Below are 142,359 nucleotides of genomic sequence, written 5' to 3'. Positions count from 1 at the left end.
CTGACCACACCTGAAAAAATATACTCATACGTGATGACCGACTATCATCCCGAACAAGTAATTAAATATCAAGTATTGGTCATGAATATCATAGCGTCAATCATTTTCCTCTTGGTTTCAAGTATACTTTATCATAACGTGGTTCAAATAATTAATAGAATGACCACTACTGACTGTTCTGTTCTGACAACATGATAGCTGCATAAAATTGATAGCATGATAGCATATAAAATTAAAGAACGCTAAGACAATCGAAGACGTTCATAAAATTAACAAGATGTCCTCATAGCTAACGTAATTCTCGGATCACCATACCCAGATCAATATAAATTGTCTGTTTTATGTTATTTATAGTTTATTAAAAATTTTTTTTAAATAAATTCAAAGTTATAGTAATGGAGATACACTTATAAATTCAATTTAAATTGAACAATTAAAATTAGAATTATATTTAAAGCCGTCTAATGAAATTTGAAATTTGATTAATTGATGAGCATCAAAAAACAATATTCCAACAAACTAATTTAAAATTAGTAAGATAAAAGGCAATTTTTAGGAAATAAATCCGTCAAAAGTACAAATCATTCGAGTGATGAACCCAAAACAGCAACAACCGATTACATTAAACATTTTGATCGATGTATTTAAAAATACAAATACATTTTCCAAATTGAAATATATTTTCCAGAATCGGCCAATAATTGTACACATTAAAACAAAATATTCTTCGAACCCTTGGTAGGTACATTAAAAATTTACGATAATTTTCTAAATCTTAAACGAATGCAAATTTACCATTGTACTTTTCATTTTACCCACATGTATATTATACATTTAAAATTTCTGTTTTTTTTTTAAATATGTAGAAAATTTATGAAATAGTAAACACGCGCCTACTTTTTTAATTAAAAATGTATTAACTTTTTATGGATTTTATATTTGTGGCGGAAGACCATTATCTGATCGTTCCTGCCAAAAGCATTTTGACACAATACACGCGCTAACCGTATAATTGTATAATGGCGTACACAGCACGTCGTTACGTGATGAGTTAATTTGAATGAGATTATGCCTATATAAATAACATTTTTAATTTTACTAAGCTTTAGGCTCTGAGCGGCTGCAATAGCGCGTAACATTTCAATAAAAGTTATTATAAATTCTTTTGTGCTTCACGCTTAATTCATTTTGACACTCCTACTATTGTGTGTCTATAGTTCAACGAGCGCTCGGTGATTGTTTCCGAAAATATAATACGAATTTGCATACAATATAGTTTATCGTTAACACGTAACTCAATTCCAGTTCATTTTGTATTGAAAACATTACATTATTGTTGATTAGGAAAATCGTGATCATCGAGATTAGAACATTGCACGAAAATACACACGATTTTTGTCTTTGAACATACATAATAGTCATGGCTTACAGCCATTTCGTTTTCCATTTGGTTAGTAGTTAGTAAATATAAGTTGATTAGCAAGAAAATAAATTTAAAATTTAATAACTAAATTCTTATGTGAATAAAAAACTACTTTAGACTTTAAATAAATTAGGTCGTGTCCACAGGTATAAAATACAATTAAATAGGTCGTCCTACTATTTTGTCATTTAATACAATTTGGTAATTCAATTTTTGTACATTTCTTTAGCAAGTAGATAGGTATCTGATTTCTTTTAGTTTATTATTTAAAATCTAAAAATCCAAATTAAGTGTTCTATAATGTATGTATATGTTGTTGAACTGTGAACTCAAAAAGTACTAAATGTCGTTGAACTAATTAGAATTAATTTTAGAACAGTCTATTTTTAAAGTTTTAAATAGTCTAATGAAACACCAATTCATTTAAAGACTTTCAGCTTGTTGCCAATTTATAAAAGCTAATCTAAAACCATAATATTATCAATTTTATAATACGTTTCCGGGACAATTGTACTTAATAACAATATTATCATAATATCAAACATACTAAAATATTATGAAGGTATCAAAAATTTTAATTGTTAATTGTTATTACAATCACTAATTAATTGTCGGTAATCCAAAATTATAGTATAACTTTTCTCACAAACATTTTCATTACGGGAAGAACCAAGTAGTTCTAATAATTCTTGGTATAGACGACACTCTGGATATGTGGTGATATACCAAAAAAAAATTCTACTCACCTAGTTAAATAGTAGTCAGTAAATAGTAACCAGTAGTCTAAATTTCAGCATGTGTTCCAAAAATGTGTACTTTGATAAAGCTACAGAATTGGACAGAACCTGATTTTTAAGAATTTTAATAATCCGTAATCTAAATTCTTAAAGTAGAATTTTGAAACCTATCAAACCTAAAAACTTTATTTAAAAACATTTGAGTTTGGAGTGTCAACAATTCTGGAAAATCCAGATTTTGCTTAATTCTGGGAAATTAAATAGCTATTCACCATTAACTAATATGGAAGATGTGGTCCACTTCCAATTTAAGGCCAACTGGACTATATCATGGTGGCTCAGTCCGGTCCCGTTTAACCTTTTTTTTTGTATTTTCTGTAGTATTACATTCTATTACAGACAAAATTTGATTTATGATGAATTAATTTACCATACTTTTTATTTAATTTGTTTATGTACATATTTTATAAGTTTAACATATTTTACAAAGATAAATAGTTTTGAAAATGTTATTTTTAAATAAAGCCACTTTTCGTCGATTAGATGTTTGCCAATATTTTCTACCAAGACGATTTTTAATTCTCTGGCTATGAATAAATAATATTTATAAATTTCCCCTCATAACATATGTAGTGTGTTGTTCCATACGAATAACATAATGTACGAATAATTAATATTTTATTTATCATCAGACATCACACTAAAGTCATACCATTAAGTATATATATATATTATGTATTTATACTTAATGGTCATACACGTCATAGGTCGACTAGTTGCTAAAGGTTCATACAAAAAATATGTTCAAAAATAGCAAAAAAATATTTTTTTTACTGCTTACACTAATAAAACATAATTTTTGAATTAAAAATTAAATAGATTATACTTTGCTTTGAAACTATAGATTTGTATACGAGAATGAATAATGAACAATAATAAAATTGAAAAATATCGATTTCTGCTAAAAGTGGACATATATGACCTTTAGCAACTGATCGATTCATATACAGGGTCATTCAAATTTAATCCATCACAGAGTAAACATTAACAGTTTTTAATGACATAATTATATTCTTAAAATTCGTATAATTTCTTTTTCAATTAAAAGGATGGTCGGATAAATTGTTTCTTCAGTCTTCATTGCGTTCTTTCTTTATGATGTGTATTGAACAAGTGTTAAAAAAATGGCTTGTTAATCATGACGTCTCTGCGAACTATCGTTATCATCGGTCTACCGTCTATTTTAAAGAAATATATTTTTCTCCATCGTCATTTATTCTGAGCTGCAAGACGGGCAGCTAGCTATAATTATCGGGTTGACAGCGGCACGACTCAATAACCAGACCGAAACATCTCTGCGGTCGGCTGTTACTGCGCCGCTACTGCCACTGTTGTGTATAATATAATGTTCTTATTTTAATTATAAATTGTGTTCTTTCCGCATTTCGATGGAGGGGCACACTCCGATGTTATGCAGATGCTGTAAAATGACAGATTCTAATCCGTTAGTTGGTGCGACGACGCTGCAAAGACCCCGGTTAAATTCCCAAGAAAAATAAAAAACGCAACCGCTAATCTCTTGTAATACCAAAGAATACTTGAACATCCATTTCAATTATCGCCAAATCGAATTAAGTAATGGGAGTCATGGAGGAATATTACCACGAATGGAAGGTTAGTGCCGTTGAGGATAAAATATTTGTGTTTTTATTCATTGTTACTTAAAATCATAGACTTCGATGTCGTAATATCGTGGAATTGTATCCAATACTTCATTGTTGTTGGTGAGGGTCGGGTCACTCCCCGTTTTATAAGTTAAAGCCGGTTTTCTATATTCTTGTTTTGTAAACAAGTATAATAATAAATAAGTAATTCTCTATCCAGTCTCTTACTTATTCATTTATACAAAATATATTTAAAATTTAAGTATAGTTTAACCAATTTTTTAAGTATTGTTAAAAAATTAACCTTAAATTTTAATTTTTCTTAGTGTAAACGGCTTTTAAAGACTTATAAATGAAGCTTTGTCTAAATTAAATTTGAATACAAGAATCATATTTTGGAAAGGACTATTTTTGTCGCCTCATTCATTTCTTTTCAAAATTAAATTTATTAATAGAAAAGTTAATTACGCCTCTTTAAGATGGTCCGATTTCAATTCTTACATTCAATATTTTTACATTCAAAAACTTAGAAAATCAAAAGTCCATTTCCTACAGGCCATATAACCTAATAAAGTAGCCAAAGAACTCGTATACTTTTACAAAATTGAAATCGAACCATCCTAAGTAGTAGACATTTTGTCTGGCTTATTGGTCTAAATCGTCAAAAATATAGACCGATTTCAATCCTCTTAAACATGGTACCGGTTAACTATGGACCAGTCAATAACATTAATTAGACATCAGAAGTTATTAGACATTTTTTAATTATTTGTTTTTATAATATTATAATTATTGGTTGGAACAAATTTATTATATTTTTTTAAATTATAACTCCGTCCCTTATATGTTAAAATCTCATAAACTTGTGTTAATAGTAACGTGTTATGAGTAACGTATATATTTGATTAACTTTATGAATTAAGAATAATTTGCTGAATATTTTGAATAGTCGATAACCAGTTTTGGATAATTAATTTTCAATTTTAAAAGTTTAGACGGGAGGGGAAGGCCGGTTGAGTAACGCGCGCAGATAAAAACATCTCTACACCTCCCGTTCTAAATTTTAAACTTGAATAGCTAGAAAACTTCTTATCCAAAACTGGTTATCGACCAGTCAAAATGTCCAGCAAATTTTACTTAATTTTAAAAGTTAATAAAATATGTACGTTACCATTTAAAATTCTTAAGTTCATACGGTTTTAACATATAAGGGTTGGGGTTATATTTTTTAAAATAGCAAGACTAGTCAAAGAAAAGTAACTCCTTAGAAAATTATCTACATAATGAGTTCTAGTATTAGCCATTTAGTATGCAATTTTAAACATTTTGTAAAAGCAGTTATTGTACATATATTTCTATAAAACTAGTAGTACATGTAATGCAGAAGCTTCAGTAAAAAACAAACAAGCTTACTAGGATGTCTTTACACGCGTCATTACAAGCGTAAAACAATTAATGATTGTGTAATATTATTTTCTAAAATACATAATTCTTCTGGACTAATTGTTACCCAGCCGGCTTGTATTGCATTTAATTTTTCATATGCTGCGGTTCTAAGCATCTGACTCGATAAAAATCAAATTCTACTTGACGATACGTTCCCCAATGTCGAATGAGGCCGATTAAAAATAAACCCCACTGTTGTCAAATAGATACGACCCAAATAAGCAACGTAAACACATCGCTTGGTGGTTTACACGTGCAAAATAAACAATAAAAAAAACTGTGTGAGTTTCACATGTATATAGGAAACACCCACATGGTTTTTGTCTGAAAAATAAATAATAGTATTTTTCGTAACTCATTTCCTTATAGTATCAGCTATTTTGGGGTTGTAAATTGTTCTACGTAAACAAATGTATGTTGGTAATTATGTCAATAGTTCTGAACGATAACCGTCAACCGAATAGTTGTATTACCTATGATGTAGTAGTTATGCTGTCATAAGACCATTCCGTTGTTGTAATTTTAAGTTTTAAACGTCGCCGGTAAAAATATTTGCAGTTAGAATAATAAATGACGTAAAACATTTTGATGTTAGTAGTGCCTTTTGAGGAATTACTGTATGAGTTGAGTTTGAAGGTCGTTATTGGCTTTATTTTTAGTAGGAAAATGTTGCCGGCTTTCGCCCACATCATTATAAAAACTGACCAAAATAGAACTCTGCGCACTTGTACTATCTAAAAAAAATTAAATTAACATAAACACAGTTTTTTTCATTATTTGCAAATGTCTGGCTTCGAAACGGCCTTTTCAAAGTAATTTAACAAAATGGCTGTAATAATGACGTAAATAATATTTTAAACATATTGATTTAATTTTGGATTAGTCAATGATGTTTGAATTTTTTTAGTAATATCGTACGACGAGAAATAAGTGAGAAACTATCTTTTAGAATTGGTTAATTTCAATATTTGATTATTAATTGAAAAACTGAATATCTTTAAACAACTTAAAAGTCACGAATAAAATGAGTTTTAAAATTTTAATGTGTATTTTCGATGTATATATATTTCATACGGATAATAGCGGATAACCGACAAGCCAGAGGCTAAAATGGTATTTATTTATTTAACTGCCTTTTAATTATTGTCTTAACTTTTATTTATACCGACATATTTACATATTGGTGTATTAATTTGTTATTCAATTACTTTTGTTTTTATCGTTATCTATTAGAGGATATAAAACAAATAAATTATTAAACAAAACGAAAAAGTTAACTTAAATTATTAACAAAAATGTGCGTTTTAAAAGAAAGGATTAACGTTCAAGTTATAACTCGCCGGACATTTTGGACGCTATCCAAATATCTATTATAGCGACGCGGAACAATGTTTCACAATTCACTCTAAGAGTTATCTTTATCGTACAAAGCCCTTTGAATATTTAAACATCTTTCTAAAAATTGTAGTTTTGTAATAATTATTTATTTTTAATGAAAATGTTATACTTCTTATACTCAATTGTGTTAATAATATGATAAATAATATAATGTTTGATAAATTATATTGATATTAGGTAACGTTGTACGTTTGTAACTATTTGAGTTAGATATGTTTTATATAACCGTTGTGCAATATGATTAAAACATATGTTTGTAACTAGTTTAAAACTGCAATATCTTGATGACAACTCGACCCACTAAGTAATTATTTTTTTTCCATCTAGTGTAATCATTAAATCTTGTTTTTAAATCACGTATTAAGACTGTGCTGTGCGAAACGAAGCATTACATCATGAGGCAAAGACACAAATATACGGACACCCATCCAAAATTACTGCACCCTGAAACAGGCCAACTTTTTTATTCATACATGATACATGCCAAGGAATAAAGTGGTTCTCGTCGACTATAGATCACCTGTACCTTATTTCATAAATCTTTAGATTTTTAACTTTTAATCAAGTATGTCTGATTATACATGTTGTGTAAGTTTATTCATCACTTATATTTTTTCAATTATATCCAATGTACTCGTGTACATTCATGAAACTGTAATATAGTTCCAAAATTCGTAGCAGCCAAGCGGTTACTATAATATGTTCCAATGATGGTCTTTAAAATGTGTCCATCAGCACGATGCCAAAAACATGGACATTATACGAAAAAAAATTGAAATAATATTTTAATCCATAAAAGCTTTAATTTATTTATGTATGAGTATAAACACACCTAAATTCAACATTTCATGACATTAAATTGTTGTACGTGGGTGAGAATTTAAACTTAGTGCGTTTAAGATGACTCGGTTTGTTCGTAAATATTTTTTTTTTTTTATGAGAAACCATTTAAACGAGTTTTTTATCGTCACAATAATCAAATTGTTATTTATTTTTAAAACCAAAATTCTATGAATAATTAAGATCCAAATTGCTGTTTATGCGTGTTTAGTGTTTACCTTTACGTATAGTTTTACAAAATAGGCATCTAATCTATTTGTAACTAACTTTTCGTTAAGCACGAGTATTTTATGTTTTTAGTTTATTATAATATACTACAGTGTAAATTTATACGTTACAATAACCTTTCGGTCATCGACTGTGTGGTTTTATGTGATCATCTCTAGCTTCGAAAAAAACGACTACGTCTGTCATTTTGTTCGATAAATGGTCCCAGACGATTTTATTTTTGGACTAGTTAATACTAAAGCTGTGGCAACGGCGCCCAACCGCAGTTACACACGGAGAATATTTCTTTTTCCGAGGTTGTTTCTTGGCACAAGTTCCTTTTCAGTTACTTCCCGATTTTGTTGTTAAGTTTTTGCGGTTCGTTTACTTTGCACCGCGCAACATAGGAAGCCGTCGACTAATTGCTCACTTCAATACCGTGAAGTGTACTAAAGAGCAAAAATAAAGAAACATTTTTATATTTATAATGGTCGTTATTTTTTTTTCACGCAAGAGTTCAAACTTTTCCGGGCCTCAACAGCTTTTGGCGTGTTTGGTGCGTTTAAACATAATATATAATCGTTGTCGAATAGTCATGTATACTTGAACATCGTTTATATTTCCAATTTTCAATGTCAATTCAATGACGAAAAAATGTTAAAATTACTCGTATATAAAATAAAATCCATTTGGTTCATTTCCTGTTTCGCCAAGTTTGTTAACGCAAACTAAAACCGCAATGACGTATATTTCATGGTTTTCCCTCGAATATTTATTTATTTATTTAATATATTTATTGATTATCGCAACATACAGAATAAAACCAACGTATCATAGGTTTCACTGATAGCTTCGTTCTAATTCTTTAAGTTTCTGTTATCGGAAATAAAACATTTTAAAGAATGTATAAGTATCGTTCATCATCTGTGACGTACTTGAGCATGCGATTAAGCTTAATCAGATAATAAAATATTTACACCGAAATAGTACGCACAAAGGCTTTTGAATGTTTAGAGGAGAAGTGGTAGATATCATAGGTAGTGCAAATTTTGCTTTTCCAAAACCTGCAAGCATGGGTTAGGATCGGCTAGACATTTACTAAGCTTGTATGTCTATGGTCCATAACTCAAAGTCAAAACTTAATTTGAGTACATACTTATAAACATGTATAGATTTGTCATCTTAACACGTTAACTTAAATTTATTTTTAATTATTTTAAGCTATGCGGTTTGGACTAAAAAACTTAAAATTTTTGGGAAATTGATAAAAACATATTTCATATGTACTGTTATCATACGAACATAAAATATTCGTTCATCTGTTGCTTGAACATGAAAACGTCGACTGATGCCGTTTTAACATCAACTGATAGCTTTAAGCATGTAGAACAATAATATCTAAAAAAGTGAAAATGGCCGAAATGAAGACTGATGCCCTTCTAACAAATTGGCATTCAAATTGAGTTTTTGACTAGAAGGCTATTACATTTATGTTTAATGCTTAAAGTGTATTATATTTTAAGCTAAAAGTTGATGTCATACTTGAAGTTTTTGAGAAACAGAACGATTCATTAATTAGAGTGACAAAGTTGGCACATTTGTAAATGTTTAAATATTTATACATTATTCATTGTGTTTGACTAATCAATCAATAAAAATACATCACATTTTTATAGTGACTAACTATTAATAATGATAATAATAACTATTAATACTTAATAATTGCTTCTAAGTAATATCATAACATTATTGTACAGAAAAAATGTTTCATTATTTAATTATCTTTGCGTACGTTTTAATATATTTTTTAAACATCTCAATTTAATAACTGATTAGTTACATACATGTTGTGGAAGTATGAAAACTTAACTTACGTGTATTGAAAACAAAAAAAATCAGCTCAGCTAGTAGGTATATTGTATAAATATGTCTCTACAATATATTTTTGTTACATTAAAAAAATTGTATGTATATTGTATAATAATGTAAATAATGTTTGATTATCCAACATACATTTAGGATGTTCATTATAATTTTCAAATTTGCATAAAATGGTGCAAACATTTAATTTATTCTGCAAATTATACAGAGAACTGTGGATGTAAAACGTGTTTTTTACTAGTTAAAAACAATTAGCACATCTGGTATTTACGCCTTTATCGGATATTTATTAGAAACGCAAATTTTTGAATTCGTTACATAACGATTGGACATTGAAGCAAAATAACATTTACATTAACTGTTGTGTTTTGATAATTTATTGGATTCAATAACTACATGGTTCTTCCACCTCTCATTCAGCGACATGTGCGTTTAGATTAGAGCTTCTTATTTCACGTGTACACGAAAATACGTGTATTCGAACTTTTGAATAGTTCGTGTTTAAGTTCATATAGTTCGTGTATTCGTGTTTTCGTGTATTCGTGTATTTGTACATTCGTATATTCATGTTTTCGTATATTAGTGTGTTAGTATATTCGTGTAATTGTATATTTGTAACTTAATCGCCATTTACTTATTATTGTTTTATAAATTCCGAGTACACTTATTTAATATAGAATTGATTATATACGTAGGTTGTCTTTGATTTAGCCTTATTAAATACATAAGGTAAGTGATTTACATAAATTTATAGATTGTGATACAAGGTTTAATTGGATATACTGTTACATTTTTTCGTTAATAATAAAAAAAAAAAATAATAATTTTCAACTAAGAATCTCTTAGTATTAAAATCAACTTAAAATTAAAGAACTCCTAAAATCTCACTGGGCCAATGGAAACATATGTTATACGATTTATAATTAATGTGAATATTAAAAATATTGAGATTAAATGCTAATACCTGCTAATAAAGGTAGTTTAAATATCAATTAGTGATATAATTAAGATTTGAATCTACAATTATCGGCTTAATCCTCTAAATAAACCAAATTCATTACAAATTTGCATTCCCTGACAGAAATATTTGAATGTAATAATGGGTGACAAAAATTATTTACACAATAAAAAAACATTTTTCCTAAAATAAAGACAAATTTATAAATTGTTATAAAATGCAAAATTCAACGATTGCAAGAAAATATGAATATAAAAACAAATTTACAAAAACTATGAAAGCTTTATTATTATTAAACATTATTGGTTACATTTATAATACATTATATTTTATTTTACATTTTATAAAGCTATCTTTGGGGGGGGGGGATTTTGGGGGTCGAATCTCTCCCTGAATATGTTTTCTGTAAAAACAGGTTTTTTTAATCATCCTAAAAGTATAACATATATTTTTGAAGACATCTCCAATAGTTTGGTCCCTAGGTACTTACAATTTTGTTTTATCGATAACTAGTCTTAAATAATATCTTGATAATAAAAATTATTATTGATAAAAAGTGTACATGAAAGGTGCCCCTTTTGGCAATATAATTATTAACTCTGTACTCTTTTAAAAAACACCCTTAACCCCTCTAAATGAGAAGTAAATTTTAACATAGGCATTACATTTGAATTTTGCAACCCTGAAAATGTATAAGTTAATTTACTATGAAGTATTTCAAAGTAAAATTAGAAAGATATAAATTTTTACCGATTTTTTTTACTTATATTCTAGACTTGTGTGTGCTATGGCGTAACCATGTGAACAATTCACTATATCCGTACATTCGTTATTCGAATACCCGTTTTCACGAATACCCGTTTTCACGAATACCCGAACATTCGTTAGTCGAATACCCGTTTTCACGAAAATTCGTACGTGTTCGAATAAAACATTCGTGTATTCGTTACACGAATACACGAATGTTCGCTTTCACGTACTTGACTGAGACCTCTAGTTTAGATACGCACTGAGATTTTAAGATTTTGGCTCAGAATTTCTTCAACGGGAATAATTTTTTAATCTTTAAAAGTGGAGTGGTTCGTCCATGCATTTTTAGATGTGAGATCTATAAGCTTAATTTTTTTCTAGAATAAACAGCAAATAGGTAGTACTTTTCAGTATCCACGTGTCTAAAATAAAACCAAAATAACGGTTGATGATTTTTTTGCTTTTATTTGAACTTGATCCATTGTCTGTCTATGTCTCGGCGTTCGGGCTGCAGTGGAATCTTCTAGGGGTATTTCATACAAAAACAGCCGACGGTTTGTATGTAATTGCCGTACGACTGATATCAACGTCACACCTCATATACCTCCTTTATAAGTACTACAGTTATTAGCAGAAGATTTGACCAAAAATATATCGTACCAGCGTGAAAGGTTCTTTTGCATCGGCGCTGGCCAATTATAGTGATTTGGACGGTCTCCATAAAATCGCGCTCCGACAACGTTTGACGTATATTTCGTGTACCGGTAACCTATGCCAAACGATGGCGTGTGTGTATATATATAATATGCGAGCACACGCGCATGTGTTTACATTATATTGTTCGTCCGTAAAAGAGAACACGATCGAGTTTAAAAAAAGGATACATACGAGCCGCAAACCTAAACTTTAATAAAGAAAATCGAAAACCGCGCGTGTACACCTGTGTACGGCCAATAGTCTTGTATTGGACGGCTGAAATAAATAACATTGTTTGGCTCTTGACGACGTCTCGTGATCACAGCCACGCTTTGTTAAAACAATGAATGAAAGACACACGAGCCTATTGATCGCACGCGTTTTTTGCGAACTGCACACGATGAAACAGCCTACTCTGAAAAATATACAATACATGCAGTTATTATTTCGGACAATAATATTATTGTTGTACAACTTTAATGACGACAATAGTGATAACATCTAATAAATACTGAAAAGTGATGTTGTAATATCAATTATCATAATATTTTGTTGTACCTTCTAGTTGGGTTAACTCAAGTGAATCTGACTGTGGTAGTATTGGAACCGGTATGAACGGCTATGAACCTAACAAATCGCCACTTGGTTAAATAACACTGCCTTACACCACTTAATACCAGTTATGCCGTCTTTCAATTATTGTACGCTAAAGCCTATTATTCCTAAAACATTTTTTACCAAATGCCCATCGATTAAAGCACACGACTTACAACCTACGGAAAATATAATATTACGATTTTCGATCATATATATATATTTTATTCTTTATTACAATATGTTTTAGGTTCAATTATTATTAACACTTCATTGATTTTTTTCCCTTTGGTTTATTTGACATTTGTAGGCTTTGGTAACGGACACACCTTTTGTCTCTGCCGTGTCATATTATCAGGAAATTGCGTTAATGTTGGACTTGTTTTTATTTTTAATTTGTTGATTACTGGTAAAAACGTACGACGTTGAACAAGATCAACTTGTTTTTTTTCTAGGCACAGATAAGTTAATTTTAGTGAACTTATCTGATAAACATAAGCTATATATATATATATATATATATATATATAAAGAAGTCAGTTGTCAGTTACGCCTGTAATCTGTATACAAGCAACAATCATTTGTTTAAACAACTATTTCCATAACAAAACAATTAACTACATTATTAATCATATTTTAATCCAAATATTGTGTTTTTTTGCCGGCCTATGGCGGACTTTAGCCGGCAGATGTTGTTTACTGACTAATGTACATTCTTCGTGTAACGACAACGGACACGGTCACCGGTCAGGACGTTCGGTAACAATATAATGTACTTTTAACGATAACGTGTGAATAAATATTTCATTACAATAGCGGATGGGGCGTTGTCCTTAACAAAAAAAAAAAAATACTTTAAACTAGCACCCGGCGTGGAAGAGGTCACGACGTTTGAGTACCGGCAAACGCTCATGGGGAGGGGGGAACAGCGTATGATAAAATAATGGAAATGTGCAACGGGACTGAGTTGAAACATCGAACGCGCCTACGCTTCAACTTAAACTTGAACTATGATAAACCGCAACACGGTCCGTATAAGGTGGTTGGGCTGCACACTGTATAAACTATGGACTTATACGGTTCATAAAGGTTTTTTTATGAGATGGCGCCTAAAATCGATAGGTCGTACAATATATTATAGATCAGATCACGGATGAATGAAACGATGGCACGACCAGTGGGGGGATGCTGTTTTCCATAAAATCGGAACCGGGTTCGTGTGTACACTATATAAGCATCGAACCAAATTGGCGTGACTCGAGGTCGGCGGACCTCGTGTGTCGAACAGTGGGACAACAAAACGTTGTTTTTAATTAAATATAATAAAACAATCGGTTTACAGATTTAGTGGTAATAGCAATAATGACATGCGGTGTCGGCACAGCGTATAGCTTATCAATTATCGTAAACCGGATGTAGAATGAACTATAAAAAACCTCTACCTTAGTATTTGTTTCTCGTGCAGGCATTGCCGCTAACAAGTGTGGGTTTGCGGTTTTTGCACTACCGTTTACCTATACTTAAACGTAAAAATAACGCTCTTAAATTTTAGGTTTCCATTTATTTATTCACTGATTGACTGAATGAGGACATTGACAAATAGTAACAGTATTATTATAATTTTCTATTGTGGCACACGTTAGTTTTGCTTGTCCCTGGTGTTGACGTTATACCTTTACATTAATTATTGTAATTGAAAGTAACTATATATAGGTATGCTGCAATTTCAACTCCTAATGTGTAGTACTTTTTTTTCCCTTGACTATTTAAATTATCATAACAGTTTTTCTATTAAAAAAAATAATATAAAAGTGTATAGTACTACCTTCTTCTGTAGCTATTTTTGTTTCAGCCATGAACTTGCAGTAATTTTCTCACTCGATCCTGTTAATTTTCTTTCCACGAAAATATTTCGTATGTGTACACTCTTAGCAACGGCAGAGGCTGCTATACAATACCTTATATAAGTATCACACTTTCACTGCAATCTGACATTTGTAAATCATTTTTGTTTCCTTTTAATTATAATTATTTCAAATTAAATATCAAACGCATCGCGCCGTACATCCTGCCGACGACCATAATGTCATCATGTGCTGTAAGGTTCAGCGTTCTCTTATAGTAATGTTAGTCATCAACAGACGAGATAGTCTCTTACGTACGCAAAACATATATATAATACATATAATATACGAACCGTTAACGTAACTCGCATATGTTATCGTCGTAACGAATAACTCGTTCAAACAATATTGTCGTGTGCCATTTATTATTTATACACTGTCATTTTGATGTATGTAATGTGTAAATGGGTCATAGAATAATAATATGTAAACATATATTTTACACGAGTCTTGAGTTTATCGACTGATGGCCACTGGCTGTCCGAATGTTTAAATATTAGCGCATCGGGCTCAAGTAAACCAAATAAAAAGCAACACTAAATGAGGCCGTTACAACGCTTCCAAGTTCCATAGCTACATAGGTAAAACTAAAAAAACAGTAATTATATTGGTTAGGGTTTATCCGTAAATGAACTGAAAGATTGAAAGTCGATATCTTTTAACGTTTTGCAATTTATCCGACCAAAACAGAAAGAAAAGGAAATTGAAAAAACTTCACAGAGTATAATTAGAAAATAATTTACATAGGTAAAATATTATGACAGCATGCTGTCCGTTTTCCAGTTAGAGAGTAACCAGTAAATGTTTTAATTTTCTATTCGCAGTTTGTTACATATTGTTATTTTTTCATTTTATCTGAAATTAACAGGGTTGGCAAAATAAATGCATAATGTCTTGGGAACATACGACATGATTATCATGACTGTTTTCTATTTTTAAATTTTTTAACCGCCAAAGTATAATAAATTAAAACTGAAATCTTATATAAAAATATAAATTGCGAACTATATCATTTATCATCCTACAATAAAAAATAATTTTTAAAAAATTGGTTTGGCATTATAATTTTATTTTCCTATTTTTATATAATTCTACAGACAAATTAATAACATCACTACACTCAGTGTTATAAACTTTCAGTCATTTAAATCAACACGATTTCAATCTTGTTAGAAACACAGTAATATAAATAAAAAAAAACATTTTAAATTTGTGATTAAAATCACGAGTAATTGTAATCACATAAATGAATCATATTCTTAGAGTAGTATTTGTAGAAACCTTTTCAAACTGGAAGGATATAATGAGTTGTGTTTTTTCATTCAGCTTAACTTCCATATTTCACTTGAATGCTTAATTAAAATATCATATTTGATATAATAGCTATCCAAATAAATTAACCAACAAAACTAAGGAGATAATTTTGAAATTCAATTTTAAAATATATATGCTCTAACTTCTAATTACTATTCTAAACTTGCACGCAACTTTATGTATGGTTTCAGAAAATTTTAAATATTTATAAGCTTGCCTGTAACTTAAGATTGATATCGATAGTGGTATAATAACTACGTTGGCCAAGGTAAACAGGTCAGCGCAATATTAACTCAGAAGTATAGTAGAAGAGACATGATTAAGTTATATTATCATAGTTGTACCGCGGTTGCCGTCCACTGCGTTTGTTTTCGGTGTTATTATTAAAATTGTTCTCTTGTGGCCATCTGTGTAACAGGAAAAAGAAACGCCGTGGAAAAAAACAGGGTTTCCGGATCCCATCGTGCTTCTTTAACCAAACAAAACAATAGTACGTTTTTCGTTGACTGACGTGAGAATAAAAAGAGAAGTTAGAATAAAAACATTTTTGCTTTTATGTATGTGCTACAATTCTTCGTATGAATATCATTAGGGTTAAAATATTATGATAGTTTAACAAGCGGACCTTCGTTAGAACACATCCTTAGTTTATATTCGTTACAGTCTGCACGTCGTTTCGTCTTGCTCGTACTGCTCGACTTCTAATACTATACATAGGTAAGTCCAACATTTGGAAACATTTAACTTTACACTATACTTGCTATGTGTAGTTTTTCTTTTTAATATCGCTTGTATGGAATAAAGTTACAGCTAATAAAACGTGCTACTTCATAAGTATCATACAACATTTTTGCTAAAGATCTATACATTTGCTACAGTACTATTTTCGGTGCGAATCAATGTATTTAAAACCATTACATTGCAGAATGAACTAGGTATCTTATTTCTTTAAATTTTATGCAAACTGTCTATTTTCTATTACTCAATTAATGGTTCTTATTCTTGTACAATTGTAATGATATAACTAATTTAATATTTTTTAATAGTCGCCCAGGGTACATTTGTATTTCACACTTATTTATAATTCTAAATCATTCAAATAATTTAAAACAAATGTAACCTGTCCTTGAAACATCATAGTCAATTTATATTATATTAACTGTTGAAAAAAATTATCATATTATATTTTATTGTGAAACAAAATTAAAATTATAGATAAAAAAAATAATATTATAATTTTAAACAACAGTGGTATAGCTTTAAACATTGAAAAAACGTTCAAAAATATGATAAAATAACTTTTTAGTTATAATTGATTGGGATAAAAATAAATGTATAAAAAAAATATTTAATTATACCTAATCAGAATCTAATGTAACATGGGAGAAAAAAGTTACACGGTAAGTCACGCGGGGTACATAATATAGTGTCCTAGTCGATGTTGGCACGAGTATAATAGAATATAAAAAGACTTAACACAAAAATGAAAATAAATAACGTTGAATATATATAAATACACGAAAATTGGGCTTAAGTTGGTGAATATTTGTGTTATAAAACTAAGTGTATTAAACACTGGGGTACATGTTGTGTGCCCAGCATGGCAAAGGTAGGTTAACACGTTCAAATCTGAATTAAACTGTACGTACATTGGTTTGCACAAGCTAACTGCGCATGTAAATAAAAATCGTATGATTGCACTTGCACGGTTAAACAATTAAAACTGTGCGAGTTCGTGCAATGCCTGAAAGAACTGTCCAATCACACAGTTTTTCGGAGTATTTAAACAGAAATTATGGGTTTAGAGCTGTTAGAACTCAGTTCATTTGCGCAAACTAACTGCACACGAGTACCATAAATTAGTTAGCCCTGCTTAACTGAACTTCACTTGTAAACCCACATTAACGGAATGTTAATTTTTTTATTATTATTTAGTATTGCTTTTAAAAATCAAAACCATCCTGTTTCTTAATACGTATGTTAAGTTAGGTTGCTTTTTCCGGAAAAAAACATTTTTCTTTAACAAGTTTTTTTTAAACTCAAATATGTAATTGTTAAACTATTGAACTGTATAAACTTATTTTAAAGTTTTTTTTAACTTTTGAAATTGAAGCATATATAATTTTAAAGCCACTTTTACAAAATGAAAAAACCTCACTCAATTAAAAAAACGGGAAAATGGAAAAACTGCTTTTTTGTATTAAGCGCCTCAAATTTAAATAATGGATATCAAATAATTGACAAAGGAATGGTTATTCTGGTTAATTAACGTATTATAATAGACGCCACGTGTTCTTATATAATACCTTTGTTTTTTATATAAGTTTGTGTATATCGTTTGTCTACATCATAAATATCGGATTTTAATACCTAGTTTTATGATATAATTTATCATAAAACTGTTAAAATGTACACAATTTTAGTCTCTAATACAGTTATTTGCACGTGAGGTTTTATTTTACTTTCTAGCAATAAAAAATGCATTATGTAAGTTTAAAAAGACTTAAACTTGAATTATATTTTTTAGGTTGTATAATGTTTCAGTACCAAAGGATTATGTTCTTTACATAAAACAAATATATACATATAAATTATAAAATACTCAAATTTCTTTGGTTTATTTTTATCTCTTTGTATTCTTAATATATAACAATTCTTATTTTTTTATACACAATACTTGTACATCAATAAAACTACGCGTCCATTTTTTAATAATTAATTTTGGTTTTTCTTTTTGCAACATTTATAAAACATAAATATTCACAGGCCATACCATTGTGTTATCATCAGACGCAATTGTAATGTATGCGAAAAAGACTTTACAGAACAGCTTGTATGTCCCTTTCAAAATACATTGAGTATAATCTCAGAGTGGTTATTAAGATTTTAACAATTGCTCGCTACGCCGAAATAGTCTTATAGCGTTAGTTTCCCAAACATATCTACAGTTATGAAAACTAAAAATATCTTGTGCTCATAATGGACCACGTTCATACTTCATATCGTACATTTTAGATTTTAAAGTACTCATAATTGTAATAAATGTAATATTTTGGGTTTTTTTTTGTAGTGATATAAACTAATTATGGGATGCGTTATAAAAGCAGCATTTAGTCGTTTTGAAATAAGGTGCATTATAATTTTTTTTTTATGAGCAGTTTAATTAAAAGCCACTCGAAATCCTTTCGGCGCAACGGATGACATCTGTGGCCGTAAAACGTTCAAAGTAAAAGTGTGTACATCGATAATATAATAATATTGTGTGCAGCTCTTGATTAATGTCTGTATGTATGGGTCATCATCTGTAGGCTATCAGTGGTCACTGCGGTCGTGGCTCTGTCGTGTATGCTTTGGTACATTGACAAGTATGTATAATGTATAATATGGCTTCCGAGCTGTCTGAGGCTCACGGCAGCGGATACAACGATATGGTATGACCCGTATAAGTATATGATAATAATAATAATGACACACGATGAAAGCTGAAACCTGTTTTGGAGGAACATGGTCGTAAAAAAATAAAAAATAAATAAAGGCGATTTCTTTGTGCTTATGCGATCTTCTCCTTCAGCGGTTGTCTGAATAGTGAATAGCTTATACCTTAACAGCGTCGGCGGTACAAACTCCACTTTCGCTACAAGTCAAAATATTTTTCATGCTCCCTAAAAAGTCAAGTCATTTACGGATCACTCATAACATTAATCATAAATCATAATAGTCGGTCAAAATAGTTTCTCAGAGCTCTCCTACTGTACTGATAGTTATAACTTGTTGTTGTTGTTATTGTTTGTAGAGGAAGATATCTGTAACGGGTTTCTAATAACGTGTACAATTTAAATGTTAATTTGTTTATCGGTTTCCCGGTGTTTGTGGTGTAACCCGGTCATGTTTTTACGGCGAATCGCTAGTAAACGGAATTCAATGTACAAGGCGTTGAGCGGTTTGTTTGTTGTGATGAATCGGTTCTGACTTCGGTCGTTTTTACTAAAGCGATAACATGTGAACTATTAATCACGTATACGAATCATAATAATGGTATTTGCAAGTATAAACTAAGAAAAATCAAATGTAAACTCTGTTCGAGTAAGCCGAAGTATTGACAAACATTCGTCTGATTCATGTTTCTTGAACTTTTTCTCATGATTATAATAATAATAATAATAATAATAATAATAATAATAAGAAGAAGAAGAATTATTATAACATATTTTTTTTTTTTAATAGTATTACGTATTTTATTTTCTACGTGGTAAAAAAACTTCTTTTTTGGACAATAGGTTTTGAGCTGGCTTGATAGCTCTTTTTATATTATAATTTATAATGCTTTATATTTATTTTTTTTTTTATTTCGTATCTGTTATAATGCTTAAAATGCAAATTACCGCAATGTATACATTTAATACTTTTATATTTCTACTGTTGGTTTGAACTTATAATATCATTGTGGATTGACATAGTAGCTGTTGTTCGGCGATGTCCCACAAGTGCTGTGATTTTCAATTAATTTCTTTTATGGTCTTGGCGCATGTTCATTCGATTATGTTTTTTAAGTAACATTACCCAATTAAGGGCCACATTTTTTTACAATTATAATTACACCGTCTGTTCGTTTTATGTTTAACCATATTAATAAGCACGGCAAATGTTATTTTTTACTCTCGTGACATGCCTGTTTCTTTGAACTCGTTATTTCAAAGAGATTTCACTTTAATAGCGAGTTGAATATTTCAAAAATTCCACCCGATTCATTAGGCGCTTTACTACAAGATTTGTACATAAATAAATTACTTTCTTTTGCTTATTTTCTCTAAAGATAACTGGTCGATACGATAATCCATAAATGTCACGTCGTTCCTACTTCCTGTATTAACATTAAATTTCATTAATTTTTTAAATTGTCTATTAACCGACTGCTTTATGGATTCATTTTTTTAATGAATAATTATAATTAAAATAACTTACACAAAAAATATATGAAATCATCAATATATGACATTTCCCAAAAAATATTTAGCTTTGAACCAGAAAAGGTTTAATGGACGAGAAAAACGCTTTGATGCTTTCGCCATAGTTAAAATGACCTTGCCGTTTCCCCTTTATCAATGACATTCAGAACGTGTGATTAGAAAGTAGATCAACGTAACATGCTGTATTATGTCTTTACGTATCGCGTTCTATTATTTTGAAGGAGAAATGAGAATGTTAATAACAAAATAGATAACATTTAATTACATTAGTTCATCGATCGACATTATTAATTAGTCGAAAAATAACTCCGTTCTAATTCTAAACCCATGAGTTCCGTTTACACACTCTGGAAAACTAAGCGATTAAATTGTTTTTTCAGGAACCACATGAACTTGCACAGTTTAAATTATTTAACCGTGCAATCATACGATTTTTATTTACACACACAGTTAGTTTTGTGCAAACCAAAATGCCTACGCACAGTTCACTTACACTGTTTTAACTGAATTTGTAAAACTCACCTTTACGTTGACGTAAAACGTTTGTGGTTATGCTCGAAAATGTTTGGTGAAACTGGGTATGCAATACTTTAAGGTGGGTTTTCACTTTCAGTTAAACTGCGCCAACTAATTTATGGTACTTTTGTGCAGTCAGTTTGCACAAATTAATTGAGTAAATTATTTAGGACTTATTCGTTCAATTTTTTGTTTTGTTCAGTTCTAACTTTAATCTCACGATTTCCGTTTACGCACTCCGAAAACTGTTAATAATTTTTTTATTCAAAACAGAAAATGTATATATCCGTCAAATCGGTTATGGCCAATAATAAATAATGTACCGCTAAATTAGTGACTATTTTTAGTACTATAATCAACGATTAAACAATAACGTTTTTAATGGTAATCTGGAGTTTTATTTATCTTTGAATGAGAATACAATTTTTTTTTTTCTAAACATACTTTTATTGCTTGTTAGGTATCGTTCATGGCCTTTGGACTTTGTTAAAAAAAAAAGATACTAGTAATATTATTTTATTGATATATTACAATTGTTTTCATTTACTTATTGTTACACAGAAATCTACAGATTATAATGATAATATTTCAAAGACTGAAAAAAATGATAACTGAAATTGTCTAATTTTACTCTTTTTTTTTCATGATTAAAAATGTATTGTTGTGTTGTAACTTTATTTAAATAAAAGGTATCAAAACGTGTTGTAAACATTGGACATTTATTTCGAAAAAATAAATAAAACCATAATTATAATACGTGTACTTGGTAGATGAGATAACCGATTAAATTCAATGTCACGTTTCCGAGTTCATTAAGCCGTCAGTTTTTTATATTAATGTATATTTATTGCTGCAGAACACATAGAACAATGGTTATCTACTTGATAAGAAAGTTCATAGGTGTGTTGCTATCCGATAAGACTAACATACTAATTAAAAAACTATATCAAATAAGTATCAAGTATGCCGCTCCGCTGGCGTAGAAAACAATAATTGCGCAATCACTGTATACTGAAATAATTATTACACACCTAAAATTATTATAATTTTTCACTTTACACCTATAGGTGTGTTTGGAATCAGTCCAGATAGCGTTTGCAACGAAATCGAAATAGTCAGTTATTTAGTTGTTATAGTGCATATTACTGTCTTAACCCTGTCACGAAAACAAAACAACATTCTTGAGCTGTTTACCGCAAGTATTTTTGGCAAAATAATATGATTTGCTACAATTTTTGTTTTTGCTGACGTACCAGTATGAAAACGTTTTTAAACTGATGGTGTGAAAATTAACGTTATAATAGTGTTATGTAGGTTTTTACATTGATTATGTCTAGGCACATTTAATCAATCATGAGATATAATTTATAAACCAATATCATTTAGGTTCTTCTTATAAGCATTTTTTCAAAAACAACATCTACTTTTATGTAATTTTTTTTCTCGTGAGGCGCTTAATTTAACTTCCAATGGGTAATATCGTGTCATAGAACTCACGACTGAATTGAAGTAACCTTGATGTGTTGTTCTACGCCATACACACATAATTGATATCAATCTTCATAAGTGGTTTGGGAAATATTATATTTAAAATTCTGTGTATTTCAACATTAAGATAGATTACAAGAAATGTAGCTATTTTGTCTATCATTTTTATCGCTTAGTTCACTATTTCTGGGTTAGTAAATATTGTTTCTTAATAATAATATTATTTTGATAAACTATGTCCGCAATGTGCCAGGACACAGTAATGTGTTTTCTACATATTATTTTTGTATAATAATTGGATATTAGCATCGGTTACAAAAATAAATTGGCACATTTTTTCTCTCGAGCAGGCCGAGAAGCGAGTATAGACCCATTTTATTTATTCAATCTAAGGTTAATAAATATTGCCAAGTAGTAATCTTATAAATAGTTCATTTTAGCGGCGACTTGCGGCCATTTTACAAATTAATTATTTATTCTAGAAAGAACGTAGTTTACATATTTTGTTGAACACGAATAATTGAGATAATGTTTGTGCGCGTACATCGTTGACAATAATAATTATCATAATAACACTAGCTCTGAGTAACTATTGAATAAAGGTCATCAATAAACGGTTGCAAAAATAATAGAATCCTTGAAAACACTTACGGCCTTATGGGTTACCCGCGTCTTGCGCCGCACAAGTAGTATGATATTATAATATTATCTCAACAAGCGCCAATTGAAAAAAAAACACTAGTAATGAGGAGAAACAATTTAAATTTTTAGACTCTTCTCCCCCCCCCCCCAGTTTTGGTCAACCATTCTATTGTTTTCTTGACTGGAGTCCGTAGAAACTAGAAATACTGTTAAGTGTTAAGTTTTGGCGAGGTCAAATAGCCGCTCCGGTGAGTCATCAAATTGATAAATTAATGCTAGGCAGTGCAACTGTTGTACCTTACCGATCTGCGGTAGTTATTGGTAAATGGTAATTTGCAAAAATAACAATAATAATCGATGGCGGCCGCTACCGGTTTGATAATAATACAATAATAATAATACTATTATTATTATTATTACCATTATTGTTATTATTATTATTATTGTTGTATGTTAACGATTTCCCCTCCACCGTCCATTATCATGGACGGCGCCACGGCTTCCACCACCAAACGCCTCAGCCGCCGCCGAATGATGTCACTTGATAACAATTCCCACTTCCATTCCAGTCACCAGTGTTTCCCTCCAGTCGGTGGCCGTCTATGAGTGATTAGGTATTCGGCTGTAAGTGCTTGCAGTAGGTACGTTGAAAATATTATTGTTTATCCGTGGTAGTAACTAGTATCCACAGTCCACAGAAATATTAGGCGTTTAATATAATAGTACCTATACAACACTCGGTTAGGATCGAGTGTGGACTGTGGTGGTCAGCTCTGGTTCGACCTCAACAACAGCTATAGTCGAGTAGGACGTATTCCGTGTGCCGCCGGTAGTATTGATTTTTCAATCAATTCCGCTGTTCCTCGAAGGGTGTGGACCTTAACGGATTTTCAACGGCTTCGTATACCTGTGCGTATGTGCGTGGTTTAGAAAGCGACCTTTAGGCAATTTTCTATTCGTCCAAATTCGTTACCCACAAACCTACTTACCTACCAAGTGCGTGCAATCAGTTGACTTCTTGGATTTTGATTAGCTTATTCTGCCTATTACTCTTAGTATTTTTTCACCCATCGACGATATAATAACAAACGAATTAACTGTGTGTTTGCAGACGACCACGAAAAAAACCACAACGATGACTACCGTTCCGGCCAAGCTGTACGGCAAGAATCTAAGCGAATACGAAGAACTCGACGTTGAAACGCTATTGTCGCAGTTATCGCCCGAAGAGATCAGTATCCTTTCGAAAGAAGTTGATCCCGATGTAAGTATTTTATGATGATAAGTCTCCGTTATTTGGCATATTATTTTGATCATCGTTAGGTATTACGGTGGATGCTGAATTTTGTGATCGAATCTATTAATCTTGTTTTGAATATTATATACAAAACTTCTACTATCGAGAAAAATGTATCCGAGAAGTTAATTTCTGTACTTAGCCCTAATAAGTGATTGGTAACATAATCGATTAACTTGGTAATAAGCAGTACCCATTGTATTGGTTATTGACGAGTTTGGGTTCTTATGAACTTGTCAATATAGTTAATAAATAGGTACCTACATATTGGTTGTCAAATTATTAATATAAATTTATATATATACTGTGTTAGGAAATCAATAAAATCCTGTTATAGATCAATTAGCGATTGAAAATTTGCTTAAATTTTTCTAAAAAAATTTGTACATTTCTTTAATTTACCTGGTTGATAACTTCATATTATTATTACCTATGAATATAAAACTAGTGAATATATTGTGACTATAATAAATTCCTTGTTTAATTTATATGCGTTGTTTAATTTTTTGCTTTTAGGATAATTTATTACCGCCCTCAGAGCGTTGTAGTTATGAATGCAATAAAGAAGCTACTGGACCACTTAATAGAAAAAAATTAATTGAGCACATAAACAAACAAGCACTGGAAACACCAGATTTACCAGAAATGAAACCATATGTTCCAGGAACAGTAAGAGGAAAGAAGGTAATGTATTTCGTATAGTAAAAAAAATTTGATAAAAAAAAGTCATCAGAGCAAATAGATGGCGATTTGAAATGAAACAAATATGTGAATGTGTTTTTAAAAAAATGTTTAACAAAGTAGTATAAAAAAAAACTCGACTGATAAAGAAAAAAAAACTATTTCTTAACATTTTAATTAAATATAAGCATTGATATTTATATTTTGTCATTTATTTTTGTTCATTAAGTAAACAATGATTGAGTGACATTCGAGAAGTGTTATTTGTGATATTTCCTATTTAGCTAGAAACCTGTTATTTTTTATTTTTTAAAACTATTAAATGTCAAATAAACTAATTTAAACAATGAATTTAATGTCCATATTTAACTGGAATACTTCCAATTTTAAATAAGTGTCTCCATATCTCCTGAGCTACTGAATTTAATCAAATATGTTACATCTGCTTTTAAAAAAGGAAATAATTAATAAATAACTGAATTTGACAACTATCTTTATAGAATATCTAATTTTAATTAATTTTTCTTCTGCACAATAGATCTATTACAGCATTAATATTATGTAATATGTCTAATTATGACTATTTCACGCTTAAAGATTTCCAACCGTTATTCCTGTAATAGAAGTGAATAACAACGTAACTAATAAGTAATAACATAATATATACTTACTTATTACAGTGGGTAGCGCCTGAAACTAATGGAAATTCTGATAGCAACGATAAAATTGCTATTGATCTTGACGATGAATATGGAGATGCTTTGAACAATGCTTCACAGGAGGAAATAATCGATTTAGCTGGTATGTAAAACAATTGATAATTAAACGTTTATATTAAGCTATAAATTATACATTCATTTTTTAGCTATACTTGGATTCCATTCGATGATGAACCAAGATCAGTATCATGCATCATTGTTGAACAAAGGTCAGCCTGTCGGTTTGGGATGGGACGGAGTTACTAAAGCAACACAACCAAAAGTCTATCCGCCAGAACCTCCAAATCAAACAGATCCCGAGGATAGCATCAAACGTGTTCGTGACGATGATCCAAAATTACTTGATCTCAATTGGAACAACATAAAAGTTTGATTATAAGCTAATACACGTAAACTGCATTCACATGATGACACTTTTAAAACAAAATAACACAAAATGGCTAGGTATGAATAGCTTTAATTATTTCTGTCAGACAGATATATCACTTACTAGTAATAATTCTTTCAGACATTTCTGTACAAGTCTAGACTTGGCCAAAATAAGTGTCCACAGTGCAAAATATCGACTGTCTGTTTTTTTTAATAACTTTTTTCCTGATAAAGTTTGTGGAATTTATGTTTGTTGCTAGTATAGGTAGACGTACAAAACATTTTATATGTTTAAACATTTTTTCATTAAAAAAAAGTCATTGTGCGATTGCTTCTTTAACTATAAACTAGGTGTTTTTATATTAACTTTTTCATTTAATGTAGAATATTTCCGATGAAAAGTTCGAACAATTATTCAGCGCTTTGGTGGAAAACACTCACTTGGAAACATTAAGTTTGGTCAATGTCGGGCTCTCAGATAGGTTGGCTGGTAAATTAGCGGAGGCTTTAGAAAAAAATTGTACTCTACGCGTTTGCAAGTAAGATTACATGCTGTCCACTAATTAATGTATCTGTTTTATATTCAACTATTTGTTTTCATTCATTACATTACGATTTTTAATTTTTCAGTGTGGAAACAAACTTTATTAGTCCCATAGGAATTGTCCGCCTGGTGAAATCATTACTAAAACAGAGGTCCTTGGAAGAGTTTCGAGGCACCAACCAGGTATGTACAAAATTAATGATAAGTCTTTAATAAATAGGTATATATGTTTTATTAAAAATAAGTGTTTGTTTTTTAATATATAAACAGAGATCGCAAGTATTGGGAAACAAGATTGAAATGGAAATCACCAAACTGATTGAACAAAATCCAACACTGCTTAGACTTGGTCTGCATTTAGAATATAACGATGCTCGCCATCGTATTGCATCACATTTGCAACGGAACATTGACAGGAGTGAGTTACATTTTTTTTAAAAATTATACCATTGGTTTTTACTTTTTAAATATACAGATAAGAGGTGCTATATACAAAAACGCCGACGGATTTTGTGTATAGCACCGCTCATCTGTATATTTTAAAATCAGTGGTCATACTATTAAAAATAATAGTGAATCTTCATATGCAATTTGAATTATAAATTAATATCATTTTTACACTATTTGTATTTGGAGTGTGTACAATGATTATTGTGAAAAAACAAAATGAAAATTCCCATTAGATTTAAGTTAACTATAATTACTACAGTGGTTTAAGATAGATATTTAAACGACTTTGTATTTAAGGTATAATAATTATTTAGAAAAATAGCTACTGTTTAAGTTTGTCCAAAGGCTTATGTGATGTAGACATTTCATCTCCAGGTACGATATCGATGTTTGAATTGAAATCCCTCTTCCCGACACTCAAATATGTTTAACCTATATGTTTTCTATTAAATAATAAAATAAATATCCCGAAAGAAGGAAACGCATGGTTCCTGAAGAACCGTTAAAAATAATTTACAATTCATTCTATTTTTGTTTTGTGTTTGTTTGCAATTATTTATTGAATATTATCAATGATCAGATTGTCGTCTCGGTGTTCGAGCTAAATTCAAGTTGGCTGAAACAAGACTCGATAACCAAACGAGTTTTGAAATTCTATCAACAGAATAGCACTTTCTGTATGTTTGAATTTTATTTTTCAATTTGTGTTTTTCAAGGCGTAGATACATTTTTCAAAAAATTACTTAAAACTTCAGCTAACCTTAATTTGAATTATATTTATAGTATTAGACTTTTAGAGTATTGTTAGTTATTACAAATAAACTATCTACTTAGTGTTTTTTTTAACTTTTACAGACTTAACATTATTCAATGTTTTATAATAGAGTTTGGGCGTTATTTTTTAATAATTTGTTTTCAAGATAAAGTGATAAATATAAAATTATCTTAATCGCATATTATTCAATCAACACATTTTTTATTTGTAATTGATTATTAGTTCAAATTCCTAATTATTTTAAATAACTTTTTTAAAAAAAACTTCACTCTCTGCAAAAAATAATGTAAAACAGTTTGTAATTATAAATATAAGTCAAAATCAAAAAAAAGATTACATAATCTCAAGATCCTGTAGTCTTGCCGAAAGAAATAAACTGTCTGTAAGGGTTGTATTAATTTGTGTACCTAATAATAAATCATTATTTACTACTAATTTAGCCTAGTACCTACCTTTGAGTGTATATTATTATTTTATAGTCATCACAGTTATAGTTTAATAGCGAAGTCATTACTTAAAATTATTTTTACCCAAATATAATATATTTGGTCTACAATGTACAAGTTGTTTATTTCACTGTTTATACTCGATAAACATATAAAGTTAAAAAAAAAAGGCCACCCAGTCTGTGACAAAAATGGGTAAAAACTTTTTTAGTGATGACATCGTTTTTTCCCTTCAATAGAATTTTCAATTTTCATGTTTGGTTTTAATTTAATTGCCCAATCAAAAATTTTAGTTTTTTGATGCTGTGTGTAATTAATGTAATTTTTATTTTTTATTTTCCTACGTTCAGTAAGAAAAGATACACCGTTGAAAATGAAGTTTAGGTTCTTTAGAAAAACTCCTCAGAAGCACAGCAAGAAATTGATCAAATAGTTGATCGGCAAATTGCGCATTGAGGTCTAGAAATAATGTTGTTGATTTTTGTTTTGTTTTTTTATTTGGATTAAACAAAATATTGGCATGAAATATCAGCTCATAGTTTTTAGATACTTAACTTATAATAATACACTAGTAGTCTTTAGCATTTAATGAAATCGTGTTTCTCGAGTGTGACTTAACATAATATATTAACCTTGACAGTTATTTTTAAAACTTAATAACATTCATAAAGTATGTTTTTTTTTAATTCTATTTTATATTTAAACTTTGACAATTTTGCAAATTTATTATTAATGTTAAAAATATAATAGAAAATTAATGAAACAAGGTCTATAGATCCTACCTATAACTATCCTACCTATATCATTTTTTTATACTTTTGAGAACAGAAATCGTTTATGTAGGTCTACTTTTTTTCGTTCATCCCAATTATTTTTCAGTCAGTCACCATTCAATATAGGTATTAAATTAAATAAATTAAATTTGTTAATTTATGTTTTGAAAAATAGTAAATCAAATTACTATCGTTAAGTTTATTAACTATTAAACTATTAATTAAATACAATACTAATTTATTATATTTATTTCTAGTTGCTATTATTTTAAAGTGATTCGAATATACTAAAATACCTATTAATTTTAGATTTAATTATAAATATGTATTTAATATAATGATACGTATGAATGGTGACAGTTAAAATGTCTATTATTTTTACTGTTTATAGGAAGTTTGTTACTAATGAATATTTGTTGTTAACTCTATAATAATACGCATGGAATTTAATGATGATATTTGATTTTTATATAAATTATAGCATGTGAAATTTAAACAGCTAAATTGTGTTCACTTATGATATTGTTGTTGAAATGTTAGTGTTGCCATTATTCACCCTAATATGTGACATTTTGGTAACACTTTTGAACGTTTGTGTAAACCCTATCTGAATTTGGTTTTTGGTGTTTTTTCTCTTTTGCAGTACGCCAGAGCCGCGTGGGCGCAAACTCCGCATAAATTTCATATTACGGCTACCTACACTATTTAGGTATACTTATTCACATTAATATTTATCGTAAGAATTTTTTTTAAAATTTTGTTTACTATGCTTGAGCTTAATATAATTATATATATATATGTATATTTAAGTAAATTTGCTTAGCAAGGTAACTCGAAAAAACGAGTTAGCTACAAAAAATCTGTACAATTGGTGAACTTGCCAGTTGCCATACCTAGCTTATTATAATATTATGTATATATATATATATATATATATATATATATATATATATATATATATATATATATATATATATATAATATATTATTATATATACATTTACTTTGTATAGCTTTATTTGAAATTGATCATTGTAAATACTTCCAATGTATCACTTTGAAACCATTTGTTTTTTAATAGCCTGTAGAATGCATGTACATTTACCCTGAATGCATGTTCATAACATTACGGTCTAACATTGTGTGAACAATTTAATTTGACGAGACACGATTTCATTTCTTTCATTCAATCAAACACAAAATTGGCACAATTTATACAAATTTAGAATATTATCCTCATAATAAGTAGGTACACAATAGTCAATACACATCATATAACGTGGTCTCGTTATTAGTGTTTTTGTAGTCATTTTTATACGCAATGATTTTTGTTTTGCTTCAATGAACAATATTAAAACTAACGAATTTGAAATACTTATGTCGGGTTATACAAAATGTAGGCTATTCTAACAGTTAGATTTTTTCAAATTTGATGATTAAGAATCATAACATTTTAAATGATTTGTTAAATTTATTACAACCTGTCATAAATCTTATAACAGTTACACATTTTATAATGAAAAAAGAAAATAAATAACTGCTATAGATCAATACAATGTAAATACACTAGCAGGTTATATGGTACATTTTAGATGGATGTTGGAACTACCAATGAGTCATTGAAGGAATACATTTTAGTATATATTTTGCTAAAAGACTAATGTGAAACTACAATTTTTCACACTCTTGTGTCATTGTATTTATTAATGGCAAATCGAACAACGCTTATAGTATCGTGTTGGTCTAAGGTCATTAACGCTTCCAATTATTAGTACATATTATATAATAAATTATTGTTTCGCAATGCTTTTTTTAAAAATTATTTTTTGTATAGTTTTTGTAGTTTCAATATTGATACTATATTTAATATACGAGTTAATATTGATTAAATTATAGGGGTCGAGATAAATTTAAAAAAAAATTGTTGAATTATATAATAGAAATGGTTTTATTTAATGTTTACAGGCCGCTTACGCAGAACTGGTCACTTCGCGCGTACATTCACAGGCGGATGGGTCATACACAAAAAAGCCGTATAAATACTCAAGTTTGTGCCTAGACTTTGGTCCTAGACTATATATTTTAAGTTATATTATTATTATCTATTGAATTGTAATTTTTTTTTCTTGATTTTGTATATATTTATAAATATTTACGTTACGTTTTTTTTTTTTTTTTTGCTGACAGTACGAAATTAAGATATATATTATAATGTGTGTGTTTTTGCGTGACAATTCTATTAATTAAAATCGAGCATTAAAGTAATAATAATTATATTTTTAATAATATAATTGAAAAAAAATGTATTATATAAAAATTTTATTTTGTTAAACTTCACAAATTTTTTTGTGTTAATTGTTTCATTATTTCGAAAAATGATATATTTTTTACTATTGAGTTATTTATACCAAAAAGAGTAGGAAGGTGAGACTAATTAGAGCAAATAGCATAAATAATTTATGTTTTTTTTTTTTAATTCTATCGATATATAGCTAAAAAATATATATTATACAACACATTTTTTACATTATTTTAAATCTTATTAACAAACAAGTTGCCTTTTTAAATATCAAACAATTTTTTTACACCGAATATTGCCATATTATATTGTAATCATTTGGCTGTTGTCATATTGTCAAAATAATAATTTTTATTGTACTCTCATGAAATATACTGTCATGTACATCAAGTTTTTTTAAATTAAAAAATGGCTAGAAAACTGATAAAGATCATTGTTGTTAAAAAATAACTATTGGTACTCGTTGTGTGGCACCTTTGTGGACAAATTTGTTAGCAGAGATACCTATTAATTATTATCCTCTATTTAAAAAGATTACTTCACAATTATCCTGCTACAATTCCGCCAATGGTCCATTCATCTGTCAAAGATCCTACGTCTTTTCCTAACTTTTTTTCAACGTTCATCTTGAACGTTTGTCAGCTGACAAATAGTCGTTATTCCGATAAACCAATAATTTAAAAAAAATACTTAAGGAAGTTTGAAAACTGTTTTAGAAAATAACAGTTCACTATTGATTGCTTGGTAGGTAAGAATACCGACTTTACATTAAAACCAAGTATACATAATGTATTCAAAAAAATTGTTTCTACAGTCACATGTGGAGTTTTTGAAATAATTGTATAATTCCAACCCGTTAATGGGTATTTAAATAATAATGCTTTAGTCAGTTGTTAATTTTCCCAAAGACAAAAATACAAAGTAAATGTTTTTATAATATAAATATATGTGTATATGTACACATTTTCAATGTACCAATTGTGCTCTTTTTTTTAATCAGTTTATACATTTTTAAACGCAATACTTATCAAACGGGAGTTAGAAATTAAAAATTATAAAAAAATCAACTTTTTTATTATATATTATTGATTAAATATACATGTTTACATTTTACCATGGTTAATCTAGCGCCTATAGGTGTAGATTAAATTATGTCTACTCAGGAATCGAAACCAAAACTAAGTTTTCAGACCTTACTAATGTTTATAATATATGAATATACGAGTAATACTTAGATGTTTTCCGTTGTTGTGTTTATTTCCGGTAACAATTTTATATTAGTGTCTCAAATATTTATATTTAAATTTAGTCTTTTTATTTTAAATAACATTTACAATCTGTACACAAAGAAAAATATACAATAAGCAAATATGTTAACAATGTAAATAAATGACTTGGAGACTACGAGTAGGGAAGTGATAGGACCCTTAAGATAGGTTCGGCTAGAAATCAAACGGTAGCATTGCAATTAAGAAAATTAACGTCTTTTAAGACGGCGAGGGGGGTTGTCCGGAATAGTGGCGTGTGTTGGCTTGCTATTAAAATGTAAAGTTTTATGCCGGGTTGCACCAAATATTTACACAGAGATAAACTGGTTAACTAGAGTTAAAATAAATCCTGTTGCATAAACCATGTTTTAAATTTTATCTGTTGTTATTTTTCATATTTTAGTAATAGTTTTCCTGAAAAGCGAAGTAAAAAAAAAAATTTAATAAGCGTACATTTTCAACAGCTACACAATTATAGGTATATTCGAAAGTAAATTGGTAACATTTTCAGGAAAATCGATTTTCATGCTTTCTATTTTTTTTTTATCTTATTTAATTGACTTACATATCATGAATAATTATTTTAATACATTTAATATTGTTATTTGTATGGACGATTTTTATCAAAAAAGTATTAGTAACATAGGTATAAAACACGAGTAAGAGTATTTTGTGTTTTAAAATACATGTTTTTTTTTGTATTCAGTCGATAAAGCACTATATTTTGGCCATCCCGGGACTAGCAAAATGGCATTATGAAGCTTAAAACTCCGTTCCTGCACATTAAAAAAAAAATGCACTTCTGACATCTGTGCATTGAAATATCGGTAAATTATACCGACGACGAATACGTTTTCTTTAAAAATCACTAATATTAAGTAAGTACACACGTGTGTGGTTAAAAACTATTATCGATGATGTTCCTCCGTTTTGGATATTTGATCGAACGAACGGCTGAGGTCTGCTGGATCGTGTAGTGTTTGCGGTGGTTGTGGAAGCACACAGTTGAAATTTTGGGACGTCCCCCCATTTCCGCTGGTGGGTGGGAAATAACACTGTGGTGCGAACAGGCTGGCGTAATGCTGTACCGGCTGGAAATAACCATGTCTGTGTGCGATCTTCAACTTTGATGCCAGCTGTTTCTTCCATTTGGTTCGTCTGTTTTGGAACCACGTTTTAATTTGCACCTCGGTCAGGTTTAACGCTTTTGACAGTTCCATCCGTTTGCTTACACTCAAGTACTTGTCCGTCTGCAATCAATACGGTCTTACGCTGTTATTAGGTTTATTATCAGGGGTGCGATCTCGCTAAAGGAAGTGGAAGTGCTCGGGCACAGCAAATATTACAAAAAATTCCCTCTCCCCACCACTTATTATATAAAACACAGATAATTTTTTGGTTCTAATTTCAAAACTAGAGTGCTCCTAAGAACACCCAAGATACCCTCAAATTTCACTTACGATTATTAATTACCTATTTATAATAGCTATTGCGTTCACCTATGACTTTTTACCTACCTTGGTGTCAACAAATCGCAAACATCAAATGTTTACAGGTGTAGGTATACAAATATTGTAAAAAAATATACTTATTAATATGCGCATATCTAATGGTTAAAATAAAAATGTAAAACCGCAAACACCTAAAACAAATGTTTTTAAAAATAATGCTCATCGTTCGCTATAAGTTGTATCTATTTTATAAATTATAGAACCGAGAACGCGCATACTGCAATGTATGCAAAAAACACACATCTGCGCTAGCAAAATATTGTAATTTTTTAAAACATAAATTATTATGTAAATCATTGCTTACTTTAAATTCAGCTTCTAGTCTTTCTAGTTGTTTTGCGCTGTACGCTTGCCTCGGTTTTCTATCCAACCCTGGTTTTCTGGACCTTCGGCCCACCGTTTTGGGTGCTAGAATTAAAGGGCATTATTAGTTAATATTTGAATAACATATTTGTATTTTATGCAATATGAACTGTAACTCATATCATACGTCTTCCATTCGTTTTACTTATTTCTCAACAAAATTAACTATTGCATATCAATTTGGATTTAATTGATTTAATAATAGACGTATACAAATCAATCCACACTAGTTGATCAACATTAATACGTTTGTGTCCAACGCTCTTCAGTTACTAAATGGTAGTTTTTTTATATCATCCTAAAGAACATATCGTCGTTACCGCTGCTACGTGTCAATTTTGCGATTTTGATGTTTTGGTATCCCTGGATACAGAAAAAAATAAGCTATCGTATGATAAAATCTCCAACGTGCTATCTCCATTATAGAATAAATTTAAAATAAAAAATAAATGTTAACTAATGTTACCTACTGGCTACTATAAATCGTTTAAATGTCTTCTGAACAATTAGGTTTTAGCACATGGGAGTTTTTTTTAGCGGCAACGACGTTATTTAAGAGTATATGTGCATAATGCTATTTTCTTTTCTCTTAGTAACGCCCCGTTTTCAGTTTTTCACGTTTTCTTGTTTAAATATACTATTAGGTATTTCACCCTCCTAAAAATGAAGAGTTGAGGACTAAAGGATGTGCAGGTCATATTTAGGTCAAACCGGCACCGTAAACTTAATTACTAAGTCATAAATGGAAATTGAGTTAGGCAGGGCTCTAGTATAAATTTGAATAGGACTTTAGGTCAATGTCGCAGACAAATGTCACGAATCAATGGGTTACACCGGATTTAAACATTACACTGTCAAACTAGTATAATGTAGCGTACATTATACTAGTTTGTCCAACATAGGCACCTATAAAACATAATTAACTTCTAAAATTGTAAATTTGTACATGTTTCAACGATAGCAATTTTGGAATACTTCGAAAAGAATGGACTTAATTATATTAATTTATGCGTCTTCATTTTTCGGACGACCAAATGCGTGTATTATTATTTTATTCAACTTATTTGTGTCGTAATAAAACGAAATACCGTTGTTTTTTATTTTGATTTACAGTGTTTTAGTTATTCAAATTTCTTGTTACACTATTTTTTTCTATAAAATAAATGGGATAACTAAAAAAGTAACAATTATTATGTAACTAGATATGTGCAGGCGCGTGGCGGAGTGAGATAAGGCGGCAGTGTGTAGCAACGCACGGTCGCCGGTTCGAATCTCGGCCACTGGCAGTTTGTTCATCTGGGCGGGCAACTGTCTGGGGGAAGAATTTTGGCCACCTGCACCTTTCTCTGAGGTCAACTTGTTTGGTAGCGTTAGGTTGGCAGCCAGCTATAAGCCCAAAAATGCCAAATCTAAAACCGCCTAAGCTCCGATCGGTGAAAATAACGGACGTTAAACGTAAGAGATTATGTAACTAGATCAAAAACTAATATTCAATATTTAGACAAAACAATTCAATTTTTATGAGTGCGTCACTAAGGATAGGACTCAAATTTTAAAACTCAATCATTCCGATTATATTAGAAAAACTAAACACGTACGTTGACATTTGATTTTTAAAAGTCGTCCCTTAAAACTATCCATTAAAAACTATTATTTATCGTTTGGGGTTCAATTTAAAAAAAACAAAAAATTATTCAAGTTCGATCAATTTACGAAACATTATTTCTATTGTCATAATTCATAAAAATACATCTTCATCGTGCCCCTTCGAAAATTGTCTTTAAAAATCTTCCTCTGTAACTTAAGAGTAAAGAACCGTAAGCGCTTTATCTTATAATATAGTATAGTAGTAGATTTTCGTTAATACACAAATATATAAAAATATATTATAATCATTCATTTAATAACGTGTCTAGTATGCTGTTGGAGGCATTCCGATGGTTTCCACCTGAATTTTAAGTTATATAATAAGCAGACAAAGGATGCCCTCTGGCCTGCCTAAAATTTATGCACCCAAAAAAAATATTACTGTTAGTTTTTTTTTCCAAGTCGGCATTTTTACTCACGATAGACGACGAAAAACAAGTTTTATATTAACTATTCTTTAGATGTCTAACATTATTTTGATACTAAAAATGATTTAAGAAATTAGCCTAGGTTATCAAATATAATTCATAAATGTAAAATCCTACCTTGGAGACCAAATAAATGAGACGGTGGAGTTTTATTGGCAACCGCTGCAGCAGCCGCGGCAGCAAACCATCCGCCGTATAATAGAGATGAATACGGAAAGCTTTGACTATTAAGTTCTGCTATACTATCTATACCTGAAAAAAGATAATTGTTTTCTTTTTTATTTAGCCATAAGTAAATTTAAAATTGTTTTTATAGCGTTTACTTAGACAGTTTACAATATGTAAACTATATTACACAAAAGGTAGAGTTAATGCAGTTGATAAAAACGTGTTAACGTTTGCGTACTTAGATATGTGTAAACATTTTTATGTACTATAGACGAGTGAGCTAATTAATTATCAACTTTTAAATTACATTCAAGCAAGTTTGAAATACTTTTGTTTAGTTTGTTAAAAGGAAAATAGTTATCGTTTTATTTTTAATTGGTAGTGATAATTAATATATTTAAAAATACTTTTAATATAATTATAACGCATAGCGTTTATCTTACTTATGTAAATATCCATCATATAATGCTAAAATTAATATTTAAAAAAATGTATGCTTTCGCTGTGCTTTGTTGTAAAACTATATCAAAATCACGTTGTTTCATTTTGATTTTTTTTATCTCTTTAGTTGTAGCTCAACTGAAATTATGGTCAATATAGGAACACAATACATTTATAGTTGTAATAACTAAATAAATAGTTCGGCCAACTTATATGTTCAGTTAAAGCAACAGCTCACAGCTATACATTTAGTTAGGCCAACTAAGTATTAGGTTAAAACAACTATTTTTTTAGATATTCCAACTATACATTTATTGTGTCACTATATTAACCATCATTTTAGTTGATCCAACTTTGTATTTTTTTCCGTGTAGGCGATTTTAAAAAATTTAAAGCAACAGCTTACAGCCATACAGCCAATAGTTAGGCCAACTATTAACTAAATATTAATATTAATATTATTAATATAATATTTTTTTGTACTACGCCTATTACAGAAAATATGTATTATTGTTAAAATTGTGGCGACAAACGAGTTCATTTTATCATTAATCGATTAACTTGGCGAAAATATATTGACTTGCCTGCTCGCAGTGGCTCCACACGGAATGGCCTTTCCGAGTCCGATGGTTCAGCACCGGCGACACCATTTCCGCTGGCGCTAAACCGTCCCAAGATACGATCTATTGAAAACTTATGATGAGGTTTGGTACGTGGTTCATCGACACTGTCACTGCTAGACGATTCCGAGTGACGCGAAGGAGACTTAATAGGATCGCCGTAACCTGGGCCGTATGATATTTGCCCGTAACCAGAGGAATGGACACCATCCGAATCAGAGGATGTATCCATTGACAATTGCTAAAAAAAAAACAATTTTTGGCATGATTTTCATTTTGTTTTTAAAATATTTATCATTTTAAAGTACGTTTGATATAACTTCTTAAGTTGTAATGTCTCCCACCCGCCTCAAATTAAGCGAACAGCCCGTAGAGCCTGATTGTCTTACACCGAACACCGTGTATTACATTATTATTATTATAATAACTATTTTAAGTACTCTAGTCTTCTTGTATTTTAAAAATACAATTACTCGGATGACGTATAGATCTGAGGCTATATACACTGAGTCCTCAATCGATTAAAACTTTTTTAGATTTAAACATTTTTAATTTTAAAACATTTTATGGACACCATTTAACGATTAAAATATTATTTACCATATGTTTACATTTACAAATTTTAAGTATGATGTAATTTAAAAGATTTATAAAATCTAATAAAAGCGCGAAGTAGGCATAGCTTATTACTGTTACTATTTATGTAATTTGTAAATGACCATTTAAATTTTCATACTGAGATCAATTTTGTTATTTACTTTACAGGTCAATTGGTAATGTTTTAATATTAATAGAGGTACTAGGTACTGAAAAATTATAACACTAAAGTAAGTTTAATTTGTTTTTTAATGCGATTTTTAATTTAAAAATAACTGTATTACGGTAAAAAAAATTATTAGACACCTAATTGATTAATAACTATTACAATTAATAATAATAATAATTTATAACTGAAAAGAGAAAAGTATCTTTTGAAAAAGTTATATCTGTGTTAGTAGTATTCCCAATTGATGACATTACACCTACGTTTTATTTTATTTATTGAACCTGCATTTCCTTTCAGTTGTATTAGATAAACATGTACATTTAAAAAAAATAATATATTTTGAAAATATATACTTAAAATGTATTATCTCCGCTAAGTAAATGTTATCCTATCCTCGCCAAAAAAACCAACTATGTACTACTTATACCTAATTAAAATTGTTTAATATATTACCTGTTATATAAAATAGCAATTACGACGTAGCGATAGATAGAACAAAAAAATCAAACCGTTATATTACCACCGACTGGGAAATAAATGCCATTAAATAAATGAAATAAACCTTAACGGTACATAAAAGAACACTAAAGCGGACTGGCGGAGCCAAAGAAGTGAGTAAAATGAAACGTGAAAATCTGCTGAGAGTGAAACGCGTTAAACTAAAATGGTTTTAAAGTTTATCCCTCGTTTATCCATTTTGGCCGTTTTCCCGCCTACCCTTTGTGCGGCTTTCCCCTCCTATTGCCACCACGTATCTCTCCCATCCACTCGCACAGGTCCTTTTTACACCTTGTAAAAGTTCTCAACATCCTTCAGACACGATACCGCGGTCTCCTGGGCAACGGGCGTTTTAGACCGTTTTCGGCAAATGGCCGTTTCCATTAAGACCCAATAATCAGTTATACACGACCTAAAAGCTCTTCGTCCCTTTTGTTGTCACTTCCTCATCCCTCGCGGGGTAAACGCGTTCACCCTATACACAATCCATTTACGCTCATGCTCGCAGTTGTTGTAGACGCAATGCGTTTTCGATTTCGACGTTTATAACAATAGAAACTGTTCTCAAATAATGTTTATTTTTCTAGCCAGCGGTTTAAAATCAATGCATAGTGTATAGGTGGCAAATATGAGTAAATTTTATAATCATTTTTACCGAATCTTTACTGAAGCAATGAAAGAAAAACAGCTATCATACATAAATTACCCACGCCACTTATTTTTCTGGCAACCCGCTATTTTGGACGCAAGCTTATAAAATTATTATGTTCGTTACGTCCACATCGTTTTCATAATATCTTGCCGTATTTCATAACTATGCCTGTGGACTATTTATACAGCCATTTACATATTTATAATAGTAATAGTAATAATTATATTTATTTTATTATTCAGTTTATTTATTTATAAAGTTATTATTATTTCCTTTAACACCGAAAGAATTCATTAAAAGTCGCTAAAACTGCATTTCAAACGAACAAGTATATAAGTTCTTTACGTTATTTCTAAGCGGGCGGCCACTGAAGTAAACTCGTAATGCCTCAATTATACGGCTTCAATAAGTTCAGAAATATTTTCATACTTTAACTTATTAGTACAATATGTTTGTAATTCCCAATAAACAAATACATCTGAGCATACTAGAAATTAAATAAGAAATAAAAAAAGACTAATGCGCGGTCAATAATTGTTGTTCATCTTTTTATATTATGTTGTGTAATATTTGAAATTGAATTACCATACCTATCTATAAGTAGGAACTGGTATAAACTATGTATAGAACAAAACTGATGACGTGAATTAAAAACACATTTTTATTCAAAAGTACGCAACAGTACTAGCATTATAGACTTAATTTTGATCAGTGTAAGGTTTTTGATGTGCGATTATGAACATTTATTAGGTAGGTATATTATTTTAAACAAAGTCATAATAGTTACTATTAACAGTATGAATATGTTGTATTTAGTTTTGGATCTGGAGAGAGCTTAATCTTAGCTTATAATAGACAGCTATATGATGCTAGATGATTTTAACAGCAAAGATCAATTATAGCTGTGTAATATTTACCGACATTTTAATAGATAATGGCAATGGTAATGAGATACATTGTAAACAACTAAAGGTGTTGCTTCGATATCCTTGTTTTCTTCGTAAGTAATTATTAATATGTATTCTGAAAGTATAGGGCCAAAAATGATCAAACGCCTTAAACTTAGTAGCCAGAATATAACTTTATTTTAATTTTAAATTATAGCAAAGTTACTTGTATAGCAAAATAGACATTATAGTAATTAAAATAGTATATTGCAATATGCCTATTAAATACTTAAATTAATAATATTGTGTATAAACTATAATGTAAAACATTTGATAACTTAGTGGCAATTTACTGAATTCGTGCATAAGATGACAGGAAAAGTAAAAACAAAATATTAGTATTAAATTTAAAACGTTAAGTTTTGGTTCTTTGGTAGTCGAGAAATTAAAAATCTAAAATATTATTTATAGTCGTTTATTGTTCACAGTACAAATTGAGTTGCGCTGTAATACACTACCGTATTTTATAAATAACATGTGCAAAAGTTTGTAGGTTATATAATTTCCTATGTGGTTACTTGTCAATAAATATATTATATAATATTAAATTTATAAGATCAAATACAATAAAACACCCATTTGCCATAACTTTACCAACTTTTCAGTGTAAGTACTTTTATGAAATATATTTATTATTGTAAAGTTAAGTTGTTCACAGTTCAATATTTATTCATAAATCACGGAATAGCGAAGCTTTTTATTATTGGTTATGATGTCAGAGTCTGGTACTTAGATAATTTCGAGTTGTGTATTATCATCACTATAATAAGTGTAGTGCCGTGGGAAGGTTTTTAGGAGTCGAGTTAAAAGGAGTTTGCACTTAACCGGCGGTTTAAAAATTGTGTTAAGGCTGTGTCGGTTGGCAAGGGAGTTTGAGGGGAGGTGGCGCCGTGGCGGTATGATCTTTGGAGTTATTATCGGGACAACAAACAGGTAAAAACAGGTGTTTACGACACGTTTATTTTCCACGGACCGAACGGGCACTTTTGTCCATGTTGTTATTGCTCAAATCCCTTCGTACCCTTTTTATGAACGCAACGACCAGAAGGCGTGGCACAACGCTCCGCCTATAGATGCACAGCACCCGCGCATACTACCCTGCCCACCAGTTATGGTACGCTTCTTTCTACCCTAACCGTGTTGGATATAAAAGTGTTTGAACAGTTGACCAGAATCCAGGAAAAATCGACAAATGTCCTGTATTAAGCTGTTTTAAAAAGGAATAATTGCTAATAAAACATGCAATTTTAACCTGTTTGGTCCATTTTAGATAAATCATAAATTGAAGGAAATTCGAAAAATTAAAGCACATTATTGTACTGAAAACGATTTACTCTAACGTGTTGTTTTAGAAACATGTGTACAGTGATTCACGCATACAGTCATTACCTCGGCTTATGGTTTCAATTTGTTTTGCAAAAACTTGTGAAAAACTACAACTTTCTTTATTTCACTTTTTCGAGAGTAGTTTTTTTGAATTTTAGGTCTAAAAATTAAATTAAAGTATTATCTAAGGAGGGGGGGGGGTTGTTATATAATTTTCTCAAAAAAACAGGTTGCTATGTTGGGAAGATTAACAGTCAACAAATATCAGAAAAATATTTTCATTAAATTGTTAATTACGATACATGGGTTAACAACGTTAACATATGATTATAGACAAACGTTCAACCCTAATCGTATCCACCCTAATACTCAATATACAATGTTAAGCACATTATATTGCCATTGCAAAGACTTTTATCGATATTTAATATTTGTACCATCTACAGATTCGCATTAAAACAGGTTATTAAGAGTGATTTTATCACTCTAATATTTCCTACAGTCCGGTCCGGAAATTTTTTATAATTACGGTTAGGTTAGGTTTCTTAATCTTAACTTCACCTGACCTAACTTAAGGTAAAGACTACAGAGAGTGGTGAGCGTATAATGCGGTGTTCACCTGCATAAAATTGGAGCTATAATTATTACAGTAAAAACTATTCGACGTTTTATCGAAACATTATTGAAAGCATTTTTAAAAAACCTTGGTCAAATATAAAAATTGTTTAGTTACAAGACATTGGTTTTATTAATCTAAACACTTCATATTATAATATTAAAAAAAGGGGCTACCTGAAGAAGCATGTTTCATTGTTATCTTAAAAAATGTATTTAAATATTTTTAGTATTTAAAAATACCTTCGTCGTACTTCGACATGTTCCAGTCCTAACTTAACTTTAGAATTACCCTTATAAAGTAACATCCCACTCTCCAACTCTTGTTTGCGCCAATGCAATATAGAAAAATGTTATTTTTATAAATAATAAAATTATGAATTCATTTTTATTTGATACAAACATTAAAACCCCCTTCCGACTGGTCTTGCTGGGAAATTAATTGAAATTTGTATAATACCCGTATTTTTCTTAGTTTTTAATACTACTATTAGTTTTTACTGTTTCGTCCAACCATAATATACTTAACGTATAATATACTCGTATTTTTTCAAGATGACACGATTTATAGTAATTTTTGGTAAAACAAAATGGAATAACGGTAATGCACCAAGACCTGTTTAAGACGGACTCAAGTAAACAAGAATACTGTACATATGGAAATTTATTTTGGTATCTTGCAATTCTAAGTCTAAGACAGCTGGTTTTACTTAACTATTATTATTTGTTGAAAATGATTCGAAACTGTTTGAATGATTATAGACCTGATGGTTTTTGATGTGTCGATAGAGACGATCAAAATTATCAAATTATAATAATTGGTCCAAGTGTCTTAACAAGTAAGTCTGAGTTATATTAAATTGATTAATTATGCATATTATCATAAAAGTTATAATTATTTTGTACGTAACTGATAAATACATACATTTTTATCAATATGTGATTTTGTATGTGCACTATAATTTATGGATGAACCAAGATTTTGTATCAGCGCCCACTTCTGAGCTTCGACTATATTGCTTTATATAGTGGAAACATTTTTTTCGTTTTAACGAAACGGTATTTTCTACTGGTTAACCAATGTTGGAATTTCAAAATGTATCTACACAATATAGTTCTAGCCCGGTGAGTTATGTTCCAGATCTTTTATTACAATAAGGTTTTTATTTTTTATACCGGCCGTTTTTTTTAATAATATATTTTTTACCATTACGGTCCCTGTCTGGTGACGGCTGTGCATTGTACACGCGGTCTACCCGTGCGCCGGCGGAGGCGAGATCCCTTAATAGTCGGTTATTAGTCAATGTGAACCGCAGGTGATACGCAACGTGTTTATTCACACCGTTAGTCGGATGCCGGGTTATTAATCACAACACGTAATAATAGTGACGGTAATAATCATCATAATATTAATAACAGCCACGACTAACAGCACAGCAACCGCACTAATGCCGGGGCGAGCTTCGAGGGCTGGACCACTTAAAAGGTTGCGTGTTTGCTAATTCATTAACGCTGGTAAAAACCTATTACAAACCGTCCCTATTGCCTTAGCCGTGGTCCTGGGTGTGTGTTTCTACCGTACCGTGTTGTGTATATTATTTTGAGTGCAATGCGTGCCAGGGATTTATGTATACACCGGTAACAGGATATCGATGACGGGACGGTAAAAAGAAAAATCAACTTGTATAATATTGTATTACTATTGTAATAATATTCTAGCTGTTTTACATCTCGTGCGCAACGAATTTGCAAAAACCCTTAGAGATGTTTTGTTAAAGCAATATATTATTTATGATTTAGTTAAGCGCTTAGGTAAACCCATGACGGCGTATAGCATTATTATAATTATACGGTTTGCATATATTTATATAATATACGACACGCGTCGTACGAGAACCGTCGTACATCCTGCAACAATGTCACTCAGTTATGGTATAAATAGTAACAATTATTATTGTGAAATTGACCTCACGCGGTAATTGTAGGTAGTGATCGACGCTGTTTCAGTGGAACATCAATTAAATCAAATAGAAAACCCATAAAAACCCGCCAGACTTCATAACTAATACTGTAAGCATTCGGTATTAATAATTGTTAACCCTCACAATGACGCATTTGAAATAAATTTCCATTAAGTACCAACGAGGTAAAGAGGTAATGCCTATATTAAGGTACACATAAATAGTTGACTTGTTAATTATTTTTTTTTTCAATAAGAAACGCTTGTGTTTTCCTCCGTTATCGGTTTGATTCCTTGACCTTTTTAAATTCCAGCTTGTAAACGGTTCATTTCCATTTTTAGGGGATAATAGCTATACATACACACACACCGAACCGTATTACGCTGTCCATCGCTTTATTATTGAACTCATTCGTTAGCATTGTTAATCAGGTGCGCCCTACTAACTGTCAATGCGCTCATGTCGTATTTTCATGTTCCTTTCCGTCGGTCGTTTCTGCGAGCGTGAAGTGCAGTCAGTTTTCAGTGTACAATATATATTTTTTTAATTGTTATAAAACAGTTTAAATTTGACGCGCTGTACTCATCAATCGCAAAAATGGACAAGAATAAAGAAGATTCCTTCGAAGTCGTCATCTCCGGCGTGGGCGGTAAATTTCCCAAGTCTGAAAACATAGAAGAGCTCAAAACCAATTTATTTAACAAAGTCAACATGGTTACGTCTAACGATTGCAGATGGAACAAAAGTATATAATTCAAATATTATTTTTATATATTTCCAAGTAAAAAAATAGTTTCTATTAGATAACTAATTATTGCTTTATTATTATTATAATTATTATTTTATTTGAATGGTTTACATAATGATCTTAAGAAACAATTATTACAAAAATCAGTAAATTTGATTCTCTAAAACAATTTTATTTAATAATGATAAAAAATAATTTAGAACATCTTTCCTAGTTCTCTTTATCTTTAAATTTCCTTCTATTCCAAAATTCCTTTTGCCCTTCACTATTTTGTGGACATAGAATAAAATAGTATTAATATTAGTATTTCTATTTTCGGATGAGCGATGTTTACATATTCCTCAAACAAAATTTCTTAAACTAATAATCTCAATTACTCAACATTTGTGTACATTACTTAAAATTCAGCAATTATAGCGAAAATGTTTTACAAAAAAATAGGTTTGAATAATTATTGGTTAAAAAAGATACACAGTAAAATACGTAATATCATCACCAGTATCACGATGTAATACTAAATAAAATGTGGTTTAAAACCCAAGAGCCCTTATCAAATTTTACTCACTGAAAGACCTTAAAAAAATATTTTTTTCAAAATCAAATGTTTCCCAGAATTGGATTATTTTAGATTACTTTTTTTTAGTTAGAGAGTAAAATGTGTTTTGTACCCGTACTTAATCTGAGCCCCAAAAAAAGGAATACCGATATATTGCTAATTGAAGTGATGAGAACTAAAAGTGTTGGTATAAATGATTTATAAAATATTTTACAGGTGAGTAAATAATAAATTATAACTTACATGGCATTTAAAATTACATTGGGTTTTTACAGTTAGGTGATCTTATTGTCGATGTTGATTATTTTCTTTTAAAATAGAGGAAAATTTGTAAAACAAAGACAGAGAAAAAAAAATTTTTTAATAATATATTCTGTAAGAACAAAACACGTTTTTGAGGGAGGAAATACCATTTGTTCTCTTTTAGCTCTCATCATTTTAATTATAAAACTCTTTTAATATGGATATATTATTGGACTGGATACAAGAAATTTCTTGTCGCCATTTTCGCGTTACACTTTTACATTCATTTAGAGATAAGAGATTAAAAATAAGTGATAAGCGATTGGTGATAACTGATAAGATATCAGAGATTATAGATAAGAGATAAATTATGTGAAATTGTAGATAAGTGATAAGGAATTATAGATAAGAGATAAATGATAAGAAAATATAGATAAGAGATACCTGATAAGAAATTATTAATAAGAGATAAGAGATGGTATATCCAAGGTTAAATGTTTATTCCGTACAGCGGAGAAAATAACTAGGTTTTTTCCTAAACCTACGATTTGTCTATCTACTACACACACTTCCATGTCTTTTACATCGTCATTTAATTCAGCTTTTATTATTTTATATAAAATAAGATATATTGTAGTTAATACGTTTGTTTGCATACTGAAATTGAATCCTAACCCCATTTTAATAATTTCAGATGATTGGCCAGGAGTTCCAACGGCTACGGGTAAAGTCTCCGTTGCGCAAAAATTAGACGATACATTCATAGGTATCAATTCGAGAATAGTGAAACAGATGGATCCGTTGACCAGAGTTCTGATAGAAAGAAGTTTTGAAGCTGTTATTGACGCAGGTATTTTAAGTTTTTAGAACCATCGTTATTTTTATAGTTAGCATTATTGAATTAAAATAATTAACTATTTCTTGTTTGTCTAATCCCCTGACGAGGACTGAATCCGAAAAGCTTGAATGGATCAATGACTTCAGTATACACAGCTTCGTGCGTCAGTGACAGCGAGGCGGTCGGATGTGACGGAAAACTCACCACTCCATTTTGGCTTCTAGCACACGTCAGAGCACTGCTGGCCAATCGCGTTTCCAACATTCTAAACTTAAACGGTCCTAGTTTTACGATAGATTCGTCCTTTATCGGTGGTATAGAAATCTTAAGACAGGCTGTCGAAGACGTGGCAAAAGGTAGAGTGAAGTCGGCCCTCGTCGGAGTGACTAATATTATATGGTATCCGGACATGGCGAAACACTGGATGGGATTGGACAGACTTAGTGACGATGGCATTTGCAGGTCTTTCGACGAAAACGGTAAACTCTAACAATTCTTTTTATCGGCAACCATAACATTTTGGGTGGATGTTTGTATAGCTAACGGGTACGGCCGGAGCGAAGGAGTTGTTGTGTTATTCCTGCAACGTTCTACCGAAGCACTGCGTTCTTATGGAACAGTCGTACACGCCGGTTCTCGCGTTTGCATGGAGAAAGCTTTGAATCTCGTCAAACCTACTGAAGATTCATTGAGAGACTTTTATCAAGACTTTTACAATAGCTGTAGAGTATCGCCGGAGGACGTTTCTTATTTAGAGGCCGATGGATCTGGTTGCAAGGTATCCCTAGCCAGCCGGTCATCATAATATGTTGACCGAATATCATGCCTGAATACATTTTGTTGATTTTTAGTATTATGAAGAAAAAGAACTCAACGCGGCATCTGAAATATTTTGCATCGACAATAGAACAACGCCTTTACCAATAGGTTCCGTTAAAAGCAACTTGGGACATTCTGAGGGAGCGTCTAGTTTGATTTCAGTAGTAAAGGCTCTAATAGCGTTGGATTCCGGTATAATACCGCCCAACATAAATTTCCAATTACCTAATCAGAAAATTAACGCCTTGAAAAAAAGAAAAATGAAGGTAACGAAGTGTGTGATTTTACTAGGGACCTTATCACGTTTTTAAAACAAAATTAATAATTAATATCACAGGTAGTTACCGAACCAACAAAATTAGATGGGCCTTATGTCGCCACTACTAGCTTAGGTTTGCCGTCATCCATTGGTCATGTTTTGCTTAAGCAAAATCCTAAAGCCAAAAATAATTGTCAATTGGGAAATAGTCAAAGACTAGTTCTGCTCTCATCTAGAACTGCAAAAGGACTCGCCGAAGCAATTGATATAGTTAAATCAATGCCTAGAGACGATGAGTACTTGGGACTTATTCAAAACGTTTTTAGGGAAAACATTGTTGGTCATTTCAATAGAGGTTATGTAACATTAGACACGAAAGCTGCACCATCATTTGGCTTAGAAGTAAGTTTCAAACGAGGTTGTTCTACCAATTATTTTACAATGCATTTGTTTTAGGAAAACGGACAAATTAACCGACCAGTATGGTTCGTTTTTGGTGGCATGGGATCTCAATGGCCAGGTATGGCATCTGATCTAATGGAAATACCGCGCTTTGCCGCAAGTGTGAATCGGTGTGATAAATTCCTCAAGCCAATCGGATTCGACATTGTTGATATATTAACAAACCCTGATCCCGAAGTCCTTAAATCAAAGCCTGTAGTATCGTTCTTAGCTATTGCAACCATGCATGTAAGTAATAAACAAATGTATTTTTAATAATCAATAAGTTTATTATTAGAAAATTTTAGATTATTTTGGATATTTTGTTATATTTAGATAGCGTTTGTAGATGTATTGGCAGAGCTTGGCATTCATCCGGACGGTATGTTTGGTCATTCACTAGGGGAAAACGGATGTGCATACGCCGATGGTTGTTTTGATTCATATGGTGCCTTGATGGCTGCTTTCGCAAGAGGGAAAGTAGCAGAATTTTTAAAACCATCCGAAGGATTGATGGCAGCGGTAGGTAAGTGTGATTGAATTAAATATAAAAAAAATAACGTTCAAAATAATCATAACACCCGGCTTGTTTATTTAGGTTTAAGCTACAATGATTTAATTGATTTGCCGCCTAGTATTGATATAGGGTGTCATAATTCTAAAGAAAACGTAACTATATCTGGCCCGCGAAAAGACGTGGAAGACTACATTGAAATACTAAAAAAAAGAAATGTATTTGTAAGAGAAGTGAACTCAAACGGTATTGCATATCACTCGAGGATGGTGAAACGACAGGCAGAGTTCGTAAAAAAATTTATCAATAAAGTAATTCCTTTTTTTTTTTGGTAATATTTTTCTTTTTTTTCAAATTATGTACATATTTTTCGAGTTCAAATAACTGTCCCAGAGAAATAGAATAAACTTCGAGTTAAATTAAACGACTCTAATAAAAATGCACATACTACACTAAGCTACACCTAACCTGATTTTAGACTGTACCGAACCCAACGCGCAGGTCGTCCAAGTGGATATCGACGTCGGTACCGGAGTCCAAATGGAATAGTGACTTAGCACAATGGAATCGTGGAGAATATCACGCGAACAACTTTAAAAGTCCCGTTTTGTTTGCCGAAGCAATACAGAAAGTGCCGAAAAACGTTGTTGTAATCGAAATAGCTCCTCACGGACTCTTCCAAGGGATTCTCAAGTCCGAATTAGACAGCTCGTGTAAAGTCGTTTCACTAGCTAAACGGGGAAGTAAAAGTCCACTGAAACACTTCTTAAACGCCATCGGTGAGCTATACACTAGCGGACTTCAAGTAAACCTAAATTCAATTTATCCTCAACCGGAATACCCAGTTTCAAGATGTACTCCTAGTTTGGCACCTCTCGTCTCGTGGAATCACGAAGAGACTTGGCCAATCAACACACATTACGATCCTGTAAGAGCTAACAACATAAAAAATATATGTCTTTAGTTTTTACCATCAGATACTCTGTGCCCACGAGTGTGCTGTACACACTGTAATATTAATATATCGTTTCAGTTCGACTTAGACTATGTGTACATGTGCTTGAGAGACAAGCAATCGAGACATCTATTGGGGCATAAAATCAACGATTCAGCCGTAGTGCCCATGTCGTTTCTTGTCGTATGTAAACCGAAACAAGACTGTGTACCATACATTAAGCATATTTTGTTGTTTTAGACAGAAGTGCTGCATTCGTTGGAAAAAAAACAACCGGACTTGGTTTCGAAATCGTGTCAAACAGTTTTTGAAAACATTTTCGTCCACACCCCTTTAGTGGTTTCGGCAAATGGTTGATATACCTAAATCTAGATTATATTTTGAATAATAAATACTCCAATACAATTATTAATGTACTATTGCAGAATCCAAAGGTTTTTACAGTCAAATTCAAATCGAATCCGGTTTATTCGAAGTGATTTCATCGCGAGATGTTTTAATGACTGGAGACATATACTTACACGACGAGAATCATTTAATAAGCCCAGAACCACCGACTGTTTATGAAGTAGACAATGAAACCGAATGGGTGTACGACAATGAGGTGTACGGGACACTCGCTGAAAACGGTATTGCCATTTCGGCTCCATACAACACTATTCAGAAAATTCTAGTTCAAAACACAGGTATTCAGTTTTTTTTTAAAACAATTTTCTTAGTACACTATATTTATGTCTGTTTTATGAATGCACGACTAAATGATTTACAAGTTTTTAGGTTATATCGCTAAAGTCATATGGTCAAACGATTTGAACTTGAATTTAAACACCATGATGCAACTTAAAATGTTTGCTGATCACGAATCGTCCAATACAAACCCTTTGCTACCGTCCTGGTTTAGGAGTCTTATTATCGACAAAGAAAAAATGTCAACGACTTCGGCAGGATCTATGGTTTTTGTAACGTTCAACTTCCGAACAAACGTCATTCGAGGACCCGGATTGGAGCTTGAGTGTTTGAAAACTTCTGTTTTTCAAAATATTTGTCCACCGGTCTTAGATTTACAAATTCAAAAAGTTCAATTTGTTAGCCAACCTAACCCAAATATTCAGGTAAAAACGGTAATATCTGTTGTTATTATCAAAAATGTCATAATATTATGTTCTGTATAGAATTTCATTCAACTGCTCAGTGCTTGTCTGCAAATAGTAAAAGATTCGAAACGTTCCAATATGAACCTGAAAATAAAACTATACGATGCTAAATTTACTGTGTTTCTCCGCAAACTGTATGAAATTCAGCCATACTTAAAGGTAGCCTACAAACGACATTGTCATAAACAAATAATTATTAATATTTATTGTTGCTAGTTTTTATTTTACTGTTTATTTTTGTTTTTCATTAGAAAGATATTGATGACTACACGCATTCCTTATTAGAAAACTTGACACAAAGTGATGTTATTTTATTGATTACTGAACACTTAAATAATGATCTAAAACAAGACATTAAGAAGTGTCTTGGGAGAGTATTTGTTTTAGAGAAAAGTACAACTGTCGACGAAGAATATACAACCGTTATTCAGAAAGAATACCAAGATTCCGTTTATCATCTTATAACACCGAGTGTTACACTACCAAATCAGATCATGGAAGTGTCCACAAAACATAGTTCTTGGAAAGAATGTATGCAACAGGGGCTAAAATTTCTAACTTCTAATATGCCGATAGTCTTAGTAAAAATTGATTCAGAATGTCCCATCAAAGTAGTCAATGAAATTGAGGAGATGAACAATGCGTCTTATTTCAGGTTTATTTATTCAAAACAATAATAACTCGGGTAGGCTTAATAGATTTTTCTCTAAAACGAAAAAAAATGTTTTCCAGATATATTATTCTTTCCAAAAGTGCACCTATATTTGACTTAACGAACGGCTTCTTTAGAGAACAGTTATTTAAAGGCTTAAGACAAAATATTCTAAGAGGGGAGACTTGGGGTAGTTATATTGTGCTTCCATGTACAAAAAAACCAATCACTTGTTCGAAAAATATTGAACATAGTATCTCTAAACTCAGGTTAGTTTACTATAAATAACATGTTTATAGTTTAATTGATTTGCATTTTATAGAACTTACATTTTTTTCAGTGAGTTATCAGTGAAGTATATAGGAATCTTGAAAAATGAAAAAATTGTGAGCCAAAATTAACACTCATTAGAAATAATAACTTTTAACTATTTTTATTTACATTGCAAAATTACAGGACGAGGAAGAATGCACTCAATATTCAGGAATTGACAAAGACGGAAAGAATGTGATGGGAATTTTAAAGTATTCTTCTAAATCAAAACATTTCGAAATCGATGACGTACTTAAATGGTATGTTAGACCCGAATGGTCTATGGAAGAAGCTGTAAAATTACCGACCATTTATTCAATGGTAAATTTGTTTTGCTTTTTAAACGAAAACCTATAATATTAATAATAATGAATTTATAATTTTTTAGGCCTACTACTATTTGGTCATTCTCGCTCGCGTCAAATCTGGAAACACAATATTTGTGCACGATGCGAGCTCGCCTATTGGACAAGCATTTATCAGGGTAGCTTTAAGTTATGGCTGTAAGTTATTCGTTTCTACTTACAATAGGGAGCAAACTAAATTTGTGCAAGAATTTTTCCCTCAGGTAAATAGTAATATAAAATAATTTTACCTGTAAGTTGGATGGATAAAAATATCGCTTTAACTGTTTATCATTAGCTGTCCGTTGATAAAATTCTCGAATTGAATAACAACAGATTCGAGGTCCAACTTTTAAGTCTGACCAATTATAAGGGATGTAGAATGGTAATCAGTTCTGTGCCTAGTAAATACTTAAGCGCTTCGATGAGATGCGTTAAGAAATTTGGAGTATTTGTACACATTGGCGAACAGGATATAACAGCTCATACTAAATTTGGTATGAATTCAGTTAGAATTAATGATAGAATATCGCCAAGGAAATCGTTGATACTAAGTGTTAATTTCGACAGGTATGGGACTGTTTTTAAAAAACATTGCAATGTATGGGGCCAAAGACTTGATGCACGTAGTCAATTCTCCGGACGAAATAAAAACCCATCTCAAGGAGCTCGTCAATAAAGGTATTGTAGACGGTGTAGTGTGCAAATTGAATGAACCAAGTTCCGTGGACCTCGAAAACAGGTGAGTTAAAACCTCTTAATACGTCTGTTTATATTCGTACAGTATTATAATAAGTAAAATATTATTTATCATTTAAAAAGTAATACAACTACGAGAGAATCTGCATTGTCGATCCCGTCAAACTATCAAGATCAAATGTTCGTGGAAAAAGATAAATCCTATATCGTTATGGGATCTACATCGAACCTGTGGCTAAAAACCGTGACCTGGCTGCTGCGCCAAGAAGTCAAAAGACTGATATTCGTTATTGACGGGACCGCGGCGGTGATGAGAAGAAACCAAAGAACCATTTATTCGTTAATCCAACAACACCCCGACGTATCGTTCATCATGACATCGGCCGAAAGATTCAACGCGCCCAAAGAAGGAGAACGATTATTACGAGATCTTACGTCCTACTCAAAAATCGCTGCAGTATTTTGTATAGAAACGGTAAAGTTAGCGTTCTCAAAGTAAATAAATACAAGTATAGTATTTTTAATCTATTTGTTGCGCCTTTTTTTTTTATATAGAGCAAAGAAAAACTGAAAAACGTCGATAGCGCTTGTAAACATATTGTACCCGACTTGAAGTACTTTGTGAGCATGCAAAGCGATGCTACCGAAGTTTGCGAGTCGAGAAATGATACCAATTCAAAATGTATTAACTTGCAATGCGATAAGTTCTTACGCAGACCAGAAGCCGTTTTTAATTGTATGAATGACCTAATTGAATCTACAGACGATCCTAAGCCCGTAGCAGTTATTGTCAGCAATTCACCGGACGTTCAACTCAAAGACGGTTAGTTCGTCAAAGACTATGCCGAGATCACATAAGTTCATATTATATTACATTGTTACATTCGTTTTTGTACAGTGAACGTTAACGACTTGACTGAATTTTTACCCAACTCGATCGCCGAACTCCTCGATCTCAACAAAAACTTACCGGATTATCCCAAGTTTGAAAAGTGCATATCCAAAGGGTTACAGCATACCGACAAGAATAGTCTGCTGCCAGTATTCATAATACCTGGATTGGGAATCAAAAGAATACAACCGCTAATAAGTAAAATCATGCACCCCGTGTTCTGTGCCATGTTCCCGCCGTACGTTAACACTATTGAAAACGCGGCCCTCAGCTTATTATGGGTAAAAAAAAGTCCTCAAGCATATCTCCAATTCGTGACAATTGGCAAAGTATGTACCTTTTCTGTTTATAGCCTTTGAAACAAATCCAGCCCCAAGGACCGTTCACAATTATCGGTGAGACTTGGGGCGGAAACGTCGCCGTGGAACTAACAAAGATAATCGAGGGTTTTGGCGACACTGTCAACCTGATATTGTTGGATGGCACTCCGTACGACAACGAAAAACGATTGAAACTGTTAGACAAAGCGGGTTTCAGTGTCCTAGACCAATTTGCCCAGAAAGAGGTAGAACCCGTTTAATATTATTAGTTATACTTTATTTTTACCCGGGTCAATGATTTTTAGGGAGATGTGGCTTACTCGGAGGACGTGCTGAAAAATCAACTAACCGCAATAAGAGACTTCGTCCCCAACGACACGCAATTGGCGGCCGACACGATCATTGCACGACCATCCGCCGCAGATATATTAGATACGTGTGTCAACTTCGAAAAAGTATGTATAATTACACTGTTTTTTTTAAACTGTTGATCTGGAACAGTAGCGACTATGATACAGTGAAAAGAGTACCCCCTACAATTATCAGAGTCCCATAAGGTTTTTTATAATATGATGCCTATGAGGGTGGTGGTCTATTTTTGCAATTACGGTGGTTCAGCACTCCAAAAAATATAAGTACATTGCCACCACTGAATTCTGACATTCTCATTAATACATTGGTTTTTTTTAGCAACACTCGGGCAAACTCACTGTACATATTTCTAAACAATCATCGTACAAGGATTTCATCGGAAGTTTGGAAATAGCTACTATAATAAACGAAAACGCATCATTCAAATGGTAATCCGTCGTAGTATATATGTTGTAAAATATTTTACTTTCTAAAAGCGTTTATTAAAATTTATATCATAAGAACGTATACAAATATGAAATTATATTTATTATGTGATGATGTTCAATAAAATTATACTCTTTTTCTTTTTTTCTTTTTCACCCGGCTAAGAACGATGGCACATCTCTGAAATTGAACTCGTGGGGAATCCACGGTTCTTGTAGGGCGTTTGTCAACCAGGCGTCCAATGGACTCAGATGTTTCTTCACCCATTCCACTTGAATCCTGGCTTTTTCCAATCCGTCCTTCACGATAACGTCGACGGACACAAAATGACGCTTGTTTCGTTGATAAAACTCGTTAGCCTGCAAGAGCATAAGCAAAAATATTCTCAAAGTTGTACAACATACGTCTATTGGGGCTCGGGTATTGCATAATAACCTTATCGAGTCCTTCTTCCGTCCTAAAGTGGCTAAACGAAGTTTTCACAAAGTATTCCCAAACGTTTTTCTCCAGCCTGTGCATACAACAATAAAACATTTTAACATCGCTACAGCTATACTATCTATTCGAGCACACGTATATACACTCTTACTTAGTGCTCAAGTACTCGAAGTTTTTCATCATAAAGTTAAACATAGTCTCGTGTCCTAAAGATACTGTGCTCATGACTGTCAACATTGTCAGGATATCTTCTTCGCTAAACTTACGATCGTCGTTCATCAACGTCAAATTCAACATTCTTTTTTAACAAAACAAAAACCCGTTGAAAATGAATTTATTTGTTTGATTTCAAACAATTAAAAATAAGTTTACCTGACGAATTTCGTTTCGTTTTTCGGGCAGCTTGCCAAAGATCTGAAAATGAACAATCTCTCTGTCTGTGACTTGTTTTTTGGGTAGTACATAATCCTATGCAATCCGAATTCCCATTCGTCAAGCGTACCGAATCCGAGCAGGATGCACAAGTAGTTGTCCAAAAATCTGTATATTACCGCGAAATAGTTATAAACACGAAATTAGTGTAAAACAAGAGTTGGCAATAACCCTGTTTTTTTTTAAGCACATTAAGGTTTTTTTAAGTATTCAGATATTCATATTTTGGGGTAAATTATTAAACATTTGCTTGGCTAGTGTTTTTTCTTTTGCCAACTCTGGAAAGCTTATGACTTGAGCAAACAACGTACATTTTATCTTCGTCGGGGTTAGACATGTTCAACCTGGACTGCATTACACGGGCTTCCATCAAACATTTAGGGTGTCCGGTCTCGCATAAAAGCCGCTTGTTCTCGGCCCGGAATTGCGCCTTCCAGGTCGATTCTCCTCTCTCCGGTTGTTCCAAGGCGGCGTTGACGGATTTCAGCATTTTTTTCAGATATAACTGAAATAAAACCCCGGCGTTGACGTTAAAGAAAACGTTATACCCATTTTTTTAAAACGCTTACGTCGTATTTAGGAGCCACCGATGTGCCCTGGAACTTGCTTCTCAGTCTTGTGGCTAATCCGATGTAAATCTTCCACACGGCCGGTTCGGGTTCTTGCTCGATGATTTTGCTCACGTTAAAGGCGTACACGTAACACAGGCGACCGGATAGGCTGAGAGATAGAGAGTCATGTATCAGCTGTTGACGGATCTTGACGGGAAACCGTCTGGGATATTGAGATATTAGTTCCCAATTTTTGAGGTCGTAGTTAACGATAAACGGTCCTGAAATTAAAACACAAGAGGTGATAGTGCTTATTCTACAGACATTACTTTTCGTTTCGTTGCCTTACCTAAGCTACCGGGGTTGAATAGAATGAATTGGTTGTTAGTAAAGTTGTATCGCTTTAAGTCTATTTCCTGACTCGACAAAGGCTTCAACCAAGTTATGTCGTCTGTTGATACGGTAAAATTGGTCTGAGAAACGACAATGTTAGGAATCCACCATGTATGAGTTTTTGTTACTTTGGCCGGAGACGAGACGTCGTCTTCGTCGTCTTTCAACACAAATGGTTCCTGCAAATTTGTCATTAGACAAAGCAGTAAGAAATGTTTAGAACAATGTACAAACCAAATTTAATTTTATCAAATTAACCGTATGTTATTACTTGCATAATCTGGACAGTGGTGTTTTTATAATTTCTTCTAAACGTGACAACCGGGAGTCGATCTGTCTGCAACCATGGAGAAACTACTTGTTCGATACTAACTGGAGATGTTCCCTTGAAACATTAACAATAATATTAAAGTTCCACTTTCAAAAACGTCGAACAAATTAAAATTTCACTACCTTAAATCTTGATAGGGTACTTGTAAAATAAACCGGACGTAAATTAAAGATTAGGTATATTTTATTTTATTAGTTGAACGAATTATATTACAAATTTTAATAAAAACATTAAATGTTTATGTTAATAAACATTTGGACTTTAAACGATGTGCGGGTATTCATAATAATATGTTAAGTTTTAGAGTCCTGCACCACTTGAAATACATGTTTATAGTACTTACCATGGTCAATACATTCGAATCGTATGCCTTATCGGTCAATGAAGACCACAAATCCGCTTCCGTAAAATATTGATGTTTTCTTTAGAATATAATAAAAAATGTACACTTTATTATACAGTAGGAAAATTTGGAAAAGTTGACTAAGTACGCGAAACGTACAATTATTTAATGTTTTACGTTTTGTTTGGCAAGTATTGAGATTATTAATAATTATTATGGATTCACATAAAAAGCAACGACATTTACAATTACCAATAACAAAAAACATACTTTTTATCCAAAAAATACTGCATGGTATATCTAAACGATTCCGGTCCATACACGTGTTCTAACATCTCCAAAACGAATTGAACTGAAAACGATTATATTTTTTTACTTAGTATGGATTGTCGCAATACACGGGTATTTACTTTTTGTAGCATTCAAAGCTTCCATTTGGGACTTAACTTCCGTAATTCCTGGCTTATCGAACTCCAGGTACATCCCATACATATCGTTCACGTACGAGTTAAACACCGGTTTTTCAAGCTGAAATATAATTGACATATCTCTATGGTGTTTCTCTATTATTATTGTTTATTAGTTATAGGCTATAAATTAGGATTTTTCAAAAATTCCTAGCCTAACCGATAAATCCTGATCATCCGGTTATAAGTTTTTTGAAAATTAATTTTTAAATAATTAAAATGATATCAAGCAGATGTTTTAGTAATGTACATCGGTCAAAGCGCCAAAGACGCTCAAACGTTTGGGGCGACCTTCCTCAGATTTTGGAAATTACACTGCATGTCTCTTATTGGATGTCCTCAATTTTTTTTTAATTTTTTCTATTATTTTAGCCATGGTTGTAAAAAGTATTTTTAGTTTTTTTCTTGAAAAGTTTTTTTATAGTGTCTTCGACCATCAAAAATAATTATTAAAAATGAGTTTCTTATGTAAAATAACCAATAACAAACCATATTAATAACAAAAAGTTATTATATTGAGTTTATAATTTAAAAAGTCGGTTTTTTTGAGTTGCCCAAAATTTTTCTAATATTTTTTCAGAAATCTGTGATAATCTTACATAAAATGTGTAAATTTCAAGTTGGATTCTCCATAAAAAAAATCTCAGAAAAACAAAAAAAAGGTGAAATTTCATAGAAAAGCCGAAAAAACGACCGCAATAATCAAAATAGTTAAAAAAATTATGTGTAAAAGTAAGATATTTTTCCGTTTTTTCGACTTTTCTACGAAATTTATATACTCAGTTTTAATGACTTTCCATTAATAGAAAAAATAAATCAATATTTATTCGGAAAGCTGAGATTATTTTTAAAAAAATCCTAGAGGGTCGCTTCAAACGTTTGTTTGTACTTGGCGCTTTGTTCCATATATAACTGACAAATTTTAGATAGTAGAAACTATAAATAAAAAAAAAATATTGAAACTCGATGTCATTTAGTACCCAAAAACTTTGAATACCCTATAAGTTAAAGCCAATAACTAAATTTAATATTTTTGTTTTAATGCCTGGATTTAATGGTTATTATTTTATTTTTATTGTAAACTTTTTTTTTCGAACAAATGCACCCTTTTTGTGAGAGATAACAGATTCTAATGTTTTGAGAGTTGTCTAAAGAAAAAAGGAAAGTAAAATAGGAAAACAAGTAAGAGATCACGGTAGAGAGTAGACCGAAGGAAAAGTGGTTAGATGTGAAAAATATAAAGATATGGAAGTCTGTGGAGTGAATAAAGAAATGGCCATGGATAGAGACTTCTGGGGAAAGTGGACTCGGATGGGATAAGACGAAGATTATGGCGTAAAACCAAAATAATGATCTGTATAAAGTACATCACAAAATAAAATAAAAAATATTTGTATAAATTATTGGTAAATGAAAATTGAAAAAACTGATTTTTATCCGATATGCGATGAAATGGCCAACACTATTGTTTATCCAATTCGATTTCGTTTTACCTGCCAAGCTACTTTATCGGCTAAAAATTTGGATATGGCTGACGTTAGTGATGTCGGGATCACAGGTGTGGTCAGATGAGCAGTCCATTGCATCGTCAGGTACTTAGCAAGAGTATGGACGACCCAGAAATCGTCCCGCTTTTTGGTGAGGTCGTACTCCCGAAACATGATTAAACCCCAGGCATCGATAGGCTTGTCGTCGGTGTATCCGGGAAGAGCGACCAAATTGATTTGGGATAGAGGGAACGGACTGCCAAAATATTCTTCCAGAACCTCTAACACGGAAGGGAGAAACATTTGCGCCGAGCTCAGCGATCTCAGAAGATCCTCTCTGCCCCAAATGCCGATTTTAGCGTTGTAGTAACTGTTTTCTACAAACACCAGTTTAAAATAGACGACGGTTAAACCATGTGCAAGATATTTTGCGTTATTTTAAATAAACTTGCCGCCAATCGAAGGATGTTTGAAGTCTGATTGAAACATGGCCAAGGAGTTTACGGCCATCGGAGGTGACATTGAGAAATGATCGCGAACCCATACGCCTTCCGAAGTCCTGCACATTAGTAAAGTCAATTAAATGTAAGTCACAATAATTATCAAACAAAATCAAAAATGGTCGAATTCGTACACGTTGGTCGTATCGTTCAATGGCATAGACGTTAGTACGTGCACGTCCCCTTTGTGCGCTATAGAAAGGGCGTACCAAGCCTTTTCTTTGGCATTTAGAAAGCACGGAAAAACGTAATGAGCTCCACCTCCTTTCTGTAAATTCATAGCTACGAACCATCTGTAAAATGAATTAACCAGAAACGGTCGGGCCAGTTATTAAAATGTCAAATAATCAACTTATGATAATTATTGTGCGCAGAGCCTGATTTATATCGACAGTGTGTACACAACCAAAGCCTTCTTACAACAAGTATAGTAAGAACAAGTCCTTAACTCAATTCTTGTCAACCCTATGTATACAGAATTAATATTAAAAGCTCGACGTAATTTTTTCCGTATTTTAGTATCTGTCTTAACTAACTTTAGCAAATAAATAAGACTATAGATGAAGTCAATGTATATCGAATATCACTAATCAGAGTAACGTGCTTACGAATTACAAAACTAGTACCTATTTATTTGAAGTTAAAGTTTGAAGAAAGTATGATTTTGCCCGAAAGTTATTAAACCACGCAATTATTATACTAATTATTAAAAAAAAACCTCTCGTCCAAGGGCGTGCTTTTTCCAGGGTTGGGTGGAATGATAGGAAGAGGACTTTCCACTAGCCTTTCAATGTTTATTTGTTATTTTTTTAAATAATGCGTATTGTAATATTATTTATCTGGTCTTCAATCGTATATTACACAACTATCAGACTATTGATATAGAATTTGCAGGGTTATAGATAATGATTTCTGCAAATTGAGAAGAGCTAAAAAAGTTATTCCCTCCCTTGGTTTTTCACAGATAAACGTATTTTATCGCATCGCAGCTAGTAGGGGGCCTTATTGTTTATCAACACTTTTACTCTTAAGCACAATACTCCAATCAAATTGAAAAATAAAAATAAATACTAATTTCGAATTATAGTTCTAAATAATTTGTTTTTTTATTGGTAGAACGACTAGCAGTTATAAAAATAATCGTGTAAAAAAACTAGGTATTTGAATACTTTACAAGATTGGTGTTACTCAAATACTTTGAGTTTTGACATTGATTTGTGTAATTTTTGTTTATGTATTATTTTCTTACTATATTACAAACGTTTCAGTACTTACTTTTTCTGCGGCGAATGTTTGGAATTCGAATATGTCGACTGGTAAAACGAACTAGTCGGGTCGCTCCCCAAAGAGCCGTCAAATTGCAATTCCAACTTGTATGTAAAGTTTCTCGAAAACGTTTCGTTGGCAGTAATTTTGATCTGGTGTAAGTCTTTGTTTCTTTCCAATTTTTCGATCATCAGTGCACTGTTTACAACAAAGGTATTCCATTTAGAGACACAGTGGCGCCGTGTCAGATATTTTTTTTAAATCAAACAAAGTGTAAATATTATACGACTACAAACCATCCGTAAACCATTTTACAATACCTTATGGGCTATAGTAGCATCGATACCTTTATAAAATTTCCTTAAAATATTTGACCCACCCCTATTATTATATGAAGCAATCCCGTTTCAGTTCATGTACAAATTCTGCGCCACCCTAAGAGATACCGACCGAATGTTGCCAGTAAACGAGAAGAATAAGAAGATAGAAGTCACATTTTATGTAAACCATCTCATATCGTTTTAATCGTTTTTTTCGATAACAAGTGTTCCGTGTTATATTCATAAAAAATGTTGCATTATATGAATAGGCGCAAATGGCCCAAATGTGGGGACTTAAGTTATTAATTAAAATACGTTGGGAGGGGGCAGGAGATAAACATACTCTCTTGGGGAGGATTTAATTGAGGGGGCTTGGTTGAATTTTGATGGAGCAAAGCCTATCCCTATTTACACCAATGCTTGTATATTATACTTACGTTTCTTTGTCGGCTTTGGACGAATCGAATCTCGGGACACGAGTGAGTTTGACTTCGCGCTCGGCCACATTGAGAGACGTGTGAGCGTCCAAAACGACCGAGTCGGACTTGTTGCCGAGATTGATGAATTCCACGGACACCTTACCTTTAAAAACGCCGTCGCCCGGATACGGGTGCAAGTCCAGACGATAGCCCACGGGAACGATGGAACTTTGTGCTGGAGACAACGCCAGCAGCAGGAAAACGGCGAAACCCCACAAGGCCATGTCGATTCGAACGCTAAGAATGTGAAAAAAATAAAAGTTCAGTTAAACGAGCTAATTTCTAGACCGAATAATTTTTAATTAAGACATAGTCAATAACATAGTAACGTACGCCAAACAAAATGTCTGTATGTATGTATGTATGTGTGTGTACACCTTTGTCTAGTCAGTCTCAAAGGTCGTCGCAGTTCGGCGTTTGCGGTCAGAATAAACGGGTTGTGGTGAACGTTGTGGAATCGAGCACTTTTTTATTACTCGACCCGCCCGAACGTTCCACTTAACGGCATCGGCCTTCGGGCAGATGAATCTGTACCGGCGAGGGCCGAACGTGTGAAATAATAGTAGTAATAATAATAATGACGACGACAATAATTGGTAGGTACCGAATTTGTTATTACCTACATCCTCATCAACAAAACCGGCGTGGAATTTTTAAACGGGATGTTTATTCGACTGATGCACTGGTGCAAAATGACATTATTGGACGACAAAAGACTCATAAACGGTTTACCTACGTCGTTTATTATATGGGTGTAATTTACAATGGTTTAACAAATTAATCGCGAGCCGCGCACCGAGATGATTCACGCTCATGTTTTTCGCCGACGAATTTTATTGTGAGTAAAACGACAACGGCGAGAACTTAAATTAATATTAAAAGAGCCTGAAGAGCAATGTCCCATTAAAAAATAAATGCCGGAAGCTACAACATTGGCCATGGTACCTCGTTGAGTTCGCCCCTATCTATACTGTTATTATTAATAATAATAACCAATAGTCAAAAGCGCGACAATTCGTTCTAATTTATAACACGGACAAAACGATTGGATAAGAAATGGTATTTATTAAAATATATAATATATATACAATCTGAAACGTTTCTTTTTCTTTTTTTTTCTTTTGTTATAATATATTTAAATATTTGTAAAAAAATAGTCATGTATCTTCACGTTACACATGAAAATATTAGGTGCACGAATTATAACATGTGTCAATGTGTCATATTATTTACACTATCGTTCTTTATGTTGTTTGTTCATTGAGGGGATTGCATGTGGTAGGTTTTTTCAGTCAAAACACATTATTTTTATTCCATTGCACAGACTGAACCAGTGATCCGATAAGCTATCTAAAAACAGATTTGAATTCGCCATGAAGTTTACTTATGATCAGTCAGGGTATTTTTATCAATTTTTAATTTTAACCCTTTCCAAATTTAATTTTAAAATCTGAAATTTTATATAATATTCAAACGTGTTTTATACATAGTAGGAATAAGATATCAAAAAAGTACCAAGACCCATCTTAAGTAAACTTCATGACGAATTCAAATCTGTTTTCAGATTACTTATCGAATCACTGATTCAGCCTGTGCGATGGAACAAAAAATGTATTTTATATTAACTAAAATGGTTTTTACAATAGACAAAATAATTTTAATTAAAAATAATACCATGAAGCTTATACAAATTAACCGGTTAATTAATTGACATGATCGAAATTTATTAAAACCACTTTTTTCTTAAATATTGCCTATACAAAACTCCTTAAAAACCAACTGCATGCAATCTTAAAATATTTATACACAACATACTCATATTATTGCATATGTTAGTCATTCAATATATTCATTTTAGCTTTATTTAATTGTAGCTTATTGCTTAGCTAAAATTAAATTTCAAAGTAGGTATACAATTTAGTAAAAATACGAATAATGTTTAAAATTGTGTACATTTAATATTAAAAATATCATTAAAAATGTTCTTAATTCCAAAAAAGTCTTAACTATAACACAAATTAATGATGTAAAATTGTAAAAAAATGATATTAGGTAAATACTTTTTTTTATTAATACCTTCATAAAAATATACACCAACTAATTTTCTAAAAAAAAAAATTGAACAAATTTTAAATACAAATTCAATCAATAAAATGACATTAACAAAATAACATGTACCTACATCTTTAAAAAAACATCCTATAATACATTTGAAGGGTACAGGGAAAAAACCAGCAGTCACTTTTTTCTAATCTAATAATACTTTAAACATTTAAAAAAATTTTTAATTTTTTTTATAATCGTGCTTAAAAATAAAGAACGGATTCGTTTTGTATCAAAACGAATTTTATAACAACAAAAATGCGATTTTTAAAACGTGACTGCTGGATTTTTCCCTTTACCCTCCATTTGTGTGTGCTTTCATTGAAAGACTCGTTGAAAAAAATATTATAAATATTTTTAATTCGGTTAAATGGTTTTAAACTAAGGTAACATAATAATATAATGACCTTAAAAATAAAAAGTTTTATCAAGTTTTGTCTGGATTTTGATCTCGATATACAGAAACTTGTACTACTACTATAATTTGTAAACAATTCATAACTCCTAAGTCCTAATGATAATTCATGAAAGGTAAAGAAAATCATGTATATCATGCAGTGTTGGGAAAGTTCCTTTTTAAACGGAACTCGTTCCGTTCCCCGTTCATTTCCTAAAATAAAACCTCGTTCATTATTCAAAGAAGGAACTCGTTCCAGATCCAATTCCTCTACAAAAAGAACTTGTTCCACTTTTCGTTCCTTTTTGCTAACCAAGTTATTTAAGAAATTATTATTATTATTTTGAATTGGATTATAAGGTTAAAGTTATCTTGTGATTTCAAGATATCACGTTTTTCGTCAAATTATTTATTTAATATCATTGAAGGCATTATATTAATATCATTAATATCAGATGAATATATTAAATAATTTTAAATTTTAAATCTAGTTCAAAATTATAGGTATATCAATAAGTCGAAAATATGGCAAATGGAAAAATAAAATAGATAACTATTACCAAAAAATAAGTAAACATAATTTGTTTTATTAGAATTTAAATATGTTAAATATACTAGCATCTATTCAAAAGGCATCAATCTATTATCTATATAATATGTTTTATAACTACATACTATAACATAATAATAAATATCAGTTATAAATATCAATTGCCAGTAGTGGTAATGAGATCATGAAAACGGTCAATAATAATCTTCATCAATAGTCGAAAACAAAACAAATTTGTGGTATTCCTTATCTAAAAGTATTGTAAAATAATATTTTAGCAAGCAACTGCTGACGACTTGTGTTAACGCGACCGATGTCTATTGTCTACATAGAAATTAGAAATAATAATTCGGAAAACCCAAAACCTATAAGATACAACAGTTAACAAGAAACGACGATAATATCCATTGGCACCATACAATTTATTATTTAAAAAATATATATACATATATATTAATGTCTAATAACAGTATTTATAGTCAATAGATTCATTTAGATAGCCTACGATATAGGCTGGGGTATGTAGGGGTCGTTCCGTTGTCAATAGTCAACGTAAACCAACTAAATATAACATTTAAAACTCTTCAAAACAAAAAAAATACACTAATGTAATACACTATGTTATTAAAAATTTTAAGGAACTGTAATTTTCGTTCACGTTCCTCAAAAAAAAAAATTCGTTCATTTTCCTCGTTCCTTTATTTTTAAAGGAAGCAGTTCCAAGCTTCGTTCCTACAAAAAGCACTCGTTCCAGGAATCCGTTCCTTTTGGAACGAATTCTTTCACAACACTGATATAATACACCATCAGTTTTGTTGAAATCACTATAATAATTAAATTTTTATCAACTTTTCACAATCCACTAACGTGATTTTATTTACACCGAAAAAGGATAAAATATATTTGTATTACTTTCGAAGGTTCTGACTTATTTTGAAAGCAGTCTGTTTATTCAACCCACCTGGCCCACGATGTAGATTACGTTTTAGTTAACACGCTGTAATTAAAAAGATAGTTGTAACACTTGTAAGAGATCTGAGAGTGGCGATTTTAGATAATAATTATCTAGTGTTTGAACTATAATTATTGCCTTTAATACCTTATTTTGGGATCATATAAATACTTTAGAAGTACTAAGAGTAGAGATTCACCACCAGCAGTATACATTGTCAAATACATAGCTGTAAAAAATGTAGACAAGGAAAATATATCAGGTTATAAAACTAACAATAATTAGCAAATAAAAATTGTAACAATCATTTTATTAATAATTATATAAATTAGTTATTTCAGTAGAAAGTACATAAAAACTTAATATGTTAGACACTTAAATACTAGAAAAACTGTCAACCAATTTTAACACCTGTTTCAACATTTCTATCCATCACATTGAAATAGTACTTATTATTTTATGAACCCTGTTACAGTTAACCTTTTGTAACAAACAGAATAAAAAAAATTAAAAGGGCAAATTGAGCAATAGTTAGGTACAATTATACTACATCAATTGAATGAGTCTATTAAGATCACAATTTCAGAAGAATTTGGAAATATATAACAGTAAGTAATATACAAATACTATAATTAGAAAAAATATTATCACAGGTAAAACATTACAGCAGTCAATGTCACATAATTTGGCTAAGGTGGCGTTAATAATAATTTACAACTTATGGTTAATAAATAAAGGTACAGATTCTAAAGTGCAGAGATCGATCACAGCGGTACAGTTTGGTTTCTAATGTGTGAATAATGATTGTCATGCAGCTTCTATGACTCGAGACTGTACTTAGCGAATCTGTACGTCGATACTAACTTTACTTTTTGGGGAGGAGAGAGAGGAATCATGGCAAATTCGAGTCTCAATATGTATAGCCTGTGATGACCCGAGTACCTGTGACCGGCTGCACCTAGGAAACTTAATCTTAACATTTATATTACATAACTTTACATTTTTTAAACTAGAAGCTAAGGATTCATTCACATACACAGTTCCCTAAAATTCATAGTCTACAATTACATTTTTCTTTCCCAATGATATTGCTTTAATTTTTGGCCTTATTTTAAATTGCAAAGAAGGTTTAGCTTTGAAATAGTCCGATAGATTTGGATACTTACGACCACCAAAATAATCCAACAATGTAATATGTTCAATGTTTACTTTTGCAAATTGCCAACTGTGTCCTAATAATCATAAAAAAAATTATTAATAATATTGTTTAATCAGGCCAAACAAATGTACAGTTGGTGTCTCTGTCTCCAGCCAATTTTCAGCAATCAAACGTAGATTTTTTTTGGAATTTTCTAAAAATTTCAGTTTTGATTGCTAGGCTAGTTTTAATGTTGACAGAAGCAAATTTTGATTATTATTACAGTACCTGGTACGTAAATTGGCCATTTATGCATTACTGGATGTCTTGTCCACAACGCTTCTTTTGCCAACGCCCATTCAGGATCACTTTTTTCCAACTAGAACATGAATTAACCAAATTTTAACAAATAAATAGAAAATTAGATTAAAATATATACATGAAAAAGTGTACATAGATATTATCATACAAATATCTAAAATTAGTAAACTTAAACTAAACGTATAATAAAATTGGAATTATGTTTCGTACCTTAACAAAAGTTCCGGTTAGAGTTAATTGAGCACAACGAGGATCTTCAGGATCGTAAGCCTTTCTGCTACAATAATTTGACTGTGCCAAGCTTAATGTAAGTGAACATTTTTTTGTTACCTAAAATTTTCACACTATAATTAATAGTTAAATTATTTCAATTCTTATGAAATCCTTAGTTTTAATTATTTCCAAGTTATTAGCAATATCACTGATTTAAGGTTTTACAGATAAGTAGTATTATTTCCAGTAATGCTTTTTTATTTATACCAAAATTAATTTTAGACTTAATTTCCAAACATGAATATTTTAGTAACATATTATACAATTACCATAACATCTTGATATGTTAAATCCATCGGAGACAACATTATGTAAGGTACGCCAGTACTATTGCTTACTGTTCCATCGCTAACTGAATATACTCGACCCATTGGTACACCAGCCATAAATGACTGATTTCCAACATAAGACAGAGTTCCCCAATCTAAAATCAACGGATCAAATATACAGTAAAAGTTAAGTTTCAATTTTTTAATTCATTTATTTCTATTTAACACTGGGCTTCATAAAATTACTTATAATTGAGGCCTAATTTATACTTAATGATTAATTTAAGGTGAGTAACTATTTTATAAAATGATTTCCACCTTCACTAATTAGTTTTTAGTTTTTAAATGTACAGTAAATATATATATATATGTAGAATTAATTAGTTATTGGATTAGATCCGGTGATTTTTTAGGGGTTTTAGAGTATTTCTCTAAATATCAAATCATAAGAATCCTATATTAGCAGACCTTACGAGCATAGACCTATAAAGATATGGCCTATGCTTATAAGTAGTGTATTCTATTGGTTGAGTTTATCATGATAATTGTTAAAAAAGTGATTCGTTGCTACTTATTTTTATTTTTATTTATTGCATTAACGCCAAGAGGCAATTATATAGGTTAATTATTTATGTTTAATATATTATCTTTATAGTTTATACATCAATTAAATGATATCACATTTTTTAATAATTCAATGTCAAGTTTTATTATTTTAATTGTAATATTTAATTTATTGTACGTTTTTAGTATCGTTCAAGCCGTTACAGCTGTTTTAAGTGTAATACGCTTAAATATTAATTATACTTCAAACGATAAATATGAGTTTATGTATGCATGATAATTTAATTACCAGATTCGTGAACAATGTATCTGGCCATCAGTGCAATATCCTTGACTGGTGGTGGATCATAAGAAAAATGAAAGAACGATATGCATTTCACTGGACCAAATTGCTGAATTGTACATATTAGCAAAGTCATCAAAATGCTAATTAATTTTGCCATTTTTGCAAAAGCATAAATCAAAAACTGAAAACTCAAAGCTTTAGCACTGTAGATCGTACTAATTCTGTTTACGTTTTCAAGTAGGATTTATACTGATGGTTGAATACGACGTAATTAAAATTCTTTTGTATGCATGAATTCAAACAAAAGAAAGGGCATATTAAGGTCAATTAAGTTACATACACGTTTTTCTTTTATGTACAAAACGCAAACAAACATGTGTGTCCGTTTCTTCATAATATAGTTAGGTTCAAATAAATTATCGTCATTTGTGTAATGCGACCGGTGACGTTTTTTAAGTGTTTTGTTTGTGATCAGTATTGGAGATCTTCAAAAAACAATGTTATCAATATTTATTATCAGTTTTCACTGTTTCGCTTGTTGTTGCTAAAAAGAGTCAATGAGACTACAAATGAAAATACACCATGGTGTAATATCTTTGACAAGCTTTTGAATATTGTTTTTTACCGTGGTGGACTATGATACGGCATGTTACCGTTATCATTAAAATGTATTTTAACTTGAGTTTTCGTTTTGTTATAATTACAATATAATATACAATAGTATTATGTATAATTTATAAAACAATTTTCTATAAATGATTTCGGTGTATCTACAAGAGTATGAATTGAAACGATTTTTACAATGATTCGTTAGGTACTCTCAAAATAGCGAAACATGGCGGACCCAAATTCTGAATTGGCTGCTGCTCCGGAGCAAGCGGATGATGACCAGTGGTTGTATGGTGATTCAAATTCAAATTTGGATTCTGTCGTACCCACTGGTGCACTGATTGAAGATGTACCGCTTACTAAGCCAGCTGAAATGACTCACAGTGGCGAAGATGAGGTAATAAGCTAAAAAAAAAAAATTGGACTACCGTATTTATATTTAGGTATAATGTATCCGTTACTTTTTAGGAATCACGTTTGATGGAATTCTTAGCAAATCCTGGTCCAGGTATGTAACTAACGTGATAACATTTGTTTTTTACCATGTATTGTATTTATTAATAGAGTCTGGATTCTTAGGTTAAAAAAAAGTCAGTATTTGTTGCTGACATGCACTAATAAAACCTTAAACTATTCTCTTAATCTATTTTGTATGAGTAAACTTTGGTTATAACATACATTATAATAAACGGAAATAGACTACAACATACTACTACTAGAGTACATAATGTTTGGCTGTCCGAGATAACAATTACTATTTACCTATTATTAGATTTAAAAAAAAGAGTAATAGTCTTATTTAATTTCTTGAAAAACTGCCTTGCACTGCACATATTTTAAAATAAAACATTAAAATATATTTGTGATAGGACAGACGGACTATTTTTTTTTCATTTAGTAGCCCAAATAGTTGTTATAATGGTAATAATTATTATTGTTATTATAGGAAATGTAGATATACCACCTCCAGTAAAAGAACTAAGTAACGACTTGAATCGACCAAGAAGTCCTGAAGCATTTTTTAATGGTACAGGGTTTCAGTCAGAATCATTAAGTAATCTTCCTGATGGTTCATTAGAAACAAATATAATGGAAACTACAGAAAAACAAAGTGAGAGTTTACCTGAACAGGTCCCAGATGAAAATGATGATGAAAAACAAGCAGTATCATCAGAAGACAGTGAAGACGACAGCGACGATGATGTTGTAGTAGCAGCTGGAAATTTTACATTGTCTGCTTTAGAAAGCAATATGGCACAACACGCACAGCAAAATAATGCAAGTCCATCAACAACAGGAATTAATTTGAAAAGAAATAACCTATTATCATTAACAAACAGTGCTGGTTTAACAACAGGGAATAAAGTAAGTTTACTATGATTGATGATGTTGATAAAAATAAAAAAATTACGTTTTTACTGTATAATTTATCTATTAAAGTCCCTATGCCAAAAATTTAAAAGTCGCAAACTATGGGAAATTTAAGATAATATAGCGATTTTGTTGAAAAATTAAGTTACCGGTTAAGTGATAACGCTTTGTTGAATAATCAGATTTTGATCTTTTTTATTTTTTTACAGTCCACATATAGCTTTAACTTTTGATTACAATACCAAAACAACTGATCAAAAGAATTTGAATTTTGAAAATCTAACTTCCCTTTCTAAAAAAAAAAAAAAAAAATTAGCAAAATCCAATAACACCAAAACAATATCACTTTTTCTATTAAGCATGTTTTTAAGCATAAAACACATAGGTATAGGATGTCTCAAGTTGCAAAACTATTGTCTAAAAAAAATTTGTATTCATATTATCAAAAATAATATGTGGTATTTTTTATTAGCAACAAGGGAAATTTAATGTAGACGATTTTGAGAGTGTGGGTTCCATTAATGGTGTACCGTCTCACGAATATTCAATTGAAACTACTGAAGAAAAACCATGGTTAAAACCTGGTGCTGATATCACAGGTAAAGTATTATTTAAATTAAAAAAACAATTATCAGTAGTAAAAAGTAATGAGTGTACTTTCAATTGAAATATTTTTTAGACTACTTTAATTATGGTTTTAATGAAAACACTTGGCTTGCGTATTGTGAACGGCAAAGAAAAATGCGCTGTAACGAATCATTAGTGGGAATGTCTACATTGGCTATGCATAATCAACAAATTTCCACGAGTACTGCAAATAATATGATTCCTACAATAGACGTCAAGCCTAAATTTCAAGCTCCACCAGCTCCTCCAAAAGAAAATACTATTGAGGTACTCGATATTGATCTAACAACATTTATCACTTGCCTTAGAGCCTTATTTTTCTTAATTTTTTATGTAGGTTATGACAGCAGAAAGGCGAGAATATAGTCGCAAACATTTCCCAACACCCGATTTATCGGTGCCCCCGCCAATAATTCCTACTACATTTGACGTACCTCCGCCAATGATACCTGGGTCTATACCACCCACTGGGTAATTATTTATAAGACTACAGCGTTAATAAATTCTCTATTAAAATTGTATTGTATGCATAGATATGGTCCTCCTCCGCCAATAAATGTGAATTTCGAACCGGAATACTATCCTCATGAACCAGATCCTTATTATAATACGTTCGAGCCAACTCAAGATATGCAATGGAATCAAGTAAAATAATATTAATATATTATGATGTTATTTTAAAAAGGAGTACAGTTTTTATCATAAAAGAGTTTTTTTTTTAGAGCTGGAATTCAAATGTCAAAAGTATAGAGAACATTCCTACACTTGCTAACGGCGGCGATGCATATAATAAAGCAAGAACAGTAAGACTGTTTTATTTTTTATAAACAAAAAAAACCTTAAAATCATGAGTATTACTAATAATTTAATGTTTATAACATATTTTAGGATGTGGTGAGGGATAAAGAATACTACGCCGCACGCGTAAAAAAAGAACCAGAAGATCGTGGCTATGAACGTGAGCGTGATGTACGTAATCGTTACCGAGAAAGGGATCGTGAGCGAGATCGTGATAGGGACAGAGATAGAGAAAGAGAACGCAGTAGACACAGAGAAAGGTTTGATAATTGTTTTTATTTTTATGTATTAAAAAAATAATTAGTATTATTTAATTAAAACAACATTTAATCAAACCCTAAACTCTATTGGTAACATGGTTATAGTTTTAAAAAAAAAAAATTCTATTTTTCTAGTGATGGTGTCGATAGTCCCGAAACAAGTTATAAAGAAGAACGAGAGTATAAACATAAGTAATTTTTTTTTTTGTGTTAGTTCTTCGCTATAATATATAATAATATTAATTTAATCTTTTAGATCTCATCGCCATCGGTCACGAAGTCGCAGTCATGAGAAACGATCCAGGAAACACAAGTCTCGTAGTAGAAGTGGTTCTAGGCATCGTCATAAGAAGAAGAAGAAGAAGTCCGAGAAAAATAAAGACGATGATAACAGTGAATAATTTATACTGTTATTATTTGTGTAAACAATTTTTCTCTTTTTATTATTATTATTTTTATTTACACATTGTCTTCAATTCATGTTGTAATTAATGCTCATAAAACTTTATGAAATTACTCAGATGCTCACTTTGTTTTATCAACTTCATCGCACTGAGAATATATCCTTGTATTTTATCAATAACACTCAACAACAAGTCAACTTATACTTAGGAATTTATTTACTATTAAATTCAACTTTAAAATAAAATATAATTCCGATTTGCTAGTTAATAAAATATTTTGTTGAAAATAGACTAATGGCTATTGCCGATTCTTAAATTTTGACCAACCAACTGCAATTAGTCTGAAATGTTAAGGATAAAATTGAATATGGCACCAATAGATAATACAATTTTTAAATAATTATGTTTTATTTTCTGTAATCGTACTTTGATTAAACAACATAAAAAGATTAAAAAACCAAAAATCTCCCAGGGTAGATGGGATTCAGGGAGAACTATTAAAAAGATTAGATGAGAAAAAAGTATCAAGAATACACAGTGTTATTGAAAGAGTTTGGCAGGAGGAAAGCCGAAAGACTCCCGGAGGAGTGGACTATTGCGCTAGTGTGCCCTATTCACAAATAGAATGACCCACAAGCCACAGGTATGCAACAATTATAGGGGAAATGCAACGTAACCTATAAAATCCTAGTATACTGCTTATAAGATAAAATAAAGCCGATTGCGGAAGGAATAATGGGATATTACCAAGGAGGTTGTAGATCAAATAGATCCACAACAGATCAATTTTTTTTGATTAAGCAGACGCTTTAAAAGATGTGGGAATTCAATAAAGATGTGTATATATTGTTTGTAGATTTTCTCAAGGAACTTAAGTTTCTATAAAAGCTAGGCAATCTTGTAGAGGTAAGTATAAATGCAACAAAGATTAAAGTAAAGCTAGCAAATATGGTGTCACAACCAGTGGATGTAGCGACAGGTCCGAGACAGGGGATGCGCTTTCCCCGATACTATTTAACTTAGTACCGGATAAGGTACAAGAAGTCATTGAAGTTGAACAATACAGGTTTAGAGTACACCAATTCAAATATCTAAGGTCGATTATAACCCAAGATAATGACATAAAAACAGAAATATCGATGAGTTTTCAATCAGCAAATAAATATTTTTATGGACTATAAAAAATGTTTAGATCAAGAGCTATCTCTAAGGACTTAAAAGTTAGGATGTACTTAACCTTATTAAGGCCAATTGCCCTTTATGGAGCAGAAACATGGCCTTTGCGAAAAACCAAAACACAAAGGATGGCAATGTTTGAGAGGAAAATATTTAGAATAAATAAATGTATAGGGCAGGCGCGGATTCAGGGGGGAGGGCGGTAGGGGCGGCCCCCCCCCCCGTTGGCTATATCATAGTATTTGCTATTTTAATTTTGGGGCAAAGCTTTTGTTTTTTATTGTTCATAAATCAATTTTATGTAATATTACAAATAAAATCTCTATTAGAGTGAACGCAGACTAATATTCACACCGGCGGCCGAGAACTGCCATGTGTCTTCTTTTTTTTTTGTCAAAAATAAAATCTGATTTTATATTGTTTGGTCTACAAATATTATCTTGTACCTATCGCTAGCTGCACAACCCGTGCCGTTCATTTTGACCGCAGGGTTCAATACTTCAATAGGTCCTAATGTCTTATTGGATACGTTGTATATATATATATATATATATATACTTATAAATGCTTTACTAAACCGCCCCTCCCGTTAACACACGCTGGATCCGCGCCTGGTATAGGGCATACTTCGATGCTTAGATAAATGTATGCAGGAAACTACACAATGACGAACTGCAGTCCCTTTTTCATTTCAGCGACCCGATATATTGAAAGATCAAAGAGATTAAGAAAAGAAGGTTTGTTTGGGTAGGACATGCCTGGAGGAAGCATGATTCGCTGATAAGGAAAGTAATTGAGAAAAACCCAGTAGGGAGACCACGGTTAAGGTGGGAAGACTGCGTTAAAAGAGATGCAGAGACAGGGGAACCTAATAAAAAAATAATCATTGGCAGGAAATAGAAGAACATAGAGATAGAGGGCAGTATGTTTATTTAGAGGTAGGTATGGTCTTTAATGGCCGAAACCAATAAAGAAGAAGTAATCATACTTCATGTCAATCGAAAATAACTACCATCATAACAAAATATAATTGTTCTACTAGAAAAATAAAACAGATAATGTAACTCATTGGCTAGACTAGAAAAAAATATGATATATTTTTAAATTATAACATAAAAAATGGATATTTATATTATATGTTTAATAATGGTTACATAATACGTAATTAAATTACAAATACAACTACATATTATGACGTACGTGATATTAACTAAGTATAATATTAATGTGGGAGGGAGTAATTCAAATTATATTTAAAAATAACTATGGTGTTATATGTTAACTGTAAAGTAAGTCAAAAACTATACAAAGTTTTCTTCGCCATCATCCTTTTCATACACTAGCAGTCGATCTCGTAATTCGCGAACTTGTTCATTTTTTTTCTGTATTATTTTTTTCATGTTGACGTATGCCGCTGTATCGTTAAATTTTCTTTCCAACTCCTTTAAAAAAAAAAATTTGTAGACACAGCATTAAATGTTTCATCAAAAATAACTATTAAAACTACTTATGATGACTGGATACTCCTACCTACCAATTTTTTGGATAAGTAGACTATTTATGTTATGTTAGAATAGATACCTACAAATTATAGAAGTAAAAACTGCGCAGAGCTCCCCCCCTCCCAGCTTATATTTTGAACCCTAATATTAAATACAATCGGTGAACTCATGAAAAACGCTATAACTCAACTTTTTGGATTTATATGGAATTTCTTCGGTTATTATTTAAATGATCATTAAAATGATTTTGAAGTTTGACATGTTAATAATTAAAATTTAAGTGTATCCATACCATGTTGGCCAATGTTAATTGTGACTGGGTCGACTTCAAGTCGGCTTCCAGTAGGTCTTTGGTTTTTACGCATTCTTCGTAATCATGAGTGGTGTTATCCTAGAATTTAAGTATCGTCATTTTAAAATGTAAGGAAAGTTAAGTGGCCATTATTGAATTAAGAATTCAATAATATTGGCCAAAATTAAAAATTCGAGAAGAAGAAATTACTAGTTTGAAAAGAAAAAAAACATTACCTCTGAGATACTCAGAGTTTGTACTTCAATTTCTGCCGACTGTTTACAAAGATTGGTGTTCACATTTGTATGATTGTCTTGAACGAGTTGTTTTAAGGCCTGTCGCTCTATGTCTACTTTGTCGTACTATAAAACATATTGATAGAAAATAATTAAAACCTGCTCAAATATTCTTCTTTAGAAAGACATATTATTATTATTATTTTTTTTTACATTATCTTCCAAACACTTGAAATCATTTTGTAATTTACAATTATGACTTTCCAACTGCTCCAGTCTCTTGTGCAACATTTCAGCAAAATCATTAGTAACACAGTCGTTTATCGGAGCGAGTTTCTTTTTCTCTGCGAGACGTCTTGTTAAATTGTAATCAGATTTATATTTTTCTACCTCTTGTAATAATTCTCTAAACTCAGGTTGTTGTACAGTATAGATGTAATTAAATAGACAACTAAATTAAATTGTATTACTTGTTTTGCATTTCCGAAATATCAGCATTAAGTCTCAGATGCCATTTTTCGGCTTGTTGAAAAAATTGATACATCATTAGGATATTTGTATTAGTAAAAGCGGTCATTTCACATTCAATTTCATTAGTCACTGCTTTTTCCAAATTATTTATCACGTTGCTAACTTCTTCTTTTGTAAAGGTTTCATCTGACAAACTTTAGTTTAATATTTAATTTTGTTGAAAGCACTATTTGTTAATAAGTTACATCTATTTTATTAACTCTATAAATACCTTGTTTTTAACAATTCACTAAAGGTTTTTTTTATCACAATGATAGATTGTTTCTTTTGATGACTCATGAATTCTATATAGTTGTCAACAACAACTTTATGATATTCATTTACAGAAATATTTCCTTCCTAATTTAACCCGATTTTACAAAAAAAATAGAAAATTGAATTGTACTAATAATTATTAGTAGTGTGCATTGACGAAAAAAATATATATAATTACCATTTTTCTTTGAATAATATTATATTACAATAATAATGTTATAATTTATCATATAATTAAACTCACAGTAATAAATTAAATAGCTTACAAGTTAATAAAATTAAAACAAATGAATATAAAATTAATTTTCTAAAAGTAACTATAAATCAATAGCATTAAATAATGTGTTTACGTTAGTTGTTGTTACAATGGTAACTAAGCAACATCATTGCTTTCTGTTTGCTAACATAATTTTGTTGTCCATTATAAGTAGAAAAAAATAATAAATGAGGTTAGCCTTAACAGTAATACATAGTTTTAAAAAATGTACAATTACATACATTTAAGTCGATTAGTTAAATTTGATCAGTTTTGTAGCTATACTACAATAATAATGTATCTTAATAAATTGTTCACTAGATTGGAATGAAAGTAGTTAGTATTGGTCGCTAAAGTTGAACATTATTGTTATATAAATTTAAAACACTTTTGCTTATCATGTGGAATACGTGTCTTGAAGAGTATCGAGTCCACGCGGAATTGAGTATTCAATAAAGGAGTATATCCAAATATCTGTAGAAAAAATATATTTTTTATTTATATTTAGAAGCGGTAATATTACAGATATTTAATTATAAAAGTAACTAATTTGTGCCCCAATGAATACAACATAAACTTTGTATGGTATGATATATTATATAAAATGAAGTTCAAAATTACAAAGAAGAAATATTTAGTTACATACCTCTGTAAAAAAATTAATACATTTATGGCGTTCTAAGAAATGAGTTTCATCTTCTGATAATGAAACTGGACATCCTGGACATCGGAAAGTCCATCGGGAGGTAACCTAAAATTATAAATAGTGTGTAATATACTTAATTCCAATCTATAACTACCATGATTTCATCATACCTTGACTGGTGGTTTATTAGTAATATGAGAAACTAAAAAGTTCATTGCAATATCTTCACAATTCATATATTGGTCCACTTTATCTCTAATAGCTTGAGGTAACCAATAGGAGTACAAATAGAGATAATATTTATGTACAAAAGCAGCTCCTGTTAAAACCATGGACAGCTCACAGCTGTAGTTTGAATTGTAAAGCCATCCACCGTGATTCAAATCTAAAGCATGGAAACGACCAGGAAAACCAACAACTCGATCACGTTGTTCTCTCCAAACTCTAAAGCAATATCGATTGCAAGTTATTTTAATACTAATGTTATATACTAATATGATTTTTAAGATTGTATGGACTATATATAGGTAGATGTACCTAAAGCCAAACATAATTTCATCATGTCTTAAGTGGGCATCATCATCAACCGATAGAACAGCTTCTGTTTCAATTGCTTCATAAGGCAAAAACCTGTTATTCAAACTATTCCTAGCAGCATGAATAACCTATTGGTAAAATTTACAATTTACAACTAGTAAACAAAATACATATATTAAATTATACGTTTCATTTAGTATTTGTTTCTTACATGTATAGGTACACCAATTTCAGGCCAACGTAAATCTTCAAGTGGCGGTTTAGGAGAATTCCACACGACAAGAACTTTGTTTAAATATGGCAGACCATTTAGCCTACTCAGAGAATTCATCAAAACCTATGAAATAAAATTACAGTTACTAAACATAATTATATAATAAAAAATAGAAATGTTGGCAGTACTTGATCGCGCTCGTAAGTTAAAATAACTATTGTAAACTGTTCACGTGGGTAATTGCCACCGAGACTTTGACAAAATTCTTTACCCGCTCCACCAGCACCATTATTTACTGGACGAAAACCTTTACCAGACCCTATAGACAACAAATCATTATATAATTTGACAAAAAACATAAGCCATGGCAAATAGATTACTATTTTTACTAACCAATGAATTTTGCGTCCGAAGGAAGTAATGTATCAAAAGGAGTGTGCGGATAAAGTTTAAACGGATCACCCCAACCATTCCATAAATCATATCCTTGAACGTTTATGATTGTAAAATTTCTTTTATAAACTGGTGAAGGAAAGGGTGGTTCTAACGGACCTAAACTTTCTTCTGGTTCAGCGTCAGGTATAATTGGATCCATTTTAATAGGCTAATAATTCAACATAAGTACAATAGTTTTAGTTTTAAATAAAAGTATTATTTTATTTAGTAAAACTTAGTATTTTTAATAAGCTCACTTTAAAGTTTTCATTAAATATACTTGGTGACGGTGTATCAACGACAGGTATCGGTGGTATACCTATTCGATGACGTATAACAGCAAGGGTTGTGTCCAGGATGGCTTGTACAGTACTGAGATACTTTTCGTATAACATCCTACCCTGTCTTCTCATTGATAGTATATCATTATCGGAAATAGTCCTAAGTAACCAATGTAGTTCCGGGATCCTTTCACCCGCAATGCAAATGGCAGCTTTGCACCAATCCAACACCTAAAATGTCACTAGTATGAAAAATATACATATGGTATGTGTAAAAAAATGCTAGTTATTTTACTTCATCAAAAGGTAATCCAATTTTATCATATTCTAAGAACACAGGAACGGCACCATACTTCAATGATTCATATAAACGTATTTGCGTCATAGCAGTAGATATCATATTTACATCCAAGGGCGGAGGAATTAATGTAAATGTTGATTGAGTCAAAAACGATTTGCGAATAATTTCGTCACCACATAAACACCAGTCTGTAATATTGCTCTCTATTCTTTGATTGTCACAATCTGTCTTTAAGTAAAACTGATCGACAGATGTTTCAGTTATAAACGTATGCAACAATTCAACTGAAAAAAAAAATTCTAATGAAACCCTATAAAACATAATTTACAAAGAATTTTACCGAAATTTTGCTGACTGTTATTTAACGAGTCTACATTTTTATATCCTTCAAAAGACAACAAGAATTTTCTTCTAGCCGGTAACATATATGGTGAATCCATCCAAATTTCACCACCAGGAGGTCCAACACTGGCAGGCAACAAGATATCATGTCCAGGCCGGAAACTGGTTCTATTCCAAAACGATTGGGCAACAATAGCGCGTCCAAAATTAATGTTTTGATTGAACTTTGGGGGATCAAATATTTTTTTTGTTAAATATATTAAAATGTGATTTCTACCATCACCTCCCCAATATGAAAGACGTTTCAATTGAGTGTATGTTATGACACTTTGGGTTTCACCGATTAACGCCACATAGATACAAGCGTTATCTGAACTATTTGTAAAATGAGTATTGTAGTGTAACACTTGCAATACAATTTTGTTTAATGACACAGATGTTAATTCTGATGAAATTATATCAGGTTTATAAAAGTAAAATGGAAATCCTGAAGTCAATGAGCAACGAGAATAATCAAAACAATTTTTCATATTATGGCACAAATATGGATAATCATTAGATATTGGAATATAAAAAGGAGGTGACTGAGCTAGTATAGGTACTGGCGGTGCTAGGCGAGGTGAGTTTTGCATAACTGCTTCGTTTTCAGCTACTTGGGCCTAATATTAAAAAAAAAAATACAATGCTTGAAAGTTTTATAATAATTCATAAAATTTCAAATATTACTTGTTTAACAGAAATTTTTAATTTTTCTAACTCATTTTCTTGTCGTAATAGTTCTGCTTTAGTATCTTCAATTTTCGTATGATAGACAGAGAGTTCTGTAAGTAGTTTTTGCCTTTTTCCTTCAATAGCTCTTAGCTCATTGTTAACAGAATCTAGTAACAGTTGAATAATATACAAAATATTAATTTATTTTAAAAAACCAAAATTTTAAGCAAAATGGCAAGATTAAATAAATAGGAATATGACCCATGTAACACGCATACCAAATAAATATCTAGTAGATATTGGATAAATATAATAGAATCAGCAATACTCAAAGCAAACCAAAATAAGTAAGTTATAACTTATAATTTTTATTTTTATTTAGTCAATTTTATTGGGATATTTACTTTTAATTCTGTTAAGTTCTAAAATGCGTTGTTTCAAGTCGGAGGCCCTAAGGGCTCCATAATCTTCATCCAATTCCAATTTTGAATGGGTACTGTACAAATATTCAAAGCTATCTTTCTCTTCCTGAAAATTATTAATATTTAAGAATACCTTGTTGAATTATTGCCGAGGTATAATATTTACATTTGATAAGTAATAGTGGCCGATGAGTGGCACAACAATTAACACAACCAATATAGACAGAATCAAACGAGATTTGAGTTTTACGGCAGAAAAATTAAAGAACATTAATGTATTTGTTAAAAATAAATTACAAATAAACAAAAAGAAAGCTGAAATCAAATTTCAGTTTCTTTATAGAAAATAATACACCGGCATGTTTTGTAAAATATATGTAATCATTGATTGAGTATACACAAGTAATAATTGTTATTTATTCTTAATAAAAAAGGGAGTAACGATATTTATTATTTAGTGAAAATAATTTGAAATTTGTTATTTTTGCATTAATGTTATCACCACTTATCAAACATCAAAGTCGAGTTATCACAACAATCATTATCACGTCAATAGCAGATATCAAAAATTACTAACTAAAGAACCTATGTACACAACAAGCGATGGTATAATATAAGTTTTGTTCGTTTTGAAAAAAAGTGTACACTATTTCAAACAAACGCTTTGATGTACACTTGTTGTCAAAAAGAACAAACCTATTGATTGTCTTTAAAGTTCCAACTTCCAATTATTATATTTTTTACATTAATAGCTCAAATTAGATAAAACCTTATCTGTATTAATAGCCCTATTCAAATGTATGGAACTTATATGGCGACCCATAAAGTTGTGATAAGATTGATTATATAGGCTTTCTAGCTAAATTAACTTTCCTCTTGCACCATAGAGTATTACTAATTACTTTATGTCTTGCAACAACTATGCTTCAAGTTTAAAAGTAGTTTAACAGTACTGAAACTATAGATGCAAAATGTATACGTTTATCTGAATCTATAGATCTATTGAACTATAGGTCTCATTTAGAATATTAATTTCTAGTGTTTAATATCGGCACATTGTGATTCAAGTAAAATATAAAACAAAAAAAAATGTTTTTAAAAAAAAAAGCTATGTCAAAATAACAAGAAATCAAAATTTTTGCAATAAAATTAAAGTGAAATTACGTTAGTTCGCCGTTACCAGTTCGAACACTTGGAAATATTTTATAAGACTGACTATATTATAAGTCTTTTTAGGTCGAAGTGGAAAACTATAGTTACCTAAAAATTAAACTACCTATTAAATGTTTTCATTTATTTTCATACCTCAATTTTAGTTACTTGCGAATGTATAATTATTATATGCTGTACACAACTGTGGTAACAGTCTATAAAAAGTAACTTGATACACCTAAGTTTGTAAGTGAAATATATTTTTAAATATTAATATAGTAATAATTTCAATACATACACACAATATAATATAGTATCCTTAAATTAACATATTTTTACTAAAAAATAGGTGTACACACAATTATACATTTTTTTCGAAAGATAGTACCTAGAAGTAAGTATAAATAAGTATATTTCTATGCTATAAAAACCAGCTTAACTTTTTAATATTTTCCAAGCTTCAAAATCAATTTTGTAATGATCGTGACAACTCCATTTGATCGAAGAAAACCTTTAAAGTTTGTATAATATATTAGCTACCAATACGACATATTATAGATTTTGTATAAAAATGTATTATAGCTTACTCGTGGATTACTCTAAAGACATCCAACGGTAATAGTTCTAAATTAGTAGTAGCGCATATTATATGACCAATATTTATGTGTTTAATTGTCTCCAGTTGTTCTTGAAAAATAAAAAAAACATTGTAAATGTATTGTCTTGAATAGGCACAGCTTAAAAAACCTACTTGGTGTAAAACTTCCAGGTTGACCTTGTACGTCATAAAAAAAACGATCTCCAACTTTAAATCTGTAGAAATTGTCCGATATTATACATCTAGTTGTAGGTCCGACCATTGATCCCTCTTCTGGTATTTCTAACAAGGAGCCAACATGAAGATCTACATCATTTACTGATGAGTAAAGAGCCTTCAGTTTTTCTACTGCCTAAATAAAAAAAAAATTCGTCAACATTAGCTTGAAAGTGATTTATCAATCACAACTCGACGAGAACCTTTAACGGTATTAGATCCAAGAAGTCTTCAAATGATTTTGCTTGCGGGATTCCACAAAGAGGTCTGACTTGATTGTAGGTAGGAAGGCCTACATCTCGACCTCGTTGAATATCTATAGCTAACAAGTCCCTGCCTATAAAATCTGGTATGTTAAAACGGAATAGGTAATTTGAAATCTAAATTGAAAGGAAAAAAAACATGTCTAAACATCTTTAAAAACAAAATGTGTGTATTTCTGTACAACCAATGGATTGTAGGAAGATTGGTATTCTCTAGTCGGGGTTTCAAGTAATCCTCGAGATAGCCAATCTATATTATGCCCGACAGGCAGTAAGTCCGGTATGCTCATCCAATCGGTAAGGTTAACTTGGAATTGAATTTTGTAATCTTCGTTGATGAAACTAAGAAACAATATGTTTGATAATTTATTTTACTATATTATAAAGCAGTAATACTAAAATTATCTTAACAATTACCTATCATAGATAGACTAATAATTAAGTATTAAATTATTTATGCGTAATTGGTTATTAAAAACTCAAATTTGTTTATCATATTGTAATGTTTTATGTCGAATATCCGGTGGAATAGATGGGTAGATCTAAGAAATGGCGATGTATAGATAGGAGAGTGAACAGAGAATATTAGGATCAAGGATGGTCGACTTCACTCGTATGGTTTAAGGTGAAGAAGAATAAATCTAAAATTGTATTTGTTCGTTAACTTAATCACAATAGCAGGTTAATAACTTAAAAGCCCGAACTTGAATTTTGCGGGAACAATGTTGTGAAGTATCCGATATGAGCTAGTTGAAAATTCTTGCGATGTCGATGGATTCACGTTGTCTTTGTACACAGTGTAAGGAGTGAGCAAGCCATAATATTCCGTGTATTCACGTCCTAAATTGCATTATTTTTAACAATTTTAAAACAAGCAGAAACAGACTTTGGATAAACGGGTTTCTAAAATTACAATGTATGCGAGCTGTTATGTGTATACCTAATATGATTGGCAAAAAATGGTAGTACGTGATGTGTTGAACGACAGCTCCGACTATCTTCCGAGCTTCTTGGTATAACATTTCATCAGTCCAAAACAAGTTTATAAGCTGCAGTTTAGCCACTACAAAGTTGTGGAATCTTAACATTAGGTTCTGAATTAGAGCAATGCCGAGATTCTGGTTTACACGAACATCACCTAATTATAATAATAATTAATAATTAACGACAATTTTTTCAATTTTTTTTATTTATTTAAAATCATCCCTTTTTAATTATAGATATTTTTAAATGATTGGCTTAAGGTTAGACCTATACTGTAACCGGACGAGATTAGGTAAGTACTAAGTACACTTAGAATTTCGAAAAATGACAAAATATATTACAAGCGTAATACATACGTCCTGTTGTCGTATGAATGGTGGGATTTTATTAATGTACTAACCAGCTTCGAAGCAAATCCTAGAATATGGCGACGTATCACACTGCAATGTGGTCCTATTCCGTTGTGGACAAAATTCTTCTTTCATTTGCTTGTTATTTTGAATAATATCCGATCTCAGTCTTCCGTTAGTGAACGTTCTCAGTCCTGCTGCTATGGCGTCTGTAGAACCGTAAACGGGAGATCCATCAATGAAATGTGTGACTTCTACCGCCTTAAAATAATAATCGTATAGTACTATACAAGGTAATAAAATATAGTATAGTGCTAGATAAAGACAGGTGGCGAAATATTGTTTTGGCGGCCAAAAGTCTACAAGAGAGAAATTATGTCGAAAAAATATAAAAACGTAAATCTATATGGCTATACAGTATACTAGTAAGATTTTCGTATTGTTAATAATATTAGACATAATAATAATAATAATAATGTTGGACATATTATGTCTTACGAATGTAACGGGTATTAGAGGACAACTGAAATTAGCCATGGTCACCGCACGATTGAAGGGCATACACGTTCTTTTGAACTTTGAGTAAACCGGGTCGTTCACTGGTATTCTAATAGCTTCGGTACATTGTTTAGGTACCCGCAGTGTATTTTGAAACGCACAACAGTCCGCTGTACAAACAAACACGACTACAATCAGTACTTAAATTAATTTTCAAATGAAGTCATTTTTGTTTAATCGAATCGAATAGGTACATCAATTTTATTTTAACGTAATTATAATTTATATTGTACCAATAGAATCGTCCGGTCTCAAAAGGGAAACGTCGTGAGCGATGAATTGTCCCCATTGCATCAACAGTACGTTGGGTTCGGGATAATTATACCATTGATATTTCAGAAACAATTCCAATTGAAGTATTCTGGCGTCGGGCAACGGTAGTCCGTTGGCTTTCTTGCGGACTTGGTAGATTCCTATGCAGAACAGACCGGGTCAAACTTCACCTCAATATTAGGTATAATAACAACACTTATAAATGATGCCATAAAATGTCTTAATACCGTCATCGTACTGCGCTTCGAGGATTCTCAAGAACGGAGTGTTAGACGCTCCCCACGTGGGCATCTTAAGATTATTGCACGATCCGTTGATGGTCCTATACTTGGCTGTCGGATCACATGCTATGTTTGGTGCACATCTTTTAATGTAATCATTGCTCGTCGATGCGAAATCGAGCTTGTGCAAAAACGGCGATTGCGCCTGTTACATTCAACAACATCTATTAATTATTATAAAAGTACTAATGCCCATTACGTTATGAATAATAAATAAAATAAGATACAATAATAGTACACTATAACAGTTTGTATAGTTATAATAGCTATAAGCGTGAACTTTACTTACTTGTATTTTTAAGGCACAACAAACGTACAAAAACACCAACAAATTTAAAGAAAACAAACTGTCGTTCATTTTTTCTACTAGAGTATTCTTCGCCATGGCGTTATGTTGACTGTCGGCAGTATACCTACTGTCCCCGAAATATTAGATAAATAAAGAAGTAATACGAATTTGCACGGATATTTATATGGATAATGGCTCCTGTGTTCAAAAATACACCACACACAACAGTGTATGTATTCATGGCTTTTCTATGCATACAAAAATTAGATTCGCTCAATTATTATTATTATCGAAAGGCAGTTTCGAATCTTTTCCAAGTAATTACTAAGTTTACTGTGACTCCGTCTTTGATAACGATATAACCACCCAAATGGTAAAAAGAATATCACTTTCTTCCAAACTCGTTTAGACGTTTAACATTATAGCTGATTGATTAATATGATACAAGAAAAAGTAAACGCTTTTTCAACAACGAAAATACGGATGGGTAAATAAAAAGAAAGGACGTATTTTTATCTTCGAAAATTTAGTATAAGTAATTGCTTCGAAAATCGAATTACTTCTATAACCATTAAAGAATGTAAACTAATATACAAGTTTTAGTAATTGGTGTATAAATAATAATTTATTAACGTGAATTCTATGCACTCTCAGTGCACGAGGATCTTGCAGCAAACCACGTTAAGTCTCCACACAGGGTTAACTAAAAAGTTCACTCAACTATAATTAACTAATTGTTTAAATAATAAATAGTACTTTGATAGAGTCTGAATGACTCCTGACAAACACACGCACTGTGCACATTCTTTCATTTGATGTCTACACAATACTTCAATTCTAATTAGTAATTACTAATTACATAAAACTATTATTTTTTTTTCAATTAAAAAATAAGTATAACAGAAAGCTGCATAGGATGCTCCTTAAATATAACTTATAGGTAAGCTTCACCCCACAGCTGTGCACATGAGTATAAAACGATTATTTTTCCTATTTTATAAAAATTCATATAATAAGTAAAACATCCTTTTACTGCGATATAATTTCAAAGCCTTTTCCAAAAAGATTATATTTTTTATAAAACTCAATACTTCAAAACTTGAAAATAGCCGCCGTAATTAAATTTGATTCTTAAATTCATTGGTTATGGGGAACAACCCCTCCTATAATTTTGAGAGGAAATATTATACTTGTATACATCAGATTTGAATATTATTTGAAACTAGTTTTTGAACGCAGCCAACATTTTTAGTAAATATAGGTACTTTACTTTGGTAGGTACTTTTTAATATTTTAATTATAATAAATGTATGGGCTTTCCATGAAAATGCGGTCCTGACTTAATAATTAAGTTAGTCACCCGATCCTCTATTTCAAAATCCTCCGTACGCTTCTGTGTACACTGTACAGAGTACTTAATATATATAGAAACAGGGTGCTGGCTTAGACGGTAAACACTTCTTGTGAAATCATTATCAACATTAATTTTCAATACTGATGACTGTGGCTTTGTCGTATTGTTTTTAAAGATAAATTTGTTATTTTTTTATAGCTTGAACCAATAATTTCAAAATATTACTTAATCGTCACGGTCGCGGTCATTTTTAAAAAGTACCTATTGTGTAATAATGTTTGACACACATAGGGGAGAGTAGGGTCAACCCAGGTTTTCTATACCTTAGTTTCTAATAGAAAACCCGGGTTGTCTCACCAATCCGGGTTTACATTACTCTCCCCTAATATTAATAAAATACATCATTGAGAAATGAGTTCCACTAAAGAGCCGGGCTCTTTGCAAGGGACCCAGCTCAGTAAATTTTGCATTTTTTAAAAATATTTTATCGAAAACGCCAGTTATAATTTACTATGCGTATTAACTGTTAATATTTAATTTTGTTTAAATTTATATATTATTATTTGTGTGCTAAGATTGGGCAGTTTCCCAAAAACGCGACTTGTCTACCGCTGCGAAAAATAGCATGGATTGTGATTTGTGCAATGTGCAATACTCAGAAAACCACAGCCTTAGAAAATTATTATCTTCTAAGGCCGTGCATAAATCTTAGGTCTGAGGTCACTGGTTACTGGTTATAAGCAAATACTATAAATGATTTATCATTTATAGTATTTGCTATTGAGTTGGGAGTAGTTCTTCCAATACCTGGGGGCCTATTCTTGAAATCATTCGATTAATTCTCGCATGCGATTTTATCGAATGTGACTAGTTTTTATCGAATGCGACTAACAGTTGGTATTCTTGAACTGAATTCGATAAGATTTTTCAAATCATCGAATGCGATTAAATTTATCGAATGAAGCACCGTGGTAACAACACAAAATCCATATTATAACCTCAAACAAAGATAACAATTATTTAGATTGTATAATATTCTTTATCACTGATTTTGTTATCAATGATATATACTTTAATTAACTGTGCCTGTTTCACACTCGTGAAAATTTCAGCAAACGTTCATTCAAATTCAGACATAAGACGTACTTATTTTTGTAATTGAATTAATAGTTTAAATCTTAAGGTTCGTTATTGTTAGGTATATTACAGGAAATCATTGCAATTTTACCTTGATTATTTTTTGACTTTAAATTGTTTTACTATATTGTCCATTAATGGCAAATTATATTTTCCTAAGTATGCGATATTAATAATATATCTACAAATATCATTTAAAAAAAATTTCATTATGAAGAAACTGAAAGCGTTGAAAGTGTGTTCATATTTAAAAATGATAATTAGAGAACACAGTTCTAAAGAATGGTTAAATCGTCAAAAATCTGATCCGTACGTTGAAAAAGCTAAAATGAACAATTACAGGTATAGAATATAATAATATAAACAATAAAAACCTATATTTCTATTATGTGGTATTATAATGGTGAATACTTACTATAGAATTAAAAGGCAATTAAAGTAGACAATTTTAAAATTTTGTTTAAAAATGAGCTTGGTAACAAAAAAAACTTACTAAATCATTTTTCTACTGATTGACAGAATTTTATTTAAATTTGGTTTTACAATATATATTTAATCAGACAAAGTAAAATACTTCTCCTCCTAACTAATTATTTCCCCTATTATATATATCTGTGATGTTTATTTTTGTAGATGTAGAAGCGCTTTTAAGTTACTACAAATGGATGACAAACATTCTATATTGAAACCCGGTCAATGTGTAGTCGATATCGGTGCAGCTCCTGGAAGCTGGACTCAGATTGTTGTACCTAGAACTAATTCTGATTTTACTAGTAAGTATCTTATGATTGGTGTCTCCAGAACTAAATTGAAACTTATGAATTAAAGTATCAGGTGTTAAATTGCCTCAATAAAATAGTCAGATTATTCAATTATTACTATTTTTTTGGTTAGATAAAAATTTGCCAACCGGCTTGGTGATTGGTATCGATCTACAACAAATGTTTCCAATCAATGGAGCAATATTATTAGGCAATTCTGATTTCACATCTACCAAAACATGGGATAAAATTAAAACCATTTTGAATAACCGACTTATAGATGTAGTTTTAAGTGATATGGCACCAAATGCTACAGGAGTCAAACATTTAGATCACGACTTAATCATCAAAATGGCATTCTCAGTAGTAAAGTAAATCATATTAATAACAACTCTGTATCTATAATGTGTAATAAGTATCTGTATCTATCATAATATATTATGTAATTTTTTTTTTTTTTTTTTAATAGATTTTCAGTAATGAATTCTAATGTTGGAGGGACATGTTTGATAAAAATCTGGGATGGCAATCAAAACATGGAATTGGAAAATATTTTGCTGAAATTTTACTCAACTGTAAAATACATAAAACCTACAGCTAGTCGATCGGATTCAGCAGAAAAATATCTTCTTGCTCGTGGTTTCAAAGGACTAATAAAAAATTAACGAATATTTGAAAAAATGTAGCAATTTTAATCTTTACACCAACTTTTTAAAATAATTATTTGGTTTGCTTGTATAAAATTATTGTTTTGTATAAAGTATTATTAAACTTGTTTTTTTCTCCCTAAAATATATATATTTTATTTTATAAAAGATTTAACTTTTTAAGACTTGGCTGTGAGTTGTGACTTGTGACAAATTGATACAAGTTAAATGTATAATATTATTTGTAATGTTAAAGTGTATATGTTTTCCAAAGGGATACACACCGCGTTTAAAATATATCTTATGCGAATGTATTGAATAAAAAATAAAAATTTGCTATTACGGAAACAAATATATAATTATATTATTACTATGATCGCCTGGACGCATAGAAGGTTACTGCAGACAGTTAGGTATACTTATATATATATATATATATATAGTATAAGTTTAAAAGTGGGAGTACTGCTGGGCGGTGGCGGCGATGGATCGCAATAGAGCTATTAAACGACGATGGCGGTGGGTGTGTGTGTGTGTATTTGCCAAACAGAGGTCTAATTAGGATATTATCGGTTCACAGGTCTCTCGAAGGGGACAGTCTTTCGAAACTGGCCTTACATGTTACACACTGTCAAGGTATACGCGTGTACCTATGTATACTATGTTTATCTATATGTATAGTATAATATTATATGCCTCAGTATGCTTTGTGTACACAAGGGCCCCGGGGCCCTATCGCAGACGCGTTGTACATTGTTTAATTTTTTTAATTACAAAAACCACGGTGCGAGAGGAAAACACGATATTTTTGTTTGTCCATAGGCATTACTTACTTATAAATTGAGCCAAGAAAGAAGAGGCTTACCAAATCCCGACTTATAAGGAGTTTCCATGAGAATACGGTGATCGAACCTTGTCCTTGATTGATTATTGAGAAAGTAATTATTTAATATAATTTAGAACATTGTAGATAATATAATATATATATGTATGTATATTTAAATTTAAAAAAATAAAGATTAACTACGAGAAGATATTTGTTATAACAATTATTATCGATGTAGGTTTATTATATAACATATAACGTCAATATTAACTGTATTAAACCGACACTTGTTATAAGTCTTTTTTTTCATTTTACTGAGATAGTTGACAGAGCAGGGCGACGCCTCTCATGATCCAATGTTCTGCCGGTTTGATCGTAGGTATCCACAATGCAATGACAAAGTTTGTGGAATGTCCGGTGGTGGACAGGGTTCCTCTTCGCTCGGCCGTTTTGTACATTGGACATACGTATATGTTGTCCAATTTTAGATCATCTTTTCGCACCGGTATCATGTGTATTATTGGTACAATGTCGTACAATACTTTCGGTTTAGATTCCTGGAGACTTGACTTTTTGTTACTCCAACGAGCTCCATCCAAAAATAGCCCGTAAACGTAAACACCCTCTTCCGGGGTTGATTCGACAACAATTCTTCTGTCCAAAATCTGACAAAAAATCCAAAGAAAATCTTAATCTATGTAAGGTGTATATAATTTATCGTTTACACTACAAATTACTAGGATGATCTTTCTGTCGTTTTGTAAGTGAGTATTATAGACAAACAAGGGGTGGATATGTCTAATTGATGTTTTTGAAAGGTGACTACTCTGTAATTTATTGAGAGGAGTAGTATAGGCGATTATACACAAAATCAAGTTTCAAGTTCAAAGCTAAAACTCAACTGTATATAATTATTTATTAGTGCAGCAACGAGAAGAATTTATTGTAATTTGTTTTTCGATCAAATTATCACAGTAGCCGACGTTTTTAAATAATTTTTAACCTCAACATACCGATTCGCTTTGTCTACGATAACTATAGAGCAAAAACTCTACATTACTCTACAAAACCTACATTATAAAATGTATAGAATATAATGTTTCTGAGGGCTTTTATTTCGTTACTGAAAACAATTTTGAAAATTCGTCAACGAAAAGGCGAAAAATGATATTCTTTAAAATTGGTAATCAGCGTTTTTACTGTATAACTATTCAATATTTTATAAAACCGATCGGCGTAACATGTTCAGTTTTTTACATAAGAAATATAGTAGAATAACGTCCCTTAAACAAATGTACCCTCAATCTCATATATTTTTATACTGACTACTCTTATGAAAGTTATAATTTGGATAGTTTCAATCTATATAGTACGCCACCGAGTCTGTTTTTTGCTTAGCTAAAATACACTTTACATATAGAAAGAGAGAGAAAATCGTCCTAATAATTAGTTCTCCTCAAATCTAAGACCGGAAACTCATACATTTTCATGTTTTTACTAAACATTTCAAAAAATAAGTAGGCAAACTTTGAATTTTAATAAAACTTTTAAAGAGGTATAATTTAAAATTGCATACTTCGGATTTTGTTATAATTTGTGACACATATTTTTTAAAACGTTTTCAATGTTTACAGTATATCTTTAAATAGAAGAATTTAGTATAGTAATATTATGTTAAATAAAAAAATAAAAATTGATAAGTATATTTATGTTGTTTAAAAAAAACAAGTTTTGTGCAATGCATAAATATTCTTTTATTTAAAAACTTGAAGGGGTAAAATATAGACAATATTTTTTATAAATAGGTTTATGAAAAATTTTAATTATGAAAACGAAAAGGCATATTTAATGGGAAAGAGTACTTGTTTTCAACTAATACATTATGTTTGTATGAGTTATGACGAAAGTTTGATAAAAAATTACTCATGTAGAAGTCATTTCCTGGTATTCGATGGATTTCAAAACTTTTTGGTTTATAAAACGATTATATCTTCACCTGAAAAGGCTAAAATGCCGACTTTTTTCAAAACATAATAACTTAAAAAAAGGTATACATAAAAAAAACTAAAAATATAAGTAAATTTAACACTTAATTTTATAAGTCAACCTTTCAGCCCCTAAAAAATATGTTAATTTTATAACAAAACATTAATTTTTGAAATCGGTTTGGCTTACACCTTAGAGAGTGACTTCGAAATTCAGTCTTTCTTTGAATGAGATTTTGCTCTTTCTGTTCCTCTTAAGAAGAATAAGAAAATATATTTTAAGTAATTTTTAGTACACAAAGGCGTGCATAAATCGATTTGATTTTTAGAGCATGAGCTTCCGATCCCAACATTGTTTGTATATATTAAGTTAGCACCTTAAAGTTGAACGTTAACAAATCAATCGGTATCTTATATTTTCTAGCAAAGTTTTGCTGAGATCCCGTGAGGAAGGCTTGGGTGAAATAAAAACCAGAAATCCAAAATACGTCTGGCGTACCCATAACAAACCATTTCTGAAAAAACAAAATATGACAAATTATTATCACTGATATATATTTTAATAGCTAAGCAAGAACTATAGTCGTTTTAAAAATTGCGGAATTGTGGTTTTACTTGCCTGTAAAAACGCCAACCTTAATAAAAAATCTTTAATGTAACTACTCAACGGTTTTAATGATGGATAAGAGTCCTTCGCCCAAACGCTCGGGATTTTACCCGTCAAGATACTTTGGTAAACTTCTTCGAGCTCGAGAGACATCAGTATCTGACCTAAAATGTCGGCAACAAAGCGAGTTTCAGTTAGGACATTATGATTTAGTTCATTCATTCGATTTATTTGTATCAAAGATTCGTACGCACCTTTTACGGCTTTCTGTATTCTGATCAGACTCGACGTGATATTATTCAACAGTATATTGAAACGGCCCATTTCTTGTACTAAAACCGTATTCATAGACTGGTTGTAAGTCGTAGGGTATTTTTCCAACGCAGCAATGGTATCAAAAGGTTTCGGTAGTTTACTAAGTATGTCTTTAGCGAAAATCACCACCAGTTCCTCTGATGACACGCCTTGTCCTTCGCCCATTCCGGATAAATTCTGAAAATTTGGACATTAATAATTAATAATTATTATCGCGTGGCTAATAAGTAACTATCTATAAATGTAATTGAAAACTAATAACGCCTCATAAATATTTCCTATACTTACGTTTATTAGATTCCATTTATACCACAAATCCTACACAATTAGCCGCATTGTAACAATATAAATATTTTAAAAAATGTATAGTGGTCAACGTGGGAGAAAGAGAAGACAAACATACATTGTGATTCGTTAAAAATAATTACAATTTTTTAGTTTTTCATTTTCAAAACATTTATAATTTATAACATTTAAAACAAAATAACATAAAACTACTAAAAATGTGTCTTTTTTAGTATTTCCCAGAGCTTTATAAACTTTTGAAACTTGGTTACATATATAATATATGTATATATATATATATTAGACCGGTACAAAACAAATGATTTTTTTCACCTCCTCAATAAAAAATAGGTACATCTTGGTGAAAAAAGTGTCGGTAAAAAAAAAATTTGCGATTTTTATGCTACGAGTACTAAATAATATATAATGTACATTATATAGTTAACTATAAAATATACTATAGTAATGGTATTTTTTTAATTGCGCATAACTTTGTACATTTTTAAGACACACGATTCTAACATACGGTGTTTAAAAGCTTATAAAAAGGTCTTCATGGTTGATTTTAACTATAATTAAGTGTTGACAAGTAGTTTAGCCGATAAAACCCTCGGAATATTGGAACAAAAAATACAAATTTTAATATAAATATAACGAATTGATTTTATTATTTCAGCACTTATTGACCCATCTTCTTTTGTCTTTGTTATAATATTCCTAAGGTTTTATTGGTTTAACTACTTGTCAAAACACAAATATAGTTATAATACATTTTAAAGAGCTTTTTATAAGCTTTTAAATGCCGTATGTTAGAATTGTGTGTCTTAAAAATTGACAAAGTTATGCTTAGTTAAAAAAAAACTAGTATATTTTGTGGGTTATTCAAATGGGAAGTTAATAATGTCTTTAGGACTGACCAAAAAAAAATTATTTTTTACCAGACACTTTTTTCACCAAGATGTACCCACTTTTCATTGTGGAGGTAAAAAAAAAATCTTTTTTTTTTTGAACCAGCCTAATATAATAAACTTTTGTAGTGTGACAATTTCGTTTGGTCGATAACCAGTTTTGGATATTTAATTAACAGTTATTAAAGTTTTAAAGCAGTCATCCAAAACGGGTTATCGACCAATCAATCCTTAATGAATCATCCTGAAATGTTTTTGAAAAAATACACATTACACGTGTTCTGAATATAGATCTACAAATGTTATAGGTAGGTAGGTGCTAATTTGTTGGATTAAGTCAATTGTGAATTTTCTAATGCTAATATCGAGGCTTTACTTACGACTCTATCCTGTGTCATAAAGACATAAACATTTATTAAAAATACAAAGTATTAAGTTAATTTTTAAGTACGGAATAGTCAATGAACTAGATGCTATGTGTTACCTGGGTCTTGACAACAGAATTTAGTAAAACGTCACTCTCTTGTCTCTCTTTAATTAGGTCGGCGTTTTCGTGTAACCCGAACACACTAGGCTTTGTCACTTGAGGTAAACTGTGGATGTACTCGATGAATTCTTCATATTCGGTCATATCCGGACAGTAATAATGCTCTGAAATAATAAAAAAAATCCTCATCACAAACATGTTTCGTGCATATGTAACATACAAACGCATACCCGATTTGTCATACTTAAAGTTCTTGATTTTGATTACCCCTTTGGAGTAAAATTTATTTAGGAAAGTGGACAGACACCTACGGTCCCAATCGTCAGTCACCCGTCCACCATAGTTGCACTCGCCGGTAAGATAACGCAAAGCGTCGTATTGGATGTTTGAATACTCGTTTAAAAAGTTTTGCAATTGCATAACGCTAATCCTTAGGTCGGTTTCGTTGAACTCGTACATACGGTTCCAACCGATAGGACCGAAATTCCGTCGTTCCTGTATAAGAGCGTGGAAAAAACACAGCGAAAATAATAGTTTCTTGAAGCTGTTGCTCTGTTTGCAGCCTTCGAAGAACTCCTGATTTACTATCGGGTCACTCATAAAAGACCTGGTTCCGGAAAATAGTATAAAGTATTATGAAAACAACTTAGTACCCATTACACGTTTATACTGAAGACAAAACGTTCACCTATAAATGTTGGCTCGAAGTCCTTTCGGCGGTTCGTTGGTCATTTTAACGCTATTTTGCAGTATGGACACGGGAAAGTAATCCACCGGATATGACGTTAGCCAAAGTCTAAACTCCGAGTTGGTCAAGTCCAACGAAAAACTCTCACATATCTGCAACGCGTATTTGTATATAAAAATCAATTACAATGTTTGCACTGTGATCAAAATGCATAATATTATTTTTATTAAAATGTCTATGGGACGATCGAAAGGAGTAGAGCATACTCTATATTATCAACGCATTTCGCAGTTGAGACCGGATTGAAACAAGGCGATACCTAGTTTCTAGTAGAGCTAGTTGATAGTGATGAAGACACCAGAGTATCGGAAGGGTTTACCTTTGAAAATACTTTAAATCAGGGTTCCGTTAACCGTTATTTATTCGTTCAGTTCAAAATTATGTTCATGAACGTTAACTAGGAATAACGTTATAACTTTTTTTACGCCGAGAACGTTATACCGGATAACGTTTTAAATGTATTTGGTCCGAGAACGTTATAACAAAAAACGTTATAATTTTTTTTACCCCGAGAACGTTATACCGAATAACGTTATAATTTGTTTTACCCTAAAAATGTTAAAACGAATTTTGCTAAGTTAGGTTAGGTTAGCAAAAATAGTGATAAAAAATAATGTAGTAAACATTTTGACTGGTCGATAACCAGTTTTAGATCACTATTTTTTGCTAACCTAACCTAACTTAGCAAAATTCGTTTTAACATTTCCGGAGTAAAACAAATGATAACATTATTCGGTATAACGTTCTCGGAGCAAATAAGTTTAAAACGTTTTTCGTTATAACGTTCTCGGAACAAATGAACTAAAAACGTTATTCGGTATAACGTTCTCGGAGCAAATAAATTTAAAACGTTTTTCGTTATAACGTTCTCGGGGTAAAAAAAGTTATAACGTTTTTTGTTATAACGTTCTCGAACCAAATAAATTTAAAACGTTATTCGGTATAACGTTCACCAAACATATCCTAATATTATGTTATGTTCTGTGAACTTTATTTTGGTGAACGAAATAATTGAGTTTATAACGTTATATTTCGTTACGTTACGGAACCCTGCTTTAAATATTTAGGCCTGGGCTAGAACTAGTCAAACAGTAAGGAGGTCGTTTGAAAATAAAGTTTAAAAAAAAAGTCCGTAGACCTATATATGCGAGGTGGAAAGGGAAAAGGGACCGACAAACTTTTGCGAGAATTCAAGTCGCAGGAGAGGCCATAACATCGACCAGGATTGGTAACATGTTAAAAAAAAAAATATTTTATCTGCTTAAAGGCACTTTATTTTAATTTTTGGTAAAGTTTCTTTGCTTAAGTATGAATGAAAAAGCAACCAAAGGAAGGAAAAATGCTCTGTGGTAGACCTAGAAAAAGATGGGATAGTCGTAGTCAAAAAAGACCTAACAACTTAAGAAGTGGAAGAGTAAAGCGAACTGATCAAGGACTGGGTTAGGTGGTGTGATATGTTGGCAGCAAAAACGCTCAGGGTCTGTAGGATACATACAAAAGTAAAATAGACTCTTGGCCATATGAGAGTGAATGAACAATTTACTTAAATCCTTGAGTTTTTCATTTTTCATTTGACAACAAGGTGCGTTCAACGTTTTTATATAATTGGATAAGATGTATAATTTAGTTAGTTATTATACCTCACAATATGGAACGTTTACTTACCTTTTCAAGTTCAGGCATCCAACTCTGAGCTAAATGACAGTTTTGCAATAATACCCAATTTCCGTTCCTCGTAGCTTCCTCTATAAGTCGCGCTGCAATTGGACCTTGTCCTTGTCCTAATGATAAGGCCGTCAAGCGAGCGCCGAAACCCTAAAGAAATCAACTGTATTAATCACAATTATTACTGAAATTTAATTGATATATTCACAAGAATACCATTTTCTCAGAAAATTTAAGTAACATCGCAGTTGGGTCAGCCCCTGGTGTCAATACGAACACTAGAGGAGATGCACAGTTAGAATCTACAAACGTTGAAGCTAAATCAAATGGCGGTGGTTCGTTAAATTTGCTCTCCAAAGCGGATTTGTCTAAATATAAAAAACAGTATTACTTCGATTAAACCGGCTCGTATAACACGTGTTGTTTTGTTAAAAGGAAAGGTAAAATACTGGCGATAAAATACTGCACTGCTGGGACTATCTTATCGTATCTAATAATTCTTAAAATTATGCATTTTTGGAAATAGCTCAATTGAGACTCCCAAGGTTCTGGAAATTCTGCTAGATGCGGCTCGGGTAAATCATAAATCTCTTTCCATTTTTCTTCATTACGTTCAAAGTCTTCTTTTATGCCCTAAATTTAATATTTCAAGTAAACTAAAATTTAATTGAATATACATTTAACTCTTAGTTCGTTTTACGATTATTATTAAAATGAATCATATTTTTTTGTTATATCAAAGAAAATAAAAACCTTAAATTTTGGAAGGTCATCGAGCCGGCACAGTTCGTCCCAATTCATGTTCTGCAACCAACTAATAGTGTTCTTGATTGGATTGTCTAAACTTACGCCTCCGGTCAAAAAGAACATCCATTCATCAGAGTTTATATCTTTGGTTATTTTTATGGCCATTATAAATGAAAACAGTAATTTATCCTAATAACATGGTAAATCCTTATTTGTTTGGTATAGTTAAAAACGTCAAACAGTAAAAATTATTTAGGTTTTATTAAACAATTTTTATTCAAATGATTTCTTTACTATTTGATATTTTAACTAACATTATTTAGAAATATATATTTTAATTTAAATAGTGTGTTTTTCTGACAAAAATTGTATTTACCATTTTAATTTTGCTTACAGCTTTTATTTTAACTAGTATATTATCCAAACGGCTGTAGTTACAACTTATAAAATAAAAATTCTACCAAAAAGCTTACAAGCATTTCAAATACCTTTTCAAATAAACTCCTGCAAACGTTAATGTACAGCGAATAGGTGAAATATTTAATAAGTGCGTTCGTTCTTTCTTCGATTTTATCACGTTTAGGACTATTTTCTACAGCCACGATGAACAAATTTATAAACCACGTTAATGAATACTGATACATGGGATCGATGTTAGCCAAAGTGTCTATTATGAAAAACAATGTCATCGAATACGCAGCCACCCCTTGATATTGATGTCTTGTTTTATCAATTGTACGTTCAGTTATCTCGGCCTCAGCTTGTTTCACTTGAATTTCGTTGGCCAACACCTTAGACGAACTCAATATATTTACCGCCTCTTCGTCTTCCAATATGTTTCCTTCAGAGGAACTCAAAACTTGTAATATTTTATCTTCAATGTCTTTTAATAATCTAAAAAAAAAAAAAACAATTAACTTGCATTAAAAACAAATACAATATTATTTCACCTAGCGTTTTCAGCTCCTTGGACTATAAGCTGATTCTTTTCTGCTTCCAAATCCGGCCTATCTTTTGCAACGACCACGCCCAACAATTGGTCTTCCAGACCGTCCGGAGTTATCATGAAGTTTACTAAAACTACTTTGACAGCTATATCCGGTAAATAATGGGGGTTTCTTAGTTTTGTTGTTATATAGAATCTGGAGTTTAAATTAAAAATAATTATAGATCGTTATAACTGATCTTATTAAAGTGTATTGTTTTGAAAATATCATCTCAACCTAAATTTATCATTATATTCAATGGTCGAGTCTCCTAGTTTTAAACAATATGTACCTCCAGTTAAAAATATTTGCATTAGTAGTACCGGATCCAGAATTGGGTCCAATTCTTCATAAATATTTTCCAGTAAAACCTAAAAATTACTATTGTTAAAATAAAATACGCATAAGGTAATAATTTAAAAATTGTTTTAACTGGTAAGCCGTTTGTAATAGCATGTTCTAATATCTTGACATAATTTGGAGTTGTAAAGCGTAAGATACTCAACGAGTTATCGATTTCCATATTTTTAATCCATTTGTTGGCTTGACTTTGTGGATCGATCATTAACGCCGTCCGCCTAGCATTTCTATGGAAAATACCGTTTGAAAATTATTGACATCATTTTTAAGCGAATTGGATACCGATTATTCCCGTCTCTGTCTATCTCATTTGCGGTATCCAATTCCATTAGCAAAAAATCCAAATTATAAAAACGAATGGTCAAAAAACTAAATTACACAACAATTATTCCGTTGTCGATTGAAAATGAATCTGTTGGCAACCCTGCTATGTTCCAAGATCTAATATCTACCGGTCTTCCAAGCACTGCACTTAATTGGAAGTCTTCGGAACAAACTAAACTGTTGGCGAGTATTTCTTTAGTCCATTTTTTTATTTGTCGATTCCTGTAATCCAGTGTAAATGGGCCCAAATAAGCTATTATACCTGAACTCATCAACATATCTCCTAGAAATACAAAATAATATTTAAGTAAAAACTAACTAAACGCATTAATTGAAATGAAGCGGTAAGAACCAAAACGTTACAAATGACATTTTTGTAAAATTAACTTTTCTTTAGAATAAGTTACTAAAATTTTGTATTAGGTCGAAACGAAATACTTCATTATTTGCTCAGGAATGATACGTGCATATATCATGTACTAAATATTTAATTTTTGTTGTAATTGTTTTAATAATTCCTAGACTTGTAAACTCTCCGTCCATTCGTGCTGGATTTTATTGGTATTTTGCTTCTATGAATGTGTTTTTTTTTTTTCTATTGATCTTTTTAAGAAACAGTTGAATTGGATTTTTTTTTTATATATTGTTCAAATGCTATACACGCATTTGAAAATGTGTTTTACTCGAAAATAACAACAAAATTGCACTAGAACCCGTTGGGGTATAAATATGTTCAATATAGTAGATATTTTAGTCACAAAATGTTTACATACTAATAATAATTGTTTTACGCACCAGTAAGATTTTCGTACCGTTGTCCGAGGTCATGCGCTGTTTGTTGCCACCTTTGCTTTTCACCTCCTAAACCACTTATTAAGTCTTCGGCTCTTTGAAGTTTTGTTTGACATAAATTAGATTCGTCTTGGAACATTCTCATTTTACGTTCGTTAACTTCAAGGTCGTCTTGCACGGCTTTCATTTTCTTTTCGACTTCGGCGAGCTGCGAACGTTTATCGTTTAATGCTTTCATAGCATTATTATACATGGTTTCTGCCGCAGCTAAAGCAATTTTTTTCGGTGCTATTTCTTTGGCTACAATGTCGTAGCTCGCCATTGCTATTGTCCATTTGCATAACCCTTGAATGGCTATTGAAGCATTTTTAACTTTATCTGGATCAAAATCCGGGTTGGTTAAATATTTTTCTCTGATAACATTCATTATTCTAGGTGGGATATTATCTTTATCGTAATTAATAAGGTGCTCTAAAAATTTCATGTCATTAAGAATCCTTTTTGACGCGCCCCAATAATCATCAACAGGCTTACCGGTAGCTGGATCAGTTACCTTTTCTGGTTTGACATCTTTTAAGATGCAAACAGCTTCCATTACCAACTTTATCGCTTTAGGTGGATTTTTCATAGATTTTACAAAATTAATATCATTAGGCGTCAACGTATTAAGAGCAGCTAATGCAGCATTCAACGCCGGCCGTGCTGCTTCCATATGAGCGTCACATTCTTCCTTGATTTCTTGCGCTTTTCCAGCAGTTTCTTGTGCCTCCTCTTCGTCTTTTTTAATGATTTGCTTTACTTTAGACACTTCTTGATTTTCTTTCTCGACTTTCTGCATAATTATTTTAGCTTCTGCTGTTGCCGCCACAATTTTTGGTTGAAGTTCTTTCAATTCCTCTTGCATTATTGCTATATCGTCTGCAGCAGCTTGTAATTTCTCCAAACCTACTTCGTACCGATGTTTTGAAATAAGTATTTCCCTATAGGCAATTATAACTTTGAAATAGATAATAATGTTTCGGTATAAAATAGCTAATAAATATCACTTTTTTCTTACTGTCGTTTTTTTTCCAATATATCCTTAAAAGTCGATATCAACTCCAAGAATGACGTAGGGGTAACATACGTTTTTCTTTTCGCTCTAATTTCAAATTCTAACGATAAGATTTGTATGGATGTGTGGAACGTCTGGCACATACTTATACAAACACTACGTTCGTGATCAGATAACTCGATGACACCTAAGAATTGTGTCGCTACAGCCAATAACGCATCTGCCGGCCAAGCCTATTTGCATTCATCATTGTACCATTATATAAGACTTAAGTAACTTTACAGTGGATATACAGAGTGATCATTATATCGTGAAACACTCAATATCTTATTGGGTTTAGTAAGAAATTACATTTTTTTTTTCCATAATGCTTATATAAATTAGGGGAGGGGTGACCGAGTGAGTAAGGTGGCAGTGTGTTAGCGCTCACTGTCACTGGTTCAACACCCATCCTACCTAACTTTTAAACTCTTAAAACTTTAAAAATAGTTATCCAAAACTAGTTATCGACCAGCCAAAATTTTTAGTACATTATTCTCAATTTAAAATGGTAATGAAAAGTATTCGTTACCATTTAATTTTCAAAAGTTGTGGTAAAAAAAAAAAAATTGTGATTAATTGAGATCATATTGTATAAAAACAGTCTCTCTCTTCTCTTACGTTTAACGTCCGTTATTCCAGCCAATCGGTGCGTTGATACATTGCCGCCTTATCTCACTCCACCACGCGCCTGCACTATTATATAAAAACAGTATTAAAAAAAAATTTTTAATTTTTATTAAACCCTATGAAATGTTGCGTTGTTTACGATAAAATGATCACTCTGTAAATGTATCGCTGTGGATGGACAAGTTTATAACAATATGTACTGGGTGTATCGTGAATGTTTTTAATACCAATCGTAACTAGACCTGTAGAGTTCAAAAATTGGTATTTTTTTGAAATTTCTAAAATTGACGAGGTTTTAAAATAACTAGGTAAGTACAAAAAAAATTTAATTAAAAAAAATCTGCACCACGTGATTTACTGTAAAATTATAATGCGAATTAAGGGTCCCATACTCCCATAATTATTGACAAAAATATCACCATTGGGTAATATGGTGATAAATTGGTAAAAAATATATGTGAAACATCATTTCGTATGAGAACTTTAAGGTGGATTTGTTGGTGTGGATATTTTTTTATTTTCTAATTGATTTCAGTGAAATTACCAACAAAAAAAAACACAAATTAACATAGATATGTTATTGGGCCGGATCAAGTAATTTCATGTAGCCATTTTCGCGTTACAATATTCAAATATATTTTAAATCATTAAGATAAGCCATTAGAGATAAGAGATTATAGATAAGTGATAGGAGATAAAAGATAATATATCCGTGATTCAATGTTTTTCCGCGGAGCAAAGAATATAAGAAGTTTTTTTTCTAAAATTATCTTACTAAATTAAGGAATTTTGAAACTCTTATAGTTCATTCGTATCGTGTTCATTTACCACTAAATAACTTTTTTTTTAATGTTTTAATGATATTGTTTTATTAGGATCACAATAAAATAAATGAGATTTTTAAGTTTTATTACGAAATGATATGCCACATTTTCCATTTTTACACTACAATTTACAAATGTAAATATCATAGAACTGTAACGCATTAATGATACACACTGTAAATACTGTTTACATTTTATTTTTACCTGAAACCAATCAATAGTACAACACTGTACCAACGATGGAAACTTTCGTATTCTATTTCGGAATCCATCGCCGATCGGACTGAAAGCTAATGAAATGTGAAGTTGTTCTTTAACTAGTTGAACGAAGTAATTAAACAACGCGGTCAAGCTCCCATCGGTCTAACAATTTTTTTTATAAAATAAATATATATTTAAAATAAGTATATAGGAAATGTTGTTAAAAACCTGCATGCTTTTATCACGTTGTTTATCTATCGCGCGGATTTTTTCGCAAATTTCCATTTTTTCATCTGTATCAAACAGATTAGGTACTTCTCCAGAATTTAATAAGTTATTGATATCTTCTATCATTCTCTCGTCTTTTATCTATTACACGACAAATTTAGTCCAAATAAATGGGAAAATTTCGTATTCTCTTACTTCGCTATCGCTAAACAAAAAAACAACATGTTGATCTAATGCAGCTGTTGCTCGTCTAAGTATTGTTTTCATGTCTTCACGCCACTCATTCATGCCATATAAACGCGTCATTTGTACCTGTAACCAGTTTTAAAATTTGTATGATTATAATATGAATTTTTAAAAATCTACGAATAATTTGAACATATTTTATACTTGAAACATATCATATTCCGATATGTGAGCTGACAGCCTCGTCAAAGATTGGCGACCTGATCCTCCCAACCCAACAAGTAATGCGTGACCACGAGGTTGCTTAAATATCCGACAAATTCTCGAGAGATGTTCAATAGCGAATCTGAACAAAACCAGATGCATAGGTTTTTTACTCATATTGTTGAACTCGTTTAAGTATCCCTCGACAATTAAACGAAGACTGTTCAAATCATGAACTTCCATATAATTTCTTGTGTCAGCTTTTGGATTTGAAAAATCACAGTAAATCAATTGCCGCAGTTCATCTTGTCCGACCTAATTTTCAAAAATAGAAAATGTCAAAAAAATTCTAATTGTAAATTGGTGTACATATTTTATAACTTGATTCTCTGCATTAGCCAAATGAGAAAACATTTCGTTCATATTTTCATTTAGAAATTCTTTGCAAACGGAATGTAGATTCCCAAAGAATATAGAACGATCTGAGTTTTCTACTAAACGGTCATAATACACTCTAAGGATTTCATGAACCCAAAGCCGTTTCATAGCCACAGCATCTTCAATTGTTTCAGGCACGGAAAACATAACTCCCTTGAACGATTAAATACTGTAATATCATATTATATGTATAAAATATAGTGTTTTAAAAATTATATTATTACTTGTATAACTTTAGAAAAATCTCTTAAATTAAATAAATAATGCGATTTAGTCGGAGTCGGTAGTAAATAACTAATACTGTGTTTATGCACTTGTAATGTCGAAAGAACCAGCTGATGCATGCACGAGTCGAATTCTCTACTGAAGCCTCTGTAAAACATATTATCGGTATCATCGTTAAAAAAATATAACGAATTATCATTATATATAGTTCTGAAATAGTGTTGACCTAGTGTCCAAATGCCATAACAGTATTTTACTGAATATCGATACCATGGTGGTGTCGTCAAATTCATTGATGACGATAATATTAAAATGACGACTAAACCTAGGCGTGACTGTGTTCCCAGTAGACGGTGGACCCATTGCACACAGTAACAGTACATCTTGGAGTGTCATAGTCGTTCGGTCTTTTCGGTCGAACCATGGAAATTTGTCCAGAAATTGACGCAAAAGCTCAATAGGGGGCTGAGCTCCGTAATATTCTTTCTGTGGCATGCTCACGTCGTCTATGAATACTATGCATTTAGTTCCGACCGGTGGGCCAAATACTCCACGTCTCCTTTTCACCAATTTGTTCATAATAATATCCTGTGTAAGGTTAGCAGAAGTCTGTGCCGAAAAATTGATAAACGACGGCTGATTGGTAGTTTTATCGAGTTTTTTGAAAATGTAATTCTAAAACAAATTATAGATAGTAATTATTGTAACTCTCTCACACTCTCTCCTACTGTACACATGGTGCAAGATTGCCACAATTAAAAATGTGGGTTTTTTTAGTTAAGGCTACCGGCCTATTGCTGTAATTTTGATAATAATGATAATTATTATTAGTCTATAATGATAGTTTATATTTCGTCCGGGTACTTCCCTGACTATGTTACCTAAATTTCCATAATAATAATAATATTAAAAATAAAATTGAGTTACCATAGTGTATGTCGATTTCCCCGTCCCAGTTTTTCCTACAGTCATCATGGGTTTATCGTTAGCTATTAACATCGACAGTAGCACGTGATATCTAATGACATCAACTGTCGGTACGATTATTTCATTAAACGGTATTCCTTGTGGTAGCGGTGGCGCTTCAGCTACATATTCAATCCACAACCTCCATTCTCCTCTACCCAGACCCTCGAAAACATATCTATAGTCGAAGACTGACTGTTCTTTAGGTGGAACATTCGTGTATGGCTTGTCCGGAGATGAACACAACTCGGTAGGAAACTTAAGAGCTCGTGCAACTTTTTTTGGAAATTTATTTTCCAACAGGGCCCGAAATACAAGGTTAAACTTGTTTCTACTATGCAAGTCAAGAGAAACACCCAATGACCATATGCAAGAGAAGAAGAAAATACCCTGCAAATCAACACATGTACATTTTTTATTAGTATATCGATAAATTGTCAACATATTAAAACTACCTCTAGTTGCGCCCTAAGATCTGATTGCGAAATCATTTTCATTTGATCTTCGTCCTGGTACGGATTCATATAAGTATCGCAAAGGTTTAATAAGGATGCCACAATGTTAGAATTGCTGGATGGAAAAATTTCCTTAAGAAACAAGACCCGAACCATTATTATAAAATAAACAATTCGTACTCTTTTTAATACTTACGGCAATACTACAACGTCTTAAGAAATACAACATTAAATGACAAAATCTTAAAATTAGCGAATGTAACATTTGCTTATAATGTTCACTTATAAAAGGTGACAATTGGTTAATCCATGATTGAACTAAACATTCCCAACCTAATGAAACGGGTTCCATATAAATCATACCGCATCTGGACACCTGCATGGTTATTTTTTAATTTGTCGGCTTAGATTGTTAGCAAAATAAAAACAATTGTTGTAGTAATTAAATTTAAATTAAAAAAAATTACTGTAGCCGGAGAAGCTACGTCTAAGTCCATAGGCTCAAACACTAAATTCGTTGTGTTGGCCAATTGAATTATTTCTCCTGATATTAAACAAAGTTTTTTATTGTCATCCAATACAGTATTCATGCTTTCAATCCAAATTGCATCTACTGGACCATCAAATATTAACCATTTCCTGTTTAAATTTTCCGATGAAGCAAATTGTCTAAAGCCAACTGCTAATATACCATCCGACCACTCGTGTGAAATTTGATCAAACTGACCGTAAAGTTGACCGAGTGTTATCGATTTTGGATTTATAACCATTATCTCTACTTTATGTTCATTCATTAAATTCTAAAAAAAAAGTACGATTATTTTCGACCACACTGATTGATGTAATTATATTAAAAGCATAATTACCCTTTCTTCAATAATGTATAAAGCTCCAGCTAAAGCTTTGTATGCAGATGTTTTACCGCTAAATGGTAAACCCACAATCATGAGACCATGTCTGACTATCATCATTTCATAAACTTGTTGAATTTTTTGTAAAAAATACGGCGTGCATTGTAGATTTAAATTTTGACATGATTCATTTAAACATTCATTCAAAACACGATAATCGGGATCTGGTAGTTCGACTCCAGGAAATAAATCTTTTGTTAAACCCTACATGTACACGATTATAAGCATGAATTATTTAATTATTATTTACTTCCCCGGCCGTTACGTATACCTAACAATAGGAATCATATTGAACTTACTTTAAAAAGAGGAATATCGTGTTGGAGAAATTTTGGTAAATTAACATCATTAATAGAACGCAACATTAATATGTTTTCATCTTCTTCCGGATATTTTAGTTTTAAATTTCCAGCAGCTAACAATACAGTCGTTACGGCTCTCATTCCTACGTTGGCGAATAATTTTATACTTCAATATCATTTTAATAAGAAAAAAAACGCATAATAATAAATTTAAAAAAAACCGTAGTCGTAATGGTGTTGAGACGAAAGTTGTTCGGAGCACAATTTGTAAGTCGCTACAATTTTCACGGCCAAAGAACGTGCATAATGAAATCCGAATGAGTATAGTTTTATTTCGGATATAAGTGCATAATCTGGCACCATCATTGCTACTGAACGAAACAATGCCTAAAATAACCATTTCACACGGTCAAACGTTTGTACAAGCGAAACGTTTTAACATTTATTTACTTTCAAATTATCTGGTAACTCGGATCGCCCTGCATATCCAGGATTCATAGTGATAAAAACAGCACAAGTTTTGTCCAATGTCAACGTAGATCCTTCAAAATGTATTTTTATTAATCCTGCTTGAATACCTCGTTGAATTGTCAATATCTGTTGCGCTACTACCGATAGCACTTCCAAATCAATGCGGTTAAACTCGTCGAAACAAGCCCAAGCACCACACGATAATAAACCCTAACAAAAAAAAATATATCTATATAAAAACATTACGGAATTTTCACAAGATACAAATATAAATCTCTACCTTAAAGAACTTCCCTAACCCGATGTAATCCATACTGTCCGAACAATTAAATACGACACATTGCTTAGAAACGGCTTTTGCCAAATCCTTGGTCGTTTCTGTTTTACCAGTACCGGCTGGACCTTCGGGAGCACCTCCTAAATTTAGTTGTAACGCACAAAATAAAGTCCTGTAGCAACGATCAGTTAAAGGAGTGATCACAAGTCTCAGCGAGTTTCCCAGGTACTCGTAACCATACTTTAATGATGCGTTCACCATGTGTGTATCCAAATTGTCATCCTTATAAATTAAAATATTATTAATTTATTGCGCTTTTTTTAACAATCATAATCTCTCACTAGCCAATAATAACGCAATTGACAAATCCAATTGAAGTCATTAATTTTTCGTACTTCTTTTTTGACCATATCTGCAACAACATCTTTCGCATGGACATCCATAACAACCAAAGCGCCTACAACAACGGACTTAAATGATAGTATATAGAACATATCAAGACATTATTAAATATAAGAATGTAAATATAAATCGTCGCCATTATGTCAAAAGTGGCCATGTGTTTTTGCACTTGTCATTTTTAACACATAGTCACTTTTGACACGAGGCCGAGTGCCGACGAAATATTATATAAATATAAGTATATATAGATGAAATAGGACATGTTTTGAGTTATTAAAGTAAATATTGTGGTAGAAACTTATCAAAAAGTATTTACTGATTAGAATCGAATTTTACACGTGTAGTTATTGAAAATAAAATAATGTACGAATTCGGAATTCCAAGTAAGCTTATTTCCCTGGCAAAAGTATGCATGAATGGTACAAAATATCAAGTAAGAGTCGACAACGTACTATCCGAAGAATTCCAAGTGGTAACAGGCTTAAAGCAAGGTGACGCTCTTCCACCACTACTGTTCAATATTGCACTGGAGAAAGTCGTACGGAGTATACAAAGGGATAACTATGGTATCGACATCGGCACAAACAAGATTGGTATTTTAGGTTTTGCAGATGATTTGAATATAGTAGGTGACGGTGGGGAGAGTGTGGCGCAGAGCACCGCAGCCCTCATTAACGAAGCAAAAACCATAGGGCTGAATGTAAATGATAATAAAACCAAAGTGATAGAACTATTACCAGAAAACAACCAGGTTGACAATGTAGTGATTAAAGGCCATACATTTGAAAAAGTGCATCAATTTACATATCTGAGGCCTCTATCAGTGGTAATAATGACTGGCCCATCGAATTAAATAGCCAAATCATCAAAAGGCATCATTTTCGTTAAACAAATACCTAAAATCTAAACTGTTTTCTAGAAGAACCAAAGAACATCTCTACACGGCGATAATTAGACCAACGCTAACATATGGATGTGAGGTATGGCCTTTTACAAGCAAAATGGAACAAAAACTTATGTCGTTCGAAAACAAAATACTGAGAATCATCTGCGGCCCAGTATACGACAACGAACTGGGATGCTGGCGCAGAAGAATGAACAAAGAGACCCGAGAATAGACAGGAGTACCAAGGATAACCAACTTTGTGAAAGCACAAAGAATAAAATTGTTTGGGCACGTGATGAGAAGGTCAAACTCCTTAAAAGTACCTTAAAGCGGCGGTCGAATGAAAACCCACTGGGAGAGACCAAGAGGACGTCCAAAGAAGCGATGGATAGGTAGAATAAAGCAGGACTTAGAGAAACTAGGGATACCAAATTGGGAAGAAAAAGTACAAAATCGAGAAGAGTGGAAGGAGGTGTCGGTGGCGGCAAAAACTCTTGAAGAGTTGTGATGCCAATGAAGAAGAAGACTCATTGAAAATTAGCGATTTCTTAATAAGAGACAATCGACGGACGCGTTTGTGGCAGTCTATGTTTTTAAAAGAGAAAGAGAGGTCTAAAGCAAAAACATATTCTATGCTAATAATATTTACATTAATGACATTAAATTCATGAACCGAACCTAGTGTCAATCTCGTTTGAACTGATAAAACTCCTCTGACTAACTTTACGATCTTGCTGATCTGATCATTGCACTTATCCAAATATCTTGGCAACCCTCGTGGATGGTGTAAAATAGCTTGAGTAACTTCCGTAGTCCAGTGTGTACAAGATACAGCCAGAACAGGTTGTCCGGGCCACTGAACTACCCACGTTTGCCTCTCCGTGACTTTGTACGCAGCCAATGCCTTTTCAATAACTTCTCGCACGGTCAATCGCATTGAAGCTTCTAAATCTACCAACCATTTTTCAACTTGCCCTTTAGCTTTAGCTGTGTCAACAAATACGGATAAATCTACAACTTCGTCTTCGCTGGACATCATACACGTTACATCTAATTCGGGAGTAAATTTCAATTTGGCAATTCCTTCGAAGCATTTTTTCAAGTATGGCTGTACTCTTGTCGGATCTTTCGTTTCTGATAATATTTCAAGAAGCTCGTCGTTTGACAAGAAAAAAAATCTTGGGAAATACAAACGTTTTTTTTCTAAATAATCGTTCAACCCTTTTTGAATAAGTTCCAAAAGGTTGAAACTTTTCTTCAATTTTTCTAAAATTTTATCAATGTTTATGGCCAATATTACTCTTTTAATTTTTAGAGCTTCTTTAATCATGTCCCTCCAGACCTGAAAATTTTTAAAAACAAAATAACATTTCATTTTATAATTTAAACTTTTTTCCTGTGTGTATACTTTATCAACAGCATTGAATCTTCTCGATTCTTCAGGCATTTGCGTTTGTATGTCTTGAGAGGAAAATATTGGTTCCAAGTACATCCATGTAATTTGAACTTTGACCCAATAATCTAATATATCATTCAGTAAATGTAATTTTTCTTCCCAAATTCTAATAGCAAAATAATAGTTAACTATACAAATATTTCATAAACAACTAATACATATTTTAATACGCGTTGAAATATTACCTGATACTCTCTTCAAATGGTTTTATAAAGGGCGAATTCTTCATTGTAGCCGTTTTTAAAATATGATCATCAAGTAGCAATTGCACTTCATCCACACTAGACAATATAAGAGTTCCCGAATCCCTGTGGGTAAATTTTAAACGTATTGTTATTCAATGCAACTTGTGTACAATTATATTTTATTTTTAAAACTATTCTCAACTAACCGATATGGTAGAAGAGTAAAGCATAAGTCTTTCCATTCGTCTTCCATAGCTTCTAGCTTTTTTTCCAAAGCTGTTTCTTTAGAAGCACCCTCACTGACCACTTCAAATTTGGGCACAAACTCATCCAAATTGTAGTCCATAATCTTAGCTAACGTTAGATTTTGATTGGGATGTAATGGAAAACCAATGATTTCGGAAATTTTTTCCCAATGGCGATCTTTTAAGCCTAAGTTACCTAACGTTAAAACTACTGGTATATGATCCCTAAAAGCTTCAACAGATTGCTTCACCTAACCATAGATGTTAAATGTTTATTATCAAAATACAATTTCACATAAGTGTGTAAAAACTATATTTTATTTTTAACTCCATACTCACTGTAGAAGCAATGGCTAATGGAGCTGGGGTATCATAAAAAACACGTTCTAATTTTACAAGATTTCGATAATAAAGTGTGGTGTCTTGCTCAATAATTTCTGGGTCGTAAGTACCAATTTTAGCGTTCATCCATTTGTCATAATTTTCTAAGAATTCAGAGCAATTATCATACAATTTTTTATATGGAGCTAAACTGTCTGCAACCTTTAAACAAAAATAAAAACTATTTGTAATTTTAAAGTTATTACGTTAATACTACAACAAGGACTTAACTGTTTTCCTGAGAGGATACCAACTCTCTTTCCATCCAAAATGTTTTTCTTCTTCGTTAAAACCATCTATGATGTCTAAAGCATGGGCTAATTTACCATCTAAGCTTTTGGCTTTATCTAAATACACAGGTAGTAATTCGATATTTCCGAATTGTTTGAACTCAGCCACTTGGTCTTGGTAGTTTTCCAGTTCAATTTTAAACTTGTTAATACGGCTCAATAAATAGTCTTGAAGCTCCTTAGTTTTCTCTTCGACCATTCTTGCATTTTCCGTAAATACATGATTTATTAGTTCTACCCACAGAAAAGTTTTCCCGTTTTGTTTAAGTTCCACTCCAGTTAGTAATGTATAATCGGACAAAAATAACTCGTACGATAACACCACTTTGGCTCTATCTTCCATTTCTGGTATGACGTCATTTTGTACATCGACTATGTACTTTTTCAAGTTAACCAAACTTCTAGTATTTTCTGGAGGTGTCAAAGCGGTGTTTTGTAGATGGCTGTATTCGTCGTTCAACCTGAAATGTTTTTATACGTTAAAAATTCGAAATTATGATCAAACCACCAAAATGATATTTTCAAATTCACTTCTTTCCGATGGCCAAGTAAGTATTTGTCATTTTGTCGACTATCAGGTTTTTGATTTTTTCTGCCTGTTTGCACAGTGTTTTAATGGTCTCACCACGGCGAATTTCAAAAATACCAACAACCGTTTCCGGACTGATGTCGACTGGTATGGTTAACGCGATCTCGTGATATTTAACCACATAGGCTTTGTATGCTTCGATCGGGTGGTTTCCCGTTAAAAATTTGTCTATTTCCATTTGGGCTTTACCATTGACCAAGTACAAATGATCGTCTAGATCGTGTACAACTAATTCGGGTAATACCCAGTAATCATCCAAAACTGCTCCAAGTTTTCGGCGTTGTTCGTTCATAAAGTCCATGTTTATATCCACCTAAGCGAAACCAAAAACACCACACAGTTTAACTATTTTATAAAAGCTAAAAAAACAAATCAATATGAAGGTAATTAGATATGATTATTATTTTATTACGTTTAAGATCTTTGCCGTGTACGCATAATTCTTATTCAATCTATGTTCAATTCGTTCTAGGTTCATGACAATGTCCTTTATCTGATCATAAACGGACATGTTCAACTCGCGAATCTTTTTATAACTCGGTAAAAACTGTAAAGTCCTATTTCTGTACATAAGATAAGTCACGAATCCTGGATTGGTCTACATAAAAAAAAATACTCCATATCATCCCGTACCTATTGTCTAAGTATCGTTAAACGCATGGAAGTATTTACTTTTGGATTACACATAATATCAGTGTACTGTTCCATTTCTTTATAAACATAATCTTGATACTTAACTTTCATAATGTATGCAACACAATTATAAAACGAAGCTTGTTTTTTGACGTTGTCTTTTTTGGGAATAAAGCGACTGAATTTAGACTAAAAGAAATACATTAGTTAGAGGCAACGTCCAAATTAAAAAAAAAAAGGTATTTTTTTTAATGAAGTACAATACATAAATTTTATTAAGAATTTCAGTAATATTGGATTTATATGTTGACCGCAATACATTTTCAACATTTACCTAATTCTAAGCTTGTTACAGTTAATAGATGCCCCCCTTAAGAAAACACAGACAAGATTACATTTTTAAATAGGTGCTCGACACATTCGAACCATTTATCGCGCATTATGCCGCTTGTCTCGGATATACACGACCGCACGTACCCGACGTATTCGGGCAAGGTGTATTTGGATCTACCCCTATTCAGTATATTTGAGTAGTCCAACACCCTGGTAGGCCTATGGAGGAATACACGGATTAACTATTAAGCTTATTATCATCAATTAAAAATAACAATTAGTCATGTACTCAAAATCTTTGTGCCACATTTTGATCATTTCGGCCACAAGTGGATTTGCCTGGTGCAAGTTTTCCCGTAGAAATGCCGCCGATTTCGTCATTGTCTTTTTCCACTTGGCGCTATCCTGTCGCAATTCTTTTCGCAAAGGAGTATCCAGCATAGGTAGGCTGTTTCGAATTGTGTACACATCTTGCAGGGAATACATGACTACCGCTTCTTTCATGGCCTTTGAGTAGCATTCCTGATTGTAAACAAGTAAATTATATTTTTCTGTTTTTATATAACTACCTATTAAAAAACCGGCGTACATAAATTATACAAAGTATGACGTCGTGCCATCAAAACTTTAAGATTTTTATGACCACTAAAAACAAAATAGGATCGTTTCTATAGTTGACCAATAACAATGAAAAATAATAGTGGAAAACGTTGAAAACATACATACATAGGTACATAATATACATAAAAATTATCTATTCGCAAAGGTCCTCCATTACTGTACTAATAAAAGTACAATTCATTTTTATTTTTAAGATTAATATTTTGACAGAAATTGCCTATACCAAAACCCTTAACAAATAGAGGTCCAATGTGTGTTTTCATAATATTATCGTTGGAAGTAGGTTCTATATATTTAAAAAAATAATTTCAATTAATGTACGTTTGAAACTATATCAGCGAGATCTTAAAGATCAAAATAAAAAATACAAGACATTACACAAATTACTTACTGATAAATTTAAGTTTTAAACTTACGTTTAGTATTTCGTCTTTGAAGTTTGACAAAAAAGGAGAATTTTGAAATTCTTTTGACAGTTTATTAACTATACCAGTCACCATTCGTGAGTCTATTGGAGCTAAAGATTTGGAGTCTGCCTCGGCCCCTTGTCTGATGAAGAAATAATATTTTAGATACTTTTCAGTGTCTAATTTCGTGCCAACGTTTTCCTCTGCTTCTGTATGGTCTGCATATGCAGCTACCAAGTTTGCACGGAATGCCTCGCGGTTTTCGCGTACTTCTCTTGCTTCTTTCTAGCCAAAGAGAGGAAGGAAGAATAAGGTGTACCTCGATATTATAATTTATATGTATACAAGTTCTGTTAATAACAAATATAGGCATCTTAAGTAAGAGGTAAAAAATGTCCAGAGTAAGAAACTGGTAAGTTTAAAAATGCACTTTAAATGTTTAATTAGAAAAAATATATTATATAGGTATGTATAAAAATAACGTATTATCAAATAGATTCCGAAAATCCACAAGTCGAAAATGATGATATTAATTGGAATTCGAAATTTGGTATTTATTTCAATAAAAAAAAACTGCTTATAATTTCCTACTTACCTAACCATAATGCAAAAATCAATTTAATTACTTACCATTTTATATGATTTTTCGGTAAAACCACGCTGATCGTTTGATCTCTTAAAAGTTTTATTTTTTATTTTTTCTAAGATGATACGTTTTCGAGCAGCTAGTTCATTATTGGTAATGCCTGTTTTTTTTGACATATTTTTAAACACGATATAATTTAACTACTTGAACTCACAAAAAACAGTTCTATATTTCTTTCACTTAAGAATAGAAATAATTCATTGCTTACGCGATTAAATACACAATTATATAATATAACAAACGTATTTTACATAAAAAAAAGTTAAATCGATTTAGAAACTAAGTTGGTAACTAATGGATACCCAAGTAGCATTAACACTATAAATAATATTAACATAGACAAGCGTCGGTATCTTTTATACTTATTTCTAACCGGAGTAACATTGAAAAATTAAATAGTATATTACAATTGGCTGTAGGCCCGCACACAATTCTAAAAACACACATATTTGGATAAAAATTAGTTTTATTTATTTACTTCATGTAAGTCCTATCTCTTAATATTAGCTAAATAAGATTTAATTGTGACTAACTGTGTAGTGTTAGATTTAAAAAAAAATGTAGTAAATTAACTTTCATCAAATTTAAATGTCAAATCTCGAATTCTAAAACTTGGCCGAGATAAAAGTAAATCGTTATTAAAACTAAGCTACGGTCACTTTTTTTTTTTTTTATTGCGTGGTTTACACCTTAAACTATATTTTATACTACAAATAAAATAAATATTTAATTAGTATTTAGTATTGTACTTACTTGATCTAAAATATATTTTCTGTTTTATTTTTATCAATATATTTGAATTATGAACTCGTTATATCAAAAGTATAAAGTTCCAAACAAATTTAACATTTTGCTTTTTTCTAAAAAATATTTTTTTGGACTTTACAACTATTTAACACAACACAAAAAAGCTAAAAGATATAATACAAATGTTTTTAACGAGTTATTTTAAATACATTTCATTTCGATAGTTTCAGAGAGAATAACTTGAACAAAACATTTTTTATTTAATCTTGTACAATTTGTAAAATAAATATCAGATTCAGAAAATTATTTAATCTTAGAAAAATTAAATGACAACAAATAATTTCAATGACATTTTCAGTACCAAAGAAGGTAAAAATGATTAAATTAAAAATTACTGAAAATAATAAGGATATTCAGGGGTCAGTGTGGCACCTAATAGGTAGGTCTTAGATTATTAAATTGGAGGGCACAAACTAATTTTGTTTGTTGGTATATTTTAGTTATTTTTCCCAATCAAATCCCACATATCGTATTAAATGCCCAGGTGCCAACACGGTCTCGAGGCTCTGACCAGGCCCTGGGTATATTACAAATTTATTTTTGATTTGTTTAAAAACTTGGTCATAATCTATCTTCTTCGTACGCCTTCAATATATTAAGTCTGGATATTTTTTATTGCATCATAATTGGTAACAAACTGTAGCAGTATAATTATTTTATCGTAAAAGGTATAAAAAAAACTGCAAAACATTTGGGCCTTGCAAGGGGGGATGTTGCCCGACTCGTTTTGTCATCTTTGCACTTTGAACGAAGTCCATAAAACAGGCTTATACCAACCTACCTTCCTTCTGCACAGCTCATTTGATAGCATCACAACTTAACCTTGAGATGAAATAATGATTCATGCTAACATCATCGATTAGATCGACCTCAAAACCTTTAGTTTCCTATCGTTTTTCAGCAAGTTTGTAGAGCATACTCTATGCTAAAAGTTTAGCCTGGTTTTTAACAACATTACAATATTATTTATCGCCTATTACAATTATAACACTAATACAATTATTCTAATAGTCATTTAAAATGATTAATACTTTTTATTCTTCTTTGTTGACAGATATTATTGTTTGTAAATTAATTTAAATTTGAATTTATCAAATGACTAACTTTACCACTAGATTTTTGGTTTCTTTTATTTCAATTTTACTTGTTAAAAACATTTTATAGACAGAAGTCACAAATAGAAATCATTGATACATTGATGAACATATGGTACATGAATATAAATGTTCCTATATTTAAATAACTGATTTTTTTTTTATAATGGTAGTTTCTTCAACTAATAAACAAAATATACAATGTTTATCTAATATAACTGATCACTTGAAATCAACTGGCATGTTCTTGGGAAAATATTATTTCTAATATTTTGGCGCTGGACTGACTGGAGGTTCTTTTGATGTTGAATAAAACTGGAATATTTTAAAAAGTACAAGAAATTAATAAACTTTTTCACATCAAATTTGTTAAAGGGATTGAAAGCAGTCTATTTTTTTTTTTATTATTTAAACCAAAATGCGAGTTCTTTGGCTATTTTTTACTAGGTTCATATTCGAAAGTATTATTTTTCGTGTCAATAATAAAACAAAATGTTTTAGTCATGACAGACAATGCAAATAGCCTACTATTCAAATGAAAAAATGAATTGTACTACTTTGTGGAAAAAAAAAAAACTTCCTAATTTTCATAAGGCTAATAAACCATAACTTTAGTTTTTATAACTGGAACCAAACCAATTGTGTTAAGCTAATCATTGCATGACAATAGCCACAGTATAAATGAATGCATGGCGCCAGAAAAGCTAAACCCAGAGGTATTCAAACTGTACATTGCTGCTCTCAGGGGTGTCGCGTGAGATTTGTCAAAGTCCAAAGTTTTTGGATTGAAATACATCATGAACAATAGTTGGGCAAGAACTGTCAAGTAAAGAAAATGTACACCACGACTACTAAATATCGAAATATTAAAATATTTTATTTAAATTACCTTGTATTGCTTTTGTTTGTATTCTTCCCACGGTTCTTGATTCTTCTTTGGGTGCCAAGTTACTTCTGGATTTCTCAGAGCCAAACGACCAAGATAGAAGACTGCACCAGCCATTCCCACTCCGAGACAGGCAAATAATGGTATTAACTGTAATAATAAGATTTCTTAAACACTAGAAAAAGCCAAATTCTCTTATGACCTTTGCAAAAAAACTACAGTCTTCACAAACTTTCAAACTCAAGTTATAATTGTTGTACTTACTGACTTGTGTTTTTTCAAACTTTCTAAAGTCATTCCTGGCATAACCATCTTGGATATTATTTATTTAAAAACTAAAATGTAATACAAATGAGAAGGATGAGGTATCCAAATTCCAAGAGAAATTTGACTAGCGAAATGCGAATAAAGAACTAATGTCTAATCGAGAAAAAAATTAAGGTTAGATAACAGATGGCATTACAGTGTAGCCAACTATGACAAATCCATTTATTGATAATAAAATTGGTCTACTTTTTTATGGCTGAATTACAAAAATAATTCCAAATAAAGTATAATACAGAGAATCGAAATACATTTAAATTCTATATAGATCTAAGAAGTAAATCTGATCGTGACAAAATAAACTGCCAAAGGATAAATATTAAAAAAATTCACGATAAAGAAGATATCTCCTAAGTTCACGGTCATAAGTGTTCAAGTTCTAACTTGCTTTTATTCATAATTATTTAAAAAAATAATAATGGTCCAGTAAAGTTTTAAAAATCTCGGATTTAACAGTGATCAATTTATAATAAAATAACTACTAAATGACCGAGTTTACATAATCCAGTAAGTACTATTTAGTGTACTCATACTGTTATCATCATTCTTAAACTACACACTATTATAATATTATTGTATTACACATTTACACTTTATTTAACATGTTTATAAAATACGTGCATTTTTTTAAAATAGTTTTGTTTTGTAAACCGCATATTGGAGCAAATTCAAACCAGGGTAGTTAATTTTCTTTAAGTCGATTGCAATTTATACAATATACAATTAAACTACTTAAATTTTGTAATCGTCTTAATATGGGCATGTAAGCATTATAAAAAACAACAGCTATTATAGACAATAATTCATTGTTGAGTTAATATCAAACTTCCTGATCTCAGGCAATACCTTTGGTTTATAATATAAATAATATTTAAAATCAATGACAATACATGGTAGTATGTTGACCAAAATATTAATTTGATATAAATAATTAATTAAATACAAACAATCAAATATCTCAGGGACATATTTAGTTGCTAAAAAATACCCTATTTATAATTTTAAAAAAGTAAATTGTATTATATATACTAGCTAGCTTAGTGATTTTGATAATTTAATTATTAACTAGCGTAATACAACAAAAGCTTACAAGACATCAAAATCCATCTGGCATTAAACAATTTATAAATTAAGAAGTATCGATAACATAATAAATTATTTAATATTAAAATAAAAAAATTAAGATTTCATTAAAATACTCGAAGATCTAGAAAATGCTGAAGAGATGGATGAGGGAGCAGAACTATAATTTATAGATTTATCCAATTCATCTGTTTGGTTACTTTTCAATTCTTGTAAAGTGTTTGACATTTTAGACCAGTCATCGTGTCTAGGTTGTGTCATTTGCTACAATTTATAAATATAAAAAAATAATTAATAATGATAAACATTTTTTTAAATTTGAATAAAAGCCAAACTTACTTCTCCGACTTGGAATACAGATATTTTACCATACTCATCACCAACACTCAAGTGTGTGCCGTTCTGAGACCACATAAGACTCTTTAATAAAGGAGAATTATCGAGAACAGTACTGGCCGTCGGCGACTCTGTATTATTATTGAGATTCCATAAATCTAATCGTCCAGTAACATCAATTGCGGCAAACACAGCTGGGTGAACAGGAGACCAAGCAACACTACTTACGTAGTCATTGTTATTTTCAAATGAATGTATTGGCTTAGATTCCTAAAAAAATAATTGTCGTATTATTAACTACCTACAATTAAGACAAAAATATAAGAAATATTATCAACCTTAATATTCCATAATTTAATAGTCCAGTCAATAGAACTTGTCAGGAACAAATGACCGAAATCAGTATTGCCTTCGACACGATGTGTATCAATGGCTGTGATTGGTGCTATGTGGCTTTCATAATTTTCAACAACTCCTGCCTTTTTGGTGTGTCTACAGGCTGTAATTCAAAATTTTAAATAATTAAAAATGTATAATGACTACTCGATGCTTTATTTTGACACACAGTAAATTTAATTAAAGTGAATGGTTTAACTTACCAGAAAAGGCCGAACCTTCTTGACTACCAAACACAAATTTGTTAACATCATCTCGTAAAAATGAAAAAGTTGACACCGACACTGATTTAGACTGTTTAGCGGTCAAATCGAGTCTTTCAACTGGTTGCGTTAACATATCTAAACTCCAACAACACAGCCTTCCATCAGTAGATATACTAATGAGATTGTGTGCATTTTGTGTGCCTACCACTTGAATACAGTACACTGGATGCTAAAATGAAAAGTAATTATTTATTGTTAAAAAAAATTATATATACTAAATCTATAATAGCTACAGTAAAATTTAAAACTATTTTGTACTTACAGTGTGAGCAGTATTTGATAAAGGTGTTCTTTGTATTGGAGTTTTCTTTTGAGCCCTATTATCCCATAAAACTATTTGGCCAGAATAAGTACTGCCCAAAATCAAGTTCGGATGAAATCTGAATTAAATTAATCAATGATTTTATGCAAATTAAAAAATATATAACAAAATAATAAATTAATAACAATTTATAAATAGGGACATAGTGTAGTGCAGTAGACACCTCAGCTGCCACGTGGCACCTGGTGTTAAGCTGTATCCGCTGCTGCTTGATCCGGATGGGTAACCACCCGGGATTTTTATCGGCAACCCATGTCATGTCATGTCATGTCCTACCACACGTGTTCCTCATACACAATCTCAACCCAAAATCCAACAGCTAATGGCCTAAGTTTCCAAAGCTTGAATAAATTTAAAAAAATTAATATTTTACCTGGCGAACGTAGCAGATAATACTCTAGATTGACACTGAAACACATATTCAGGAGAGTTTTTTTTGAACTTTGTATTCCACACTAAAACCACTCCATCAGGTTCATGCGGAGCTTCAGAAATATTGTAAGACGCAACAGTTAACTCCGGAAACTGTTGAGACCAATCCAGCGAGGTAACTAGACGGTTTTTAGACCAGTGTTCATCATAAAATACACGCGTCAATGACAGCCTAGTGCTGCTTTTGTCTTCACTGAAAATAAAATATATATACTATATATTAAATAGGTTTGAAATGTATTTTATAACTTAAAAAGCCAGCATAGTGGGCAGAGAGTTGACAGGTCTATAGGTATTATTTGACTTTCAAATAAACGCTTCGATGCAAAATTATAAATGACCAACGAAAAGATTTAAAAAAAAAAAACCTAAAAAATTACCATAATTTCCTAAAAATTAAGTTAGTATATTAAATTGAACCTGATAAAAAAATCAACCAAAATCACAAAAAGTAAATATCAACGGGTAACAAAATTCAAGTATTAATAAATAAATTGTAAGTGTTTTCAGTTTTTTCTTTATAAAAAAATTGTTAAGGCTACAGATTTTTTAAATATTTGTACAGGTTACATACATTATAATTTATAGAGCCACAATATATCTACCTCAGGCTAATTTTTAGATCATTCAAAAGCTATGGCAAAAAGTAAAATTAAGAAAAATAAATTATAAATAAAAATATCTTGGGTTTATACTGTGTATCATATATATGAACATAAATTAGAGTAATTAAAATATTTTTAAAAAGTTTTAGCTGCCGTAATTTTAAGTTGAAAAATGTATACATTTTTAGATAACTATTTTCAATTTTGAGAAGGAAGTTATACTTTTTTTTTTTTGGCCAAATACCCGATCTAGACTTGTTATATGAAGAAACTAGTTAGGTGAATTAAAAGTTAAAACCCCTTTTCAGCTCCTCATAGAAGCTAAAAATATTTAGTCAACTAACTTTAAGTCATTATCGTTTGAAGCGCCAGTATAATCAGTGTATATATCAACATTTTCAGATAAAGCCCGTTCCATAACTCTACCAGCCCGATCCATGAACTGTTGGAAATCTTCAGAATGAATAATCATCATCTTCTCTGCATCACTTAGTTCTCGAACTAAAATTTATTTAAATATAATTATTTTTCTATTTACTATAGACCAAATAAGGTATTTACGTTTTTTAGGTTCTTCCTTGACTGTTGATTCTCTTTCCAAAGAAGTGATAGCTGGAGCTACTTCTTTCACTTGAGGAAGTCCATGCGATAAGATACCGGGCGGGAGCTTACTTTGGAAAGTAGACATGTTTGTAAGGCTGATGTCTTCATCCTCCGCTTGACCAGAGCCATCATCATACGTAAGAACTGTCTGTTAATTACTTAGGAATGGCTAATATATGCTTAAGGCATAATAATAATAATAATAATAATTCATAGAAAGCTAAAACCCAAATATTCTACAAAGTTAGGACGTGTTAAAAAAAACTTATGTGATTCTAACATTTAATATTAATATAGGATAATATAATATTAATTAACAAACAAGAAAAAAGCGGATAAGTCATTAACTTTATTTGATAAAAGGATACTCTGGATAAAAAAAAATGTGATAGGTCTATCAAATAAAATCCAGAAATTTAGTTAATTATCAACAAAATAATTAAATATTTATATATTTTTAATAAATCTGAGAAATAAATATTTATCAAGTTAGATTTATATTAAATTAATAATAATAAAATCTCAAAATTCTGGATTTTATTAAAAAAAAACACAAATAGTTATCCTTTGCACTCTCAATATGCTTAATATTAGATTTAGGACAAACAAAATTAACGCAACCTCCATCAATAATAAACAATAATTCAAAAGGTAATATTAGAGGAGTAAAAAAAAAGATAATATAATAAAGGAATAGGCTATAACAATGAGCTAAATATATAATATATATATATATATATTTAGCTATATATATAAATATATATAGCTAAATAAATTACAAATAAAAAATACAAATTTAAAAGCATTTGCTGGTGTACCTACCTGTAAATTCGTCTTCCCACTCCAAGCCAGGATTTAAGTTGTATTCGTCTTGAAAAAAGAACAAAAAACAAGCAAAACGACATAAACACCACCGTGAAGTAGTTAATTGCAAGAGGCATCATGACTGCAGTTTTCATATAAATAACTTAGCTTAATAAAATAATTTCAATTCTAACAAGGTAAAACAAGGGCATTTATAATTTTTTGCAAAAAATGAATGTACTGAGTGTACAAAAATATTGGCCTTTAATAAATTAATTTCCCTGTTTAACCTTTACATACAAGCTACTGGCTTGTATTTTTTTATAACATCGCTAGCACACCTACACACATTTTCACCAGGAGCAAAAAATTAAACTAATTTTTTTTATATTTTCCCCAAAAATTAAAATTTTGTAACAAAAAAAGAAAGCGTAGCTGTAGTTGAAACTTATTAAACAAAACAAATATTTCAATGTTGTAACAAATGAAGGAAAAAATATTACATACAACCCATTTTAATAAGATATACTCTGAATATAATTGAACGACTCCTAGCGATTCAGTCTGTGGGTGAGCCAATCACATGATAATCACAATCATAAATAAAATATATATACTTAATATTAAAATTATAAAAACTTGTATGGAATAATTATATAGTAATACTTCTACAAACATTTTTATCAAAATTTAGATATTACCGAATACTCAACAGATACTTAGCAGTATCACTGGTGTCCCGACACCATAGTGCAGGACAATTGAGCGCAAGCAAATTGAGCACTGCGACATTAGAGAGCTGTACAACTCATAAAATTAGATCAAGGTAACTATAGTTTTTTTGCCAAAGTTTATGTAATGATTAAGTATACGACGGAGTTTATAAAAAAATGAAAAATTATCTTATTTTTACACATAACTATTTTCATTACTGTGGTCAATTTTTCCGTTTTTCGACTTTTCTATGAAATTTCCTGTTTTTTTTTAAAAATTTTTTAGTGTTTTTATGGAGATCCCAGTTTGAAGTTTACACATTTTATTTAAAATTATCTCAGCTTTCTAAAAAAATGATTAGAAAAATTCTCAAGTTTTAGGCAATATAAAAAAACCAACTGTTTAGATTATATATTCAGTTTAAATGACTTTTTTGTGATGCGGAAAAAAAATCAACATTTTTTCAGACAGCTGAGATTGTTTTACATAAGAAACTGATTTTTAATAACTATTTTTGTTGCCGAGGATAAAAAAACTATAAAACTATCAACAAAATGATAAAAAAGAAGTAAAAAAAAAAATTAATATTCATTTTATAACCATGGCCAAAATAATTGAAAAAAATTCCATATATATATATCTCACGCTCAATTTTCAATGCGCCTAATTGTTGGGCGCTCGAATGTCCTGCGCTCAGGTGTCATGGATCTAGTATCACATTAGACACCCTGAAAATGTATTATTTTTTAGTTTATATTTTAGAAAAAAATTAAAAATTAAACGTTTAGTGAGAATTTTCTAATTGAAACCTCAAAATTGAACCTCAAAATTTTCATCCTAAATTTTTAACATTTCAATTTTTCATCGGAAATTTTAACTAAAAAATACAAATTTCCAGAGTTCCAGCGTGCTCCACTTAAACTAATAACTACATAAAACTCCTACATTGTATAAACAAAAGAAAAAAACTAATAATAAAGTTTATTTTTCTGTAAAAATTGTGCATTGAAAAAATAGTTTAAAAGAAAGAAAAGTAAAACTAAGATAAAAATGTTGTGAACACCATAACACTTATAAGTAATTAATGCATAGAGAAAAAGGAAGAAACTGAATTATGATGTGTTAAAAAAAGCATTTAATAATTACAACACTAGTGTGTATATTTGATAAATATAACTTTTATACTTTTAAATTTTCTCATGGTTTCAAAAATATATAAATTTGAAAACATCTAGAATGTGCAATTTTAAATACAAGATAAATAAAAGTAACCTCAAATTGTAAAAGTTGTTGAGTTTTATAATATTAAACAAAACTTCTATATTTTTATATAAAAACAAACGAAAATTGGAATATTATATAAAAAAATTAATATAAAGTATCAAATTTTAAGATGTCGTCTTTATAAAGGTTACTAGAGTAAAACAATACAATGTTATATTTTCTGTTTCAAAACCTTAATTGGATTTATAAATAGTTTAATACTTTATTTGTAGCCAATATTATTTACTTAAAATAAATACATTTTTTATAGTAATATTGTATTATTTGCTGAAGTAACTTCTAACTGTAAATGAGTAAATTAAAAAGTAAAAAGAATAAATAAATAAATTAACAAATTACTTAACTTCAGAGTGTTTTTTTAATTGTAAATATTGAATTAAATTAGAAAATTATTTTTATTTAGTCTTCACACATTTCTTGAAATTGGAAAGTTGCTAACTTTAAAAAGTTGATGTACTATTATGTGATATATTTATATGAACATATCGTTCACTACTTATTGAATATTACAACATTTCTTACGAAGAATAATTTGTTTCAATTTGCCAAAAAACAATACTTGTATGTATAATCAAAACACTTAAGTAGTTTTTATTCTTATGGCATCTAAAACATATCAGTTTTTATAAGTAGTGTTGTTGTAAGAAGTCTACTTCAAGTTGTAAATAATACAATTTCTTAAAGTATAAAAGCAACATATTTTTTATCAAGAAATAATAAATAATTGAAAACAAAGCATTCCTTTTATTCCAAAGTTTTTTAAAAGGTATATGAACAGCGATACAAAGTGCAAATACCCAAATCATAAACTAAAGTGCTGGAGTGCCAAAAAAAAAGTAATTATGAATAATTTATTGTTAGCATAAAGTTGATATTTTTGTTGTTAATAATAAGAATGATTATTCAAACTTAAACATAAAATTATAAACCATTATAACCAATAGACTATAGGGAAATATTTGCAATAAAATAGACCACCTACATTGGATGGTTGCGTTAATTAATAAACTATTATAATAATATATGAAGAAAGACATATTTTCTTGTTACATTTATGTTAGACTCAACATACACTTGTAAAATGCATAATTTATTAGTTGTTAATCAATTTTTTTTAATTATAATTAAATTTAAGTTTTTTTTTTACGACTTTAGCCAACAATAATTAATTATAGTCAATTACACTATATAAACAAAGTCAGTGGCGAAGCGTCATAGGAGACAAAGAGACAATGTCTATCCACTTATAATACGGACAAAAATTTGGTTTTATTTTATGTGTATAAAAATGTTTTAACCAATTTTAATGTAAAAGTATATTTTTTTTGTAATAGTATTCTTAGAATAGAGTAGTTGTGGACGCGGATCAGCGGGCGGTCGCGCTGCCGGCCGCCGGGTCTATCCAAATTTAGTAAAAAAATAAATGAGACAATTTCAAAATTGTCTCTTTTGCCGGGCACGGTATGCAGGGGGAAATGGAAAACGGCGGGGGTTTATCGTTGCGCTATGAGACATGTCTCACCGACCGCCGTTCATATTATTATTGTTTTGATAGACGGTATCAGTTATCCGTTATCGATGTACGTCGTATCGATTGTCGTGTTGTACGTTTTTAAATATGCCTATGCCATTTAGTTTATTAGTTTTTGAACATTTATTTTTTACAGTATAAATAAAATAAAATATACAGGGGGTCCAAGGGGGCGCAGTCCCCCTGTCAAGTCACGTAACACCATTTTTTTTCAATGTCTCCCCGATCTAAAGACCCATGCCTCGCCACTGAACAAAGTAATACTCAACAATCTACTAAAAATATAATACTAAGAAATTAAAAATACAAATTTAAATAAAAAATCAATAGACATGCAATATCTATTTCAGTTTTGATCATTATATATACTTGCCTAACTATATTATATTCAACTAAGATAATATCAAATAATAGCTTACCGTAATAACCAAATGCTTGGGCTGTTGACAAAATTGATCCATGCATCCAAATATTTCACCCATTAAATAAAAAAAACAAAGTTAAATAAAGTATAAAATTATACATAAACTTAAAACTACTTAACATATTAAATACTCAGTGTTTGGAACATTCACTAAAAGTATGAAACTCATTTACAGTTACAAAAAACAAATGTGTTCAATTAGCTGTTCACTTACTTAATTTTTTTTAAATTAATATAGCAAACTTTATAATCAATTAGTAACAAAATATAATAGATTATTAAGAAATATTTTAAATTATCATCATTAATAAAAATAAACACAAAATTTCAATATACAAAAAGTATACAGTCTCTGGAAATGTAATTGCTTAAATATTTTTGCGGTAATTAATAGTTGCAGGTATTATTAATAGGCCACATACTGCATCCATAATATGTGCATCTGTTACATTTATTATTATGCCAACTTAATTATTTTTGATTTTTTTAAATGATAAATAAAATTAAGGTTTTCTAAATGAGATTAATTACGATTATTATTTATGTAATATTTTCATAGCCTCAAACTATTTTATTTGGATGCTTAAACATTTTTATAAACCACTATTAAGTCTGTAAAGGGAGATGTCCCAATTTTCTTTAACACATTAACATGAAAAACATGTTGGCCAATTGGGTTATTTTTTTCAAATGTTGTTAAAATATTATTATTATTATTATACACAACTATACAACAATATTTTAATAACTTTTTTAAAAATATGAAGTAATTCAGTTTGCCAAAAATTGTTTTGTTAAAAAAATATTGTGAAATTTTTGTTTTTATTTCTTTATGAAAATGAGTTAAATAAATGAGTTAAAAATCATTCAAGTTCAACAAACCACCAAACGCGTTTGCATCAATGTTTTTAAAATTAAATTAAAAACACATTCTTCCCAAACACTGTAAATAATTGTTATTTCCAAGTGATTTACTCAAAAATTGTTTTTGAAAATTGCTTTATTAGAAGACAAAATATGTGATAAAATTAAAGGGCCTCTACACTAGTATTTATTAAGTCACCTTGTATAGGCAATTTTTCACTAAAACTTAGCATAAAACTTAAGTTTTAAATGTTTATATTACTATAGAAAAGAAAAATCTAATTTCATATTTAATTTTTTTTTCAACTTTTATAACACATATAGGATCTATTTTTGTACAAATACATATGTTTCTACTTCAAACAGAACTTGTCTAAAAGTACTCTTATTTAAGTTTTGAAAAAACATATGAATTCTTCATAACAGTTTCAAGACATCGATCGTGGCACCATTTTAAAATTATTTTTAGTCGATTAATTATTTCAAAGTAAAAAACTGCAATTTTTAATTTTTTTAAACTGAAATAATAAACTAACAAAAAATAATTAAAAAGTTGAAAAATAAATAGGAGTTTTTAAGGTATGTTGTGTTTGAAGTACTATGAGTTGTTTTCAATCAAAAATCACAGGTGTAGAGGCCTTTAAATAGCAAAGGTATGAATTTATATTTTTGACCAGGTTTTTTTATGTATACCTAATTTGTAAAATGTTATATAATATGCATACTTTGTTACTGAAATTATACACCTAAGTATATCACTTGGATTCCAATAATTAAAGTTTTATTGGAAAATGTAGTTCTAACCTTTTCTAGGCCTCCACCAATCTTCAAAATAACCTTTAAGAGGGGAAGAAGTGCAGGATCCTTCATATACACATATATACCATAAACCAGTGCCGCGTAACAATAATAAATACAAGTGACATTGATGTTACCAAAATTGTTAATTACAATAAAAGATCATGCACACTTTCAATTGGTCTTAGAAACAAATATTATGAGCTTGTATGTATAAACATTACAATCAAATAAAAAAATCATACCGTCACGTTCATTGGACGAATGAGTAGTTTGAACTGCTTTAGCGTAGCATTCTACTTCCTTCGGTGGTATATTTGTAGATGACAATGAAACAATTGACAGTTCCCGTGTTTTCTTTGCAGGTTTTGGGCTGAAAATGTAATATAAACAAATTTAAATCACGATTTTTTTTTTTAAGTTTATTTTAGTTCTATTTACCATGTTGAAGGAGTTTGAGGTAATGATCCTTTTATACTAGAATCGGGTGTTGACATAGAACTGTATAGTTCACTTTTGTTTGGCGATGTATTCAAACTTGACAATACGTCTAAAATAATATTGGTTAAGACATTTAAATATGCCTGAAACATTAAAAATGATTATTACCTGAAACTGGTGCAACTCCAAGCGATGATAACATTTCATCAATTTCTTTTCCTTGATCTTTTTCAATATTAATTCCTCTTGACACAGCTTCATCGCCCTACCATAATTAACATAACAAATATTAGTAACTTAAAAAAAACTAATTGCCGAGTTTGTTGTAATCGCTAAAGTGTATTATTTTTTTGGGGTTAAGTGTTATATTAAAATTTTTATTTCATTCGCCATAGGCTGCCACTCAATTGTGAATGAAAGACCTTATAAATGATGTTCAAAATATTCTCATTAATAGTATAATAAAATACCAAAACCTCATTTTCAATATTTTTGTAGTTACTGCCTTCCCAGTAGCATGGCAGTATTGTTATATACGCAAAAAAAGTTCAAAATTCAAGTAGCTATAACTTTTGGACTAATCAGCATAAAAAAAACACTACAAGATGGTAAAAAAAGGGTGTCCGGTAAAGTATGTTTGTTCCAAAAACGCTAACAGAAAAATAATATATAGTACGAGAATTATAATAATACAAAACTGTGTTTTGAAGACTAAAATAAAAAAGTTTAACTTACTTAATCTTACACACATTGGACACACATACATTGGTTACATTACTAGATACTATTTTTAATGATACATACATCTTTCTTTTCTTTTTCTTTGCGAAGTCGTTCTTTTTGTTCCCTGATGGCTTGCAACTTGGCTTTCTTTTTTTCTAATTCTGCTTTTCGGTCCGACATGTTGTAATTGCTAAAACAATAATAAGTAACTTTACTATTATACATTTTACAAAAATAAACTTCTTCGCTTTCATCCCAACTATTTAGGGTCATCCACCTTACGTCCAATACGTCCACTTATCATGATCTCCCACATAATCCATTTAGACACCACATGACACAAAATAAATACAAAATGAATAATAATGAGTTATTAGAGCATAATAAAAATATTTCTAATTACTTACAAAATATCAATTATTATTATCGAGAAATCAGAATTGAAAAATTGTTCATGAGTATACTTGTTTAATATATAAATATAGCTAAGTACTTTTAGTTTGATAACATAAGTAAAAACTAAAATTTCAAAGCCGAAATTAACAATAGTATTAGGGGAAAAAAGGTAGTAAATTGAATTTCGTATGTAGTTAAAACTTTAATAGACAATTCACAATATTCACCTCATTCTTATCAAATATCAACCTCATTTTTTTTTTTTTTAATTATCAATATTGTTGAAAAAATTATGATGTAACGAACCAATCAAAAAGAACAGAATGTCGATCTTCTTATGTGGCTAAACTGTAAATGCCGTCATTGGTCAAACATTTATTACTAAAATGTGTTTGAAATTTCGATATTATGAAATATGAAATATAAATTATGGATCTTTAAAAATTAAACATCTGAATCCCATTGGAATTCATTAATTATTGATAAGTTACATGTTTACAAGTTACAGGCTAAAGACAACCTAATTTTTAGTGAGGAACACAGACAACGTATTCAGATTTGGAATTAGAAAGGGAAAATAAGAATCCAGTAAAGGCAGGTTGGCAATGTTATACAAAAAAGTCGAAACGTAAATTTTGAAATATGAATATTAATTTAATACAGGGGCGTATTTATGGGGGGGGGCTTCAGCCCCCCCCCCCCCGAAATTCCAGGAAATTTTTTTTAAGTCTGCCTAAGCGGCATGAGCTTATACCCTTTATCTATAGGATATAAATATTGTAGAAGTTCAGTATAGTCGTTTTAAAAATAATAAATTGCTATTTATGATTTTATTTTTATAACGCAACGACTGATGTTTTTATTATTATATTTTGGGCGGCTGATTTACGGGCGCCAATTGTCTTCAGTCTTGTGGCAAAGCGTAGGGATAGGAGTGATCATCGTCATATTATTTCGGTTTATTTCGCGATACATGCAGTGTACACTACTATTGTAGAGCTATTATAAATAAATACAAACAATTAAACATCAGTAGTATATTTTATATTGGGGAAAAAATGTCAACGATAAAAAAAAAAGATTGCTATAGCCTGTATACATATATACCTACTTATATCAATAACAAATCGAACTAATCGCAGATGTTATAGAAATAATAGAATAATATTTATGTTATATAAAAATAATGCAAAAACGAAATGTTTTTATTTGTTTTTTGTATGGTATGTTAAGAATTGGGGGGTTTGGCTTGCCAAGAAATATTATCGAATTCATAGTATATTTTACTAATAACGTGTGTAGACGTGTGTACAGTGTTCTGTGTTCTGTGTTTCTGTTGTGTAAAATTAATTTTATTAAAATAATATAATGAAACGAACTCAGTCATTGTTAACTTTTTTTAAAAAATCTAAACAGTCAACCGATCTGGAACGAACTGTTCCATCTTTATCAAATGTTTTCCAAGATGAAGACACTGTGGCTTCTGAAACAAAACAAGCCGCTTCAAGTGTAGAAGTTAGATCTCCGGTAATTAAACATATTTTAGATTCTAAGTTTGATATAGGAGCTTATGTTGAGTTTAAACAAAATTTAAGTGTCGAAGAAAAGGTTTCTATTTTACAAAACGTATGGACCCCTGATTGTAAGTTTGATTTTCCATATGATACTACTGGAAAATATAAACGTAAATTTCAAATTAAATGGCTTGACACTTTTAAATGGTTGGCTTATTCAAAATTAAGAGAAGGTTCTTTTTGTAAATACTGTGTATTGTTTTTTAATTCAAGTCAGGCTGGTAAGGGTTCTCATGAGCAGTTAGGCAAACTTGTTTTAAAACCCTTGACGAAATTGAAAGATGCATTGGAAGAGTTCAGAAATCACGAAAAAAATAAATATCATAAAAATTCGTTGCTTACCGCTGATAACATAAAGGCTATTTTAAATAAAAAACAAGATAATATATTGGTACAATTAAATAATAAACGAAAGGATGAAATTTTAAAAAATCGCGAAAAACTTAAACCAATTATTCAAACAGTTAGATTATGTGGCAGACAGCAAATAGCGTTAAGGGGACATGAGGATTCTGGTCGAATCTTTTTAGAAGAACCAAAAAATAACGATGGTAATTTCCGTTGTTTGCTTCGATATCGCGCAAAAAATGGTGATAACGTATTAAAAGAACATTTAGAAACTAGTGGTGGTAAATCTATGTATACAAGCTCACTTATACAAAATGAAATAATTAATGTGTTTGGGGAATTAATTCAATTAAAAATACTTGAAAAAGTATCAAAAACAAATTTTTATACAATACTAGCAGATGAAACCTACTAGCAAGTGAAACATATCTCAAGTTGAACAATTTTCCTTATGTATTCGTTATGTTGACGAGGAAATTTTTTCAATTCGAGAAGATTTTCTCACATTTGTTCCCGTTCATGATTTATCTGGTGAAGGATTGGCCAACACGATTAAAGAAACTTTAAAAAAAAATGGGTTTGATTTAAGCAAAATACGAGGCCAAGGTTATGACGGGGCAGCAGCAATGCGTGGTCGTTTTAGAGGTGTTCAGGCAATCATTAAAGATATGTACCCAAAAGCATTATACACACACTGTGTAGCACATTCATTAAATCTTTGCTTATCAGATGCGTCTAAATCTCTAGATATTCGAAATGCTTTTGGTATAATAAGTGAATGTTGCTCATTTTTAACTGTTCGGCAAAACGAACTACAGTCCTTAAAAATTAAATACTAGAAATTAAACCAAATTCACAATCCACTAAATTAAAATCTTTATGTGAAACTCGATGGGTATTACGCCATGAAGCAGTTATGCTTTTTAAAGAATTTTTAGAACCCATTCTTGCTGCATTAGAACAACTGCAGAATGAATGTTCTGGAACGGATTCTTCAATAAGGACTAATAGTCTTTTACATTGTACTTGTAATTTTAATTTTTTAATATCTGTTTGCGTATCTAGTAAATTATTAAGTTATACTTATAATTTATCTAAATATTTACAAAGTAAAAATATCGATCTTTTTAACGCTCTTAAACAAGTTACCCAGGTGGTATCTGTGTTAAATACCATAAGAGAAAACGTTGATTTAAAATTTAACGATATTTATAAAGACGCCCAAGGTATTGCTATAAAGTTAAATGTTGAACCAAAAATACCTCGAACATGCAGCAATCAAAAAAATAGAAGCAATGTCCCGTTTAATAATATTGAAGATTTTTACAAAAAAACTATTTTTATACCGTATTCGGACGATTTAATAATGGCATTAAATGAAAGATTTTTACCTCATAATGAAACTATAATTTCATTACAATTTGTCTTACCTCGTATCATAGTTGAAAAACCATTTTTTAGTTTAAAAAAAGCTGTCGAATCTTATAAAAGTGATTTACCTGGGCTAAACGACATTATAGAAGCAGAGTATGAAATTTGGCAGGCTAAATGGAAAAATATTGAAGAAAACTTAAGACCTGCAACTGCTATAGAAGCTCTAAGAGCCTGTGATCGTTTAATGTACCCTAACATATTTGAATTACTAAAAATACTAGCTATAATTCCAGTATCCACCGCTACGGCTGAACGCAGCTTTTCTACTCTTAGAAGACTTAAAACATATTTAAGAAATACAACTTCTGAGTCCAGGCTAGTAGGACTAGCACTTTTATCCATTCACCGAGACATTGATGTAAATGATGATATGGTATTAGACAAATTTGCCAACAGTGGTAAAGAGAGAAATTTGAATTTAATATAATTTGTTTTACTATTATTATAATTAGTATTAATAAGAATTATAATTTCTATTTTATTATATAATATTTTGTAAGACTTGAGATTGTGTAACTAATAATAATTATATCAGAATTATAATATTACAATTTTACACTTAATTTCGAAGTCTTGTTTTTAATAGGTTGAGAAATGGGTAAGTTTGGCCAAATTTTTAAAGTTTATTTCTGGATCAGAATTTAGAAATAACTCTTTACACAGCTCTTTTACTCAATGCCTCACCCCCCCCCCCCAAAAAAAAATATCTAAATACGCCCCTGATTTAATAACATAATTTTATACACCTGAATATATATTATATAACAACTGAATTTCACAAAGATTTCATAAAGATGTTACATTATCGTGCGGCACCTAAAATAATTAATTTTAATATGGTAAAGTAATACGTACCTATAGGTATTAGGTATACTGTATACGGAATTTTTAAAATACCCAATTTTTAACTTTCAATACATATACACTATAAACAAAACTTAATCAACACTCGTGGTTATATATATTATAATTAAGGGGATTGCATGCGGTTGGTTTTTAAGGAGTTTTGTATAGGCAATATTTAAGGAAAAAGCGGTTTTAATAAATTTCGATCATGTCAATTAATTTACCGGTTAATTTGTATAAGTTTCATGGTATTATTTTTAATTTAAATTATTTTGTCTATGAGTAAAATCCATTTTAGTTAATATAGCATACATTTTTTGTTCCATCGCACAGGCTGAACCAGTGATCCGTTAAGTAATCTGAAAACAGATTTGAATTCTTTATGAAGTTTACTTATGATACTTATGATCGGTCAGGGTACTTTTTTGATAAGTTATTCCTACTATGTATCAAAGACGTTTGATATATTATATATTAACAAACAACCGAATGAGTTTATAAGTCATTAAATACTAGATATATGGAATGAGAAAAATGAAAACCAAAACCTTATTGGTAAATACCATCGGCTTTATATACTATAAATACAACTAATACCTATTATAAAATAACAAAAGCTGATATATTATGCTATGGCATAACGAAAAAACAAAACACTCAATATTATATGTACCTATATCGCTAATTATTAATTTTAAAAATATTTCAACGATGATAAATTTTCTCATGAGCGTATAAATATTGTAATGTTATTTTTATCCTATTTTTCCATTATGTAAAATCATATTAATGTTCAACAACAACATCGAACCAGAGCCCTGAAGATGGAACATGCAAGTGTTTCGAAACGTTGGCAAACCAATCAAGATATCCAAATGGGAGAAACCGCAAGCCGTGTAAAATGTAAATAGTGTAAATATTCAAGTTTTAATAGCATATTACATATTAATGTTGTTTCCATATACCACGTAGAATAGAAATAACAGCTAATTTAATCAAAACTCTAAATACCTAATAATTTATGTATTGAGCATGTTAATTACATTGATAACAAAATCAACTTGATCAGATTCAATATCCTGCGTAGTAAATTTTTTTCCATCGTTTTACAATAACAAAACACAACTAATTTCAATGTTTGGGAAATATCTATGGCAATGATAGTTACAAATAATATCAACAGTCAAGTCAACATACCATTTAGCGATGGAATATTCCTGTTGACGGGACTACCAATTATTCATTTCAATTAACTACACCTGCCACCTGGTATTATTGTCTTTAAAGTATAAATATCTAGTTGATTTTAATTAAAAGTTTTGTTAAAACACTATATATTCAGTAAAGTGAACTATAAATTATGGTTATCACATACCTATCTATGTATAACATATTAATATTAAAAAAAATGTTTTTTAGGGTATTGGGAAACCTTATTTACATTTTAATGATCATTTGGTTGAACTGCTTTCAAATGTCACCATATTTTTAATGTCAAATGAAAAAAAAAAATGTTTTTAAATTGTTAAACGTAAATTCTGATAATGTCAAGAATCTAACAAAAAATAAATGAGAGGCATTCGTTATTTAGTATCTACTTTCCATCTAAACTTATCAAATATACTCTGTACAGCTAATTATGAAATATTGTTGATTTGTTTTTGTTCATTAGGTATATAACGTTATGTATATCGTTAGGCTTTCCAATACCTTCCCAGGTCCTCATTAAAGTAACAAGTCTATTGGTACCTTATTAGTTATTATTACTAATAACTCGAAAAGTATTTATCCAAAATTTTGAACTGGCAATATGTTTCATTACTTCATTCTGCTTTTGATAGGTTAATCTAATAAACAGGTTGTTAAATGACTTTTATAAGTCACCCTTTAATAGTATCCTAAATAATAATAATTTCAACTGGAACTTTAAATATTATCATTATTTTTTATGATTATTATATTATGTAATAAGGATTTTATTTTAAACTTCTTTAGCTATTCTTAACAATTATTCTATAGAAATTCATACTTTTACATAGAATAAGAATTTAGAATGACATAATAGAATAAATACATATTATACACTTTATTATTTTTTTTTACTAAATTATTATTTTACGCTATTTTTCATTTTTGTTTTATTGCTAAGGGTTCAGGTATGTGGCGCCTGGAACCGGTCTTTAAACTTGAACTTGGCGCCACTGTATAATGTGTCGTTTTATTGAATTTTATTAGCCTACGTATTTGATAATACAATTCTATAAATTCTTTATACCTACACTCATTTGTCGAGAAAATATAATAATTGTATTATATTATATATTAATGTAAAAGCAAATATGAATAGGTACTTACTAAACGATGTACATGGAAGTAATTGTTTTTTTTTCATTACAGTTTATGTTTGGCTATTACTATATGGACTACATTGTTCATACTTAATTTTTTACCGGTTTTCACATAACATTAATAGCGAGTTAATATTAAGCGATATTTTTGCTAATGTGATTGACTCGGGGTCAAAATTTGACTACTTTGTCAAAAAAAAAAAATAATAATAATAAAATAGTACAAACCCTGTCGGTATGTAAAGGATTTAAGTATATCCTTTATTTGCGATATAGTAAAAGACACGGTTCTAAATGGATTTCGCATTTAACACGTGTTTGCAGACTGCAGAGAAATCATACGTTTCGGCAATCGTCGTTGTCTGATATGTTTAACTTTCATTTTTTTTTCCAAGAGAAAGCAGATTTGATTTTTGTTTTTTTATTTAACAATTGTTATTAGCACTTCTTCCTGACTAGCAACCATACGACTACACTCGTTCATATCCTGTGTGAAATCTATGTAGTTTAATTTGTACATATCCTAAGTCTTAACCTAACCTTACCACTTGGTTAAGCTTGCTGTAATTTTGATTTTTTTTTCATTTGAACTTAAAAAAAAAAAACAATCAAATAAATAATTAATCAGTCACGCTGAGCTCAAATATTTAACAAAAATTCAAATTATTTAAAAACTTTTGTCAGAAAAAAAACGTTAAATAGACGAATGAAACTGCATGCCTCTCAAGACATCTTACTTGTAGAAGAATCGTCCGACCTATTCATATGAGAAGACATTTCAAAAACGACTGTGTATAAATAAATACTTACAACTATAAACGTGTACCACACTCATGTTAATGCGTAATTAAATTTAATTCTACGATAAAAATATTTGATTTAATGAAACCGTTTCATATAAAAGTAAATTTTTCGAAAAAACTTTATTAACGAAGGCTGTTATTGTCAGAAAATGATAGTCTGATAATAAAATTAACTACTAAAAACAAAAATGTTAAATAAGTACTACACTAATAAAATATATACATTATTTCATTTATAAAATATTAATTTTTAATTTTAACTTAGTCTAAGGAATTTTTTTAAAGTTGTAAAATTGGACCTTTTTTCTCATCAAAACTTTTCAAATTGAAAATTTATATGTATTTAATAAAAAAAACATTTTTGTTCAATACATAATAATAAACAATGTACATATGTTATTCATGTACAATGTAAAATTTAACTTAAAAGTAGTTATCACAATATTTTACTTTGTAAGACTTTTTTAATCACAGTTGTACTTTGGTTTATAAAGTAGGTTCATTGATAAGGCCCTTTTTTCTAGTTAAATAAAATTATGTTTAGAACGTTCCGGTAGCATATTGGGCCAACATTCTACCACAATTAAAAAAAAAAATGTTTAAAAGAAAAAACGCATTTTGCAAAAAAAACCGAATTGGGCCCTTGTTCCAATAAGTGTCAATTGTTAACTTTCATTTATTTCTTATCAAATGTAATGAGAAATTGTTTGTACACACTTTTATCTTTTGAGACCAATTGCTCTGTCACCATAAATGCCACATGCTCCTGACATTCGACTCATAAGATCACGCCCATATTGGCGATTGTGTGAATAATTATATTAGTTATGTAAAACGGGGGCATAAATTGCGACGGCGACAGCAACTGTTGTTGTTGTTGTTGTTATTTGCAAAATGTATGTGAACAGCAATGACGGCGACTCGGACTGCGACAGCGACGGCGTCAGCCGAGGAGATGGCGTGCGAGAAAGAGAGGAACAACGGCGCCGACGGGATGGCGCTGGCAAGTCGCGCGCGTCAACAGACCCGAGTAACACTCAAGGACAATGAACGGCCTTTAAAAACCGGTATGGACCGAAAAAAAAATTCCAGACGATAACCCGCTCAACGAACCACAAACAACGCATACGCAATTAGGTTTGCACTCTTTGCACGCTCCAACGTAAACTTCCTCACAGAATAAATACGCAGCCAGATCCTGGACACGTGATCATCCTTGCGTCGGCCGTCTGGCCGACAAGTCACTCGCGTCCCGTAAACAACAGTATCGCATCTATATTTAAGCTATGAAAAAGAAATGTCAGTAAAAAATTAATATGTTTAGCCTTAAGGTAAATGTAAATCAGAAATAGTATATATATAAATTATATACTAAATTATATTATTATTCGTCCATAATTAATACCAATTAAAGTGTAATATCATTAATCACCCACTACAACTGTGAAACATGTTCTCACAATCAAAGTTAACCGTTGGATTCAAACTTTTTATCCACTACACCGTTAAGCTCAATGGAAAAATTGGATGGCGATTAAGAGCTAATCCCATGGCCTTCTTGATTTAAATGCACCGACTTCATAGACAGGTCAATGATCCGTCTAGACGTTTTGCGCATTTATTATTAAATATTATTTATTTGTTATTTTAAGACAAAACTATATAAAATCCTCGAAACGAATAAAAAAAAAACCTATAACAGTAAATATACATTAATAATGATTTGTAATATTTTGAATTGTTTTGATTCTAGTGACATGGATTTTTGACTCTTAAAAGATTAGTATATAAAGCCTGTTTACAACGAACTTAAAATAATCATATTTTAACTTCTCATAAAATGTATGAACTTTTCTAGTTAAATATAAAAGAAATTGAATATACATTCCCACCACAGGGATAACTAGTAATTATTAAAAAGGTGTCCAGCAATTAGACAAACAGCACCGTTGTATTCGGCAAAATGAATCTACACTCAAATTTATGATTGTATCCAAGTCAAAACAAATAAAATTATTGTAAATATTTTTATTTTTATTTTTGGTAGATTAATGTTATATAACATACTATGATTTATGTTTGATATTTTTAAATATTATGGAAAAAATAAATTATATTATGATTGCAAAAAAATATTTTATTCGTATTTCTACAATACGAAATTTGAAAAACTCAAGTTCTTACAGCTCCTAGTAAAAAATAAATCTCCTTCAACAAACTTTTACCAGATGTTTTATATACATATAAGTAAGTGCTGTACAAATTTCAGAATTTTTGGTTGAAGCCCTAAAAATTTACAGGCTCTTAAATATAGTAAAATTAATCATAATTCATAAAAAACTTTCTAAAAAAAGTTATGAATCAAAAGAGTATAGTAGGATGTGTCAGATTACATTTTTTAACTGACTTTGAGTTAGTATACAAATTTATAAAATGTTGAATTTGTTTTGCATTTTTTAGCTGTACAAAAATTTAAATAGAAAAAATGGTTTAAGGATATTATAAAAAGAACACTTAAATTACAGTTGTTCAGTGAAAGTTCCAGTTCGATAATATCATATTTCGTCATTAGGTAACGTGGTCATGAACTTAAAGGTGCTTTTACAACAAATTTACGGAATATAGCATAACATATGAGCTATATATAACATAATAATAAATTTGTTTTCTTCTCTTGTTCGATTTTACGGAACTATCTGCACAGGATATACAAGTTTGAGGCATTCAGAAAATTCACTCGCACACACATCAGGTGATTTGGCATGGAATGGCCCAAAAATATTTCATAAACATTTATTTATAAACAATATTTTCAACAAACCCGTTATTTTTTTATGAAGATAATTTTCAAATATTAGTTTTTCCAACACAAACTCATCTAATTAGTTATTTATCTAAGATTTTTCATTGAAGTCAACATAGATTTTCATAATTACAATAACATGTAAATTAGTGAAAATATTTATATGGAACATAAAGGGACGTTTAATTATATTTTACATACGTTTTTATATTTTATTTATAAATACTAAGAAATAGTATATAATAACAATATACTAATAAACCAATCAATGACGAAACAGATCTAAAAAAATGACTTCAAAATATTTCTTTTATTGGTTCCAGTTTTATACCACTTATATCGCTAATTTATATGTTATGAATAAAAAAATATGATGTTCAGCAATTTAGGTGACGTTGATAAACTATTTTTTAATGCTTTATTTGATAAGGTGAAGGTCTTGAGACACCTTGAACTCATAACATAAAATATTTTTATTTTATGATTAAAATTTAAAAGGCCAACTGTCCATGTAATTGATTATTTATATGTTAAAAACAAAAATTGTAATCACTTATAGTTTCAACTTTTTTTATTATTATTGATTGCTCCCATTAAAAAAAACACATTAATAACTATATAGTTATTAATGTTACTATAAGTATATAGTTTTAGTTATATAAAAAATAGATTATGGCCAAATAAAATTTAAAAGGAGTATACTCCTATTATTTTATTTTTTTTTTTTTTTTAGAAATTATACAATCTGTAATATATTTAATTACAATAAGCATAAAAGATGATTTTGAGGTAAACATATGTATAATAATATATTGAGACAGTAGGCTTGATCGAAGGGGCCAGCCAGTGCTGGTACTTCATGACGTGTGAAATCGCAGATTAGTCAACCAATAGGTCGCGACACCACGTTCGCTTTAGGCGCCTTCTGGGGTCATTCTTCTGGGATAGTATGGACGGATAGTTCAGAGATCAGGGGGTTTTGATGGTTGAATGTTTTGGAGTGTAGGCGCTTGTAAAATGTTTTGGCAGTTTTTTGAACTGTTGGGATGGAGAGATCATTATGGAGGGTATCATTGGAGACGTAAAAT

The 142,359-nt window shown here is 30.8% G+C and overlaps 14 protein-coding genes across 34 annotated transcripts in view; 5 read left to right on the top strand and 9 right to left on the bottom strand.

The window, feature by feature from the left end:
* Positions 1–31,634, top strand: part of LOC126841103 (tropomodulin) — a 36,099-nt gene extending 4,465 nt beyond the window's left edge. The window contains exons 1-11 of one of the 7 annotated variants that reach the window (XM_050577379.1): positions 3,662–3,834; positions 24,537–24,689; positions 25,239–25,406; positions 26,084–26,204; positions 26,269–26,489; positions 26,876–27,030; positions 27,122–27,218; positions 27,306–27,453; positions 29,057–29,163; positions 30,123–30,188; positions 31,445–31,489. In XM_050577379.1, the coding sequence (XP_050433336.1) occupies positions 3,799–3,834; positions 24,537–24,689; positions 25,239–25,406; positions 26,084–26,204; positions 26,269–26,489; positions 26,876–27,030; positions 27,122–27,218; positions 27,306–27,453; positions 29,057–29,139 (1,182 nt within the window). In that variant the 5' untranslated portion in view covers positions 3,662–3,798 and the 3' untranslated portion in view covers positions 29,140–29,163; positions 30,123–30,188; positions 31,445–31,489. The other 6 variants (XM_050577383.1, XM_050577382.1, XM_050577381.1 and 3 more) reach the window with 6 other exon arrangements.
* Positions 31,635–33,737: 2,103 nt separating this feature from the next.
* On the bottom strand, positions 33,738–39,530 carry LOC126840814 (homeobox protein Nkx-3.1-like). The gene is made up of 5 exons (XM_050576769.1): positions 39,444–39,530; positions 38,210–38,465; positions 37,113–37,268; positions 34,862–34,965; positions 33,738–34,296 (listed from the first exon to the last, which is right to left on the bottom strand). The coding sequence occupies exons 2-5, from the start codon at positions 38,454–38,456 to the stop codon at positions 33,955–33,957; spliced, it is 849 nt and encodes a 282-aa protein (XP_050432726.1). The 5' UTR covers positions 38,457–38,465; positions 39,444–39,530; the 3' UTR covers positions 33,738–33,954.
* Positions 39,531–44,999: 5,469 nt separating this feature from the next.
* LOC126840242 (fatty acid synthase-like) lies at positions 45,000–55,638 on the top strand. 2 transcript variants are annotated; one of them, XM_050575861.1, is made up of 29 exons: positions 45,000–45,098; positions 45,551–45,734; positions 47,231–47,386; positions 47,482–47,853; positions 47,914–48,152; positions 48,226–48,459; positions 48,531–48,854; positions 48,909–49,142; positions 49,230–49,419; positions 49,492–49,718; positions 49,886–50,335; positions 50,441–50,545; positions 50,603–50,714; positions 50,788–51,048; positions 51,140–51,474; positions 51,535–51,675; positions 51,768–52,171; positions 52,249–52,437; positions 52,509–52,554; positions 52,625–52,801; positions 52,869–53,048; positions 53,123–53,321; positions 53,395–53,566; positions 53,647–53,998; positions 54,079–54,346; positions 54,422–54,696; positions 54,768–54,980; positions 55,041–55,190; positions 55,426–55,638. In XM_050575861.1, the coding sequence occupies exons 2-29, from the start codon at positions 45,587–45,589 to the stop codon at positions 55,537–55,539; spliced, it is 6,267 nt and encodes a 2,088-aa protein (XP_050431818.1). In that variant the 5' UTR covers positions 45,000–45,098; positions 45,551–45,586; the 3' UTR covers positions 55,540–55,638. The 2 variants fall into 2 exon arrangements, with proteins under 2 accessions (XP_050431818.1, XP_050431819.1); XM_050575862.1 differs by lacking the exon at positions 45,000–45,098 and adding an exon at positions 45,164–45,182.
* Positions 55,572–63,012, bottom strand: LOC126840243 (endoplasmic reticulum aminopeptidase 2-like). Its single transcript, XM_050575864.1, has 17 exons — positions 62,874–63,012; positions 62,499–62,777; positions 61,751–61,939; positions 60,610–60,768; positions 60,428–60,534; positions 59,982–60,352; positions 58,432–58,549; positions 58,292–58,373; positions 58,022–58,100; positions 57,619–57,732; positions 57,304–57,526; positions 56,973–57,235; positions 56,715–56,908; positions 56,344–56,511; positions 56,123–56,269; positions 55,969–56,044; positions 55,572–55,892 (listed from the first exon to the last, which is right to left on the bottom strand). Exons 2-17 carry the CDS (start codon positions 62,762–62,764, stop codon positions 55,686–55,688), a joined length of 2,763 nt encoding a protein of 920 aa, XP_050431821.1. The 5' UTR covers positions 62,765–62,777; positions 62,874–63,012; the 3' UTR covers positions 55,572–55,685.
* Positions 63,013–66,836: 3,824 nt separating this feature from the next.
* LOC126840779 (protein CREG1-like) lies at positions 66,837–69,880 on the bottom strand. The gene is made up of 5 exons (XM_050576719.1): positions 69,397–69,880; positions 68,544–68,698; positions 68,212–68,331; positions 67,969–68,059; positions 66,837–67,774 (listed from the first exon to the last, which is right to left on the bottom strand). The coding sequence occupies exons 1-5, from the start codon at positions 69,548–69,550 to the stop codon at positions 67,587–67,589; spliced, it is 708 nt and encodes a 235-aa protein (XP_050432676.1). The 5' UTR covers positions 69,551–69,880; the 3' UTR covers positions 66,837–67,586.
* A 162-nt stretch (positions 69,881–70,042) lies between these two features.
* LOC126840778 (pre-mRNA 3'-end-processing factor FIP1) lies at positions 70,043–73,735 on the top strand. Its single transcript, XM_050576718.1, has 11 exons — positions 70,043–70,399; positions 70,471–70,510; positions 70,949–71,367; positions 71,846–71,972; positions 72,053–72,267; positions 72,338–72,471; positions 72,534–72,645; positions 72,723–72,803; positions 72,889–73,058; positions 73,194–73,250; positions 73,315–73,735. The coding sequence occupies exons 1-11, from the start codon at positions 70,229–70,231 to the stop codon at positions 73,457–73,459; spliced, it is 1,671 nt and encodes a 556-aa protein (XP_050432675.1). The 5' UTR covers positions 70,043–70,228; the 3' UTR covers positions 73,460–73,735.
* A 2,098-nt stretch (positions 73,736–75,833) lies between these two features.
* On the bottom strand, positions 75,834–77,533 carry LOC126840669 (leucine zipper transcription factor-like protein 1). Of its 2 annotated transcripts, none has more exons than XM_050576553.1 (6): positions 77,411–77,533; positions 77,139–77,325; positions 76,882–77,074; positions 76,669–76,794; positions 76,433–76,531; positions 75,834–76,080 (listed from the first exon to the last, which is right to left on the bottom strand). In XM_050576553.1, exons 2-6 carry the CDS (start codon positions 77,243–77,245, stop codon positions 75,940–75,942), a joined length of 666 nt encoding a protein of 221 aa, XP_050432510.1. In that variant the 5' UTR covers positions 77,246–77,325; positions 77,411–77,533; the 3' UTR covers positions 75,834–75,939. The 2 variants fall into 2 exon arrangements, with proteins under 2 accessions (XP_050432510.1, XP_050432511.1); XM_050576554.1 differs by having other exon boundaries at positions 77,139–77,333; positions 77,411–77,532.
* Positions 77,534–77,673: 140 nt separating this feature from the next.
* On the bottom strand, positions 77,674–82,091 carry LOC126840666 (exostosin-3). Its single transcript, XM_050576551.1, has 13 exons — positions 81,766–82,091; positions 81,582–81,705; positions 81,193–81,344; positions 80,465–81,125; positions 80,119–80,408; positions 79,800–80,054; positions 79,501–79,711; positions 79,296–79,426; positions 79,105–79,230; positions 78,894–79,021; positions 78,527–78,800; positions 78,357–78,461; positions 77,674–78,184 (listed from the first exon to the last, which is right to left on the bottom strand). The coding sequence occupies exons 1-13, from the start codon at positions 81,868–81,870 to the stop codon at positions 78,080–78,082; spliced, it is 2,667 nt and encodes an 888-aa protein (XP_050432508.1). The 5' UTR covers positions 81,871–82,091; the 3' UTR covers positions 77,674–78,079.
* A 1,053-nt stretch (positions 82,092–83,144) lies between these two features.
* Positions 83,145–86,665, bottom strand: LOC126840668 (peroxidase-like). The gene is made up of 12 exons (XM_050576552.1): positions 86,564–86,665; positions 86,221–86,419; positions 85,954–86,133; positions 85,661–85,830; positions 85,213–85,423; positions 84,769–84,966; positions 84,533–84,668; positions 84,014–84,170; positions 83,769–83,945; positions 83,503–83,701; positions 83,339–83,438; positions 83,145–83,262 (listed from the first exon to the last, which is right to left on the bottom strand). The coding sequence occupies exons 1-12, from the start codon at positions 86,657–86,659 to the stop codon at positions 83,187–83,189; spliced, it is 1,899 nt and encodes a 632-aa protein (XP_050432509.1). The 5' UTR covers positions 86,660–86,665; the 3' UTR covers positions 83,145–83,186.
* A 2,348-nt stretch (positions 86,666–89,013) lies between these two features.
* LOC126840639 (rRNA methyltransferase 2, mitochondrial) lies at positions 89,014–90,630 on the top strand. Its single transcript, XM_050576514.1, has 4 exons — positions 89,014–89,396; positions 89,688–89,827; positions 89,949–90,186; positions 90,285–90,630. The coding sequence occupies exons 1-4, from the start codon at positions 89,266–89,268 to the stop codon at positions 90,478–90,480; spliced, it is 705 nt and encodes a 234-aa protein (XP_050432471.1). The 5' UTR covers positions 89,014–89,265; the 3' UTR covers positions 90,481–90,630.
* An 808-nt stretch (positions 90,631–91,438) lies between these two features.
* Positions 91,439–114,071, bottom strand: LOC126840797 (dynein axonemal heavy chain 7-like). Of its 3 annotated transcripts, XM_050576746.1 has the most exons (46): positions 114,015–114,071; positions 113,755–113,940; positions 113,285–113,655; positions 112,695–113,214; positions 112,422–112,625; positions 112,044–112,333; positions 111,838–111,960; positions 111,605–111,758; positions 110,875–111,538; positions 109,250–109,365; positions 108,912–109,190; positions 108,611–108,841; positions 108,382–108,547; positions 108,158–108,303; positions 107,814–108,062; positions 107,415–107,747; positions 107,144–107,323; positions 106,948–107,079; positions 106,454–106,882; positions 105,753–106,201; positions 105,526–105,673; positions 105,245–105,454; positions 104,864–105,178; positions 104,669–104,785; positions 104,474–104,614; positions 104,249–104,407; positions 102,555–102,784; positions 101,501–102,477; positions 100,760–100,988; positions 100,455–100,608; positions 100,259–100,392; positions 99,986–100,177; positions 99,524–99,929; positions 99,042–99,224; positions 98,738–98,921; positions 98,505–98,656; positions 98,289–98,438; positions 96,564–96,715; positions 96,106–96,482; positions 95,873–96,039; positions 95,769–95,777; positions 94,484–94,513; positions 94,135–94,372; positions 93,893–94,044; positions 93,773–93,788; positions 91,758–91,953 (listed from the first exon to the last, which is right to left on the bottom strand). In XM_050576746.1, the coding sequence occupies exons 1-46, from the start codon at positions 114,048–114,050 to the stop codon at positions 91,865–91,867; spliced, it is 10,569 nt and encodes a 3,522-aa protein (XP_050432703.1). In that variant the 5' UTR covers positions 114,051–114,071; the 3' UTR covers positions 91,758–91,864. The 3 variants fall into 3 exon arrangements, with proteins under 3 accessions (XP_050432702.1, XP_050432704.1, XP_050432703.1); XM_050576745.1 differs by lacking the exons at positions 94,484–94,513; positions 95,769–95,777 and having other exon boundaries at positions 91,439–91,953; positions 93,651–93,788; XM_050576747.1 differs by lacking the exons at positions 112,422–112,625; positions 112,695–113,214; positions 113,285–113,655; positions 113,755–113,940; positions 114,015–114,071 and having other exon boundaries at positions 91,439–91,953; positions 93,651–93,788; positions 109,250–109,320; positions 112,044–112,138.
* A 3,928-nt stretch (positions 114,072–117,999) lies between these two features.
* On the bottom strand, positions 118,000–119,192 carry LOC126840435 (cytochrome c oxidase subunit NDUFA4). The gene is made up of 3 exons (XM_050576163.1): positions 119,034–119,192; positions 118,773–118,919; positions 118,000–118,198 (listed from the first exon to the last, which is right to left on the bottom strand). The coding sequence occupies exons 1-3, from the start codon at positions 119,079–119,081 to the stop codon at positions 118,148–118,150; spliced, it is 246 nt and encodes an 81-aa protein (XP_050432120.1). The 5' UTR covers positions 119,082–119,192; the 3' UTR covers positions 118,000–118,147.
* A 1,009-nt stretch (positions 119,193–120,201) lies between these two features.
* On the bottom strand, positions 120,202–131,345 carry LOC126840142 (cytoplasmic dynein 1 intermediate chain). 11 transcript variants are annotated; one of them, XM_050575654.1, is made up of 16 exons: positions 131,127–131,345; positions 130,801–130,909; positions 130,165–130,261; positions 129,997–130,105; positions 129,801–129,928; positions 129,562–129,621; positions 127,889–127,909; positions 123,959–124,006; positions 123,095–123,280; positions 122,878–123,034; positions 121,870–122,121; positions 121,437–121,554; positions 121,112–121,343; positions 120,851–121,011; positions 120,516–120,782; positions 120,202–120,440 (listed from the first exon to the last, which is right to left on the bottom strand). In XM_050575654.1, the coding sequence occupies exons 2-16, from the start codon at positions 130,897–130,899 to the stop codon at positions 120,273–120,275; spliced, it is 2,103 nt and encodes a 700-aa protein (XP_050431611.1). In that variant the 5' UTR covers positions 130,900–130,909; positions 131,127–131,345; the 3' UTR covers positions 120,202–120,272. The 11 variants fall into 11 exon arrangements, with proteins under 11 accessions (XP_050431611.1, XP_050431612.1, XP_050431606.1 ...); XM_050575655.1 differs by lacking the exon at positions 131,127–131,345 and adding an exon at positions 130,997–131,095; XM_050575649.1 differs by lacking the exon at positions 131,127–131,345 and adding an exon at positions 131,002–131,057.
* A 1,138-nt stretch (positions 131,346–132,483) lies between these two features.
* LOC126840719 (52 kDa repressor of the inhibitor of the protein kinase-like) lies at positions 132,484–134,898 on the top strand. The gene is made up of 2 exons (XM_050576635.1): positions 132,484–132,757; positions 134,264–134,898. The coding sequence occupies exons 1-2, from the start codon at positions 132,484–132,486 to the stop codon at positions 134,896–134,898; spliced, it is 909 nt and encodes a 302-aa protein (XP_050432592.1).
* Positions 134,899–142,359: the final 7,461 nt, after the last annotated feature.

The sequence above is a fragment of the Adelges cooleyi genome, unplaced genomic scaffold (genome assembly GCF_023614345.1).
Source record: "Adelges cooleyi isolate 19-005CV unplaced genomic scaffold, UGA_ACOO_1.1 ACOO_flye_CR_arks_rails_tigmint_CR_PRNA_376, whole genome shotgun sequence".
In the NCBI taxonomy this organism is placed as follows: Eukaryota; Metazoa; Arthropoda; class Insecta; order Hemiptera; family Adelgidae; genus Adelges; species Adelges cooleyi.
Note: the sequence above shows the minus strand (reverse complement) of the source record. Positions and strands in the feature narration are given on the sequence as shown.

What these genes read in the sequence shown, in the direction of transcription:
- LOC126840639 (XM_050576514.1), top strand. Translation starts at nt 89,266, where the DNA reads ATGAAGAAACTGAAAGCGTTGAAAGTGTGTTCATATTTAAAAATGATA. An exon ending in GCTAAAATGAACAATTACAG is followed by an intron (nt 89,397 to 89,687) that starts GTATAGAATATA and finishes TTATTTTTGTAG; the next exon opens with ATGTAGAAGCGCTTTTAAGT. An exon ending in ATGGCATTCTCAGTAGTAAA is followed by an intron (nt 90,187 to 90,284) that starts GTAAATCATATT and finishes TTTTTTTAATAG; the next exon opens with ATTTTCAGTAATGAATTCTA.
- LOC126840242 (XM_050575861.1), top strand. Translation starts at nt 45,587, where the DNA reads ATGGACAAGAATAAAGAAGATTCCTTCGAAGTCGTCATCTCCGGCGTG. An exon ending in CCGATGGATCTGGTTGCAAG is followed by an intron (nt 48,153 to 48,225) that starts GTATCCCTAGCC and finishes GTTGATTTTTAG; the next exon opens with TATTATGAAGAAAAAGAACT. An exon ending in TCCGTGGACCTCGAAAACAG is followed by an intron (nt 53,567 to 53,646) that starts GTGAGTTAAAAC and finishes TCATTTAAAAAG; the next exon opens with TAATACAACTACGAGAGAAT.
- LOC126840243 (XM_050575864.1), bottom strand. Translation starts at nt 62,764, where the DNA reads ATGGCCTTGTGGGGTTTCGCCGTTTTCCTGCTGCTGGCGTTGTCTCCA. An exon ending in TTGAACGATACGACCAACGT is followed by an intron (nt 60,535 to 60,609) that starts GTACGAATTCGA and finishes ACTAATGTGCAG; the next exon opens with GACTTCGGAAGGCGTATGGG. An exon ending in TTCGAGTACTTGAGCACTAA is followed by an intron (nt 56,045 to 56,122) that starts GTAAGAGTGTAT and finishes TTGTATGCACAG; the next exon opens with GCTGGAGAAAAACGTTTGGG.
- LOC126840797 (XM_050576745.1), bottom strand. Translation starts at nt 114,050, where the DNA reads ATGGAACAGTACACTGATATTATGTGTAATCCAAAA. An exon ending in ATCTTAGGGCGCAACTAGAG is followed by an intron (nt 106,883 to 106,947) that starts GTAGTTTTAATA and finishes GTTGATTTGCAG; the next exon opens with GGTATTTTCTTCTTCTCTTG. An exon ending in CTTTAAGTATGACAAATCGG is followed by an intron (nt 96,040 to 96,105) that starts GTATGCGTTTGT and finishes TTATTATTTCAG; the next exon opens with AGCATTATTACTGTCCGGAT.
- LOC126840814 (XM_050576769.1), bottom strand. Translation starts at nt 38,456, where the DNA reads ATGGATACATCCTCTGATTCGGATGGTGTCCATTCCTCTGGTTACGGG. An exon ending in GGACTCGGAAAGGCCATTCC is followed by an intron (nt 37,269 to 38,209) that starts GTGTGGAGCCAC and finishes TAAATAAAAAAG; the next exon opens with AAAACAATTATCTTTTTTCA. An exon ending in TCATTTATTTGGTCTCCAAG is followed by an intron (nt 34,966 to 37,112) that starts GTAGGATTTTAC and finishes CTTTAATTCTAG; the next exon opens with CACCCAAAACGGTGGGCCGA.
- LOC126840779 (XM_050576719.1), bottom strand. Translation starts at nt 69,550, where the DNA reads ATGGCAAAATTAATTAGCATTTTGATGACTTTGCTAATATGTACAATT. An exon ending in TAACATATCAAGATGTTATG is followed by an intron (nt 68,332 to 68,543) that starts GTAATTGTATAA and finishes TGAAAATTTTAG; the next exon opens with GTAACAAAAAAATGTTCACT. An exon ending in TAACCGGAACTTTTGTTAAG is followed by an intron (nt 68,060 to 68,211) that starts GTACGAAACATA and finishes TTCATGTTCTAG; the next exon opens with TTGGAAAAAAGTGATCCTGA.
- LOC126840435 (XM_050576163.1), bottom strand. Translation starts at nt 119,081, where the DNA reads ATGGTTATGCCAGGAATGACTTTAGAAAGTTTGAAAAAACACAAGTCA. An exon ending in GTTTGAAAAAACACAAGTCA is followed by an intron (nt 118,920 to 119,033) that starts GTAAGTACAACA and finishes TTATTATTACAG; the next exon opens with TTAATACCATTATTTGCCTG. An exon ending in ACAAACAAAAGCAATACAAG is followed by an intron (nt 118,199 to 118,772) that starts GTAATTTAAATA and finishes AAAATATTCCAG; the next exon opens with TTTTATTCAACATCAAAAGA.
- LOC126840669 (XM_050576554.1), bottom strand. Translation starts at nt 77,478, where the DNA reads ATGAGTCATCAAAAGAAACAATCTATCATTGTGATAAAAAAAACCTTT. An exon ending in ATTTCGGAAATGCAAAACAA is followed by an intron (nt 77,075 to 77,138) that starts GTAATACAATTT and finishes ACCTGAGTTTAG; the next exon opens with AGAATTATTACAAGAGGTAG. An exon ending in AAACTCTGAGTATCTCAGAG is followed by an intron (nt 76,532 to 76,668) that starts GTAATGTTTTTT and finishes CTTAAATTCTAG; the next exon opens with GATAACACCACTCATGATTA.
- LOC126840668 (XM_050576552.1), bottom strand. Translation starts at nt 86,659, where the DNA reads ATGGCGAAGAATACTCTAGTAGAAAAAATGAACGACAGTTTGTTTTCT. An exon ending in ATTGTTCCCGCAAAATTCAA is followed by an intron (nt 84,171 to 84,532) that starts GTTCGGGCTTTT and finishes ATTGTTTCTTAG; the next exon opens with TTTCATCAACGAAGATTACA. An exon ending in GTCTTTAGAGTAATCCACGA is followed by an intron (nt 83,263 to 83,338) that starts GTAAGCTATAAT and finishes CAAACTTTAAAG; the next exon opens with GTTTTCTTCGATCAAATGGA.
- LOC126840778 (XM_050576718.1), top strand. Translation starts at nt 70,229, where the DNA reads ATGGCGGACCCAAATTCTGAATTGGCTGCTGCTCCGGAGCAAGCGGAT. An exon ending in GTTTAACAACAGGGAATAAA is followed by an intron (nt 71,368 to 71,845) that starts GTAAGTTTACTA and finishes ATTTTTTATTAG; the next exon opens with CAACAAGGGAAATTTAATGT. An exon ending in GGGTCTATACCACCCACTGG is followed by an intron (nt 72,472 to 72,533) that starts GTAATTATTTAT and finishes TTGTATGCATAG; the next exon opens with ATATGGTCCTCCTCCGCCAA.
- LOC126840666 (XM_050576551.1), bottom strand. Translation starts at nt 81,870, where the DNA reads ATGTTCTTTAATTTTTCTGCCGTAAAACTCAAATCTCGTTTGATTCTG. An exon ending in AGAACTTAACAGAATTAAAA is followed by an intron (nt 81,345 to 81,581) that starts GTAAATATCCCA and finishes AACTGTTACTAG; the next exon opens with ATTCTGTTAACAATGAGCTA. An exon ending in TATTTAATGAAAACTTTAAA is followed by an intron (nt 79,712 to 79,799) that starts GTGAGCTTATTA and finishes TTGAATTATTAG; the next exon opens with CCTATTAAAATGGATCCAAT.
- LOC126840142 (XM_050575649.1), bottom strand. Translation starts at nt 131,042, where the DNA reads ATGGATTATGTGGGAGATCATGATAAGTGGACGTATTGGAC. An exon ending in CAAGGAAGAACCTAAAAAAC is followed by an intron (nt 123,035 to 123,094) that starts GTAAATACCTTA and finishes AATAAATTTTAG; the next exon opens with TTCGAGAACTAAGTGATGCA. An exon ending in TTATCTGCTACGTTCGCCAG is followed by an intron (nt 121,555 to 121,869) that starts GTAAAATATTAA and finishes AATTTAATTCAG; the next exon opens with ATTTCATCCGAACTTGATTT.
- LOC126840719 (XM_050576635.1), top strand. Translation starts at nt 132,484, where the DNA reads ATGAAACGAACTCAGTCATTGTTAACTTTTTTTAAAAAATCTAAACAG. An exon ending in AAACGTATGGACCCCTGATT is followed by an intron (nt 132,758 to 134,263) that starts GTAAGTTTGATT and finishes AAGACGCCCAAG; the next exon opens with GTATTGCTATAAAGTTAAAT.